Below are 117657 nucleotides of genomic sequence, written 5' to 3' on the forward strand. Positions count from 1 at the left end.
GTCTGTCTAGACCAAATCAGGGATGGGGAGCTAAAGCACATTTATCTTAGGGATTTGCATTTGTGTTGCTAAACTTAGGTGGTTCAGAGAATGACCAAATAAAAAGTTGTTGTAAAATTCACTTTCAAATAACAGTTTACATGCGTTGCTGGGGACACTTTTTTGAGACATAAATATTGGTGTGTAGTGTTACAACTGCAGATGCACCAGCAGACAATGTTAACAGATATGAACATATTTTCTGATATGCGTTTCCCCTAAAACTTATTAAATGCAAAGTCTGATGAAGATGCAGTGCATTGCATATGAATGTAATTCTTACATAAGAGAATGTTGTAAGTGAGAGTGAAGTACTGGCATTTTCTTTTGGGGGTGTGACTCACTTTTGCCCTCCAGCTCATTTAGATGCCGCTATAGTACAGTACAGAGGTCAGGAAGCCAACACCTACACATTTTTCAGTGAAAACAGGTTATTAACATACAAAACTGTCAACAATCTATCAAATACAACATCCATGTCAGTCCAACAGGCCTCACTTCTTAGCAACATATTATTCAGGTGTCCTGTCTACTTAGGATTTTACCTTCTTTTCATGTTTCTCCACACAGGTGGAGGTTCATTGTTGTTGGCCCTTATTAATGCACCTCCCATTCCTCTGTTTTTGCAAAAGGTAGTTGCTTGAAGATATTCAACTGAGTACTGTACATGAGCTTTGGCCCTGGTGCACTTGTACTTGAATTTAAATCTAAATCAAACCAATACAACAATACAAGGGAAACTCTTCTAACAGATGATTAGTGTAAAACAAATGAAGAAAAAAGGTGGGTCATTACTTGTGTTTATGACATGACATTGTGTTCTGCAAAGTATCTCAATGTTCTTGACTCGCTGACTGGACCACTGAGGTGTGGCACACTGTGCATTACTGTGTATGTCCTTGTCATGGCCAAGTTAGACGCCAGATACAGTGTCAGTATCAAATTACAACCCTCTTTGATACAAGCACTGTCCCAATTGGACAGTGCTTGTACAGAAGAGCATGTATTACACATCAGAAACAACTCATCTTTGTTTAATTGCTCTGTCTTCTCAGCAGTTCTTCTTGCCAAGTTTCAGTAGAGTAAACTCCCATCTCAAGAATGGTTCTCACAGAGAAAATGAGCTTGTGAACATTCCATGACATGCGCTGACAAGAAAACCTGAAATGTCACCGGTCTCATCTTGTGAGATCAAATACAATCATGTACCAGATTTGTGGGTGCTACTGCAGGTAAAGGAAGGTTAATAAGCTTTCATTTGATAGTCCAATGTCTTTCGGTGATATGCATTGGTGATGTTTATTTTATGGCTGAAGAGGTTACAAATGTTATAAGCGAGGCCCTCGTTTTAACACATTCATTATTTTTTTTGCAGCAGGGATATGTTCATCATAGGGCCATAGTATGTGCAGACCAAATATGCACATCATTTTCTTTATTCCTTTAAATCATATTGTTTACACCGCGCATCAAATACTATGGGCTCGGAGTACCAAAAAACAAAGCGGAAGGGTTTACGTTGTAGTTACTTTAATGGCCCGGTACGTGTCAGACTAAAAGTTGAATAACTGGATAGATTTAGAATGTTAGAATACCATCATCTTTCAGTACCATGTATCCATTTGGGCCTAGTTCCCCTTCCCCTTTATATCTGAAAGCATGAGTGGATCTTGTTACCTTTTGTACGGCAGTGGGACAGAGAGCATTAAAGCACTCAGAGCAAAGCACAACAAGTGCTTTGGCAGACCCCATCACTGCTTTCCATAGTCAACAAGAAAAATAATGCATATCTTGGATGTAAAGTAAATGGCCGTGTCACACAATCAGTTCACGGTTTGGATAGATTCTTGCGTATGAAATTAACCAGGTTCACCAGGTTGATCTCACTGATTATTGAGGCCAACCAGGTCTCAATGAATGCAAGGCTACAATCTTTCCCCAACCACAATCAAGGTAGTTTCCTGGCATTACCCACAATTTAACTGTGGCTTAGATGATGTACCCATATCATACGGGAAAGAACTGCAGATGCACCAGCAGACAATGTTAACAGATATGAACATATTTTCTGATATGCGTTTCCCCTAAAACTTATTAAATGCAAAGTCTGATGAAGATGCAGTGCATTGCATATGAATGTAATTCTTACACAAGAGAATGTTGTAAGTGAGAGTGAAGTACTGGCATTTTCTTTTGGGGTGTGACTCACTTTTGCCCTCCAGCTCATTTAGATGCCGCTATAGTACAATACAGAGGCCAGGAAGCCAACACCTACATCAGAGTTATTGAGATGGGTTTCAACAGGTAGCAACCATTCCAATTCTGTCAGAGCAAAGAATCTCGTCTACCTTTGACTCCTGATGTTCTGTCGCCTGCAAGCTGGCAGTAATGCAACCAAGATCCAAGTTGAAAATGATATTTTTAAGGTTGAAATGTTTAGAAAAGGCGCAATCATTTTTTTATTATGTGTAACTAAGTTTAAAAAAACCAGAAGTCACTCTAACTGAACTTTGGTGACCGGAGCAAACTATTATAAGACCTGTCATGAGTATTGAAGACAGTATGTACAGTGCCCTCAAGCAACTACAAACTGCAGGCATGAACGCATAAATAACAAGATGGTGGAATTCATTATATAACTACACAATCTGTCAAGTTCTATCACGTTTTCTCTTGGGGGTTATTAAGGTTGTTCACTCTCTTCATGTTACTCCTGAATCTAAAACAACTTTTACTTTTGGTGCCATTCTTTGAGAAAGTGAAAGTGAACCCACAACCACAAACAAAATCAACACCAATAACTATTTCTTGAATTAAGTTCCGCTTTCTTTTTTGAGTCCAACCTGTCATCTCTTTGTCACTCTAACTCCATAAAAAGTCCTAGATTATATTCACAAAGCATGCTTTGATTCCCCATATGTTCTGTTCTCTGCTACATATATTCCAAACTCCTGGAAGAATTCTGTCAATTTAATGTTTTCCTGCTTCTTGACATGTATCTGAGAGAGTATGACATAATGCAACTCATTTTGGGTATAGAACAATGTGTAGGAATCTATGGACTAATGTATAGATACAATGTATATACATGCATCCATTCAAACATGCTTTGACAACAGCTGGTCACTTGTTCCGCAAGTCAAGTGAGATTTTACCAATTGAAACTTCATTGATAACATCATATCATATTTTAATGATCTTGAAAGAAAATGGTGGATCTGTGAGTATATAGATTCCCAACACAACCTCCCAAACCTTCCGACAACCCAAACCTTGCAGAACAACCCAGGCAAAACTAGTAAAAATGTCTTTGCGAACATTTCTTCATCCTCACTCTCACCCCTGGCTCTACTGCCATTCCTCTGCGAGCACCTGGGTGTGTCCCGCCCCGATAGCTTTACAGGGGTGGCACTGTTACCTGTCTGACAGGCTGAGCTACTCCAAGCCAATCCATCTGCCTGGGAGTGCCCCTTCCAGGATACAGGTAATTGGAGGAGGTTGAGGGGAGGGTGCAGAGGAGGTGGAGCTCACTGGGACCTCCTCCACAGTTGAAGGCAGATATAAACCCATCACTGATAAGGAGAAGGTACTTAGAGGGACTTGACTCTCCTCTTAGTGCGCTCCACCTCTCTGTTAAACCTTTTTTCTGTTCCCCTTTTTCTCTGTGAATCCTTACCTTGCAGAGGAAATAAAAGCAGCCATGGCATTTACCACAAAAAGGATGAGCAGTGGAGGCTCCGGGATGAGCATGAGTAGCTTCAGTAGTAGTGGTGGTGGTGGTGGTGGCGGCGGCGGCGGTGGCCGATCTTACTCCTCAAGATCGATGGTTGTCAGATCAGGACCGAGGATGTCATCCGGCATGTCAATGAGCAAGCAAAGCATCGGTGGTGGTGGCGGCTACGGTTTTGCCTCTGGTGGTGGAGGTGGTTTCAGTAGTGGAAGTAGTTTCGGTGGTGGTGGTGGTGGTGGTGGTGGTTTCGGCGGTGGTTACGGGCGGCGGTGGTTTGCCAGCGGCGGCGGCGGTGGTTTCGGGGCGGCGGCGGTGGTTTGGGGCGGCGGCGGCGGGCGGCGGCGGTGGTTTCGGTGGATGCATGATCGCACCCATCACAGCCGTCCAGTGCAACCAGAGCCTGCTGTCCCCCGTGAACATTGATATCGACCCCAACATCCAGACCGTCCGAACCCATGAGAAAGAGCAGATCAAGACTCTAAACAACCGCTTCGCCAGCTTCATTGACAAGGTGAGTAGCCTTTGTCCAGGGCCATTCAATAACAACACCGAAAGGCTGCATTTAGATTGACCATGACATGTCATGTATATGTTTTTGAAATGACAACTGTTATTTGGTTGAACAACAGATGTTGATCATGTGATGCACTGCAAAAGTGCACACAGTAGAGTTAATTGTTTTGTATTATATAGTTGCAACAGACAGTCTCCAAGCGGCCACCTGGGCTCATAAATTATTACACAGCAACTGATCCTAACCTGAATAATGTGCACATCATTTAATCAGTCGTCCAAAACTGATGTGCAGGCATCTCTCATCTTCCCAAGGCAATACTGTGCATCAGCTAGCCTCTGCACTGACACTGAAAGCAGACCGTTACTCATTTTAACTTCTCTTTGACAATAATTGGCCCCATGCCAGCTGTCTGTGGGTAGGGAGTGAACGGAAACACTAGAGTGGTCATATCCACTGTCTGGTGGCTCTCAGTATGAGGGAAAGAAGGGATCAGGTTGTCGCCTATTCCCATGGCAGCAAGAACTTACAACTTTGGGCCCCATCTTTGCAATGCATTGCCTAATACAAAAATGTCTGCGTGAACTTTTTGTCATTTATTTCAAATGATGAGGGATGATTTTTTACTTTGACCAATCAATACTTTTATGAATAAATGAGACCTTGTCTCTCGGGCAGAAAGGACAAACAAGTTAACCACACCCTGCGAGAGAAAAATGCTCAGTTAGCTCTTTCTGCAGTGTGCTCATACTATGCCTCATTGGTGTTCACATGTGAGGGTGATTTGATCCTATCCCTCTCATCTAAAGTAGAATTCTGACTATTTGATGCTTCAAAATGAAACATAGTGCAATGAAACATTCAAACAAGCTGTAGTAGCAGGAAAGTATGGAATGTTTATTTTCTATTACATAGAGTCATCACATAAATGGTATATGTGATGTTGATGAGACAGGTAATGGCTTCAGGCATGTAGCAGTAATTACTGAGGGCAGAGCCAGGCAAGTTCACTCAGTGAAAGTATGCGTCCTGGAGGCGAGGGAGCGGTACGGTCGGGGGTTTAAGGGGAGTGGCTAGGTTCAGTTGTGGCACGGTAAACCTCACCTGGATAGAATACAGGCACAAGTACACACCCAAAGTGGAGGGATGGGCTCTACCTTCTACAAAGTTTTAAAACCAGATGGCAGAGCTTTTTTTGTGTGTCTCCTGTGAAATGTGTTTCTCAGGATCACGTCAGATGTTCTCAAATAATGATCTCATAGAACAAGTGCAAGTCTAGAGCGACTGCACAGCGACTGGAGCACGAGGGGGCATATAATAATATTAAATTTTAATATGGCAGCTGCCAGAACTGGTGCATAAAAGAGCCTTTTGTTTGGGAAAGTCACACACAGGTGTGGCTAAACATGTAAAACAAAGAAAAGCGTGTCTAAACATGAAGAAAAGTCTCTTCTTTGCCCTTTTTTATCTGCAGTTTTCTGAAAGTGTTCAAGTGACAACAGGCGTTGCCAGGAACACATTAAATATGTGGAATATCTATTCCACCAAGTAAGAGTGGCTCTAAACATGAAACAATTTCTCCATTTTAGGTTCGCTTCCTGGAGCAGCAGAACAAGATGCTTGAGACCAAGTGGAGCCTGCTGCAGGATCAGACCACCACCCGCTCCAACATTGACGCCATGTTTGAGGCCTACATCGCCAATCTGCGCAGGCAGCTGGATGGGCTCGGCAACGAGAAGGTCAAGCTGGAGGGAGAGCTGAGGAACATGCAGGGCCTGGTGGAGGACTTCAAGTGCAAGTGAGTTAACACCTGCACAAAATCTTCGAAACACAATAGCTTACCTGCAGCCGTTGATGCCCACAGTCATTTTCCATCAGCTAACTTTTTCCACTGTTTTTGTGTCAGATATGAAGATGAAATCAACAAGCGTGCCAGCGTGGAGAACGAGTTTGTGCTTCTCAAAAAGGTGAGGGTTGAGTCCTGCCATGTCGATAACTGCAGTGGAATGAATTTTTGCCTTTTCCCCTGACCCGTCACCAATGCAAATGCGTCCTTGTCCTCTGCTCTGCTTGCAGGATGTAGATGGCGCCTACATGAACAAGGTTGAGCTGGAGGCCAAGGTCGACTCCCTTCAAGATGAGATCAACTTCCTCAGAGCCGTCTTTGAGGCGGTAAGAAAAATATACCACACCACTGTCCTATTATGTCTGTTTGGTCACAGATACAGAAGAGAAAGAGATAATGTACTGCCTTGACACTCTAACCTTTTCAATTTTTTAAATGACATATATCTTTTGTGCAGGAACTGCGTGAGCTCCAGGGACAGATCAAGGACACCTCAGTCATTGTGGAGATGGACAACAGCCGTAACCTGGACATGGACTCCATTGTGGCTGAAGTCAAGGCTCAGTATGAGACCATCGCCAATGCTAACCGTGCAGAGACTGAGCAGTGGTATCAGCAGAGGGTAGGTAGATAGAGAAAGTAATCTCAACAACAATAACTCCATTATGAAACGCATCCTGCGAATAGTCTATGGATTCTCTAATAACAACATACAAATGTTTTTATTTCAGTTCCAGGAGATGCAGACCAATGCAGGCCAGGCCGGAGATGACCTCCGCAGTTCCAAGAGTGAGATTGCTGAGCTCAACCGCATGATTAGCCGCCTCCAGAATGAGATTGAGGCAGTCAAGGGACAGGTTAGCTCACAGTTATAAGCTCAATAAGTTATTTTTTCTAAATTTATTGTGAACATGAAGAAGGCTTTTTAGAAGACAAATATCGCTAACTTTTAAACCTTGCAGCGCGTCAACCTGGAGGCCCAGATCGCTGAGGCAGAGGAGCGCGGTGAGCTGGCCGTTAAAGACGCCAAGGCCCGCATCAGGGATCTGGAAGATGCCCTGCAGAGAGCCAAACAGGACATGACCCGCCAAGTCCGCGAATACCAGGACCTGATGAACATCAAGCTGGCTCTGGACATTGAGATCGCCACCTACAGGAAACTGCTGGAAGGAGAGGAATTAAGGTAAAAGCTTAGCTGCTTTGGAGTCACAAGACGTCTAGTCTTCTGAAACACTAAGAGACTGCATTGCATCGCATTGGGCAGGCAGCAACATCAGTATCTCAAATTGATTCTTTGTGTATCTCTTTGCAGAATCAACACTGGCGGTGGATCTGCAACCATCCACATTCAGAGCTCAAGCTCCGGTATGTATCAGCATATTTCTTAACAATTAAATTATTTTCTAAGCCAGAGCATGGAAATGTAAAAGTAGAAATGAGAAAGCCATCAGTTGAAAACGTGTTACTCTCATCAACAGGTGGAGGCGGAGGCGGAGGCGGCGGCTATGGCGGCGGTGCCGGTGGCGGCGGTTTTGGCCTCGGCTTTGGCGGCGGTGCCGGTGGCGGCTATAGCAGCGGCGGTGGCAGCAGCTTTAGCGCCGGTGGCAGCAGCTTTAGCAGCGGCGGCGGCTATGGAGGCAGCATGTCAGGGGGAGGCTATGGAGGAGGCGTGAGCATGGGTGGCGGCGGCGGCGCCATCATTTCAAAAATGAGCAGCAGCAGCAGCAGCTCACAACGCCGTTTTTAAAAACAGCAGCCGTCTTTCTCTCCATTCTTCTTCTACCCTCATTTTGTTCTCCTCCTCATGTTCCCCTCCCTCTCTCCCTGACGACCACTTAAAAAGCCTCCAAATATCCCCATCACCATACTCCCTGGAGACGTGACAGCCTCAGAAAAATCTGCATCTGACCATTACCAGCAGGCAGATCCACATAATGAAACAGCTATCTGTTTTGTTTTTTTACTGGGTTGCTGCTCCCTCTTTCGCACCACAAAACTTAAGAGAGTCAAGGCAGAGGCAGCGTAATTAGTAGACCACGAACAAAGAGCAGCAGAAATGTGAGTCAGCCCTCTCTTCCTTAGATCAGTTCAGTTAGCCTGGCTGTCTTTTGGTTGCTGGATCCGCTGTCATGCAGACAAGAGGATACTTGTAGTGTCATGACAGAGAATCCTCAAAAGGCAACAATACTTGCACACAAAATACCAACAGCAGTTCTTGGATTTGCACTGAAGGAGGTCAGGATGTTGATGTTCTTGCAGTTATGAAGCACACATGGCATAACTCCTCTTCTCTGAAATGTCTATTCTGTTGTCTCACATGTCATTTTGTTGTACATTTCGATATCACCAAAGCAGCCACATATAACATTCTCCTATTTGTTTGGGAGCCTCTTTTCTGGGAGAACCAGATTTATTATGAACGTGTACCATCAAAATGTCTGAAATAAATCTGATTTCATACTCATTCCATTTGGTTTCCTGTTTTGGATTTTTTGGTGTCCCCAATACAAATAATTTAGGTTTATGATAACAGTTGGCTGGGCCCAGCCATTAGATTCAGCTTTATTTCAAGTATGTTTACAATTACAAGGAATTTGACACTGCTTTTGTGTTGTACATACACAGAAATATAAATACAGCTAAAAAACAAGGATAACAAAGCTGAGCAAGAGTTAACATGTAGCTATTACAGACAAGAAGTGAAAGAAGAGATGAAACATAATCTATAGATCTAAACAATGATCTCTCTCTCTCTCTCTCTTTATATATATGTGTTTATATTTAACAAGAACAAACAATGTCTACAAGTTATTTTGTTGTTTTCAAACAATACAGAATTGCAATGCAATGTAAAAGGTTGCTTTATATATAGACTTTGGAAAGACTAATGTCCCCAATGGGGCAACTTGTGGTACTGCACAGAAAAATAATGAATGTAGTGCAGACAGAAGTAGAGCAAGTAACAATAGAGACAACAACAAAGGTCCATGATCGTGACCTATCAATTAATCAATAGGCATTTTGCACTTCTATATGTTATGTTGCACGTTGCCCTACCATAACTTGTTGAGTTGGGTTACTGTGTTGCATATTCACCTACCACAACTTGTTTAGTTGGGTTATTGTGTTGCACTACCACTCGCAACTTGTCATTTAATATGTCATCACTCTCTCATTGAGTGTTACTGCTTTCATAATAAGACCACAAAGAATATACCAAACTTTCTTCCACCTTTATAATATGGAGTCGAGTTCAAATAACTCCTGATTTGGAGGTAACGATAACAGTGTGTTCTGGGATATGAAACTCTTTTTGAAATTGCTGGACGGACTTTACTGCGTCCCCCATTAGCCAATTTCAGAGTGTTTCTGTGTGCTATTCAAAGACTTGACCTATAAAATTTGCATTTTAGCTTGCAACTTTCTGATACATACAAAAACACATAACAGCTTGTTGAGATAGGTTATTGTGTGGCAAGTCACCCAATCACAGCTTGTTAAGTTGGGTTATCATGCACGTTGCCCTACCACAGCTTGTGTGCTAGGGTTGTTGTTGATGTGATGGCTGCTCTCAGCACGGCCTCATACTTACAGCTGATAACGCCGTCCCCACGAACATATGTTAACAATGCTTACTGAGATAATAAATCAAGTGTGAAGTCATGTTTTCATAGACTTCTATACAATCAGACTTCTCAAACGAGTCACCGCCAGTAGAAAGAATGCAAGTTTAAGTCACCTCACTTTTCAGAACCAGAGGTTATGTGTAATAAACTGGAATGACACAGGGAAAAAGTATTGAACACGCTTACTGAAATTTATTTAATACTTTGAACAAAAGCCTTTGTTGGTAATGACAGCTTCAAGACGCCTCCTGTATGGAGAAACTAGTCGCATGCATTGCTCAGGTGTGATTTTGGCCCATTCTTCCACACAAACAGTCTTCAAATCTTGAAGGTTCCGTGGGCCTCTTCTATGAACTCTGATCTTCAGTTCTTTCCATGGATTTTCTATTGGATTCAAGTCAGGTGATTGGCTGGGCCATTCTAGCAGCTTTATTTTCTTTCCCTGAAACCAATTGAGAGTTTCCTTGGCTGTGTGTTTGGGATCATCTTCATAATTCATCTTCATCATCCTGGTAGATGGCAGCAGATTTTTATCAAGAATGTCTCGGTACATTTTTCCATTCATCCTTCCTTCAATTATATGAAGTTTGCCAGTGCCGTATGCTGAAAAACAGCCCCACACCATGATGTTCCCACCTCCAAACTTCACTGTTGGTATGGTGTTTTTGGGGTGATGTGCAGTGCCATTTGACCTCCAAACATGGTGTGTATTATGGCATCCAAAGAGTTCAATTTTGGTCTCATCTGACCAGACTATATCCTCCCAGTATTTCACAGGCTTGTCTAAATGTTGTGCAGCAAACTTTAAATGAGCTTCAACACGCTTTTTCTTCAGCAATGGAGTCTTGCGTGGTGAGCGTGCATACAGGCCACGGCGGTTGAGTGCATTACTTACTGTTTTCTTTGAAACAACTGTACCTGCTAATTCCAGGTCTTTCTGAAGCTCTCCACAAGTGGTCCTTGGCTCTTGGACAACTCTTCTGATAATTATTTTCACTCCTCTGTCACTCATCTTGCGAGGAGCACCTGGTCGTGGCCGGTTTATGGTGAAATTATGTTCTTTCCACTTCCGGATTATGGCCCCAACAGTGCTCACTGGAACATTCAGAAGTTTAGAAATCCTTCTGTAACCAATGCCATCAGTATGTTTTGCAACAATAAGGTTGCGAAGGTCTTGAGAGAGCTCTTTGCTTTTACCCATCATGAGATGTTTCTTGTGTGACACCTTGGTAATGAGACACCTTGGCCCTTTCTCAATACCAAGTATCGTCAAGTTTGGACTTGCAAACTTGCTAGTTCAGACTTGGATAGTTCGACTCGGGAGTACTATCCAAGTCTGAGTCCCGAGGATGGGAGGACGCAGTACGGTCATTTTGCAATTGGAACAGCAGCGAACTTGATGACGTCACCAACGTCACGACGTCACCAACTCAGCTCGTCGGTCCCGCCTACTCCGGTTATCTTCAGTCATATATATATTGACAATAAAACGAAATATGATATAAAACACAACCCTGCCTTTTTCGTTTTCATTTAGAAAATATTAAAATATTAATATGTATATATTTTGTGTTACATCTGCATATAATAAAACGCCAATGGCGGGAAAAAGGTTGTTATGGTTAGGGTGGCCGCTGGTGATCAAACAAGTGGCCGCTGGTGATCAAACGAATGAATGAGGACAAACTAAATCCGACATTAGACATTAGAAAATTAGATAGAATTATTAAGAATTATTAAGGCATCAAAATGGATCAGAGGCTGGTGGTTGCCATTGCTGTCGGTGTGCTTTATAGAGAAGCTGAAGAGGAGGCTGCCCAACTGAGGCGAAGAATTCGTCAAAGAAGAGCCAGGATGCGGAGGAGGATGAAGAGGACACGGGCCATATTAGCCTGTCTCTCTAGCTTTGTACGTTTGTATAATCATCCTATGCTTTTTAACCTGTCTACTATCATTTATATGTAGACAAGTTTACTTGGCACACCTAGGCATGATTAGGCATGCCTAGGTTAAAAACTAATGCAGTTTAATATTGTATAACGTCTTTATTTAATGTTTTAGAGGTGTTTTAAGGTTTTAGAGGTGTTGCCCATCTTAAATACTAAATGCAGCCAAGTCAAATGAACTCTGCCTACGTTTTGATGAAGTTTCAATGGTCATGGCTATGTAAGTAAACAATGGCTTCAAGAGACGACAACCATCATCTTAAATGTATGCATACTATTAGCATTTGATGAGTGGTGAATTAGACTACAATGAGTCTTCTTGGTGCAACTCTTTTCCTCGGGTCAAAGCGACCCAACGAACGACGCGCTCGCACACCGCCCTACATCCCGTGTCCTCGGGTCAAAGTGACCCAACACTGCGGTGCGCTTCAGGTGTAGGGATGTGTGTCTGTGAGAGCCCTACATCCCTTGTCCTCGGGTCAAAGCGACCCAACGCCGTGTTCACGCAGCCACCGGCGCCTTGGTCCTCAGGTCAAAGCGGACCCAACGCCGTGGACCTAACGCCGCGTACCCAACGCTGCGGACGGACCCTTCGTCGCCGGTCTGACCGAACCTATCCCCTGGTAATCCCGGGTCAAAGTGAGTGACTCGGGTCAAAGTGACCCAACGCCATCTTCATGCCATCTTCACGCAGGTCTGACCTCTCGCCCCTTGTCCTCGGGTCAAAGTGACCCAACGCCGTCTTCACGCCAGTCTGACCCCTCCCCCCTTGTCCTCGGGTCAAAGTGACCCAATGCCGTCTTCACGCCATCTTCACACCAGTCTGACCCCTCCCCCCCCCCCCTTGTCCTCGGGTCAAAGTGACCCGTCGCCTTGTTCTTGTATACAGCGTGGAACCTCCCCCTTGTCCTCGGGTCAAAGTGACCCAACGCCGTCTTCATGCCATCTTCATGCCATCTTCACGCAGGTCTGACCTCTCCCCCTCCCCCCTTGTCCTCGGGTCAAAGTGACCCAACACCATCTTCACGCAGGTATGACCTCTCCCCCTCCCCCTTGTCCTCGGGTCAAAGTGACCCAACGCCATCTTCACGCCAGTCTGACCGAACCTATCCCCTGGTAATCCCGGGTCAAAGTGACCCGTCACCATCTTCACGCCAGTCTGACCCCTCCCCCTCCCCCTTGTCCTCGGGTCAAAGTGACCCCCATCTTCACGCCACCCCTCCCCCTCTCCCCCTTGTCCTCGGGTCAAAGTGACCCAACGCCATCTTCACGCCATCTTCTGACCTATCCCCTGGTAATCCCGCAGGTCTCCCCCTTGTCCTTGTCCTGGGTCAAAGTGACCCGTCGCCCTTGTTCTTGTCCTCGGGTCAAAGTGACAGCGTGTTCTTGAAACTCCCCCTTGTCCTCGGGTCAAAGTAACCCAACGCCGTCTTCATGCCATCTTCACGCAGGTCCATCTTCACGCAGGTCTGACCTATCCCCCCCCCCTTGTCCTCGGGTCAAAGTGACCCAATGCCATCTTCACGCAGGTAAGACCTCTCCCCCCACCCTTGTCCTCGGATCAAAGTGACCCAACGCCGTCTTCACGCCATCTTCACACCAGTCTGACCTCTCCCCCCCTTATCCTCAGGTCAAAGTGACCCAACACCGTCTTCACGCAGGTCTGACCTATCTCCCTCCCCCTTGTCCTCGGGTCAAAGTGACCCGTCGCCTTGTTCTTGTATACAGCGTGAGGACAACGGGAGGGTTAATGATCTTGAAAGAAAATGGTGGATCTGTGATTATATAGATTCCCAACACAACCTCCCAACCCTTCCGACAACCCAAACCTTGCAGGACAACACAGGCAAAACTAGTAAAAATGTCTTTGTAAACATTTCTTCATCCCCACTCTCACCCCTGGCTCTACTGCCATTCCTCTGCGAGCACCTGGGTGTGTCGCGCCCGATAGCTTTACAGTGGTGGCACTGTTACCTCACTTTTGCCCTCCAGCTCATTTAGATGCCGCTATAGTACAGTACAGAGGCCAGGAAGCCAACACCTACATCAGAGTTATTGAGATGGGTTTCAACAGGTAGCAACCATTCCAATTCTGTCAGAGCAAAGAATCTCGTCTACCTTTGACTCCTGATGTTCTGTCGCCTGCAAGCTGGCAGTAATGCAACCAAGATCCAAGTTGAAAATGATATTTTTAAGGTTGAAATGTTGAAATTTTTTTATTATGTGTAACTAAGTTTAAAAAAAACAAGTCACTCTAACTGAACTTTGGTGACCGGAGCAAACTATTATAAGACCTGTCATGAGTATTGAAGACAGTATGTACAGTGCCCTCAAGCAACTACAAACTGCAGGCATGAACGCATAAATAACAAGATGGTGGAATTCAATATATAACTATACAATCTGTCAAGTTCTATCCCCTGGCTCTACTGCCATTCCTCTGCGAGCACCTGGGTGTGTCGCGCCCCGATAGCTTTACAGGGGTGGCACTGTTACCTGTCTGACAGGCTGAGCTACTCCAAGCCAATCCATCTGCCTGGGAGTGCCCCTTCCAGGATACAGGTAATTGGAGGAGGGTGGAGGGTTGAGGGGAGGGTGCAGAGGAGGTGGAGCTCACTGGGACCTCCTCCACAGTTGAAGGCAGATATAAACCCATCACTGATAAGGAGAAGGTACTTAGAGGGACTTGACTCTCCTCTTAGTGCGCTCCACCTCTCTGTTTTCTCTGTGAATCCTTACCTTGCAGAGGAAATAAAAGCAGCCATGGCATTTACCACAAAAAGGATGAGCAGTGGAGGCTCCGGGATGAGCATGAGTAGCTTCAGTAGTAGTGGTGGTGGTGGTGGTGGTATTGGCGGCGGCGGCGGTGGCCGATCTTACTCCTCAAGATCGATGGTTGTCAGATCAGGACCGAGGATGTCATCCGGCATGTCAATGAGCAAGCAAAGCATCGGTGGTGGCGGCTACGGTTTTGCCTCTGGTGGTGGAGGTGGTTTCAGTAGTGGAAGTAGTTTCGGTGGTGGTGGTGGTTACGGCAGCGGCGGCGGCGGTGGTTACGGCAGCGGCGGTGGTTTCGGCGGCGGCGGCGGCGGTGGTTTCGGCGGCGGCGGCGGTGGTTTCGGGCGGCGGCGGTGGTTTCGGCGGCGGCATGATCGCACCCATCACAGCCGTCCAGTGCAACCAGAGCCTGCTGTCCCCCATGAACATTGATATCGACCCCAACATCCAGACCGTCCGAACCCATGAGAAAGAGCAGATCAAGACTCTAAACAACCGCTTCGCCAGCTTCATTGACAAGGTGAGTAGCCTTTGTCCAGGGCCATTCAATAACAACACTGAAAGGCTGCATTTAGATTGACCATGACATGTCATGTATATGTTTTTGAAATGACAACTGTTATTTGGTTGAACAACAGATGTTGAGTAGAGTTAATTGTTTTGTATTATATAGTTGCAACAGACAGTCTCCAAGCGGCCACCTGGGCTCATAAATTATTACACAGCAACTGATCCTAACCTGAATAATGTGCACATCATTTAATCAGTCGTCCAAAACTGATGTGCAGGCATCTCTCATCTTCCCAAGGCAATACTGTGCATCAGCTAGCCTCTGCACTGACACTGAAAGCAGACCGTTACTCATTTTAACTTCTCTTTGACAATAATTGGCCCCATGCCAGCTGTCTGTGGGTAGGGAGTGAACGGAAACACTAGAGTGGTCATATCCACTGTCTGGTGGCTCTCAGTATGAGGGAAAGAAGGGATCAGGTTATCGCCTATTCCCATGGCAGCAAGAACTTACAACTTTTCAACAGTCCTGCAGAAAGTGGGCCCCATCTTTGCAATGCATTGCCTAATGCAAAAATGTCTACGTGAACTTTTTGTCATTTATTTCAAATGATGAGGGATGATTTTTTACTTTGACCAATCAATACTTTTATGAATAAATGAGACCTTGTCTCTCAGGCAGAAAGGACAAACAAGTTAACCACACCCTGCGAGAGAAAAATGCTCAGTTAGCTCTTTCTGCAGTGTGCTCATACTATGCCTCATTGGTGTTCACATGTGAGGGTGATTTGATCCTATCCCTCTCATCTAAAGTAGAATTCTGACTATTTGATGCTTCAAAATGAAACATAGTGCAATTAAACATTCAAACAAGCTGTAGTAGCAGGAAAGTATGGAATGTTTATTTTCTATTACATAGAATCATCACATAAATGGTATATGTGATGTTGATGAGACAGGTAATGGCTTCAGGCATGTAGCAGTAATTACTGAGGGCAGAGCCAGGCAAGTTCACTCAGTGAAAGTATGCGTCCTGGAGGCGAGGGAGCGGTACGGTCGGGGGTTTAAGGGGAGTGGCTAGGTTCAGTTGTGGCACGGTAAACCTCACCTGGATAGAATACAGGCACAAGTACACACCCAAAGTGGAGGGATGGGCTCTACCTTCACAAAGTTTTAAAACCAGATGGCAGAGCTTTTTTTGTGTGTCACCTGTGAAATGTGTTTCTCAGGATCACGTCAGATGTTCTCAAATAATGATCTCATAGAACAAGTGCAAGTCCGACTAGAGCGACTGCACAGCGGATTAAAGACGACAGTCAGCGTGTCTAAACATGAAGAAAAGTCTCTTCTTTGCCCTTTTTTACCTGCAGTTTTCTGAAAGTGTTCAAGTGACAACAGGCGTTGCCAGGAACACATTAAATATGTGGAATATCTATTCCACCAAGTAAGAGTGGCTCTAAACATGAAACAATTTCTCCATTTTAGGTTCGCTTCCTGGAGCAGCAGAACAAGATGCTTGAGACCAAGTGGAGCCTGCTGCAGGATCAGACCACCACCCGCTCCAACATTGACGCCATGTTTGAGGCCTACATCGCCAATCTGCGCAGGCAGCTGGATGGGCTCGGCAACGAGAGGGTCAAGCTGGAGGGAGAGCTGAGGAACATGCAGGGCCTGGTGGAGGACTTCAAGTGCAAGTGAGTTAACACCTGCACAAAATCTTCGAAACACAATAGCTTACCTGCAGCCGTTGATGCCCACAGTCATTTTCCATCAGCTAACTTTTTCCACTGTTTTTGTGTCAGATATGAAGATGAAATCAACAAGCGTGCCAGCGTGGAGAACGAGTTTGTGCTTCTCAAAAAGGTGAGGGTTGAGTCCTGCCATGTCGATAACTGCAGTGGAATGAATTTTTGCCTTTTCCCCTGACCCGTCACCAATGCAAACGCGTCCTTGTCCTCTGCTCTGCTTGCAGGATGTAGATAGCGCCTACATGAACAAGGTTGAGCTGGAGGCCAAGGTCGACTCCCTTCAAGATGAGATCAACTTCCTCAGAGCCGTCTTTGAGGCGGTAAGAAAAATATACCACACCACTGTCCTATTATGTCTGTTTGGTCACAGATACAGAAGAGAAAGAGATAATGTACTGCCTTGACACTCTAACCTTTTCAATTTTTTAAATGACATATATCTTTTGTGCAGGAACTGCGTGAGCTCCAGGGACAGATCAAGGACACCTCAGTCATTGTGGAGATGGACAACAGCCGTAACCTGGACATGGACTCCATTGTGGCTGAAGTCAAGGCTCAGTATGAGACCATCGCCAATGCTAACCGTGCAGAGACTGAGCAGTGGTATCAGCAGAGGGTAGGTAGATAGAGAAAGTAATCTCAACAACAATAACTCCATTATGAAACGCATCCTGCGAATAGTCTATGGATTCTCTAATAACAACATACAAATGTTTTTATTTCAGTTCCAGGAGATGCAGACCAATGCAGGCCAGGCCGGAGATGACCTCCGCAGTTCCAAGAGTGAGATTGCTGAGCTCAACCGCATGATTAGCCGCCTCCAGAATGAGATTGAGGCAGTCAAGGGACAGGTTAGCTCACAGTTATAAGCTCAATAAGTTATTTTTTCTAAATTTATTGTGAACATGAAGAAGGCTTTTAGAAGACAAATATCGCTAACTTTTAAACCTTGCAGCGCGTCAACCTGGAGGCCCAGATCGCTGAGGCAGAGGAGCGCGGTGAGCTGGCCGTTAAAGACGCCAAGGCCCGCATCAGGGATCTGGAAGATGCCCTGCAGAGAGCCAAACAGGACATGACCCGCCAAGTCCGCGAATACCAGGACCTGATGAACATCAAGCTGGCTCTGGACATTGAGATCGCCACCTACAGGAAACTGCTGGAAGGAGAGGAATTAAGGTAAAAGCTTAGCTGCTTTGGAGTCACAAGACGTCTAGTCTTCTGAAACACTAAGAGACTGCATTGCATCGCATTGGGCAGGCAGCAACATCAGTATCTCAAATTGATTCTTTGTGTATCTCTTTGCAGAATCAACACTGGCGGTGGATCTGCAACCATCCACATTCAGAGCTCAAGCTCCGGTATGTATCAGCATATTTCTTAACAATTAAATTATTTTCTAAGCCAGAGCATGGAAATGTAAAAGTAGAAATGAGAAAGCCATCAGTTGAAAACGTGTTACTCTCATCAACAGGTGGAGGCGGAGGCGGAGGCGGCGGCTATGGCGGCGGTGCCGGTGGCGGCGGTTTTGGCCTCGGCTTTGGCGGCGGTGCCGGTGGCGGCTATAGCAGCGGCGGTGGCAGCAGCTTTAGCGCCGGTGGCAGCAGCTTTAGCAGCGGCGGCGGCTATGGAGGCAGCATGTCAGGGGAGGCTATGGAGGAGGCGTGAGCATGGGTGGCGGCGGCGGCGCCATCATTTCAAAAATGAGCAGCAGCAGCAGCAGCTCACAACGCCGTTTTTAAAAAACAGCAGCCGTCTTTCTCTCCATTCTTCTTCTACCCTCATTTTGTTCTCCTCCTCATGTTCCCCTCCCTCTCTCCCTGACGACCACTTAAAAAGCCTCCAAATATCCCCATCACCATACATCTGACCATTACCAGCAGGCAGATCCACATAATGAAACAGCTATCTGTTTTGTTTTTTTTACTGGGTTGCTGCTCCCTCTTTCGCACCACAAAACTTAAGAGAGTCAAGGCAGAGGCAGTGTAATTAGTAGACCACGAACAAAGAGCAGCAGAAATGTGAGTCAGCCCTCTCTACCTTAGATCAGTTCAGTTAGCCTGGCTGTCTTTTGGTTGCTGGATCCGCTGTCATGCAGACAAGAGGATACTTGTAGTGTCATGACAGAGAATCCTCAAAAGGCAACAATACTTGCACACAAAATACCAACAGCAGTTCTTGGATTTGCACTGAAGGAGGTCAGGATGTTGATGTTCTTGCAGTTATGAAGCACACATGGCATAACTCCTCTTCTCTGAAATGTCTATTCTGTTGTCTCACATGTCATTTTGTTGTACATTTTGATATCACCAAAGCAGCCACATATAACATTCTCCTATTTGTTTGGGAGCCTCTTTTCTGGGAGAACCAGATTTATTATGAACGTGTACCATCAAAATGTCTGAAATAAATCTGATTTCATACTCATTCCATTTGGTTTCCTGTTTTGGATTTTTTGGTGTCCCCAATACAAATAATTTAGGTTTATGATAACAGTTGGCTGGGCCCAGCCATTAGATTCAGCTTTATTTCAAGTATGTTTACAATTACAAGGAATTTGACACTGCTTTTGTGTTGTACATACACAGAAATATAAATACAGCTAAAAAACAAGGATAACAAAGCTGAGCAAGAGTTAACATGTAGCTATTACAGACAAGAAGTGAAAGAAGAGATGAAACATAATCTATAGATCTAAACAATGATCTCTCTCTCTCTCTCTCTTTATATATATGTGTTCATATTTAACAAGAACAAACAATGTCTACAAGTTATTTTGTTATTTTCAAACAATACAGAATTGCAATGCAATGTAAAAGGTTGCTTTATATATAGACTTTGGAAAGACTAATGTCCCCAATGGGGCAACTTGTGGTACTGCACAGAAAAATAATGAATGTAGTGCAGACAGAAGTAGAGCAAGTAACAATAGAGACAACAACAAAGGTCCATGATCGTGACCTATCAATTAATCAATAGGCATTTTGCACTTCTATATGTTATTATGTTGCACTTGTTGCACGTTGCCCTACCATAACTTGTTGAGTTGGGTTACTGTGTTGCATATTCACCTACCACAACTTGTTTAGTTGGGTTATTGTGTTGCACTACCACTCGCAACTTGTCATTTAATATGTCATCACTCTCTCATTGAGTGTTACTGCTTTCATAATAAGACCACAAAGAATATACCCAACTTTCTTCCACCTTTATAAAATGGAGTCGAGTTCAAATAACTCCTGATTTGGAGGTAACGATAACAGTGTGTTCTGGGATATGAAACTCTTTTTGAAATTGCTGGACGGACTTTACTGCGTCCCCCATTAGCCAATTTCAGAGTGTTTCTGTGTGCTATTCAAAGACTTGACCTATAAAATTTGCATTTTAGCTTGCAACTTTCTGATACATACAAAAACACATAACAGCTTGTTGAGATAGGTTATTGTGTGGCAAGTCACCCAATCACAGCTTGTTAAGTTGGGTTATCATGCACGTTGCCCTACCACAGCTTGTGTGCTAGGGTTGTTGTTGATGTGATGGCTGCTCTCAGCACGGCCTCATACTTACAGCTGATAACGCCGTCCCCACGAACATATGTTAACAATGCTTACTGAGATAATAAATCAAGTGTGAAGTCATGTTTTCATAGACTTCTATACAATCAGACTTCTCAAACGAGTCACCCCCTGATGGCCAGTAGAAAGAATGCAAGTTTAAGTCACCTCACTTTTCAGAACCAGAGGTTATGTGTAATAAACTGGAATGATACAGGGAAAAAGTATTGAACACGCTTACTGAAATTTATTTAATACTTGGTACAAAAGCCTTTGTTGGTAATGACAGCTTCAAGATGCCTCCTGTATGGAGAAACTAGTCGCATGCATTGCTCAGGTGTGATTTTGGCCCATTCTTCCACACAAACAGTCTTCAAATCTTGAAGGTTCCGTGGGCCTCTTCTATGAACTCTGATCTTCAGTTCTTTCCATGGATTTTCTATTGGATTCAAGTCAGGTGATTGGCTGGGCCATTCTAGCAGCTTTATTTTCTTTCCCTGAAACCAATTGAGAGTTTCCTTGGCTGTGTGTTTGGGATCATCTTCATCATTCATCTTCATCATCCTGGTAGATGGCAGCAGATTTTTATCAAGAATGTCTCGGTACATTTTTCCATTCATCCTTCCTTCAATTATATGAAGTTTGCCAGTGCCGTATGCTGAAAAACAGCCCCACACCATGATGTTCCCACCTCCAAACTTCACTGTTGGTATGGTGTTTTTGGGGTGATGTGCAGTGCCATTTGACCTCCAAACATGGTGTGTATTATGGCATCCAAAGAGTTCAATTTTGGTCTCATCTGACCAGACTATATCCTCCCAGTATTTCACAGGCTTGTCTAAATGTTGTGCAGCAAACTTTAAATGAGCTTCAACACGCTTTTTCTTCACCAATGGAGTCTTGCGTGGTGAGCGTGCATACAGGCCACAGCGGTTGAATGCATTACTTATTGTTTTCTTTGAAACAACTGTACCTGCTAATTCCAGGTCTTTCTGAAGCTCTCCACAAGTGGTCCTTGGCTCTTGGACAACTCTTCTGATAATTATTTTCACTCCTCTGTCACTCATCTTGCGAGGAGCACCTGGTCGTGGCCGGTTTATGGTGAAATTATGTTCTTTCCACTTCCGGATTATGGCCCCAACAGTGCTCACTGGAACATTCATAAGTTTAGAAATCCTTCTGTAACCAATGCCATCAGTATGTTTTGCAACAATAAGGTTGCGAAGGTCTTGAGAGGTTAATGATCTTGAAAGAAAATGGTGGATCTGTGATTATATAGATTCCCAACACAACCTCCCAACCCTTCCGACAACCCAAACCTTGCAGGACAACACAGGCAAAACTAGTAAAAATGTCTTTGTAAACATTTCTTCATCCCCACTCTCACCCCTGGCTCTACTGCCATTCCTCTGCGAGCACCTGGGTGTGTCGCGCCCCGATAGCTTTACAGGGGTGGCACTGTTACCTGTCTGACAGGCTGAGCTACTCCAAGCCAATCCATCTGCCTGGGAGTGCCCCTTCCAGGATACAGGTAATTGGAGGAGGGTGGAGGGTTGAGGGGAGGGTGCAGAGGAGGTGGAGCTCACTGGGACCTCCTCCACAGTTGAAGGCAGATATAAACCCATCACTGATAAGGAGAAGGTACTTAGAGGGACTTGACTCTCCTCTTAGTGCGCTCCACCTCTCTGTTTTCTCTGTGAATCCTTACCTTGCAGAGGAAATAAAAGCAGCCATGGCATTTACCACAAAAAGGATGAGCAGTGGAGGCTCCGGGATGAGCATGAGTAGCTTCAGTAGTAGTGGTGGTGGTGGTGGTGGTATTGGCGGCGGCGGCGGCGGTGGCCGATCTTACTCCTCAAGATCGATGGTTGTCAGATCAGGACCGAGGATGTCATCCGGCATGTCAATGAGCAAGCAAAGCATCGGTGGTGGCGGCTACGGTTTTGCCTCTGGTGGTGGAGGTGGTTTCAGTAGTGGAAGTAGTTTCGGTGGTGGTGGTGGTTACGGCAGCGGCGGCGGCGGTGGTTACGGCAGCGGCGGTGGTTTCGGCGGCGGCGGCGGTGGTTTCGGCGGCGGCGGTGGTTTCGGCGGCGGCGGTGGTTTCGGCGGCGGCATGATCGCACCCATCACAGCCGTCCAGTGCAACCAGAGCCTGCTGTCCCCCATGAACATTGATATCGACCCCAACATCCAGACCGTCCGAACCCATGAGAAAGAGCAGATCAAGACTCTAAACAACCGCTTCGCCAGCTTCATTGACAAGGTGAGTAGCCTTTGTCCAGGGCCATTCAATAACAACACTGAAAGGCTGCATTTAGATTGACCATGACATGTCATGTATATGTTTTTGAAATGACAACTGTTATTTGGTTGAACAACAGATGTTGAGTAGAGTTAATTGTTTTGTATTATATAGTTGCAACAGACAGTCTCCAAGCGGCCACCTGGGCTCATAAATTATTACACAGCAACTGATCCTAACCTGAATAATGTGCACATCATTTAATCAGTCGTCCAAAACTGATGTGCAGGCATCTCTCATCTTCCCAAGGCAATACTGTGCATCAGCTAGCCTCTGCACTGACACTGAAAGCAGACCGTTACTCATTTTAACTTCTCTTTGACAATAATTGGCCCCATGCCAGCTGTCTGTGGGTAGGGAGTGAACGGAAACACTAGAGTGGTCATATCCACTGTCTGGTGGCTCTCAGTATGAGGGAAAGAAGGGATCAGGTTATCGCCTATTCCCATGGCAGCAAGAACTTACAACTTTTCAACAGTCCTGCAGAAAGTGGGCCCCATCTTTGCAATGCATTGCCTAATGCAAAAATGTCTACGTGAACTTTTTGTCATTTATTTCAAATGATGAGGGATGATTTTTTACTTTGACCAATCAATACTTTTATGAATAAATGAGACCTTGTCTCTCAGGCAGAAAGGACAAACAAGTTAACCACACCCTGCGAGAGAAAAATGCTCAGTTAGCTCTTTCTGCAGTGTGCTCATACTATGCCTCATTGGTGTTCACATGTGAGGGTGATTTGATCCTATCCCTCTCATCTAAAGTAGAATTCTGACTATTTGATGCTTCAAAATGAAACATAGTGCAATTAAACATTCAAACAAGCTGTAGTAGCAGGAAAGTATGGAATGTTTATTTTCTATTACATAGAATCATCACATAAATGGTATATGTGATGTTGATGAGACAGGTAATGGCTTCAGGCATGTAGCAGTAATTACTGAGGGCAGAGCCAGGCAAGTTCACTCAGTGAAAGTATGCGTCCTGGAGGCGAGGGAGCGGTACGGTCGGGGTTTAAGGGGAATGGCTAGGTTCAGTTGTGGCACGGTAAACCTCACCTGGATAGAATACAGGCACAAGTACACACCCAAAGTGGAGGGATGGGCTCTACCTTCTACAAAGTTTTAAAACCAGATGGCAGAGCTTTTTTTGTGTGTCACCTGTGAAATGTGTTTCTCAGGATCACGTCAGATGTTCTCAAATAATGATCTCATAGAACAAGTGCAAGTCCGACTAGAGCGACTGCACAGCGGATTAAAGACGACAGTCAGCGTGTCTAAACATGAAGAAAAGTCTCTTCTTTGCCCTTTTTTACCTGCAGTTTTCTGAAAGTGTTCAAGTGACAACAGGCGTTGCCAGGAACACATTAAATATGTGGAATATCTATTCCACCAAGTAAGAGTGGCTCTAAACATGAAACAATTTCTCCATTTTAGGTTCGCTTCCTGGAGCAGCAGAACAAGATGCTTGAGACCAAGTGGAGCCTGCTGCAGGATCAGACCACCACCCGCTCCAACATTGACGCCATGTTTGAGGCCTACATCGCCAATCTGCGCAGGCAGCTGGATGGGCTCGGCAACGAGAGGGTCAAGCTGGAGGGAGAGCTGAGGAACATGCAGGGCCTGGTGGAGGACTTCAAGTGCAAGTGAGTTAACACCTGCACAAAATCTTCGAAACACAATAGCTTACCTGCAGCCGTTGATGCCCACAGTCATTTTCCATCAGCTAACTTTTTCCACTGTTTTTGTGTCAGATATGAAGATGAAATCAACAAGCGTGCCAGCGTGGAGAACGAGTTTGTGCTTCTCAAAAAGGTGAGGGTTGAGTCCTGCCATGTCGATAACTGCAGTGGAATGAATTTTTGCCTTTTCCCCTGACCCGTCACCAATGCAAATGCGTCCTTGTCCTCTGCTCTGCTTGCAGGATGTAGATGGCGCCTACATGAACAAGGTTGAGCTGGAGGCCAAGGTCGACTCCCTTCAAGATGAGATCAACTTCCTCAGAGCCGTCTTTGAGGCGGTAAGAAAAAAAATATACCACACCACTGTCCTATTATGTCTGTTTGGTCACAGATACAGAAGAGAAAGAGATAATGTACTGCCTTGACACTCTAACCTTTTCAATTTTTTAAATGACATATATCTTTTGTGCAGGAACTGCGTGAGCTCCAGGGACAGATCAAGGACACCTCAGTCATTGTGGAGATGGACAACAGCCGTAACCTGGACATGGACTCCATTGTGGCTGAAGTCAAGGCTCAGTATGAGACCATCGCCAATGCTAACCGTGCAGAGACTGAGCAGTGGTATCAGCAGAGGGTAGGTAGATAGAGAAAGTAATCTCAACAACAATAACTCCATTATGAAACGCATCCTGCGAATAGTCTATGGATTCTCTAATAACAACATACAAATGTTTTTATTTCAGTTCCAGGAGATGCAGACCAATGCAGGCCAGGCCGGAGATGACCTCCGCAGTTCCAAGAGTGAGATTGCTGAGCTCAACCGCATGATTAGCCGCCTCCAGAATGAGATTGAGGCAGTCAAGGGACAGGTTAGCTCACAGTTATAAGCTCAATAAGTTATTTTTTCTAAATTTATTGTGAACATGAAGAAGGCTTTTTAGAAGACAAATATCGCTAACTTTTAAACCTTGCAGCGCGTCAACCTGGAGGCCCAGATCGCTGAGGCAGAGGAGCGCGGTGAGCTGGCCGTTAAAGACGCCAAGGCCCGCATCAGGGATCTGGAAGATGCCCTGCAGAGAGCCAAACAGGACATGACCCGCCAAGTCCGCGAATACCAGGACCTGATGAACATCAAGCTGGCTCTGGACATTGAGATCGCCACCTACAGGAAACTGCTGGAAGGAGAGGAATTAAGGTAAAAGCTTAGCTGCTTTGGAGTCACAAGACGTCTAGTCTTCTGAAACACTAAGAGACTGCATTGCATCGCATTGGGCAGGCAGCAACATCAGTATCTCAAATTGATTCTTTGTGTATCTCTTTGCAGAATCAACACTGGCGGTGGATCTGCAACCATCCACATTCAGAGCTCAAGCTCCGGTATGTATCAGCATATTTCTTAACAATTAAATTATTTTCTAAGCCAGAGCATGGAAATGTAAAAGTAGAAATGAGAAAGCCATCAGTTGAAAACGTGTTACTCTCATCAACAGGTGGAGGCGGAGGTGGAGGCGGCGGCTATGGCGGCGGTGCCGGTGGCGGCGGTTTTGGCATCGGCTATGGCGGCGGTGCCGGTGGCGGCTATAGCAGCGGCGGTGGCAGCAGCTTTAGCGCCGGTGGCAGCAGCTTTAGCAGCGGCGGCGGCTATGGAGGCAGCATGTCAGGGGGAGGCTATGGAGGATGCGTGGACATGCGTAGCGGCGGCGGCGGCGCCATCATTTCAAAAATGAGCAGCAGCAGCAGCAGCTCACAACGCCGTTTTTAAAAACAGCAGCCGTCTTTCTCTCCATTCTTCTTCTACCCTCATTTTGTTCTCCTCCTCATGTTCCCCTCCCTCTCTCCCTGACGACCACTTAAAAAGCCTCCAAATATCCCCATCACCATACATCTGACCATTACCAGCAGGCAGATCCACATAATGAAACAGCTATCTGTTTTGTTTTTTTACTGGGTTGCTGCTCCCTCTTTCGCACCACAAAACTTAAGAGAGTCAAGGCAGAGGCAGCGTAATTAGTAGACCACGAACAAAGAGCAGCAGAAATGTGAGTCAGCCCTCTCTTCCTTAGATCAGTTCAGTTAGCCTGGCTGTCTTTTGGTTGCTGGATCCGCTGTCATGCAGACAAGAGGATACTTGTAGTGTCATGACAGAGAATCCTCAAAAGGCAACAATACTTGCACACAAAATACCAACAGCAGTTCTTGGATTTGCACTGAAGGAGGTCAGGATGTTGATGTTCTTGCAGTTATGAAGCACACATGGCATAACTCCTCTTCTCTGAAATGTCTATTCTGTTGTCTCACATGTCATTTTGTTGTACATTTTGATATCACCAAAGCAGCCACATATAACATTCTCCTATTTGTTTGGGAGCCTCTTTTCTGGGAGAACCAGATTTATTATGAACGTGTACCATCAAAATGTCTGAAATAAATCTGATTTCATACTCATTCCATTTGGTTTCCTGTTTTGGATTTTTTGGTGTCCCCAATACAAATAATTTAGGTTTATGATAACAGTTGGCTGGGCCCAGCCATTAGATTCAGCTTTATTTCAAGTATGTTTACAATTACAAGGAATTTGACACTGCTTTTGTGTTGTACATACACAGAAATATAAATACAGCTAAAAAACAAGGATAACAAAGCTGAGCAAGAGTTAACATGTAGCTATTACAGACAAGAAGTGAAAAAAGAGATGAAACATAATCTATATATATATATATATATATATATATATATATATATATATATATATATTTAACAAGAACAATGTCTACAAGTTATTTTGTTGTTTTCAAACAATACAGAATTGCAATGCAATGTAAAAGGTTGCTTTATATATAGACTTTGGAAAGACTAATGTCCCCAATGGGGCAACTTGTGGTACTGCACAGAAAAATAATGAATGTAGTGTAGACAGAAGTAGAGCAAGTAACAATAGAGACAACAACAAAGGTCCATGATCGTGACCTATCAATTAATCAATAGGCATTTTGCACTTCTATATAACATAAGATAAGATAAGATAATCCTTTATTAGTCCCATAATAAGACCACAAATAATATACCCAACTTTCTTCCACCTTTATAACACAGGAAATTTGCAGGCTTACAGCAGCATAGGGTAAAGTGCACACAAGAGACATAGTACAAGAAAGACAAGATAAAAATGAAATAAAAAAACAAGTATCATAAATAAGCAATAAAAAACAGTAGAAAATCAACAATAACTGAAATATTATATTTACAGACAGAAAAAACTATTAAAGCTATAATTGCACAGTGTATTGAATTGCACATGTGTCATGTGGTCTGCTGGGAGCAGAGCTGGTTGTGCAGCCTGACAGCAGCAGGAAGGAAGGACCTGCGGTACCTCTCCTTCACACACCGGGGGTGAAGCAGCCGGTGGCTGAAGGAGCTGCACAGAGCTGCCAGGGTGTCCTGCATGGGGTGGGAGGTGTTGTTCATCAGGGATGATAGCTTGGCCATCATCCTCCTGTCTCCCACCACCTCCACCGTATCCAGTGGACACCCCAGCACACTGCTGGCCTTCCTGACAAGTTTATTCAGTCTCTTCTTGTCAGCTGCTGAGATGCTGCTGCTCCAGCAGACCACTGCATGAAAAATGGCTGATGCCACCACAGAGTCGAAAAAGGTCCTCAGGAGCTCTCCCTGCACTCCAAAGGACCTTAGTCTCCTCAGCAGATAGAGTCTGCTCTGACCCTTTTTGTATAGTGCATTTGTATGATGTATGATGATCTATATGTTATTATGTTGCACTTGTTGCACGTTGCCCTACCATAACTTGTTGAGTTGGGTTATTGTGTTGCATATTCACCTTCCACAACTTGTTTAGTTGGGTTATTGTGTTGCACTACCATTAGCAACTTGTCATTTAACCTCTTACCGTTCCGACGGCCCATGGACACACCACTGCTATGTATAGGTAGGTACTGATGCGACATATCTTTGGAAAGCTAAGATTCTTGTGATTCGATTGATGCAAACCATTTCAAGATCCGATCACAACAGCATGTACAATCACCGTCAGTCCAACACCAAACAAACAAACAATTACAAACTTGTGTCAGCTCACCTGACAGCCTCATAGTAATCCACAGATCAATAACATTCCGACAAAAACGGTCTAGTTACATTGGCAAAGGTCCAGACGATCCTGTTGCATCATTTCAAATTAGCCGGAAGATATGTAAACATTGCAGAAATCTCACTATCAAGATGGCCGCTGCACTCTGACCTTTCGATTGACACCTCATTTGACCCATTAGGAGCTTCCATGTCCAGTCTACAGCCGACAATAGCCAACGAGAGTGCGCGTTGAAGGAAAGGGCCAGCCCCTCTTCTTGCGTGTAAATAGCGAGCCAATGGCAACCGATTGCTCTGATGATTGACGCTTCGTAGAGCCAATGAAATTTCGAAAACAGCGATGTGCCGCTTCAGGGGTTTATCTGAAGCCACAACGAGGAAATCCAATGCGTAACGCCAACAGCTGCTGCCAGCTCTGTGCGTCCGTGCGTACAAGGCGTAAAGTGTGGTTTCTGAGAGTTTTGGAGATGTCAATAATGGCGAAACGGTATAATTAATAATAAATATTAAATAATAATATAAATAATAAATAATTATGAGACTAGTAGCCTTTTTAGCCTAGGTAAGTGACCATGGTTACCAAGGGTCATTTGGAGTCTCCAAATGGCCTTTTTTGGGGAACGCCTAGACATGCCCTTAGAAAAACATGTGTAAAATATTAATTTTCTGTGGTATTGTTATCAAATTTGAACTGGGACTAGGTAAGGCTTTATGCTGTGGTCCCATTGTGTTTTCCAGCCCATAAGTATCAGCTACAGTCATCTGCAGGCATCTGTTTGCAAAAAAATATTCAGGCGGAAATAAAAACCTTCTACTTCAGTGTGTTCAAACTTCTATTACTCAATGCCAGTAGAACTCACAGTGATTCTGTTGGGGAAAAAACTTCAGAGTGTTACCTTTCAAAAGAGACCAAAACCATGCATGTACTCCAAATGGTTCAAGAACAGCTTTCAATTTACTTTGGGTATGCCTTGGATAGGCGTTTTAGGCAAATTTTACCGGAGTGGTAAGGGGTTAATATGTCATCACTCTCTCATTGAGTGTTACTGCTTTCATAATAAGACCACAAAGAATATACCCAACTTTCTTCCACCTTTATAATATGGAGTCGAGTTCAAATAACTCCTGATTTGGAGGTAACGATAACAGTGTGTTCTGGGATATGAAACTCTTTTTGAAATTGCTGGACGGACTTTACTGCGTCCCCCATTAGCCAATTTCAGAGTGTTTCTGTGTGCTATTCAAAGACTTGACCTATACAATTTGTATTTTAGCTTGCAACTTTCTGATACATACAAAAACACATAACAGCTTGTTGAGATTGTGTGGCAAGTCACCCAATCACAGCTTGTTAAATTGGGTTATCATGCACGTTGCCCTACCACAGCTTGTGTGCTAGGGTTGTTGTTGATGTGATGGCTGCTCTCAGCACGGCCTCATACTTACAGCTGATAACGCCGTCCCCACGAACATATGTTAACAATGCTTACTGAGATAATAAATCAAGTGTGAAGTCATGTTTTCATAGACTTCTATACAATCAGACTTCTCAAACGAGTCACCCCCTGATGGCCAGTAGAAAGAATGCAAGTTTAAGTCACCTCACTTTTCAGAACCAGAGGTTGCCACCCGTTTCATTGTAATTTATCATACCACATTGATAAAGTAGGGGGATTTACATCAAGCCAAACATGCTGGATTGAAAGCCACTTTTGCCGTGATGCAATACATGTATCATCATATCAACTGCTTATTTCAGGAGTCACATGCAGTTTATTATTTTTTATTTGGTGTGATTTGTCTGATCTAGTAAATTCTTTGGCATTGTACAAAACTTTAGGTTTAGGTGAACACCAAATTCCTTTCACCATCTATGTTTGATATTCATTGTGGTCTTATCATTCATAAACAACTCGTCATTTACACATAAATCATCACTCTCTTAATGAGTGTTGCTGCTTTATTATAATAAGACTACCAACAATGCATAACCTTCTTCCAACTTTAAAATATGGAGTCAAGTTGAAATAACTCAATAACTACCCCGGGGCCTCTAACCAGTTGGACGTGCCTGGAAAACCTTTAAAGGGAGGCGGCCAGGGGGCAACCTGATCAGATGCCTGAACCACCTCAGCTGGCCCCTTTCGACGCGAAGGAGCAGCGGCTCTACTCCGAGCTCCTTCCGGATGTCTGAGCTCCTCCCTCTGCCTTGCTTTTGTAATTTCATTCTTGGGTGGTTTAAGCGTGAAGGCCCATAATCGGCTGATTAATCAGAAGGAGCAGTGAGAGAGAGAGAGAGAGAGAGAATTGCGAATATAGGAAGTATAAAGATAATCTTCCTCATTGAAATTATGGAAACGGTATTAAAGTAGCCCTATCATGCTTTTCCACTTTTCCCTTCTCCTTTAGTGTGTTATATACAGTTAAATAAGTATTGAACACGTCACCATTTTTCTCGGTAAATATATTTCTAAAGGCGCTATTGACATGACATTTTCACCAGATGTCGGTAACAACCCAAGTAATCCATACATACAAAGAAAACAAAACAAATAAGTTCAGAAATTAAGTTATGTGTAATAAAATGGAATGACACAGGGAAAAAGTATTGAACACGCTTACTGAAATTCATTTAATACTTGGTACAAAAGCCTTTGTTGGTAATGACAGCTTCAAGATGCCTCCTGTATGGAGAAACTAGTCGCATGCATTGCTCAGGTGTGATTTTGGCCCATTCTTCCGCACAAACAGTCTTCAAATCTTGAAGGTTCCGTGGGCCTCTTCTATGAACTCTGATCTTCAGTTCTTTCCATGGATTTTCTATTGGATTCAAGTCAGGTGATTGGCTGGGCCATTCTAGCAGCTTTATTTTCTTTCCCTGAAACCAATTGAGAGTTTCCTTAGCTGTGTGTTTGGGATCATCTTCATCATTCATCTTCATCATCCTGGTAGATGGCAGCAGATTTTTATCAAGAATGTCTCGGTACATTTTTCCATTCATCCTTCCTTCAATTATATGAAGTTTGCCAGTGCCGTATGCTGAAAAACAGCCCCACACCATGATGTTCCCACCTCCAAACTTCACTGTTGGTATGGTGTTTTTGGGGTGATGTGCAGTGCCATTTGACCTCCAAACATGGTGTGTATTATGGCATCCAAAGAGTTCAATTTTGGTCTCATCTGACCAGACTATATCCTCCCAGTATTTCACAGGCTTGTCTAAATGTTGTGCAGCAAACTTTAAACGAGCTTCAACATGCTTTTTCTTCAGCAATGGAGTCTTGCGTGGTGAGCGTGCATACAGGCCACGGCGGTTGAGTGCATTACTTACTGTTTTCTTTAAAACAATTGTACCTGATAATTCCAGGTCTTTCTGAAGCTCTCCACAAGTGGTCCTTGGCTCTTGGACAACTCTTCTGATAATTATTTTCACTCCTCTGTCACTCATCTTGCGAGGAGCACCTGGTCGTGGCCAGTTTATGGTGAAATTATGTTCTTTCCACTTTTGGATTATGGCCCCAACAGTGCTCACTGGAAGTTTAGAAATCCTCCTGTAACCAATGCCATCAGTATGTTTTGCAACAATAAGGTTGCGAAGGTCTTGAGAGAGCTCTTGCTTTTACCCATCATGAGATGTTTCTTGTGTGACACCTTGGTAATGAGACACCTTTTAATAGGCCATCAGTTGGGACTGAACCAGCTGATATTCATTTGCACTGACAAGGGGCAGGATTGCTTTCTAATTACTGATAGATTTCAGCTGGTGTCTTGGCTTTCCATGCCTTTTTGCACCTCCCTTTCTTCATGTGTTCAATACTTTTTCCCTGTGTCATTCCATTTTATTACACATAACCTAATTTCTGAATTTATTTGAAACATGTTGTAACTGTAACTTGAGATAAAAATATGCACCTGGAAAATAGCTTAATAGGGCCTGTTTAATGGCCTAATGAATGGTCATTCTGGTATGTAAGACCTTCACCACCATGAGGACATCTCTTGGTTAGTGCAAACGGAAAGGCCACCAACGAGCACATCTGATGAAGAATACTGTATACATTTGCAAAATTCAGGAGCAACAATAGGCTCATTTGTGAATAACCTTTGGATCCTTATGTAGTCTACTTTTATCCTTTCCATCCTGTACATCTTCATTGCACTATTGTTTCAAATACTTATGGACACATTGTTTTCAGGTTTTCATTAATGATTAAACTGTACAATAATTCAACCGTTTCACTCGTGCTTTATTTATACTGTACATTTCAAGAAATATTCTTAATAAATTATTATTATTATATTTTATACTGAACACTTTAAAGATCCCACTGTGGTTGTATGTGCCTGATGCACATGTTTATTTGTCTCACATTCATTATTTATGTATTTTTTTTATGTATTGATATTTTCTACATATATATCTTCATGAATTGTAGAGTTATGAACATGATTTACAATTAACAATGCATTTCATATGGTTCTTCTGTTTCTATTTTCCTCATATTTCTTGTGCTTTTTGATAAAAGCAACCGTAACGTAGACATTTGCTTCCCAGGAATCAATGAAGGATTTTAGGTTCTCTTGTGAAGAACACCATCATCAACACATCTTTGCTGTGATGCAGTGCTGCCCTCTAGTGATGATTCCTTGACAACGTGTGCCTGTTTTTAACCTCCATCCTTCAACTATTCATTTGTAACATAATAAATAACAGCAACAAGTTATTTTCCATGTTTTATTTTGCAACAATTGAGTGTGTTCCAGTAGTAAAGATCACGATTGAAAAATAAAATCCCACATGTAATTGCACTCCATACCCTTTTTCATATCGTGAATATGTTTCACAAAAACAAAGTGAGACACGCACAATAACTGTCCTTGTAAAGTAAGTAAAAATGTAACTAAGGACATTTGTCTTTGTATTTTTCTTTCTAAACACACACACACACACACAATTGTGAGTGTTTGTCCTTGTGTACCTCAGCCCACATTTTTGGTAATTTGTTTGTCCCAACTGATATTTTCACACATCTGTTTACCATTTACTTTGCAGAGGTCAATAAAATATGTTGTAGAAAGCACAAATTCATACTTGACCTTGGAAATTGATGTTTTATGAAATAGTCTAAACGCAAGTTCCACTTTTCATAGCCTTGAACCTCATCTCACGGTCTTCATCGCTGAATGGATCGAACATCTAACATTTCACAGAAATGAAACGGTGAGATGTTTTCCTCATGGAAACCATTTGATGCAAGAGAAGGTAATGGACCTTGAGCTAATAAGTCAATACATTTGAGAAGACAGCATTTTTTATAATTGGTCAGTGTTTTTTGATAAACTTCAACATGCAGGCCAACTGCTACTGCTGTGCGAATATCACAGAATAAAAACAACCTTAATGAGAGCCTATAACCTCTCTATTTCGTACCAAGTAAAGGAACCCTATGACATGCATTTTAATAATAATACGTATCAGAGGTGCTAACATTTTTTAGATGTCGTTGTGTGTTGGTTTGTCTGAGAGTCTGACAGCATTGTTGGCCTTTAGAGCTGGCATTATAACCAATCATTGGGAGGCGCCGGCTCATCACAGCATCCTACATGGCTGTCTTACTGGGGTTGTCAGGGTCGAAGGTCATGATCTCCATGTGGATAAGACCTAATTGTATAAAAAAAGATAAGCAGCATTAAAATATTCCTGTAAAAGCACTAAAGTGTAGATTTATTTCATGACAGTACGGCACAGAGTCTCCCGTGCTTTCACTTTTGAACGACAGGGCATTGGCAAACTTACTCTTCCACTCCCCGACTGCAAGCTCCATGCTCTCGAAGGAGTCGTCGTACGGCTCCGAGTCTGGCTCACTCTCCGGGTCATGATATTCGGCCAGGAAAGGGTGCGACAGTCCCTGCTTCGCTGTCAGCCTCGTCTCCGGGTCCAGCAGTAACATCCCCTCCAGAATGCTTACAGCTGGAAGCATCAAGATAGAAAACAATATTATGCAGAAAAGACATTTGTTTTATTTTTAACCGTGACTTGGCCAAGAATCTGAGGATTCTGGCTTTTTGACTCAAAAAGTTAAATCTTCTCACTCACTGGAGTCATTAAAGGTCCACTGTGTAGGATCTAGTGCCATCTAGTGGCGAGGATGCAGATTGCAACGTAATTAATACCCTTCCCCCTCCCCCGGAGAAGCGCCGCCCACTTCCTTTGGGTGCCCACGGTGAACGGTAAATAGACTTGATAGCTCCTTTCTAGTCTTCCAACCACTTAAAGCAGTACACTACATGTCACATTCACACACACATTCATACTCTGATGGCAGAGCACTGCTCATCAGGATCTAACATAATGCGCACTCAGTCACACAACGAAGGCACAGATTTTGGGAGTAATTCAAGGTTCAGCATCTTGCCCAGCTACCGATTTTCCTATTACCGGACGCCCCGCTCTACCTCTGAGCCACAGCCGCTCACCATGCAAACCAATCGGGCTGTTCGCATAGCATGTGAAGCGATTTTTAACCGACAATTTCTGCGTCCAAGAAATAACACTGACAATCTACTAGAAACAATATTACTGATATATAATATTGATTATCTAATGAATTGGAAATATGCAGTTTGCACCTACGTCTTCCCAAAATGTCATCGCTTTGTCATTTTATCTCCTTAGACATTTGTACATATACAATTGTAATAGTTAGCATATGAATTTATGAGTTATGGTCAATAGAAATTCACTCAAGGCATCCCGGAGATATCATGAGAATGGGAAGGACGTGAAAAAGTGACCTTTAATCTTTCAATATCGATTCGTCCTTCGGTCCAAGTGGACGTTTGTGCCAAATTTGTGATATATTTCAATGAAAAAGAAGAGATTAGTTTGAAGTTGAAAATCAGAGGCAATTCAGCGCACCGTTTTCATCCATGGACGCAAACACCTCCTTGAAGTTTTTCTTCTTCTGCACAGGAAGACCCTGTACGTACGACTGCGCCTGTAAAATAAATTTGAGATCAGTTAAATTTCAGTCCAAAGCATGAGTTTTAAACACAGAGCAGAACATGACACAAATAGTGAGGAGAGGCAAGAGTTTGTACATACACACTGCCTTCAGTAGTTGGCTTAAATGCCAACTTCTAAAGTGCTGATGTTAGCAATGGCATAAACAAGGCATGTGGACAAAACTTACGTCCTTACTCTGCATCTTCTGGACCAGGGAGGAGTCTGGCGTTCCTGTCAGACGGAGGATCTTATTCAGCTGGTCAATACCTGAACAGGCTGGTTAAGAAAAGCCTCATAATGCACCACATAGATCTGGTTTCACTGGATGCAGGAAAAAAAAAGTAAGGATGTAAAGGCTCCTAATGAATACATTAATATTGAAAATATCTAATTAATAAAATATGTATTTGAATAGATACTCTGGCCATTTAGTACTGCACTTCAACAAAGGTGGGACGCATTTTAAAAACTAAAATTACCACCTCCAACCAGTCATGTTACAGTTTACATCCATGTCTGTCCAGAAATGCCATCACTTCATCATTTTATCCTATTGTATATCTGTGTGGAAGTGTTATAATTAGCACATGAATTTCTGAGTTATGACTGTGTGAGGTCCATTGATCGTATATAAGAAGTGGACGATGTCATCGTGACGTCACCCATTAGTTTGTAAACTGCCGATTTGGTCTATTTGACTCTAAATGGACCATAATTTATGCAGTTTTGAAGAAGACTTGAAACTAGAGATTGAGACCATAAAGTCATGTTTACAATGTTTACTGAGGGAATAAATCAAGAGAGAAGTAGAGTCATTTTCTCATAGACTATACTATACAATCAGACTTCTTTTAGGAACCGGAGGAGTCGCCCCCTGCTGGTAAGTAGAGAGAATGCAAGTTTTAAAACACTTCCGCATTGGCTTCACTTGGCTAAACCAGGGTTTGCCGCCTGGCGAGGTCACAGTGACATTTGACCACCATATTCTAATAAGACCATCCTTGAGTCCAGTTGGACGTTTGTGCAAAATTCGCAAAAGAATTCCCCCTAGGCATTCCTAAGAATTTACAGGAGAGACTTGATGACCCTTGATGATAACATTTTATCATCGGGGTTATATCAGCTTCATTTTCATCGTTTTTTTCAAGTGTTTTCACATTTAATTGTCAAGTGAATTTTGAGCAAACTTTTGAAATGTTGCAAAAAAAAAAAAGGACATTTCCATCAACTGGTTTGGAGCGAGGGTTGTCCCTTGTCATCAGTCCTGTTTGTGATTTCATGGATAGGATTTCAAGGCGTAGCAGGGGGGAGAAGAGTGTCCGGTTTAGGGACCTCAGAATAGCATCCCTGCTTTTTGCAGATGATGTGGTTCTGTTGGCTACTTCAAAACTTGACCTTCAACACGCACTGGGCGGATTGCAGCTGAGTGTGAAGCGGTCGATATGAGAGTCAGTTTCATGTTTCATGTTGTCCGGAGAAGAAAAGGAGCGTTCGCACATTATGGGAATAATTGAGAACACTTCGAGCACAAACAGGTGATTAGTCAGATTTAAATTATCTGATAAATAATAAAATATACATCCCATGCTTTTGACCGCCCTCCTCTCTCTCTCTCTCTCTCTCTCTGCTGTTCTTCCCAGTTTCAACCCCCGAAATAATAAAGTATCAGCCATACAGCTTTTCAGATCCGATACTTCTAAATGCAAATAAAATTACGTTATTTAAAAGATGGCTCAAGTGGTACCTCTGAAGACCTTTATGTGTAAAACTCTTACATTGATGCACCTGTTTTCAAAATGTTCTAAACGGCATGAGTTTTACTGGCTACTATGATTGAGCATACACAGCTTTATTACAACACGGCGAGCTGAACGTATGAGGATACTGTCGTGTCCTGGGAAAAGCACCCGGCTAGTAATCATCTCAGCCAGGATGCAGGCGGCTGACCAGACGTCCACTGTGAGGGAGAGAATTTAATAATACAAAAATGTAATAGTCTGTCGTAGCATACTGCAATATTCTATGATATTTTCAACAAACTGAAAAGGGCTACTTGCATTAAAGGGAGGCAAGATTATTATTACCTGTTTGACTGTAGTGCATCCAGTTCAATATGACCTCTGGTGCTCTGTACCAACGGGTCACAACATAACCAGTCATTTCACTCTCCGTGTGTCTTGCCAGGCCAAAATCTAGGATCTGGGAATAGTTAGAGTTTAGGGTCACCACTCAGAAAGTCAATTCAATTTTTGAATTTCCTGTTTCATTGGATGTATCTCAGTTCACGTGTGTGTAGCAAGTCGTGGATAGATGAATAAATGTCTAAGTGTTTACACATTTGAAGCCGAAATTCATCACCATTTGACCTAAATCTTATATGCAATGTTTTTATTTGTTTGCTTTTTTTGTCTTTTTTAATTTTTTAACTTAAACAACTTTAACTTTAAACTTACCTTTAATTCACAGTTCTCATTCACAGCAAGGTTACCAGGCTTCAGATCCTAAAACCCAACCACAAGTAGTTTTTTAATAGCACAAATCCTAGTAAGACTTAATACACACTGAAATCCTACTTATTGTGCCTTTAACTCTTGGCAAGAAAGCAAATAGGTATAATCTTGAATGTCGAAATGTCAAACTAGTTCTTTAAGTGTACACTTTCAAAAAAACACACATTAATTATAAGTGGTAGTTCTTTAAAAAAATATGTAAAAGCAACCAACCCGATGAATGATCCCTGCAGAATGAATATACTGTAAAGAAGGAGAACATAGATTTAAGCACACGATATAAAACGGCACAAATGGACATACTGCACAAAGTGTAGCAGAGCGGACCCACGTGGATAATGGCTCACTAAATGGCCCGGTGTGGACTTACGCATCACTAATTGGACTGTAAGGGCTGTGTTTTGTGTACTTTCCAGCCCTCAGAGCAAATCCAGCAACTCTCACAGCACAGAGAGTGATTAAAGCACACACACACAGCACAGAGAGTTTGCTTAAAGCTAGGGTGGGTATTAATTAATTAATTTCTTTACTGTAATATTTGGCAAAACACACACACATAGATAAGAAGGGAAAACATCTCAGGATCAAAGAAGTTTAAAGCTTAACTCAAAGACAGAATTTACAAGAAGTTAGTCTTGCTTTCCGATTTCAAACGTGCTTTCTCTTTCGTTTCCACTGACCACTCTTAGTTACACATTGACTAGCATTAAGTGAAACGGCATAAATAAGGGTAAACTGAAAAAAGGACATATGACCCTATGTATTTAGATGAATTCCTTCTGGAGTTGACAGGCTGTGACCTGATTTGGGCCTTGCAGGTTGAGAGCCCATTGCCGTGAGAGTTGTTAAGAGGTTAAAACTTTTTTTTTCTTATTTTTCTTTGCTCTTGGTTGGGCGTTCACTGTCATGTGGATGTTGTACTGGGCTGTCCTGGTGAAGAGGGAGCTCCAGGTTCCGTGGATTTTACTTTAAATTTGGGATCACCTCTGATCGTGGACTTTGGCTTGTTACCAAAATAATTTACCAACGCCTATGTAAGTGTTCATAATGAGTTTGGTTTGCAGGCTGTCTAGTCTCTACTTTTGGAATAGAGTGAAAAAAGGACCATGTCATTGAACTAGGGAAGAGGGATTTTGTTTTTGCCAATTCATTTCAAAAATTCTGTATGTAATTAGTTATATATAAGACAGAGTAATGGAATGAATGGTACTTTTAATTAACGCCTTGAATTCTCATGCAACTGGCATTTGAACTGCTGTCACTGCTTACATACCACCTGACGCTTCAACACACTTCAACTGTTCATGGTCCTTTGTCAGCAACAGATATTTCATGTTTTCAGTGGATACACATCTTTATACACTTCAACTGCTTTCAGTGAATACAATTCAGCTGACACTGCCAGCTCCAGGGTTTGGCGTCGTGGTCAAGGGTCTATTTCTGATGGGGGCCAGGGAAAGAGTGATGGCTGCATTAATGTAGGGCCCTATAATTTATGTAATGACAGAATCGCAAAAAATTGAGAGTAGAAAAACACAGATTCCATTTGACATATCAGTCACCAACAATTTGGCTAGCTGGCTAAGGTTGATGGGTAACGTTAGCTTGCGATGGTTGAAAGCATGAGGGTAAAGATCATCAGATCTTCTGTAAAGATGTCGGACCTGCTGTTTTCCTTAACCCAATCGCCCCAAAAAAGTATTGTTAGCATTGTTCTTTTTTGTCTGAACCAAAAAGAAACATTACTTACAATATGTCTTATATCACCCTTAAGATAAGATAAGATAAGATAATCCTTTATTAGTCCCGCAGCGGGGAAATTTACAAACAGCACTTATAATATGTCTCATATCACCCTTAAGATAAGATAAGATAAGATAATCCTTTATTAGTCCCGCAGCGGGGAAATTTACAAACAGCACTTAAACAGCACTTGCAGAAACGCACAATGACACGTGGTCAACCGTGTGAAACGAATGATTAGGTTTAGGTGAATGATATGTAATATACTACTGATTGTAAGTCGCTTTGGATAAAAGCGTCTGCTAAATGACTGTAATGTAATGTAATGTAAGTTGACAAAACAACTTGTTTCAAGGTAAGAAAGTAACATAATGGTTTCTGTTAAATAACAACGTACAAATGTAACCTAACAACCGCCAGACGGTCTTGAGTTTGTTTGACACATGGGCCTCCACTCCCACCCACCCAATGTGGACTTGCTTCTTATACCCGTAATACGGAAACTCTAAGCTCAAATCCCACTTTGATAATATCAGTCAGTTCCTCTCAGCGCTTGAACTTCTGTCAAATCTTCAACTCTTTTAAGCACTTTCACTGCAACTGACCACTTTAGTGCTTAAACCTAAATTCACACTTCAACTTTATTCAGTGCTTACAGATAAACTAAAACTTCATCTTCTTTCAGCGCCCTTATTTAAACTTCCACTTCAAATTCTGTTAGTTACTACATGTTCAGTGTTACAACTGCCACTTCAAGTCATTTCAGCAATTCAACTATGTTCAAATATGCTTTTTGTTGTGAGCAAATCAAAATTTTATCCAGAAAATATAGCCTTTCGCAGTTTTATTGCCTATAGTAAACATTTTTTTTCAAAATGTATTTTCAGTATTTATAGTAAGTGTTTGTGTAACAATTAAGTGGATTAATAATATACACTTACCTTGAGTCCTCTCAGCAGCTGGTAGAACAGGTAGGTGATGATACGATCAGTTAATCTTCTCTTCTTCATAATGAGGCCCAGATCCTGGGCTACTAATGGCATAACCATATAACTGGAGAGAGAGAGAGAGAAGAGGAGGATGGAGAGGGAAGGAAAGCAATGAAAGACAAAATACACAAATAGGTTAGAGGACATGAAGTGGGCCTGAATACTGCCCCTGACAACAGATCATCGCCATGGTGAGGAAATGCACAAACCAACCAAAACAAACGTGAATAAGCATGCTCTCACACATCCTTGCTTGATATTTTCTAAATGTGCGCACACATGCATGAAGAGTTCTCAACAAGCTGCGACAAGTGAGCAGAAGAATGTGCTTCCCGAATCCCAACTCACAAGGTTTGGAATTTCTCCAGCGTGTTGTCCGGTGTGAAGACATCAAGGAGGCAGATCACCTTTAAGAAAAAACCCATCGACAGCATATGTCATGTTAATACACAAATCTATGAAACGCTTGCACACATTTGTCAAGAGGTCCCATGCAGTGCAGAGTTAGTAACATCGCACAACACCTGGTGTAAATGTCATGTTTACAGTGATGACGTTTCCGTGGCTCCTGCAACTCTGTTTCTAAGATATCACAGTCCCTGTTCTGTTTCTGCACTGTATGTCCCAGGGATTGCTTCTAAAGAATTCATGCATCCGGTTACGGATGTCATTGGGTTTAGAATTTCTGTTTAAGAAGTTTGGGCTCATCTGCGCGACGGTTCTGAAAAGTAAAGCCAATGCTGAAGTGCCTAAAACTTGAATTCTCTCTACTGTCCATCAGGGGGCGACTCCTCTGGTTGTATAGAAGTCTATGAGAAAATGACTCTACTTCTCTCTTGATTTATTCCCTCAGTAAACATTGTAAACATGAGTTTATGGTCTCAATCTCTAGTTTCAAGTCTTCTTCAATACATCATGATGTTCATTTAGTAAATTATGGTCCATTTAGAGACAAATAGACCATAAAGTAGGGTATGCTTTAGGGCGGGGCTACCTTGTGATTGACAGGTCGCTCACTTTAACCCTTTCACAATGTTCACCTAAAAATGTTCTTTTCAGTGTCACTTCTGGTTCCAAAAAAAAAAAGTATGTGATTCCTACAAACTTGTTTTATACAATCTATGTGCTTATGTAATTTGACAAACACAACACTCAATTAATGAAGTTAACTCTCATTGATTTTCCTGCCTTAAAAAAAGATTCTCCCAGTAAAAAAAGGTTATGTAAGAGTGCGTAGTTCTTCAAAGGTTTTCAGCGAAAACACTGAACCATGAGGGTTCCAACAATATACACAACACTCCCAGCTTGTCAGGGGGCATTGATGAGATTAAGGGCTCTTGTTGAATGGTCAACAAAGTGTGCTTATCCTCATCTCAATCTTGAGATCGACCTCCCTGGTTGGATAAGGACTGAACAAACACTGAGATCACAACTCCTTGTCTCGACAAAAAGTGTACCTTTTGGTCGGCTAATCAATTCGATTCTCATGTTGTTTTTTTTCCACCCTCTGATTTAAAAATAAACTCGAAAGTTCCTACATTTTCATGCTGTATGTGGCGGAGCAGCCTGAGTTCCCTGTAGGCCCGCTTGGCGTGGATGAGGGACTGGAACGGACGATACAGCTTCTTGATGGCCACCTTCTCCTTGGTCTTCTGCTCGACGGCAGAACTAAGACATCGGCATAGAATATTTTGTTGATCAATTGTTAGTATTTAATGAATCATTTCGTCTAAAAGATTTCAGAAAATATCGCTAAAATGCCAATCACAATCTCACCGAGCTAAAGGTTACGTTTTCAGACCACAAGATATTCCATTTAAAATCATGTAACCAGAAAATAAATCTGCATAAAATTGGCACTTCTTTTTTGCTAAATGACACAAACGATTAATCAGTTATCAAAATGTGAGTAGTCATTATTATCTTTCTGACGGCTCCATTGATAGACTCGTCATTTCGGATCCACTGTAATCGTGTAGAAATGAGTTTACTTTCTACTCGTTTTTCATCAAGACATTTGAAGTTCCCGTTGTAGTTTATAAGGTCAAATAAAACACAATCTCTGATGCGCTCTGGTACATATCATTTTTTCTAAATCGCTGTACTCCTTATCTCTGTATTACATTGTAATATCTGAAATAAGACTTTTAAATTTACTCAGGGCTGATGTCTCCTCTGTTATCTAGGGATAAGACCAGGGTAAGACCCGCCCCCCCCCAGGTAAGATCTACCTTACTGCGTGGCAATATCAGCGATAAGATCTCCTCTGTCAGTGGCTTATCATTAGATAGAAGTTGGCCTGAGGTATCCTGGATTCCTGGCTGGGTGTCTCTAGATTCCTGTCGTATGGGAGGACCTGTATCGACTTGCTGACTTGCCTCGGGCGGACAATAGTGCTTCTGTTGGCAGATGTCAGAGTAATCTGGGACTCTCGGACTGCAAGGTCTGGGAGGCGGAATGTAGACTTGAGGCTTAAATGGCCCGACATGTAGAAAACCATTTGTGATGCCGAGTATTAAAACACTGATGTAGTGGACAAAAAAAAGGCAAGGCCACACATTATGATTTACTGAGTGTTACTGCTGTTTAAAAGGCCACTGAAACTTTTAAAAGTGTTTTTATTATGTAAAGTAAAACATTTGTATTGTTCCCACAGGGGATTGTTGCACCTGTGTAGGTTAGAATTCATTGTGACGAACATTTTTTTTTTTTTTTTTTTTTTTTTTTTTTTTTTTTTAATATGTCCAGTATGTTATGACTTCAGTCATGGATGGTATCAGACTTAAAGATTCAAGTCATTTGCACATTTCATAACTCATGCTCCCACCCCCACCCTCCACCCCCCACCACCCCCACCAACCCCCCTCTCCTCCGGGTAAACACTCACCAAACTGTCCCGTAAGCTCCGGAGCCGATCGACCGCAGCGCCGCATACCTCTGCGGGACGTCCCACGTCGTTTTCTGGACCTCCAGTCTGTGGAAGCCCTGTCTGACGGAGGAGTCCTTCAGGGGAGCCTCCATGGCGCTGTGTCGTCTCGGTTCTCAGAGTTATGGGCTTCAAGTCATAGGATGTCAGGGTTCTGTTTGTTTCAGGGCAGCTTCAACCTGACAGGTGAGAGAGCAAAAAAAAAGAAAAAGACAAAAAAAAGGTAATAAGGTAAGCGCACGGACACGCCCCCCCCTGTGTCCTCCGCGGGCCTGCCCTCTGGAGGAGTCGTCACTGCGGTGATATCAATTCTATTTTGCAATATTGATGGGTGAGAAAAAAAATAAAAAATCTTGCTTTTGTGCTTTGTGTCCATACCGGACTGGATCATGGAAGAATAACATAGTTAAAAAGTAAATGGCATCTTAAATATTCTTATATGTGCAATAACGTCAAAATGGACAAATGTTATTACAAAATATTTATTTAGTAAAGCTTGAAGTGTCATGAATCCAAATACAGTTATTTTTTTTTACAGCTATAAGGTCAATTAATGCAAATAGTCTTAAATCGTTTTCTGAAAAAGCTAATGGCATGCTTTAAAAAGTAATATTTAATAAGCAACTGTCATGGGAAGTATCAAATGTTATCAATTTATAATATATTCAATATACTGTTTATGGACTCAATAAAAACTGTTTTTGTCAAAACTGTTAATGACTACAGTACCAGTCAAAAGTTTGGACACTCAATGGTTTTTCTTTATTTTTGTTTTTATTTTGTTCTACATTGTAGATTAATATTGAAGACATCCAAACTATGAAGGAACACATATGGAATTATGTGGTAAACAAACAAATGCTCAACAAACCAGAATATGTTTTATATTTTAGATTCTTCAAAGTAGTTGAATGAGAAGGTGTGTCCAAACTTTTGACTGGTACTGTATGTGAGTGGCCCCTTTATCAGGTACACATGTCCAGTATAACTAACATTAGAAATTCTACTGTTTTAAAGTTTATGATATTCATTACTTTGTTAACTATGTTGGGAATGTGTGAATACAAGTAGGCCTAAATATATATTTACTGGGCTACGTACATATTTCCTGAGGTGTTTCTATTTTTTTTTGTCCTCCATATTTGCAAACATGAGTTGGTCAGAATATTAGGAACACCTCTGAATATAATAAATAATAAACAAATGCTCAACAAACCAGAATATGTTTTATAATTTAGATTCTTCAAAGTAGTTGAATGAGAAGGTGTGTCCAAACTTTTTGACTGGTACTGTATGGTGAAGCTGAAGTATAAAGTTGCATACAATGGAATATTGGACGTTATGAACAAATACCTCTCAGTTGCACTTAATTATATATACTTAAAAAAAAAAACACATTCACACCTATTTGTCCTTTTCAGGCTTTATTTTGAAGGAAGGAACACCTCTGAATATAATAAAGACCATCGCTTACCATGCCATTCAGTGCTAAAATATATAGTTGAATCAACACCTCTATGGCAGTGTCAAAAAACAACTACTGAATATCATATAAGCAGAACAGATTGCATTACATTGTACCAGTCTACCCAATTAAGTGATCACCCAGAATGATGAATTTTTTTTTGTATAACTGAATACGAAAGTCCTTCATAAAGCTTCTCCTTGACAGTGGGACTAGAGGATACTTTTTGGGGAACAAAACCGACCACAGACCAGCAGAGGGCAGACACGCGTCATTCTGGAGGATCTAGACTGAGGAGGAGAGTCCCGACTCTGAACTCATTGTTCATTTTCATCTTGAAAGGATTTCAAAGCCTCTGATTTAAACAGTAAAACTATATATATAGTATATTTGAAGCTGTTTGCCTCAACTGAAAAAAATGTTTAGAAAAAAAGAGTTGTTATCAAATAATAATAATAATAATAATGGATTTTATTTATATAGCACACTTTAAAATACAAAGAAATCTCAAGGTGCTGCACAGGGTAGAACAATCACAATAATCGAATATAATAATAAAACACTAAAAACAAACAAAAAATAAAATAAGAATTTAAATTAATTAATTAATTTAATCATAATGAAATCTAAGAATATCTATTAAAACTGAACAACCACCCAAACACAAGAAATCTAAATTACCAAAGACCTTAGGGGAAGGCAGAGCATTAAGTGTGCTGTATAGAATGTAATCTATACAATATGATCAGCAGAACTTGACTGGTGTAGTCAAACATAGACCACCATCTATACTGGGTGGGGAATCAGAAATACTGTTAACCTGTCTGCACAAATCCACATCAGTAGGCTATGTGTTGTTTTGGTGGAAAAGCACTTTACAATTCAAACAGGATCACAGAACCAAGACATAATATTAGATAACAATGAGTTTTAATTGCGTTCATGTTTTCACAATGAATCCAGAGTGCCAATGGCAAACTGGGGTTTACTGGCTGAACTGGTCTCGACGCGCAAAGCTTCAGTGTCAAGCCAGCATTATGCAGGAGCAACATTTCTGAGTAGCATTTTCAAAATAAAAGTCTTGTGGTAGATTTCGGTCCAGTGAGGGCACACATTGATGAAGATACACATTAAGGGGACATGCTTTAAAGCCAAAGTATTGCAGAACTCAGAACTTTTTTATTTGTGTGGCAACTTTTTTAAGTGTTTGAGATGTTGTTATCATGGTACTAATTGAAGCACACAGATTTGTTTACTTCACTAAAAGTAGCAATGCCACAATGTAGAAATACTCTGTTAGAATGCATTCTACATTTTTATTAAGTAAAGGTATTTGAAAGTAAAAAGAATAAAATAAAAGTACTTATGTATAGTAGCATCACTTAATGGTACATTGATGTTGCAGCTGGTGACGGTAGGGCCAATTTTAATCCATAATAATGTGTAATATTGTATCAAAAATAAAGGGACAGTGTGTAACAGTAAGTAAGACATTTGGCAGCGATGGAATTCAATATAATATATGTTATAATATTCACCTGAAAATAGGAAATGTTGTATTTTCAGGTGACATAGGCCCTTCAAAAGTACAATTCAGGTTACTAATAATATACAGTACCAGTCAAAAGTTTGGACACACCTTCTCATTCAATGGTTTATCTTTATTTTTTTTTTTTTTTCTACATTGTAGATTAATATTGAAGACATCCAAACTATGAAGGAACACATATGGAATTATGTGGTAAACAAACAAATGCTCAACAAACCAGAATATGTTTTATATTTTACATTCTTCAAAGTAGTTGAATGAGAAGGTGTGTCCAAACTTTTGACTGGTACTGTATGTGAGTGGCCCCTTTATCAGGTACACATGTCCAGTATAACTAACATTAGAAATTCTACTGTTTTAAAGTTTATGATATTCATTACTTTGTTAACTATGTTGGGAATGTGTGAATACAAGTAGGCCTAAATATATATTTACTGGGCTACGTACATATTTCCTGAGGTGTTTCTATTTCTTTTGTCCTCCATATTTGCAAACATGAGTTGGTCAGAATATTAGGAACACCTCTGAATATAATAAAGACCATCGCTTACCATGCCATTCAGTGCTAAAATATATAGTTGAATCAACACCTCTATGGCAGTGTCAAAAAACAACTACTGAATATCATATAAGCAGAACAGATTGCATTACATTGTACCAGTCTACCCAATTAAGTCTACTCAATTCTATTTATTTTTTCCTCCATATTTGCAAACATGAGTTGGTCAGAATATTAGGAACACCTCTGAATATAATAAATAATAAACAAATGCTCAACAAACCAGAATATGTTTTATATTTTAGATTCTTCAAATCAGTTGAATGAGAAGGTGTGTCCAAACTTTTGACTGGTACTGTATGGTGAAGCTGAAGTATAAAGTTGCATACAATGGAATATTGGACGTTATGAACAAATACCTCTCAGTTGCACTTAATTATATATACTGAAAAAAACAAAACACATTCACACCTATTTGTCCTTTTCAGGCTTTATTTTGAAGGCGACCCAATGACGTTTCCTGTCCCACCCTTTGTGACTCCGTGCGTCTTGCCCCGGCTGCCCGCTGCCTCTCTCTTGTTGTTAGAGCCTCTCAGATGCGGAGACCTGCCCGACCCAGCAGCGGCCACAGAGACCTGACACGCACACGCACACGCACACACACACGCACACACACACACTTACTTTGTGGAGTTTGTTTGCTACTTTTACGTGCGCTCGCGTTTTGGAGGGTGGAAAAACACAAACTGGACTCCATCAGGTACTTTGTGCTCGTTAAGTCAGCGTGGATGCGAGGCGGGGTTCCCCTGATCGCCATGGACGGCTGATTCACACGTCATCCCCGACCCAACAGGTACGTTCAATGCCATCATTGTTAAAATGGGAAATAAGAAATATGAACGAGAAGATTTCTTTTTTGGGTTAACGGGAAGCACTGGTGGGCAAAAAATAAATAAAATAAATACTCTTAAGAGCATCAGTCTTACTAGTTGAAGTCCAGACCATAATATAGTCTTGCATGGTGTTACATTCATAAGTCACGTTGGCATCTGTCGTCCTAAAGTGTTTAATTAGTCTGAAAATGCAGAAAGTCTGAAAGCACTTGTTTCTTTTACAACCACACACCAGACAATCACACACACACACACACACACACACACACACACACACACACACACACACACACACACACACACACACACTCCTCCAATACAATAGCTTTGGACTATGGTGAGCACACACACACACACACACACACACACACACACACACACACACACACACACACACACACACATGTACACACTCTTTTGTCAGCTGATGTAGGAATGTGTGTTAGCCAAATGCCAAATGCCATGTTCACCTGCTAGCATTCTGCTGGACAAACACACACACACACACACACACACACACACACACACACACACACACACACACACACACACAGCTGCCTGTTTATTGCTTCATTTAGAAAACACAGAGGATCCGCTTTGACAATGTTCATTGAACTTGCCACGAGTTCAGTGTCATTTTAGATTTGTGATTAGTTTTCTGGATTTTCATGTCACTGGGTGGTGATGATGGTGATGATGGTGGTGATGATGGGTGATGATGGTGATGATGGGTGATGATGGAGTTGGGGTTCTTCAAGTCACTCGGTTTACATTCGTGAAGCATCACAGCCGGTTTAACCTCACCCATAGACTTTGCTGATGTGAAGTCTTAAAGCTCTTGCGTGTGTGTGGGGGGGTGCGTGTTGAATTTTTTATTTTTTTTTGGAAAAAGAGACAGCAGCTTAGAAATATATCAAAATCAGAGCTTCTCCAAATATCTACTTTCCCTCCTATCGGGAAGCAGTCGGTGCTTAGGGGAAGGAGGTTTCTTGTAAAATACATTTTTGGAGAGTCAAGTGTTTTGATAGCACAGTTCATACACAACCTTTTGTTAAGATTGCTGCGGTTGTGTAAAAGCTGCTGCTTTTTGCTCAGGGTCCGGGGCGTCCAGACGACTTTGAATGACTGGCCATCTGCTTGCTAAGGGGGTCTGTTCCAGAAGCACCATATCACGTTACCCCACACTTGACTATGGGGGGGGTTGTGGGGTGGTGGATGAGAGTGTGATGGCGTTACTGGAGATGACGGTTTGTGGAGAAGTTCGATTGTTCACGGACAAACACAACTGAGGGCATGAATAAATAATATTGTTTGTTAACTGAAGTAAAATGGAACGTAAACGCAGCTGACTTTCTTTATAAACCCACAGCAGCCACGTCATGTTAACCATCCATACACTTCTTTATTTCTTTATTAAAATTCATCCATACACTGTCCAGGATAACATTTTAAAAGCTCACGGCTGATGTAATAATCCTTCAGTATTTCATTTATAGTTACATGCTTTTTTTTTTGTAATTCTGTTCGCATTCCTTTTCAGGGTCATTATAACTGATTATTATAATAATAATAATAATAATAATAGTAATAATACCGTAAACCATGATGTATTTCTGAGATGGTTAGCGTACCTTGACAATCTCATATTGTTACAATTGAAGTAAGAGGAGACGGTTAAGCAGTTTAGCTGGAAAGCAACAAAGTTTGTTAACTAACGCTGCTTTGGAAGTTTACACAGAGAGGGGTATTTACTGAGTTATATAAAATTGCGTAGAAAACGTTCAAATCCCTTCCTTCCTGGAGCACTCTATTGAAATAAGTTTTGGACTTAACTGTGTAGCTCTTGACATTTTGTAGATGTGTGTTCTTTTTTTCCTCTCTCTACTTTTACCTGATGTCAAAGAAATTAAACAAAAGTGCTCAAAATAAGGTTAGCTATACAGATATTTGGCGATCCTGAGTACCAATCTGATGCCAATGCAAACAACCAATCCAGCTATTTGGGTCACTATCAGATCGATGCTACTCCAGTATGCAGTACACAAACACACTCCCTTTCGTAGACATACACTGGCACACACATCATATTATCATAAGCTTCAGAAAATGTAATAATGTTTTGAGGATGAACAGAAGCTATTTAAAGATGAAAATTTATTTCAAAATGAGTACAATTTTGATTTACTTAAACAGGCCCTATTATGCTATTTTCCGGGTTCATATTTTAATCTGAAGTTACAGTTACAACATGTCTACATGCGTTAATGCTCATAATCCGCCTTGTTTTTCTCTTCCTGGCTGTCCTGCAGCACCTCTTCTCACCCTCTCTCTGTAAAACGCTCCATTGTAGCATTTGCTCCTCCCTCCTGAAAGCAAAGTCTGCCCTGATTGGTCAGCTAGCCCGCTCTGTTGTGATTGGTCAACGTTTCACATTTCAAAAAACTCTCCCTCCAGAGCATGACAAATTAACAACAGGTCACAACAGGATTCAATCTGGGTGAAAGACTGCTTTCATAACCACTATACCATGGTAGATGTGAGCTTCAGCTCCGTCTCTCTCTGTTTTGTTGTTTGAGGGCCAAACTGGCCTGAAGGAGTTTTACGTCACTTCCGTAACATTATGACCTCATAAAGTTACGGGAGTGAAGGAGAGAATTCAATGGAGCCGTTTCAGTCAGCTCAGGAGCAGTGTTTCTGAGGGGGAGGGTAACTCCTTTTAGGAGTGGACTTCAGGTTTTACACTCTACGGACCTTTTACATGTACAAAAATATATATAACACACTAAAGAATAGGGAAAAAGTGGAAAAGCACAATAGGGCCACTTTAAACAACTGATTGGAGGTTAAATTAAAGTAAATAACATTTAATTTGTCTTCATAAGCTCCATGTAATTTTCGAACGAACAGTATTATGTTGATGTCATATTTTTTTAACTGTCTGATAACCATCTGCAGTCCGTTTCGGGGGGGCTCCACTTAACTGCCTCAAAATCAAAAACAATATTGCAGGACCCTTTGCCATCTCTGCACGCGGTGCTTTTGAAATCAAACTGTGCGGTGTGATTATTCTCATTATGGTGGCACGCAGGAAGTGGTTGGGGCTCACCATCCGGACCACAAACCTCTCACACACACACACACACAGAGGGTGTATGGGTCGAAGGCCACTTCAGCTGCAGCTGGTCATTGAAAAGCCGCTTCTCTGCAGCTGGAAATGACTATTCTCCAGACCCGGTTGGGAATCCTGAAACGGAATGCTGCTGGATACGTGTGCAGCAAGGACAGAGTGTAATGATTTATAGGCGTCAAGTGTCGTGCACACACCGTGGGTTAAATAGTTCTTCCTTTCAACAGCGTGAGAACTGGAAAATGAGCATTAAAAGGAGAGGAGTTTTTTTTGCTTTTGAAACGATACGCCGAGTGAACCCTTCCCAGCATGCTTTCTCATCTCTTCACCTCAGGTGTCACATGCTGAAGTAGGACGTCAGATATATTTTTGTCGTACAGGCATTTGACGTCTGCCGGGCGGTGCATTCAGAATGATTGAGTTTACAATAAGCTCTTTAACTTGTCAATTACTAACTACGTTGGCGACTTGTTTTGACGAGACAGGTATGATTTCATTGCAAATATTAGCGTGACCCCCGCGACCGGCAGGAAGGCATCTTGATTGACATGATGGAGTGTAAAGAGCCATGTTGATCTTAGTTGTGTACGTGTATGAGAGGGAGATAATTTGTATGCCAGGTTTTGATGATGGAAGTATTTCGGGTGTTCCCCATATTGGTCACTGCGACAGCTGGTGGTCCCTTATGGTACATTCTTCTGTGTGTTTATGTGTGTGTGTGTGTGTGTGTGTGTGTGTGTGTGTGTGTGTGTGTGTGTGTGTAATGGGGTGTGGGTAATGGGGTGTGGGAGTGGAGATTCCGCAGAGAGCTCTTGCTGAGGCAGCACTGAAGCCACAGGCATCCCTGAGAAGATAAGAAAAAAGAAGGGCATTGTGCGGATCCCAAACCCATGTTTTCATCTCCTCTGTGTACACCATTGTGACTTGAAACCACTTCTTTTTTTACAAACATAGCTGAAACTCTTCACTAATGGTTGCCCCTGGTTCAGGTCGGATTGGATCCCAGGTCTCAAAAAGCCCTCTAGGGAGATTGGCAGATAGGCAGCTAAGTAAATACTTCTTGTCGTTAGCAGCGAGCTTCTATCCACTGTACTTAAATGGAAATCCCCCTCCGTCCTCCCTCCATCAACATCAACAGAACCGGAGTAGAACAGACATCGAACGGTTTCCCGTGATCATTTGACAAGCCCTAAAGAGAATGGCGATGAAGTTAGTTGTTATGGTGACAACACATGTCGGTAAAGGACGCAGCTCCGGAGACAGCTGGCCAGTTAGCGAGGTGACTAACTTGTGCTCCTCCAGAGTGATGGGGAGTGAGGTGGAAGGACCGTTGAACCCGGAGAGAATTAGCAAGCTAGCTATGCCTCCCCATGTTCAGGCAGACTTGGTGTTTTGGGATGCTGATGATCTATGATCTCCTGGAAAAAGGTTCTGAAATATACAGTATCTGATCATTTATTTTGGATACATTCAGTCATCAATTTCAAGTGGAAGATCCGTCATCGGCTTCTATGGTTGCAACAATTTACATTGCTTACCTTCAATTTCAGGGACACAAAACAGCATTTGAGTCCGGTACTGTCATGGTCCGTGTTTCCATCGACACAATCATTCTGATGCCATTGCTTATTTGTCGATTATTTGGTTCTAAACCAGAAGAAAAAGGGAGAGCCAGAGAAAGAAGGGATTTGTGAGCTGTGCAATGAACAAGTCAGAACAGAAGTCTGTCCTCAAATCTTAAATCTCACCATCCAGCAGAATACAACAAAACAATCAAATATAAACCTGACAGTCAACGGTGGCAAGACTTTACCAGAGAAGTAACTACAAATTTAATTGATCTGATTTATTGACCCCAGCATGCCCTTGTGTGAATAGCGCTTTCTGCCTATACATTGTGGCATACTTGTTGTCACTTATGGGTATTGCAACATATTTCCTATGGTCAACATCATCAGGAGGGGACTTTCCATATTGCCCAACCCTAGTTGCATATAAAAAGTGTTCATAACATGAAGATTATTTAAAAAAGAAGCTACTTTGTAATTGTCAAAGAAACCCTTTACTGTAATAACGTCAGCATCGCTGTCTGGATGTTAAAAGAAAAGCTTCTAATACCGCAGTATGGTGAAGATCAACCCTCGCAAATGTAATCCTTTTTGAAAATCTAATCCGTCATGCCATGTTAAACCCAGAGGGTGTGGCTTTTTTTTTTTTTTTATTGTTCTGAGCCCTGGGACAGTTGTGTTTGTGCCATGCCGCCAGCCCCAGTCCTCTAACCCAGCTCCCTGGAGAGCCTGCAGCCTAGAACCATTACAAAACACTACACTCCGAGCTGCCCTCCTCACGCCTCCTCAGGCCCTGTTCGTGTAGATGTTCCTTGTGTGTAATCAAGGTGAGTCAACGCCACGCCTAAGATAACTGGAAGGAAAAACTTGATCTTGATTCTGTGGAAGCTGCAATGTTTAATTTGTGTTGTTTCGCAATGATGACTGGTTCAGGTTCCATGCGGATTTCACACTGATGCTGCTGTTGAACACGCTTAATGTTAATGAGTCCCGGTACACTTCTCCTTCACGAGCCCGTTTCAGCCAGACCATAATTCCAGATATGCACAAGAAAACAAAAGCCCAAATAAAGAATCAAATGTTGGGATCAGCCGTCTTTTGTCAGAGCAGCAGCGGCTGATCCCGACATTTGATTCTCTATCAGACGTAAAGGGCTACATGAAGCTACCTGACTGTAACGGCACATTACCTCCCCGCTGAGTGGATGATGAAAAGCCATGTTGCTGCAACTTCCTGTACACACATTAATCTATCATTGTTCAAAGTCAAAAAGAACATACTCTATGATGTTAGTTTTAATCCATACAAATATTATATATATATGTATGTATATATATATGAATGTATGTATATATGTGTATATGTATCTATATATGTATGTGTATATATGTATGTGTATATGTATGTATATGTATGTATATGTATATATATATATATGTATGTATATGTATGTATGTGTATATATATATATATGTATATATATATGTATATGTATATATATATATGTGTATATGTATGTATATGTGTATGTGTATATATATATGTGTATATGTATGTATATATATATGTATGTATATATGTATGTGTATATGTGTATATGTATATATATATAGTGTTTCCCATATGTATATGTGTCTCTTTTTTTTTTTTTATATATGAAATATGTATGTGTGTATGTGTCTGTTTTATGAACCCACCGATGTATTGTACTTATATATATGAATGTATCCCTCTATATGTCTTTTATATTGTATATTTTATTGTGTGTGTGTCTGTTTTTTATTGTACTTATATATTCTCTATCCCTCTATTGTCTTTTTATTGTTATTGTCAATTTTTCCATTGTTTTAGCTTTGATATGTCATATTGATATTGATATGATTAAGTTTATTGTTACTATTATTAGTAGTATTTGATAAGATTTTGCTCAAGTTTCAGTTGTGAAGAAATAAAGGCTTCACTTGAGATTGTCTTTTACTGATGGTATGAAGAAATATATATATATATATATCTAACATCCCATGTGAAAAATGATAGACCATTTCACCCTATTGCATTGCTTGGCAACAGCTTGGGTCCTTGTTTGCTTCCTGTAAGCTGATGGCACACGTCCACTGCAACAGGGACACGTTTAAAACATTTGCAGATGTGAAATTGTGATCTAGTGTATCTCCGAGCTAATTTAAACATTCCATTAGCGTTTTGACCGACACATGCACGATTACAGATTCATTTCAAAACAAACGTAACAAACAGTTTCCTCTCCTTTTGTGATGGATTGTTGTAGCAGGGCGTTTGCTTTATCCAACATTAGCTTTATAGTAACGATAACGCTGCTATAAAGCTAATAACGTTATCAGGGACCCGATAACGCTGCTATAAAGCTAATAACGTTATCAGGGACCCGATACTGCTGGCTACATTGATCCATCACCAAACAGAGAGGAGACGGAAGTTCCAATTATGCTAGTTCCACTTCTGTCTACTGCTGCCCAGACTGTTGGACAGTTACATATGTGGGGCCCAGTTGCCTTTTGCCAGAAACATAAACCCTCTTCCCCCTAAGCTGTTGCCCCCTGGCCCCCAGCCAAAGGCCCCCTGGACAGTTGCCTTCTGACCGGGTGGAGCTATGATAGGGATCCGACTTACTCACAGGTGGAGCATTCCCTTTCCTGAAGAAATGCTCCGCATTTGTCGGGTTTTTTTATGCAGCTCTGTTGGTGCAGACAGCTGTGACCAGTGCCCCGAAATGTAATCCTGAAAGTGACCCCCCACCCCCCCCACTGACGTTTGATTTGTCTCATTGTTAGTTTTCAATACAGGGGCTGTATTAATTACCTCCGCTAACAAGCACTGCGAATCACCAGTGGTCAATGAACGGTCAATATCATTTGCACACTTGTCGAGATAACATTCTGGGAATAGATTGATCAAACGGACCCGACTCGACTTCTTTGCCGAGCCGTCAATCAAGCTAATGGATTTAGGATTTACTTGTTTGGACACACAGAAAGCAGGTCCAGAGGCGATTGCTAAATCAGCTTTTCTTCGCTCATTTTCTACAGGGGCTCATCCTCAGGTTTATCAGCAGTGGAGGGGGGGGGGGGTTCAGAATGTCAGATTAGATCCTGATCGAAAGTCTAAGGGTTTAAATCCCCTTAGGCTACTCAAGAGAAGGGGATCTTTTTCCTGCAGGCCCACATCTGTTTGAATACTCTTGATTAGCCCATTGATTATCTGCAAACCATGCTCTCTGCATTTACTTTGACCGTGTTAAACAGTCACTGATATTAATGGAGTTCTGTGACCAATGGATATTTGGATTTCATTGTAAGATGTCATTTTGTTTTACAATTTCACCATACCGCTGTGAATTACCCAACTTTCTTCTTGCGCTGCATATTTGCTGACGATGCGACCTCAAAGATATTAGTCGAAGCTCTAAGAATTCCAGTGCTGGACATCGCTTTCATACCATCGCCTGACATATTGAATTGATCCATTCTGCTTCGTTGTAACTCCTTTAGGGTTTCTAGTGTTTTTAAGAGGATTCTCGCAGTGTTTACACTGTGGAATCAGCTCACTCTGTACTTTGGATTTTATGTGGCGATGTTAGTGGATGTAGAATCCTCTTAAGTCTCCCACTGATTAATGAAAAGCTGAAGGAAAGTAATAAGGTTGAAGATTAAACCACAATACCTCCAAGGCCACCCAATACGAAGTCCACTCACTGTCCAGGGCAGATAAAGCCGGCCACTGGTCCTTTTGAAATCATCACAAGCAAACCCATATGTAAGAACCTTTTGTTTTGTCAAAATCATTACATTGGGATACTGTTATCTACATTTGTCCACTGTCACAATGTAGGCTGCAAGCATCAACATAAAACGGTTACCAAATATCAAACATGGAAGGTTTTATCACCCATCAACAGAGTACTAGTGTTGCACGGTATACTGATAGTATAAAGGTATCGCAATACCACGTCGTTAAAGACAATACAGTGCCCTGTTTTTAATACCTGTAAAAATAAATAATAAACACATATTTAAATAAGAGCCATAGTCTAGTTCCTATGAGGTGTGTATGTGCGGAGTTCTGCTAAAGAGTAATCTGGGGGTCTCGTGGGTGACGGCGGTTATACATTTGCAGACGTCAAAAAACAACAACTGCAGGTCCCAGGATTTAGCTAGCTTGAAACCATTATGATGGAGCCAACAAATGACGCAGGTGATGAACCACTCGCCCGGCTGCACAGTCCCGCTCAGAGCTGCTGTCTGAAAAAGGGAAATGACAATGAGCCTCTAATCAGGACAAAACTACATAGACAATTTAAATTCTGCATCTTTTCTGAACAATCCAAACATCTGCTGTAATTTCGTGTGAACACATAATCGACCGAGGAGCGTTTGATGAATTATTATTTTACAGAGATTCTGAGGAACATGAAATGAAGTGACATTCAGACAGATATTCGTGCATGGTACCATATCAAAGTCACAAGTTTGACAGCACTACAGAGTCCCAAAGAATATAAAACTGATATTGCTCCAATGCACTGATATCCTTTGCCCCTGCAAGCGAATCCACCAAAACGCACAATTCCTTTGAAATTGGTTGGTTGATATGCAAATCTTTGCCATCTCAAATGCTAAAATGTGACTAGGCCTTTGACATAGTTTGGGATAAGATTAGTGGTTTTGCTAGAATATGTAATATGTAATATTCGTCACTACAGGATTGGTTGGCAGATATTGACTTCTGTGACTATTCACTTCTTGTCTATTGACAGCCATACTCAGCGTTTCAATTCTCTAACGATCACTGCACAAACCCTGCAGTGTAGGACTCAAACCATGAAGGCATACTGTTTATTCCATCAGTGCCCTCCTTTCCTCAATAGAGTCAATTGAAAGTAATTGGCCCTATTTCTGCTTGTTGTTATGAATAGAAACATCTGCACCATACATGCATATGTTTGCAAATGCCATTATATTTATATATATATATATATATATAAGTTCGTGGATTTCATGATCTGAAAAGTTCTTGAATTGAGTACTGTAGAATAACCATCCAAAATGCTGTAAATGGAATAGTCCACTCTGTCTTGCTGATTGCTGGGTGCTATAAATGTCAGCATTCCACTCGCTGTTAAACAGCTGCCCAACGGGAAAACGCCGATCTCATTCCATGCGAGATTAATCCGGAAAGGTTTGGTATTGAACCTGAAAAGTGGCTTTAAATTACCCTGCTTTCTGGCTCACGGGAACTGACAGACGGGTGCTTTTTCTGCCAGGCTAATCCGAAGCTTTTTGCGAGTGGCTGCTTCACTCACTTGTTTTATTAGAATAGAAAAGGAGAGGGATACTGTGACGCACTCAACGGTATCATTTAGTAAATGATCTTGGAAGCGTAGCAGAGGAAAAACCACGGTTCTGTGTGTGTTCACTCCAAATGTGGCAGCTGCGGCGGAAAGAGGAGGAAATCATTTGGATGGTTTTTTTTTGACCACGGCAGTTGAAAAGTCTGCCTCATATTCTGTGATCCAGTTGGCAGCGAGCCACAATGAAAAACATGCGTGCTTATTAACGTAAAGCCAGTATTGTTTACATGAGTAACCTAGAACCCCCTGTGGAAATTGTTTTTCCATGCTGGATTTGTTCATGTCTTCAGTAGGCCCGTACTGTAGTACACCAACAAGCCTTTTAGGCTTAAAACTGTTTCTGGAATGGATCAGTGACGTTTGACAATCACATTTTTTGGGGATAAACCTAACAACAACAAAAAGGGTGGCTCACTCCACAAGTACAAAGTATCCATACAGTTAACAGAAACAAATGTAAAGGAGCTACGTATTCAAGAAACCGCTGCGCAAACACATCCAAACGTGTGTGGCTACTTATCTACGTGTATATTATAGCACGGATGAATAGCATTTTTAAAAAATATATATATTTCTTTATCACAGGGCAGTCATCAGTGATTCAACAATGGTTTTTCATTAATTACACCCCTTTTTACGCCCAATTGGCTCTGGTTTTCTGATCCGGTTTCGTTCAGTTTGTAAAAATATATATATGGATATTCACTGAATTGTAATTAATTATAAAATAATAAATCGTGCCTCAGCAAGCAGCTCTGTAAACAACAACAGTGCCATTTTTTTTAAATGTCATTGTTAATCAGCGTGGCATATCAACGTGGTTAACATTATGGTTGAATTACGACATCATTTCAAAAATTGTATTTCCAACAGAACTGGAATTATTCCCTCCACTGCATAGCAACATTCTAATTTTATGTTTAGAAGACTTGATTAGATGGCTGCCATCCTTATGAAAACATCCACATCTGAATCATTAAACTAACCAACCTTCTTAATTTTGTTAATCAGCAATAAACGAAGCAACAAGTACTAGCCAATCAGAGGCAGAGTGGGGCGGGTCTTCGTAAAAAAAAAATCTATCAAACTACCATAAATATCGGCTGGGAAAGAGTTCATTTAAACCAAACAGAGCACAGTGTGTGTGGGTGTGGGAGGGGGTATCGGTTTTCACAGTGGTTGCGGCACAGATGACCACACAGTAAAGAGAACAGGAGGAAATGACACAAACACAGTGACCAGATCATTCATTGTCCTCCCGAGTGTGCGTGTGACAGCTTCACATGTCTGTCATCATCGGGTTCCACATTAGTTCAATGCAGTTCTGTGTAATTCCACCGCTGCGGCAGAATAACAAAGATGGTTTCCCCCGTACGAAGGAAATGCAACCGATTTCAGGAACCATCTGGAAGGCAATTGGAAACCCAAAGTGAAACCCTTTTGTCAGATTATTTTCACTTCTTTTTCCTGAGTTTCAGATTCAGTAGTAGACTACAACCATATTCCCTGTAAAGATATTTCACATGTCACAGTTTTAAACAATAATGGTAAATTAGATTATCGTATTTTTACCCCAAATCTCTTTTGTGGCCCCTCGCCCGCACATTACCGCTTTCCGTTGGCGTGGATCTGCTGTGCCCTCGCTCCCAGTGGGGAAGGACAGACGGACCCCCCCCCTTCACAGCACCACTTTCAACCCGGTGCGGGCCGACCAGTGTGTAGTCTGCGCCGTCGTCAGCAACCCACCCGACCCGTCTCCAAACAGGAATGGTTCTTTGTGGGTGTAACTTCTTTGTAGTGTCATCACCAGTTATGTCCATCGATCCACTATCTTTAACCGCTTATCCAGGTCAGGGTCGCAGGGGGCTGGAGCCAATACCCTGTGAAGGCAGGGAACACCGGAGAACCCGGAGAGAACCCACGCCGCCATGGGGAGAACATGCACACTCCACACAGAAGGCCCATCTAGCCTGGGAATCGAACCCAGGCCCCTGTGCTGTTAGGCAGGGTGCAGGTGCCGTCTTTTTTCCATCCACCATTTATGTGTTAATGGTTTAAATGGTTTACAATAGAACGAAATTCTTCATGGATCTAGCTTCTTAATTTGCTCTCCAAAATGCAACAGATTTATGCATTTGAATTTTTTTTAAATACAAATTTTCTCCAAATATGCATAATGTCATAAAGCCAAAGTCAGTGAGTCAGTTAGTCTTGTTAAATAAGACTGATCTCAATAATGACCAAAAAAAAAGATACCACGCTCATGTCTGTCTGGTGAATACAAAGATGCAGCCGCTTGGATTAGCTTAGCTTAGTTTACCTTAGCTTAGTTTACCTTAGCTTAGTTTACCTTAGCTTAGTTTACCTTAGCGTAGTTTACCTTAGCTTAGTTTACCTTAGCTTAGTTTACCTTAGCTTAGTTTACCTTAGCTTAGTTTACCTTAGCTTAGTTTACCTTAGCGTAGTTTACCTTAGCTTAGTTTACCTTAGCTTAGTTTACCTTAGCTTAGTTTACCTTAGCTTAGTTTAGCTTAGCTTAGCACCTCCAAAGCTCTCTCAGTACCGTAGCACGTTAGATTGCTCTTCGTTGGTATGAAGATCTTGTTACTTTTGTAAAGACAATCACTTTTCTGAACCTGTCAACATAGTGGCCTTGGTTGTAGACAGATGGTAGCTGCTCACTGCACATCCACCTCCAGGTGGTGTGCCTCCCCCCCCCACCTTGTTGTTCTGGGTTTACACAAACGATACCTCCCACCCCACAAGCCTATGCACCCTGGCTTGTTATTGTAATGTGTGTGTGTGTGTGTGTGTGTGTGTGTGTGTGTGTGTGTGTGTGTGTGTGTGTGTGTGTGTGTGTGTGTGTGTGTGTGTGTGTGTGTGTGTGTGTGTGTGTGTGTGTGTGTGTGTGTGTGTGTGTGTGTGTGTGTGTGTGTGTGTGTGTGTGTGTGTGTGCTCCAGGCCGTCAGTGGTCTCCATCAGTTCAACAGTAGTCGGATCAAGTCTGCTTGTCCAGCTGCTGAATCGCCCCCTACCAGGCTCTCACACACACACACACACACACACACACACACACACACACACACACACACACACACACACAGACACACACACACATTTTTGCACCGGCTTTCATTCCTGATCCTAAACAAACAGTAACTTTAACCCTCGACGAACCGAAATCTTAAGCCAATTTTATTTTTATTTTTTTCAGGATTGAGGCTCCCCACAAATGTCTTTAATTGGTTTTAGCAAAGCGGGTCATTGTATACCTCCCACACACACACAAAAACACACACCGTGGCCTTCGGGCTTTGTGTCCCCTCTAAATGAATCTTCCTCTCCCCCATCGTCCCCACAGAGGCATGTCCAGATAGGCCATGTCTGTCTCCCTCTCTCCCCTCCCTCCGTCCCTCCCTCCTGTCGTTCTTTGCATCTTTTTTTCTTTATCCTGGGGTCCCACAGTTTGACCCCAGTTGCCCTTGACACATGCATTTCTACAGCGCCCTGGCCAACCAACGCGGCCTCGCGTGGCCCCTGGTGTCATATTTAGGCCCCGCTAATTGAAACCAACAACAACCCCTTGGCGAGGCGACAATGAGCGTTTTGGTTTTTTTTGCGCCCATGTGTCGTCGTGATGGATGCATGAGGAGAATTGATGTTCCGTCACATTCACACTAGCGATCATCAGATCATCTATTGTTGAGACTTTAGGTTTTTCTCTACCAGGGTAGTGGCAATCCATTCCCTCAAAAAAAGGTTTATTATTTTCCTAAAACACCAGGGCTCTCTACTTTTACATATATATTAAGAGACATGTCATTGAGGAGTTGTTTGCGGTTGTGAGATAGCCCTGTTCATGAATAATTTTTTTTGTCTTTGTTGTAATATTTTTCCCCTGTCTGTTAATTAACTGAATATAAAAACAACTTAATGAAGAAAAAGTGCAGCATAAAAAGGTTTAATAAAATGTAACTTAAATAACTGATAAGCTGTACAAAGTCCGAAGAGGAAACTATAATATTCACACGATCATGGCGCTGTGATACGCTTTCCTTATCCCTGTCTATTTGAAGCACTTGGATAAATGACATGAGAAGAACCCTCTCACTAAATGGACTTTAAACATGGGCCGGTTGCGACGCATTGGGCAGCTGCACTTGGGAGCGAGTCTGTTGACAAAAGGGGATGCAAATTGGGAGATAAAAAGAAGAAACTCTTAGCCTTTTAGCTTCTCTCTGTGTGTACCAAGCAGGTGACAACAGCACGGCACATCTGTTGCTCTGCTCCAAAGAAAAAAGTGCTCAATGCACTCTTTATGGAGTGGAGAGTAAATTATCTCCCCGGACGGTAATGTCTCTTCGGGTGTCTCCAGAAAAAACTCTTGCACACTTTAATTCTGATCTTGAATGAGAAGAAAAATATTGTGGGCTTAGCATAAAGAATAAAAGAAGGGGGGTGGGGTTCTCTCAAAGCTACTGTAATTAATCCCAAGCATCAGTCGGACCATTCTCATTAATAATGCATTTCTGAGCAGCAGTCCTGACAGGATTTAAGTCTTTTATTCAAAGATTCAGCAACAATGCCATGCGACCATTGGAGCCAATTTGCTTTGCCCGATAGCCAGCAACCAAAAAAAAAAACTAAACGTGTTTCAGGTTCCAACATGTTTTAGGGTTTGAAACAATAAGGAGAACGGTTTTGCATGGCAATTAGAATGCATTCAGAGGTCAATCATTGCCAGTCCATTATCTTGTCTTCATAACAAAGCAGAAACAAATAAAAGCCAAATCATAAAAAGGGAAAGCTATTTTGTTTTGTTTGTTTTTCCTACCCTTTTGTATGTATGTGATCTACATATGATGGAAAAAGCAACAAAAATAAAGTGTTAAAAAAAGAAGAAGGGAAAGCTAAATAACTACCTAGAAAAGGTTGAAAAAGACCTTCAGTTTTCGAAAAAGTTCATAGCACCTTTGTAGTACTCTAGTCAGCAATATAAAACATACTCAATCACAATTAAAATTCTTGCTTTCCAAATATTAAATAAAAGTATTATCAACAAAGTATCAAAAGTAAAAGTACTGGTTCTACAGAAGATTAGCCCCAGTGACTGATGTATTATTATATATCACATGAAATTGTTAATACTAATGCATCTGTGTTTAAGCAGCGTTTTACAGTTGTTTGCGGTGGAGGTCACTTTTAGCAATATTCATACTTAAAGGTAGCTCCAAAACTAGGCTTCAGGCCCCCATCAAAGGGTCACAAGATGAATCATTGGGGGTTTTTCAGTGGTTGGTTTGGTAGCAAAGAGGGAGCAAAACATTGTTCGCCGACACAAATTTGTATTAATATTTTGAGCATTTTCCCTATTGGGGAAATATTAGAAACTGGACCTTTTTGGGCAAAGAACAGTTATTTAAACAGAACCATCTGAGGGGTTTAAAGGGGAATAGTGTCAACTAACAACATCTGAAAGAGACAAAAGTAAACACTTAAAAAAATACTTATACTTATAAACTTTAATTGTATAGCATTTTTCTTAACAATGCTACAAAGTGCATGACAAAAGAAAAACAACAACAAGGCAGATATAATGAGATAAGACTAAAGGTCATGAGCACAGTGCAGGTAGACACAATAAAATTAATGAGGAATAAAAAACTGTGTAAAAAAACCCAAAACGATTATCAACCATTTCCAAAAGCTTTGGAAGTTTTAAGACGAGAATAAAAATAAGTTAGAGATGACAAAAACATCTAAAATGGGCGGTTCAAATAATGACATTTCCCTAGAAGATAGCCGCATATGCTCTGTGTGTTTGTGTTCACTTTACAATTATGCTCCAGTCCGTGTGGATCGCTCGTAGATTCTGTTTGTCTTTCGCTGGCCTGAGCACATCCAAAACCACGTGGTCAGGCGGTGGTTTGGCTTTGATCGGGGATGTTTGCTTCCTCAGCGGCCTCTCTTTGGTTTCCACACGCTGAACTCATCTGGCTTCTTTATGCAGTCTTCTGTTCAGGGTTTGGGTTTTGTTTCTCTTTGGTCAATATTGATGTTTTGTTCCTAACCACCTCTGTTCCATCTCTTGTTCACTTGCCCTCTCTTTCTGTTTCTTTCTCATTGTCCAACACAAAAACACACTCCTTTGTATTTCTTGCTGCTCACTCGATGTTCTTTTTCTTAGTTAAACCCTCTGGTTTGATCAATCATTGATGATCCCAGGTGTCCTGAAACCTCAAGGGGAATGCCGATTGGCTACATCCCCACACCCACCACACACACACACACACACCTCATGCACCCCCCCCTCATAGCCCCTCCTTGCTTTTTAAGATCAGAGTAAAACCGGGCTCTCCCCAATCCCTCGCTCTCCTTTGCGGTTTTCTTATCTCGCTCTTTCTGCTCTCTCCCCGCTGGACACAGGAGAGCCGGCTTCAATTAAAGAAGCAGTGGGGTTCCCTAAGCCATTAGCCATATTAGTGTTGGGTCCGTGCCCGTGCCCCTTCTCGAACAAAGACCTCTCAACGCTTCCTGGAGCCGTTTGGTTGGCGTTTGTCTAGATTTACTGATTTATAGCCACATACCCTCTTGAAGACGCAGTCGGCGGTGGAAGCATTGCCGTCGTATAATGTGGCACATTGTTTATGGTAGAGTGGTGTGGAGTTGAGTCACATGGGTTGGACATGAATGTTGGTCCCAAATTTTCGGACTTTAGACTTTACTTGACAAAATCAAAAAGAGACTTGCAACTCTTGGACTCAATGGCTTTGATTTCATCTTTTTCACTTGCAAGTAATTGATAAATTCACCCAAGCTCAAAGATTATGATATTTTAAAAAGTATACAACAAGACAATCTGCATTTGACTACCTGTAAAGGACACTTTCTTTTGTTGGGTGTGGTTTTACAATACTCTTCCAATATAATGTCTCATATTAAACTGGTGGTACTGATTTAGGGGAAGGGGATTTGTTACAAAGTGTATGGAGCACTGATTCATGTATCCATATGGGATATTGACCCCCAATAAAAAAATCCCAAATAGTAAATTGTTGATGAAACACAGGCTTGCACCCCAAGAACATAGGCACCTGCTACACCACTATTCAATTCATTTCCATAACCTATTAACGTTTGAGCTATTGAATCCCAGCAAGTCAACACTAAATGACCAAGATCCACTTTGTTTGCACCAATCCGACAGCATCCAATCAAGATGCAGGAGAAAACCAAAGGACACCAGTTGACGACTGTACTCTGTTATTAAAAGGGCATTACATTTAGTGAAGAGCGCATTGTGACTTGTTTATGACTTAAAACTCATGGTTTAGTACTAAGGACTTGACTTCGGAATTGCCAGGTTTGACTTGAGACCTAACTTGGGACTGCATCGACTTAGGACTTGACTTGGAACTTGACTTGGAAATTGACTTAACACTTGTCAGTATCGACTTAGGACTTGACTTGGGACTTTTCAGTCTTGACTTGAGACTTGATTTGTGATTTGTCAGACTTGACATTGGAAAGTGCTTGGAAATTGTCAGACTTGACTTAGGACTTGTCCGACTTGACTTGGGACCTGCCCAATGTGACTTGGGACTTGGCTTTGGACTTTTCAGTCTTGAATTAGGACTTGATTTGGGACTTTTCATCCTTGTTTTGGGACTTGATTCAGGGCTTGCCTGTCTTGACTTGGGACTTGATTCGGTACTTGCCTGTCTTGACTTGGGACTTGATTTGGTACTTGCCTGTCTTGACTTGGGACTTGATTCGGTACTTGCCTGTCTTGACTTGGGACTTGATTTGGGACTTGCCTGTCTTGACTTGGGACTTGATATGGGACTTTTCATTCTTGTCTTGGGACTTGATTTGGGACTTGGCTGTTGTGACTTGGGTCTCCACTTTGGACTTAACTTGTGGCTTGTCAGTCTTGACTTGAGAATTGAATCAGGACTTGCCCTTCATGACTTGGGACTTGTCTCAGAACTTGATGCAAAGACTTGCTTGTGACTTGCAAAACAAAGATTTGGTCCCACCTCTGAGTGTTACTACAGCTGATGCCCACAATACACAGATGTCATTGTTGGTTATTGATTGAAAAAAAAGATGACAATTCAATGAAAAGAGCGAATTCATGTGATTAATGACATTTAGTATCCTCTCCCTGCATCCCTGAGAGTTGTATCACATGCTTAACCTTTGGCAATGACTCCTTTGTCCCCAGATCACAATCACACACCTCAGACCTTCAACACAGCCAGGCTGCACTCATCAATCATCTTTGATTTTCTGCCAGATACTGGGGTAATGTGTGCGAGTAGGGACACTGTGTGTGTGTGTGTGTGTGTGTGTGTGTGTGTGTGTGTGTGTGTGTGTGTGTGTGTGTGTGTGTGTGTGTGTGTGTGTGTGTGTGTGTGTGTGTGTGTGTGTGTGTGTGTGTGTGTTCATTGCACGTACGTCCGACTCTCAAGTGCGTGTTGCTGAGCAAGATGGAGAGAGCACAGTCTATTAAGCATTTGACAATTGAAGACCTCCCACTCTAAAAGACCTGCTCTGATTGTCCTCTCTCCAAATCCCAGGAAGCCAAGGGGTGGTGGGGGGGGGACAAAGGCGTGTCTCCGGGGGGCGTCCATTTTCTTTCTAATGAAGCTGTCCGTCACAAGGCTTGTTGACAGAAGGCCAGGATATCACTCCCACCTGCCTACACTCCGGAACCACCAGTTTGGGAGCTGAATGAGCTGAGCTCCTTTTGAGAAAATAGGAATTGATAAAAAATTTATGATTGGAGCATTTTGTATTCTTCGTTGAGCTTATTAGATCAATTTTATATTAATGCTTGTACCTCGGCCCTAGGGATGGAAATGTTGGTCGGTCAGTCTGTTCGTTGCTTCACCACTTTGGCCCAGACTGAAATATCTCAACAACTATTAGCTGGATTGCCATGAAATGCTGGAATCTGGAAAAGTACTCCTGAAAAAGTGACTTGTCAAAATAGTTGATCATTTCAGCTGAGCAATCGAAACCACCAACGTTTCTTTAAACCATTTCTTTCCGTCATCAACCCTGGTCGAAATAACTACTTATTCTGCTTTGTAATTGGAAGTCGTTTCTTTGTTCGTCATCCGGAGGCGCACACAGCTCTGTGAATTTCCTCGCCAACCACTGGAACTGCGCGTCTGGATGGGGCAAACCAATATAAACTGATTTTGCTTTGATTTAATTGCAAGAAATGGATAAAAAAAAGAATGCCAGAAAAACGACATAATGATGCTGATTCCAAGAGTCTGAATTCATGCTTAATCAGGTCCGTCCACAATTAACATTTTTCAAAATTCTTGTTTTCTGAATGGAGTTTGGGTCGATCAGGGCAATGCTATGCTCACATTGTAGCTGCCCCATCAACACTCAAAATAAGGCCATCTAGAGTAGGCATAAACGCTACAGTATTTATTTTTACATTTATTAGTTTGGTATTGATACAACTTCTTTTTGTCGTCCGGTCTCTATTGCTACTATTATTTTTTTTATCTCCATTTATGTTTCACAAGGTCAGGAGACATTAGGAGAATCTCAATATCTATCTAATAGGCTTTTGCAACAAAGCGCCACGTAAATACGCATAACGCGGCACAAAGTCGCGTCTTTGAACTGACTTTGTGTAGATCGATGACATGTAAAACATCATACCAGGAAACTCGAAAGATCGAAGCACTCCAGTGCCTAGTACGGCTTCAGAGAAACTCTTGTTTTGTGTCGTATGCAGTGTGCGTACTACTTTCTGCATCTGATTTCTGTTAATCGGTGGTGACACAATAACAACATTTGTATGCCCTATTTTTGTAAATCACTATAATATTTCTATGATGTTGTATCCTTCTAAATGTTTTTTTTACTATCAAATTTATATATAAATACAGCATTCCTCTCCACTTGAGTTAATGGACATAATGTTGCGTTCTTTGATCAACACAGCTCAATAAATTACATAGATTACACTCTACTTAGAAAGCTGATGTCAGCTGTCCTGTGACAACATGAAAGCAACATCATTTTAAAGCTGTTTAACCAGCCTTTGCTTATGTAGGGACCACACTGGGACCAGGAAGTACCCGCCAGTAGCTACCCAATGAGCAAAAAGCCTGTAGGACTGTAGAGTGTGATCCGGAATGAAATGTGAATTAGGAACGCCTGTCACTGGTCCCTTTTAAGTGATTCAGTGGGATTATGTCTGCATGGGTGCCCTGGCTGCAGATGAAACGCGTCTGGGATGAAAGTAGGCAGTCTCGAGTCTCGAGTTTACCAACCCTGCCAGTGAGGTATTAAGTATTGTTGTATTGGGTTTAAACAGTCAGGTAGCCCCCCCAAAAAACCATGGAGTAGAAACAAATGCTGACGAACACAGAAGGTGCTTTTAGAAATATTTTGGCCATGGAGAGATACTAAATCAACTACACCATTTTGATTTTGAATGTTTGATATTCATCCTAACAGAGTTGGTGCTAGAAAGTTATTTCAGGGCGACCCAACACACACAAAGACCTTAAAGGCTGCAGACGCCCACACTGATATTTGATTTTTTCACCAGACAGACAGAACGGTCAGTGTTTGAGCAGAACTGACCCAACAACAGCTCTTTCATCCAGATGCCTATAGAGTAGCAAGTTCAGGTCACCACTCCCTACTGACTGCAAGCCCCAGTTGACATTACCTCTAAATTCCTAATGCTAATAAGGAAATAAACTCGGAGTATTTTACATTTTGAGCAGCTAAAGTACATTTATCTTCAAGCTGCATCTAATATGTTTCAACAGACCAAAAATCTTTGCTGATAATGAAATTTACATTACTGAATGATACAATATATTAAATACTTTTATCATTACCAAGCAATAGAGTTGGTGGTCATTGTTTTCGTACAGTGTGGTAGCTTAGTTCAAGCGCAAAGGAAGACAAAAGAAACCAAGCTAACAGACACTCCACATTATATATACCTACACTATATCTGGAGTCATGAAAGAGACTCCAGACTCCAACGGCAGCTATACCAATAGTAACATCTAGTGGGAACCAGTGCTACTTCTTAGCGGAAGTTTGTAAGTTAATTTACGACCAGATTTCACAACCAGAAGGCACTGTTGACTTATTCTAAAGTACGTAGACTACTTAAGTTAAGTTACAGATACAAAAGGCAATGTTGACTTGTTTTAAATTTCATAGGCTACTTAAGTAAAGTTGCGTAACCAAAAGGCAACGTTGACTTACTTCAAATTACGTAGGCTACGGAAGTTAAGTTGCCTAACCAGAAGGCAACATTTGCATATTTTCAATTATGTAGGCTAAGTTACGTAACCAGAAGGCAACATTGACTTATTTTAAACTATGTTGGCTATGTAAGTTAAGTTATGAAACCAGAAGGCACGGTTGATTTATATCAAATTACGTAGGCTACGTCATTTATTTTTAGAAAAATGCACATTTTTCAGTCCAAATACTGATACCTGGGCTTTGGGTATGGCCATTACGGAGTACTGATCAGAAACCAGTGTTTAAATAATTAACCCTATGCCTCACTGTGTGGAGGGAACTTTTTAACTTTGTAAATTAAAATGTAACAACTAAATACAGGAATATAAATGTACTGAACTTGTATTTATTAAAATAATTGACTAAAATGGATTAAAATAATGCACCAATCAGTGCGTCTCTCTAGTAATTTCACCTCAAACCGTGATCTTTCATTTCTTGAATAGAATAAAGTAGTTTTGTTGCCTAAACCTACATTTTTTTCAGTGGTGGCGGCACGTAATGTACCACCACCACATAATGGGCGGTTAAGAGATCGCAGTAATTTCATGTATTACTCTGAGATTGCGTGGCAATGCAGTCTCTCCAATGTCAGTCAACTGCTGCCACGGGGAAAAAGGCCTACCCACCCAGAGGCTTACAGCTTAAAGCAGCTGCAGTATCATTGTAGTTAACAATGGCTTACACATAAAATAAGGAGAATTCAAATTTCAGTTTGACTTTAAAGAACATTGTCAGTTCTAACCTCTAGAGTGTATATTTCTCTTTAAGGAATGATGTAATGATATTATGCTGCGGCGGCTACCGCTACATGGTGTGCAGGAAGAACAGCCGCAAAAAGAATCCCTGACTAAACATTTAAAAAATGCATGGCATCCAGATAGGCGCCTGAGATATCAAGTACGGCAGACAGAGGGGGAGAGAAGGAGGGACAGGCGAGAGGATTTGTCGAGAAGGGTGAGACAAGACAAGAGGGGATGCTGAGCGGCCTCCACTTAGCATGTTATGAGTCAAAGGTTTGCCATGGGTCATGAACTGCAAACTCATTCATGAATTAAACAAATCATGTTCTCAGATTCTAGTTTCAAACTCAAACATCCCGCAATAAGTTCCTCAGGGAATACGCGGAGTTTTTCTTGAGGCTTATTCTGGGGTTTTTTGAGAAAGCGTACTGCATTTTTCATAACCATGGAACTTATTAAACTGGAGAGTGGGCAGAAAGCTGACCAGATTTTCTGGCCTCAGCCCCGGAATATTAGTAATAATACTCTGGTCTGCTATCGTTGGTCTTGAGGCTGGAGATGGCGCTCTTTTTTTTTCATTGTCAACTCTCTAAATTAATAATAGCAGTAAATCGGGCACGATGTTTCGCAGAGCCCTCTGAATCATAAAATGTGCTTACTCAAAAAAAAAAAAAAAAAAAAAAAAAAAAAAAAAAAAAAAATGCTAAGAAGCATCACTGGCCGAAACAATGGACAGAGGAGAGCACAAGTGTTTTCAGACCACAGACAGTGTGACAAGCTGATTAAAATGCCCACAGACTGGGAGAGCAAGACCTCCACTCTCTATTCACTCGACCCAGGCGCGTCGTCACGACAACGACCGGCGACAAAGGGCTTTCTTAGGCTATTGAGTGCTGTGAAAGAACAGGCGTCCGTGTCTGTGTGTGTGTGTGTGTGTGTGTGTGTGTGTGTGTGTGTGTGTGTGTGTGCGTGTGTGTGAGAGACTTGGAACGGAGATGTGGCTGTACAACCCGTAGGTGGTAATGTATGCAGACCGTCCACAAACAAATGAATACGCATGCACGTCCCACTGCCACCTCCTTAGCATTCTGCCACACAATGACCATGCCAGCGTCCTCGATGACGTGATGCTTCATCCCAGCATATGGCCCAACCCCAAACTGGCCACAGACAAGCCGTTTAAGCCTGCTTTGTCTCTTTGTAGACTGAATGCAAATGCCTTTGTCTGTTTATTTTTCCAGTCATTTTTTTTTTTCCCCCTCTTCGCTATGGTGATAGCTCTGGATAGATTCAATGTATTTGATAGTTGCGTTAAACCTCAATCTGAGTCGGGGAAATATTTGTTCTTCTACGTAGGTAGTAACAGATGCAGTGACCGAAGCTTTCTGGAGAAACGACGCCATACAAGAAGCTTCATGCTCAAAACTGTGCTTCCCCGAGGGCCTCAGCAAACACACCTGACGTAGTTGCGTCACACACCAAAGTCACGGCTACTCAGAAACACGGGTGAAATACACTCCAAGTCTTCTTAAAGTACATATGGTCAGAAACACCTTTTGAAATCACAGAAAGAAACACGACAAAGTCTGGTTACTCATTGTCAGCAACACCAGATAATTACACTTTAAATTCCTGGGAAAAAAACACACTCTAGTGTGGTGACTCATTGTCCAAAGCACCGGTGAAATTCACTCTGATTTACTGGGGAAAAAAACACACCCACAGCTGGTTACTTGTGGTGGGAAATACCGATGAAAAACACTTATTATATTACAAAAGAGCCATGATAGTCACATACTTTGACATAACCACCGCGGTTTAATGTTGCACGGTACTACAGTACTATAAAATAGTTCTGTTTTTAGCTTTCACAATAAAAGCCCTAGAAATATACACTGCATTGCTGCTTATATGACTTAAATTCACTCCGAGCATTTCGCTAGGAGGGAACTCAACACATTGGCTAGCAGTACTGCAAGGACTGAACCTGTTTCTAAGCAGGTAGAGAGATGTAAAGATGTAGCTGATCTAAATGAAGACTTTCTCCAGTTCTGGTTGGATATTAAAATGTATTTAACTCTATGGTACAATAATTCACTCCTGTAGTTTTATGGCTTCTTTTCACATTCATACAACAATAATACTGTTTTATTTTATTTTTCATTTTTATTTTTTAGCTTGTCTTCTTCTACTATGTCTCTTGTGTGCACTTTACTCTACGCTGTTGTAAGCCTGCAAATTTCCCCGCTGCGGGACTAATAAAGGATTATCTTATCTTATCTTATCTTATTCTCCACTACCTTTTTATTGACAGCACTAAACCTTGTCCTGTTTTGATTAATGAAAAAATGATCTTTGTTGATCATCTGTTGTTCCATGACTTCTACAGATGTTTCAGATTTTTGCCGTGGTGTCGTTTAAGTATCGGCATCAAGATACTTTGACATTTTATCGAATAAAAGTCATAAGTTGGGTATTGTGACAAGACTACCGTGGTTATAACATAGATTTAATTAGTGGAGGTGTTGCGTTTGGTTGTAACGTTATCCACCATCCACGTAACGTTTGCCAGCAAGTTATATCCAGCATCCAGCAACAGAAGTGAACTGCAGTCAATGATCCCTTGTTTTATAGTTAAAGGTAACTCAGCTCACTAGTGGTCCTGGTATGGTTCTGGTTAGGTCAGATTAGCATGAAGTTTGAAAACTTTCTTTTTACTTTGATTGTAACTTGAGTAATTGTCGTTACAGAGTAACAGTTTTGATGTCAAGCCAAGTTGTCAGGTTTTTTTTTTTTTTGGTCGACCAAACTCTGCAGCCATACAGAAAAGCATATGGTTATATTAAAAATGAATCACTAGTGGTGAAATGGGCCGTAGCTGATCTGTGATCTAGTCACCGATCACTGATAATGCTACGTTGTGATCAATAATCTGTGTTTTGATTTGGCTGGAAGAGAGCCCGTAATGTTGGCTGCCTGAAGCCATGATGGTTTCAAATGTAATCTTCTAAAATAGGGTTTTTGGAGACATAAAAGTGAAACTTTTATTTGACGATTCACTTCTGTTTTTTTGCTTTGTCATCCATCCCGCCCTGTTTCTCCCGTTGTCATTGAGCGTGGCCGACTGGCTGACTCTCCCACTGGTGGCCAGAGAGCGGAGGCCTGTAATTGTGGCAGGATTGGTTGGCTGTGCTGCTGTGCTCTCCAACCCCTGTCAGCACAGGCTCTTTCTAAGGATCTGACCACTGGCCACTTAACACACTCTCTCTCTCACACACACACACACACACACACACACACACACACACACACACACACACACACACACACGCACACACATACACAAAGATAATGAAAGCACACAACCAGCACTATATTCAAACATGCATTTTTATATTTATAACAGACATGCTTATTAAGTGGCCTCTAGGGTCCCACAGCCGTTTGCCTCTTCTGGTTTAAAAAGTTAAATCTGGCCTCAGCTGCTATTGTCAATCATTCTCATTCTCTCTCTCTCTCTCTCTCTCTCTCTCTCTCTCATCGAGTGCCCCTGCCTCCTCCTGACTGCTCTTTGATCCTTGAGACTGGTGAATGTTAAACTGAAGAGTTACTGCACCATCAGTTCCAGTTTCGTCATATATTTCCATGACATCACTAGTCTCCTCTCTCTCTCTCCCGCTTAGTCAGGGTCAGAAGGTCGGAGGCCTTGTTCTTGTCAGATGCTCAGAGAAACCAGTTGCCCGTTACGATGATATCGATAACCGTGGGTATCATGTCGCATTATGATATAGATGGATGACCAATTTACATAACATGGATTTCAGAAGCATGTGAACAAATGAGACCCGAAAGTGTTTTAATCATTCAAAAAATATAAAATATGAACTAATAAAATAAATATGGTAAATATATTAAATTACACACATTAAAGACCTAAAAAAAAGAGAGAATTAAAATTAAAATAAAAGTCATTGTTCTATTAAATTAAATCACATTAAATTAAATTTAATTGAATAATGACATTTCTCTTAAGGACACTTCTGACCTGTTTTGGGGTTCCATAAAAATGTATTTAAAAAAAGTACATTATTTCCTTTGATAACATTTGCATATTGATAAAGCTGCCATAATGGCCTTTTTGGTCTGCATCGCTAATGCATTTTGTAAAAAAAAATAAAAAATTCAAAACAATCAAAAGAGCTAGTGTGTGTGTGTGTATAGAATAGAGAATAAGGTCCATTGGTCTCACAGTGGTTTCAGGTTGTGTGTGTCATGCTGTACCAAGCAGCTAGGCTTAACACCTGCTTATCCCCTAGGGAGGGCGTTACTGTCTCCAGGGTGAAAAGATCCTGTCATAAAACGGTGTGTGTGTGTGTGTGTGTGAGTGGGCACATGAAAAAGTGTGTTGTGCTACGTCGATGTGTGTGTAGACTCTCTTTCCAAGGGAAGTGGCTTTTATCCTGTGTCCGCTCAGCGCAGCCACTCGGGTAGAAAGAGCCGTGAAAGGGACACTATTCCCTCCCGCGGCAGACAGAGAGCCCCTTCAGAACACCGGAGGGACGGGGAGAGAGAGACCCTCTGTGTCTGCATGTGAACCGAGGGGGAGAACTGGCCATTGACCCCGAAGAAGGCGACGGAAGTGGAGAGGGGCCAAGCATGTGTACATCTGCCTCTCATAATATTAGTGCTCTCACTGATCCAACTATCTAAGTAGGGACAAACAACCAGCGACTACACTGTCGGCTGATGCACTCAGTGGATGTAGATGTGGATTGGGAGTGACCTCCAGTTTGTTGCGTTTGGTCATGACGGGAAAAGCGGAGTTGTTTATGCAGGCATTCCCTCTGTTTGGTTGCTTGTTCAGAGTTTCGGTCACTTGTTGTCCCATCAGGACGGAGATGTCAGCAGGAAGGGGAACAAGTATGATGGGCGGACTGCCAGCTGCAGTGTATGCACGAATCAGGGGAACCGGTCAAAGTACTTATTGACGGCAAGCGGTTAAACCGTTCATTATTAACATCCCTAGTTTATTTGTTAAACTTCAACAAGCTATTTCATGTCATTAGACAACTGCAATCGGCCAACCTTTGGTCAACCAGCGAGAACTGCAGAGGCCAAAATGGAGGAAGCCATCACACAAGCATCCAACTTAGAAAAAAAATAATAAAAAAGCCCGCTCTGCAGAAAGGAGAGCAATGCAAACAGAGCTACTCAACATGGACTAGGTTTGAGCAATTCATTGCTTCACAATCAAAATTTGATCAAAGGCTGATCATTTTTATATTTGAAGTTTAGGAGAGCTGCACAATAATTTCCCCCCTATTCAAGTTAGCATAGGGTTAACCAGACTTAAGCCAGAAGAAGTCCCAACCCATTTTGTTAGATGATTAATAATTGTACATTATAAACCATAATTGACCTTCTGGTTACTTTAGGGTTCTGTATTAAGGAGGATAATCTTAAAACTGTAAATTGAACATTATTATTATTATTATCAAACATAATGTTAAACGATGACATCGATCACATTGAATAAAACAATGTTGTGAATGCTTGCCGCAAGGGGTTAACAGTTCAGCCAAAGATAGACAGCTGTTGATGTCAACTTGGTGATTTTTAAGGTTTGAAGGAGATGTCGTCAGATTACTGAGTCTTCCTTTACGTTGTCTTCACTACCGACAGTTTCCTTCAGCATTAGAAACTTGTAAGAGAAAAAAAAAACGCAAGTGCGCAACTTAACTCTGATGCTTATGCCAACTCGTTCCAGACCCGACTTTTAAATCCATTCCACTTGTTAACTGGCAAACCTTTGCGCCTGTTCTGTATCTTCCAGCCTGCGTGTGGCCATTGCTGATCTCAAACAGACACTCTGATTCTCTTCTCTCTACTGTACTCTCTGGACTGGATCCACAGATGCCAGTGTTGCAGAGTTTGGGGGGCCCCGGGGGTTGCGAGACCCAGCCGACCCACCAGAACATAACAATGCAGGACAGTGCTCCATGGCTCCAGGCCCACTGTCCCTCCCACTGTCCCTGTGCTGCTGACCCCACATATTTTATAGGGTCTTAGGCGTTCAGTGGGCTGTCACGGCTCATTAGGAGCTTTAGAAATGAACTTGCACAGCAGACTCTCTCAGCGATTAATAAACATGGACAGAGAGAGAAAGGGAGACAGATAGGAATGGTTAGGGCAAAAGTTCACAGAAGAGACCACATTCTGAGAAGTTTATAGAGGGCATAAATACACTTGGAACACACTCGTATGTCAACTTTTCTAGTACTGCCGATCATCATCATTAAAAGAATGTAATTCTGGGTTTAAGTGGAGCGTTGTGGTCAAGCTTCTGTTTCAGAAGCCAACAGGACTTCAATTCTGAGGAGATCTCTAAGGCTGGCCCCAGAAACCCGATGAGTCGAATCATCTGTCCGTGACCCTCAGTCACCTCGAAATTCTTCCTCTTTTCTTTTGTTGGCTAGAGCTGTGAAGAAGTTTGTGCGCTTAACAACTATTTTGCGGGGTAAACAAATCATGCAAACAAGTCATAAACACATTGCTTGTATAATATGAACACCCCAAAGCATCCTTAATGAGACGGGTTGGTTGGGTTGCAGGCATCGCTGCAGACACATTACGTTCTGAGGACAGTCCAGCCGGTTTATAGTCAAACTGGGAGCCCCGATCCTCCCCGCAGGGTGAGAGGACACTGCCGGCTCAAAGTCCAGGGCGAGGTTCCAGCAAGGGGTAAAGTAAAACACTCGTCCGATGAGGCGGGCCACCTTCACCCCCAGGCCTTTACGAGCCGACCTAGAGCCAGTTACGTCGCTCCTCCACAGAGTAAATGCGCCAATGCAGCGAGGGGCCAACATCCTAGGGAGAGGTCCCATGAGGGGATCCTTCATGGACCCTACTGGTTGAGGAGATTAACAATATTTTCAGCTCATTGTGAAACTTTGGTGGGCCGTATTCAACTACGTAATGTCATCACTGAAACTCATGCCAATGGATTTTCTGATTGCCAGATAGTTTGTATGAAAAGAAAAGTTGAAAAAAGGAATTGAATATCGTATTGAAGACTTGTATCCTATTCAAATGAAATCATTTAGATTATTGTACAGCCCTATAAAATCACTCACGTGTTTATTCGTATGTTTTCCTTTATGTTTGCTCCATAGCTGCTTTCTGACAGCCCGTTCCCCTCCCCATTTCAGTTGACCATCTAATGGTCCACCAGAGGTTATTTATAGGCGTTGGACTGTGCCCCATGGCCGAATATGCTGCATACCAGACACAACTGATGAACTCTGGAGATTGTTGTTGAACAGCTTGTGAGAAACCACCCCTCTGCTCCTCTGAAGGGTGGCGGTGGTAATTGTATTGCTACCAAATACTCCCAGAGGCCAGATGTAATGAATAAACATGAACTGGAATCTGCACTCTCATACAAATAATGCATCTGTTCTTATCTTGAAAGGCTTAAAAGTGGGCTACTTGATTCATGCCACTGAAAATCCACAGACTTCCATCAAGACTCACTTACTATTAATGGATTCTTATAGAAAGAGTTGAATGGTGCTTATTTGAATGAAGTGAATATGTCTCATAGCCTAAATTGGTCTCTGATATGGAAAGAAATGACTTCCCCACTTAGCTTTTACATCATCCACAGTCCATCTCCACTTTGTCCCACATTATACTCATCAGATCTCATGGCAGCTCATAGGAAGCCATCACTGCTGTTTGGTAAGAGGAAGTTCCCATGGCGATGGGGTCGCCGCGTGCTATAAATATGTCGGCTGCGGCGTGTTTTCCGGTCAAAGAGCAGGTGAGGACGCCATGCTCAGAGTAGCAGTAAGGATTTGTCTAAAATTGTTCCCAGGCTCTCTGTTACATAAGCTGGGGAAAGCTGAAAATACCCAACTTAATATTGTATAAGTCTAGGTACTTGACACACTAATTGTTTTTAGATGTAATTCAAGAGAAATTCCTGATTAAAGACAATACACTTTGGTGTTTAATTATTTATTTTCATCCAACATTAAAACTCAAATGAAAGGTCTCTGTTTTCAGCATTGCTGTAGTTGTTGTTGTCAGTAGCTTCATGGTCCCAGAAGAAAGAAGAAATAGAACATTCTGACTCCTACAAAATGGGTTATCCTGCTACGACCTTACTTGGTCTGGTACGATAAAGTAGCTTATGGAGGCCAAGGCTGGCTGACGTTATCAGACTTTAGATAGTTATTGTTGTATAACTGACTATATTGCGTCCGTTTTCTGCTTTTTCTGACTCTTCTCTATTTGTGCATTATGCTACATTCACCACCAGCATTTCCCATTCTTCTGTAGTTGTAGCTTAATACCCCAGTGATGGTGGTGTTCAGCCAAAGTTTCATGGTCTTGCTTTCACAGCCATGCTAGCTGCCCTTTGGCCTCTTTACCAGAGCTTTGAGCTAAATGCTAACATGCTCATAATCAGTGTGAGCATGCTGGCATGCTGTGTAAGTAACAGCAACAATACCTTTATAAACCATCATAGTTTAGCACGTTACTGTCAAATTGGCAATAAACACAAAGTACCAATAAGGCCCTGAGTTTTCACAGTATGATTTATGTATTGAAACATTACAACCGTGGTATTCAAAAATGAAATATTGATATCATGTTCACAATACACATATGCTAATATCATTTAAACAATCCTCTCTCTCCACCTCCAATTCATTTGTCAAAAAAAGAGACAAAATGCACATTAACACTACTCAAATATGAATTTGACATTAGATATCACGATAATATCCTGAATGAAAATGTGATATTGTGGCAGCCCTAGCTGAGGCTGATGGGAATGTCATTATATTATTTTGTAGTATTGGACAAAAAAAAAGTTTGGAGTTGATGACCATGCTAAAGATTTAAGGCAGGGGTCCCATAGATAATTGAGAATAATACAATTTGGACGGAGAGCTTCTATTACAACCGTAGCAGCTTTTCTAACCCTTACTGCACTCAATCAGCGCTCCAGGATACACACCGACCAATTGCATGCCTTGTAAATCATCACACGTGATGCTACTCAGCCAGTCAAATATGAGTATTCCGATAAGCATCGCTGCTTGAGTGAGGGAGAGAGGTGGCGAGAGACCGCATAGTCGGAGAAGTATGTGAGTCAGGGAAGTTATTTCACATGGCGTGCTCCATGAAGAAGAAACCAGAGCCTTTAATCAAGAATGGACAGACGAAAAAAGAAGAAAAGCAATGTGCAAGGTGAACCACCATTACGAGACAAAGCACAAAGCTTTTGCGCAAACGTACCCACCCAAATCAGAAATGAAGGCACTGAAACTAAACCTAAGAGCCCAATATGATCATTCACTGTCCAACAATGATGTATTACATTACATTACATTACAGTCATTTAGCAGACGCTTTTATCCAAAGCGACTTACAGGAAGTGTATTCAACATAGGTATTCAAGAGAACTACTAGTCACCAGAAGTCATAAGTGCATCTCCTTTCTTAAACAAGCATCTCAAAGCATAAACCAGAGCAAAAGTATAGTGCAGAGGCAAATTACTACGAAAACAATAATTGCAACAGACTAATCCGAATATAGTAAGTGCTACAAACTACTACGAATAGGATAAGTGCAGTAAACAAATACAAATTCAATAAGTGCAGCGAACTGATACGAATACAGTAAGTGCAACAACTAATACGAATGCAATAAGTGCTACGAGGAAGGCTCAGGGTAGTACTTCTTGAAGAGGTGAGTTTTCAGCCTGCGCCTAAAGATGGGCAGCGACTCTGCTGTCCTGACGTCAGTGGGGAGTTCATTCCACCACTGAGGGGCCAGGACAGAAAAAAGCTGTGACCGGGTGGATCGGCCGCAGGGACCTCTGAGCGACGGGGCAACCAGTCGCCCCGAGGCAGCAGAGCGAAGTGGTCGGGCGGGGGTGTAGGGCTTGACCAAGGCCTGGAGATAGGAAGGAGCTGTTCCTTTCACTGCCCTGTAGGCTAGCACCAGAGTCTTAAACTGGATGCGAGCTCTTACAGGGAGCCAGTGTAGAGAACGGAGAAGGGAAGTTGTGTGAGAGAACTTGGGGCGATTGAACACCAGACGTGCTGCAGCTTTCTGGACAAGCTGCAGCACGTATGAAACAAGTGTATTCCATAATCACAGATACAGTCCCTATACACAAAATTGTCTTTTTTGAAGATGAGAATAATATGGATATTGTGGCTTTTTTGATTAACATCACTTCACACCTGAATTAAAAGAATATAAAGCTGCTTAGGTTTAAGTTATGGACAACCTTTCAAAAAATAAGTACTTTCATTTTTCAGAATTTCAGAAGCTTCTGTTATGCATTATATATTTTTATTCCAGCTCTTATTCTATTTGAAATGAGAGAAGACCATTTATTTATCATAAGAGTATGTATTATTTGTAATTCATCCGGTTCAATTTGAAGATTAACGATACATATTGTTGAGATATTATTATTATATTATTATTTCTTTATTTGATATGACAGTCAGTTGTACATATATATATGACAGTCAGTTGTACATATATATATATATATATATATATATATATATATATATATATACTGTATATATATACTGTCACTGTGATTTAGTTCCATATATATATGGAACTAAATCACAGTGACAGTTAGACGTTTTTGTGATGTTCCGGACCTTTGCAAGAGTAAATCTCTCAAACTGGACCTTGTTGAATTATAATTGAATGCCCCTGATTTAAGGTATCACCAAAGTTGTAAACTGAGGTGACCGTGGTTATCTTTCCGTTCAAAGAGCCACACCGGTAACGTTGCAAAAGAGAACTTGTATCTGAGGGCTCTGGATGTTTGGCTCAATAAAACATGAGGCACTGAATTGGTTTGTTTTATATCTATATTTCATGAAGTCTATTCCTCCCCTGTCTCTCACCACTGTGGATCTTCCAAGCCCCCGTTAGACTGTGATGGCCACTCCTCTTGACACATTACACGCCCAACTCAAATCCTCTGACAGTGGGCGTGGAGGTTATTACTTATCATACGCCTCATCCCGCTCATGAATAAGTAAAAGAGGAGGCCTGGGACACACTCGCCCACTTACCAGACACACACTAAGACACATGCACCTGCTCCTGGTTGGCCCCCCCGGTTATGTACACGAGCACAAATCCAGACCTACTCACACAAGAGATTCACGGCCTCCTCCCTTTCAGCACCCCTCGTCCTCGTCCTGATTGTAGCCCCAGGGGGCGGACAGCTAGGTGAGATGGCGCTGCATGTCTAATGTCATAGCAGCTCATTCATACTGCAAGGTAATGGTAATGTAATGCAAGTTAATAGTATTTTTTTTTTTTTTTTAAATATCACAGTCTTGGGTAGTCGTAGTTTTCTCTACACATTTTCTTCCTCTGTCATTACCCAGAGTGTTGGAGCATAAATAATGCCAATTTCAATTTAGTTAATATTCTGTGTATGTTAAACCCCCTTTCAGTCCATCCCCGAAATGCTCAGGAACATTTCCATACATGGGCTCATGTGTGAATGGGAACAAGGGATAAACATTCGGGACAATTGGAACTGTCGCTGTCCCACCTCAAGGCTTCGTCCATTGTTGTAGTGGACGAAAGCAGCAACTTTGCAGGGACATGAGGCGTTACGTCCGTCTGACGGGAGGCGCTTTCACTTTGACAAGCAACCAATTACAAGACTCCTCCGTTGGAAGTTTGAAGTCCACGACTTGTTTACGGCTTATTTGCGCCAATGCTTTTGTGGGGGATTTAACTTATTTCGCAAACTTCTTCTTCTTCTGGCGAGTTTTATGGCATTTGGCAAACAATAAGTGTTGCATTACCATCATCTGCTCGACGGACCCTTTGCCCTGTTATTCCAGCATTGGCTGAAAGTTTATCCCATTAACATAGAGGGAACTACGAAAGAAACGTGATTCTGTTCAGAGCTCTTTACTCATCCCCAGTCTGTCGCCAATGCTATGGTGAACTGGAGTTATTCATTTCTATGTGACCTTTCTCAGTGAGGTCAGTGAAAGGTCTGAGCCTGATCAATAATTAAACAGGTTTTTATCTCCTAATGCGAAAGGCTTTCAGTGTCCACAGACCACTCTCCTCAGAGGTGTTGAGTGATGGCTGTGGAAATGGGGGAATGAGAGTTATTGTTTGGAATGCTCCAGCTGTAAGGGCCGTAGGCGATTTGTTAATATTTTAGATCCAAGATGAAACTGACAGAGGGGCGGGCCTCAGAGAAAACGTCACAATTAAAAATCCGTCTGCCACTTTCGTGCACCAGGGACAGATCCATGGATTCATCAATACACAGCACAGTTAGGCTGCTGATTGAGAGAGCTGCAGGGATGACATATTTTTGTAGGCCAACCAGGAAGCTAGCATCGCAATGGTTCCCTCTGGAAAAAAAAGCCAATGTTTTTTGCCAATCTCCAAAAAATGATACCTGCGAGTTTTGTTCAGCAGGATAATCTTCACAAATGAAAACCCGGCAATATTGTATAAAACCAATTTAAATGTGAATGAACAACATGATGAGCGCAAGCTCATCGAGTCAAACAGTGGTTTTCTCTCACTAGAACATATTATAATACATATAAGGCACTTAAATCTTGGAGAAGTGTATGTAAAATCACCCAGATTTTATTCCAAACAACATTGATGATACTTTCAAAATGTGGGAAGTTAAGAGCCTCACAAGGTTTGACAGAATGTTTATTGAAGAAGGAGAGTTTTTTCTTGCTACTGTAGCTTAAATTCTGAAGAGATTCTTGCCAAAATCTTAACATTTCTCTCAGTCTAAACCTAAACCCTTTAAAACTCTTAAACTACATGGAAGCAGCTTTAGCCTTATAAAATGTCAATGTTTAACCTCAGACCTCTGCTGGTTCAGGCCTCTAACCCTGCTCTGTTTCTCTCCTCAGAATATTTGCCATGCCACATGGGAAGGCTCTGAACCCCACCCTGCTCTTACTCCTCATCCTCATCGTCTTCGCCGCAGCCCACGGTCGCTCCTACCCTCGCTTCTCCCGTAATGACACTGAATTCCAGCACCTGGTGCTCCACCCAGACCCCTCCGTGGGGACGGTGTACGTGGGGGCCAGGGACCACCTCTTCCAGCTGGACGGATCGGACGGACTCCGGCTGGAGCTGGAGGAGACGACCGGTCCCGTGAGCGACAGCAAAGACTGCCTCCCACCAGTGACCGAGTCCAACTGTCCCCAAGCCAGGAGAACCAGCAACCACAACAAACTGCTTCTGGTGGATCCGAAGGCGCTGGAGTTGATCACCTGCGGCAGCATCCACCAGGGCACCTGCCAGAAACGCAGCCTGGCGTCGATCAAGGAGGTCCGCTTCTCCACAGAGAGGCCCGTGGACACGCAGTACGTCGCCGCAAATGACCCGTCGGTGTCGACCATTGGGCTCGTGGTGGGGCATCGTGGCGGGGAAAGGACCGTAATGTACGTGGGAAGGGGCTACACCGCCAGCCACCCGCCCATCTCCACCCGCCACCTCTCATCAAAACCCCTCTTCTCCTACGAGGAGACGGCCAAGCTGGCGGTGGCCGGGCGCCTGTCGGAATACGACCACCACTTCGTGATGGCGTTCACTCGGCGCACGTACGTGTACTTCTTGTTTTACCGGCGGGACATCAAGTCGGCATCGAGGGAGTACCGGACCTATGCCGCCAGGGTGTGCCTGGACGACACCTCCTACTATTCCTATGTGGAAGTTCCTCTGGTCTGCAGATCCACTTCCTCTCCATCCAGGACTTACAACCTGCTCCAGGCTGCACAGGTACTTTATCCCTAATAACTATCAACAAACAAGCTCAATTCAAAATCTAGCTTGAAATTCTTGGTGTGTGTGATTTTCAAGTCCAAAATGGTTTAACATCAAGGTATTTCTGGTGCTGACTGTGTTGGACTGAGCGGTTTTTCCCATGCCTTTGTTGCAACAGGTGGGACAAGGCATCGGCCGGGAAGGCCAGGATCTGCTGGGAGTCTTCTCCACCCGCGCCAGCTCCACAAACAACGCTCCCTTGGACGCCTCGGCTCTGTGTGTCTACCCGCTGGATGAGCTCGACGGACACATCGACTCCACCCGCAACCTCTGCTACACCCAGGACGGCCGGGTGGAGGGAAGAGAGGTGGCCTACATAGAGTACGAGGTCAAGTCCAGTTGCGCCAACCTGCCCGTGGTAAGGATGCTGCAGATGAAGGAAAGAAAAAGGAAGCCGACTGTTTATGTGATGGAAGAAGAGCAAATATTTTGTTTTGTCAGTAACGAGCAGAATTGCATGCTCTCATTTTCTTTCCTGTTTTGAGTGCTTGTTACAGCATGGATACTGCCCATATAATAGGTCATTGTGCCGAATTATATCTTGCTGTCTTTATGTACCTTAAGTATATGAACCAATTTGTTTCACAAAAAGACAAAACAGAAAGCACAGCCCAGTAACAAGGAATGGATTGGACTGCCCGGATTAAGGTAAGCAACAGGAAGAATGAAGGCATTGTAATGAGGCCCTCTTTGGAAAGCCCACAGCCCCCAGATGCCCCAGAAGTAGCTCTGCCCAGCTGCAGCCCTCTGGTGACCCCCTCTGCTCCCACCCAGGTCCTGGCAGCCCTCAGAACCATTTAATGGGACCATTAGGGATCAATAAACCAAGCTAACCCCGAATCAGCTGTGCTGCTGTTTAATGAGCTCTGACAAGGGCGTTTTTTTTTTTTTAAACCCACTGACATAAGAAGACAGAGATTAAGATTGAGAGGAGGGGGGGTATACGCAATTTTGGAATAGAAAGACGAGCACACACAGGGAGAAAGAAGAAAAGGAAATGCTGAATGAAACACTGAGAGATGATTGAATGAGGAGAGGATGTATTAGATCAAAGTTCCCCTTGAAACGACGACAAACCTTCCTATTTTTTTTCTTTTTTCATAAACTTCTCTGTAGACTAACAAAAGATGTCCCATTCTGCTTCCTCCTTCAGGGCCAATTATGTGCAGCCAGAGCATTGAGACTTACCAGAAAGCAGGACTTAAAAAGCGGTTGTTGTGCGAAACCAAAAGAGCCAGTGGCCTGTGACCGTATGAGTCTGCCTTAATCTGTGGTGCTGCAATCCTTTTACGGGGAATTAAGAGGATTCGAAGGCAACAGCAGGAAAGAATGGGACACTAATTGAGACGGCTTGAACATGAACTTGTTAGTCCGAAGCTTAGGTGTTTTGAAATATTAAGAGCAATAAAACTGAAGTAGTCTTAGTGCGTTTAGTTCAGATTAATACGTAAAATCATGGAAAAAGGATCGCGTTCGAACTTTTACATTACATTACACATTACAGTCATTTAGCAGACGCTTTCCCTAATGTGTTGCAGAATACCCTCAAGGCGTATCCCTGCGGCTCGGACCACACCCCCAGTCCCATGGCGAGCCGGGCGCCGCTGGAGGCCAGAGCCGCGTGGCACACCTCCACCGCCCGCCTCTCCGCGGTGGCCGTCAGTGTCAGAGACGGACACAGCATCGCCTTCCTCGGAGACTCCAAAGGGACTCTGCACAAGGTAGCTCATCCACACACAGTTTTCGTCAGGCCTCTTAAAGCCTGCCTCAGCATGCACTAGGAGGGAGTCAGGGAGACGCCCTGGGACACATCACTGGGAAATATTTAGACCATTCAACTTATTTCCTAATTTTCAGCCCTACCCTTTTGTCTTCTACTCCCTAACCCTTCAAAAGATGACTTTGGATTAATTTCCTAGCAAAGCAAACACACCTCAGACTACGTGCAACCAAAGACCGTGCCAGTTCCGATACACTTCTACACGGCTGCAGCTACCGGTGGATTCCAGTCATTCCAGCGCTCACAGTTTTCCAACATACACAGGCCGGCATACCACCATGATCCCGTGCCTAATACATTTGCTTTTTGTTCTGTTCTGCAGAATGAGGTCATTGGAGACTAGAACAAAAACGTTTTTTTGAGCACATTTTAAGATGGCGTTATATACGTTTTCTTTTGGGAAGACAGGTGGAGTGTGTTTCCCTGCAAAATATTTCTTATACGAGTCTCGGCCTTGTGTGTCAAGTTCTAAGTACTGCCGTGTTTCAACCGTTTTTTTTTTAGCAACATCTGCATGGATCTGATAATCACATGTAAGGTGATTGTAGACATAACCCTGCAGAGGAGTTGGTTATCGTGTAGTAGGTCTGTTTTTACTGTGTGTGCGTGTACGTGTGAGTGTTTGATGTGTGTGCAAATGAGAGAGAGGGAGACATGGTGCTTTTAGGTAGCAGATCAAAGCAGCGCTCCATGTAGCCATCTGAAGTAAGCTATTGTAACAGGATTATGGTATCACAGCAGGGCAAATTCCACAGCATCCAGAAACAGGACTTTGTGTGTGTGTGTGTGTGTGTGTGAGTGTGTGCGTGTGGAAGGCCAAAAACGATGGCCCATTTTAGACTTCATACCAGTGAATTCGGTACGGCTAGTTAACATGGGACAAAATTGGTGTTTCCAGCTTGCTTTTGATGCAGTTGCAGCCGCTCCACGTAACTGTCCTGTTTGGAGTTAAGGAATAGTTCCATGTTTTGGAAAAATCTGAGAATTATTATTACTAAGATTGATACCACGTCAGAGAATTCTTTTGCACTTTTGTTTTCGTGATCAAACAAGATAAAACTTGTTGATAAGCGAACGGTGAGTAGTGTCGGTCTTCTCATCCGTGACTCAGCAAGAAAGGGGAATAAACACATTTTCCATCAGTGTTGGGCAAGTTCACACCCACTCAAAGTTCAGTTCAGACATTGAGAGCATTGTTCAAGGGAACCTGAGAGCCGAAATTTTCATTTACAATGACGTTATATGTTATAATTATATTATAATTGTAATTGCTGTGCATATCCAAACCACTGCATTTAAACACCAGGCGCGGTTACGTAAAAGCATCCTCTTGAGCCAGCATTCTTTGCTTTGTGTGCACAAATGTTGTTCTGAGAGCACGGGGCTGTAGTATCGACCGTCCCAGGAGTAAACAACGCCCATTCATTAGTTGCAAACGAATATGTTCAGCTCACCAAAACGGTGCCATGGTTTCCGGTCATGCACAACATTGTTTCCCAAAATGTCTTGAACTATTCCTTTAAGGTTTGGGTAGACAATTTAGGAAATAATGTTAAACGCTGTAATTTCAGTTTCAAGTATCTACCTGTTTGTCTACCTGGCTTAATCTGTCACACACCTGTTGTACAGATATTGCATCTTTTATACAGCAACACAAATGTGATATGCAAAACTGCATAGAAGTCACCGCCCATTACAGAGCTGCTTTCCGTGCAATTATGCGTTGAGTGCTTCCTCTTAATGGGACAACTGATTCTCCATCCTGTCCGGAGCGCTCAAAGTGAGAGCCTTCTGGAAAGAGGCACGAAAACCTCTGTTAATCCCATCAACATGAGGTAACATGAGAGTTTGAAGGCCTGGGAATCACTCAGGCCGGAGGTGTCTTCCTGCGCTCCATATTAGATTTGACTGTGCCGTAATCACATTCACAGCCACTTCTGCTGCGATTCCTGAAGTGTGATTTGATTTGCGTTTGAGTTGTGAGCCGAAGAAGATATTCCTTCTATATCCTTTTTCTTTTTTTCTTTTTTAATTAGCTGCTCAATTGAGTCTTGCAGTGGAAAGCATGCACCAAATTGTCTGGTGTTTTTCTACAGGTTTATCTGGGCCAAGACGGCCAGGTGGAGGTGTACGCGAACACGACGATCCAGCTCAACTCCCCGATCAACAGTGACCTTTTATTGGACCCGACTGGAGCACACATCTACGTCATGACCAAAACTACTGTAAGTATACAAACTTAACACAGTTGGAGGTGGTGAAATGTCATTTTCTGTTTAAATCTATGTTTAACTTTGAACTACTCGACAGATGTATGAACAGCCGTGCCCTTCTTGACGCGTCCGCCTATTCGTCCACTCGCCCAGATGTCTCCATACAGGAGACTAAACATGGCTTGTCATTGATTGTCCGACAAATGATCGTTTGTCAGAGTTTTTTCAGGCTTTGATACTTCCTCAAGCTGTGTCTCTCTCGCAGAAAAGTAGGATAAAAGAATAAGAGGCAATGAACATAACAGAAAATAGAGAGGCCAGCTGGCTGTGGGGGTCAAAGGTCACTAACCCCGCTGTTATGGGTACAACAGTCAGCAGGAGGTGTAAGGTCGGACATAACAATGGTATTGATCAGGGAAAGTGGCCTCCATTGTGTTGGCACACTCCCTACAGAGTGTCTGTGTGGGAAGCCATAGATGCTGATGAATAGATATGGGAAACTGTTAGTCTATACATTGAATGGCCGGTCTCAGAGCCAGACCACTGAACTCCTCAATCTAATCGAGTTATATTTAACATTAATCTAAAACAAAATATGATTACAAGCATTGTAGTGGTCATGGAGCTACTGATAGTGTGCTATAAGCGGATTTAAGTTTTCTTTCTTTGAGTAAGAAATGTTATTAGATTTTTTTATGCGTTAGGGCAAAAGACAGTGAACCACAGATTCTCTGGCTAGATAAATAAGACAATAAAAAAATCAATAAAGTAGAAAAAGATAAGAAGAATAAATACAATGAAACCTATAGCAATCACTACTTCATGGCAATCGCTATCTTATTTCCATAGCACATTTTGTACACAGGGGCAATTTATAGTGCTGTACATACATTTAAAAAAAAAAGATCATCCATATATAAAATATGATTGAAAGATACAAAGCACATAAGATAGTTATTAAAGAGTATAATGTAATTAAAAAACAAACAATATAAAATAAAATACCTAAATAGAATAGAATGAATACATTATAAAAACATAGTAGCTCAATTGTTGCCACATGAAAAGAGAAAGTTTTTTTTAACCAGGATTTAAAAATGGCTAGATTTGGTGCACATCTTCTGGGTGGTTTGTTCCAGTTTTATGCCCCATAACAGCTAAATGATGCTTCACTGTGTTTAGTTTGGACTGAGTCCATGGATCTAAAAGCCCTACTCAATTTATATCCTATCAGAATATCACAGATGTATCCAGAGTATTTTGTTTGTGACAGCAGTTTGAAAAATCGATTCTATAACTAACTGGAGGCCAGTGTTAAAAAATCTCCTTTAGTCCTGGATAAAACTCTAGCAGCAGCATTCTCAACCAACTGCAGCTGCTTAACGGTCCCTTTGGGAAAACCAGTTAAGAGGCCATTACAATAGTCCACCCTACCGGAAATAAAAGCATGAATGAGCTTCTCATGGTCACTTTGGGACACCAGATCCTTGAACTCTTGCTGTTTTTGGGATTGCTTTGATTTGGCTGATTGCTGATCTAAATCTTTCAGCATGCAAAGATTTCAGACTTGGTCTTTGTTTTTTAGACCCTGAGATTGGAGTTGTTAATTTAATAGTAATTCTCTTCTCTTTTGTTGCCAAAGACAATAATATCAGATTTTTTTCCCCCTTATTTAGTTGAAGGAAGTTTTGGCTCATCAAATTATTTATTATTCTTATCAATGATACAGTCTTACTGTCTTCAGTCATCAGGTGAGAGGGCTAGATATATCTGAGAATCATCTGCATAACTATGATAATCAATGTTGTAGTTATGTTAATGAATGAAAAAAAAGAAAGTTAAGCTTACACACTGAAAGAGCCGACTGGTAAAAGAAGTAACATTAACAGGTAATATAATGAACACTCTCATTAGTAGCTGAGACAATGCATTCAATTTGAAGCTCTAGCTTACTAGAGGTTAACTGTCTTGCTAGCTTTGATGGGCTCGTATCTCACATTTGATTGGGAAGGCTAATGTTAACGTTAGCTAGTCAACATGGATAACTACAAATGGCGAGACTGCTTTTTCAGTCCGCTTACAGTCAGATTGGAACCTACTTGGCCTTAAACAATTAAAACGATATTAAAAAAGTTACACATTTTATGTAGCATTACTTCCCTAGAGCTATCCAGGTAAGCTAGTTAGCTACAAGCTTAGTAGCATTGGCTAAGTCTTTTTTTTTTATTCCATCGATTATGTTTTTTTCAAAGACTGTTACATATGAAAAATAGAACTCGAAAACATTGAAGTGTAATTTATGCTTCAAGTGTCTGCACAACCAAAGTGACCACACACCTTTGGACGCAGACCTAGCAGGGGGTTCTCTGCGGCAGGTTTTAGTCCGTCCATGCACATCTAACAATTTTTCTATCAACACTGATGTGAAAAGGTGGAGAAAATATTGAACTTTAAGGAGCTTTGAGAACGACGGTTTGCCGAAATGCGAAGCACAACACATAGTTTAAAAGATCCCAAAGTTTCCTCAACACGATTCCACATCAGATTTCTATGAATTTGCTGACCACAAGGTTTACTGAACTACACACTGATTAGGTGAGCTGGGCAATCATAGCTTTATCTTGTTCATGCCGGGAAATGATGATGGCAATGAATCATGCCAGTGAGTTTCCAAAGATATAGTAGTGCAGCAGCTTTTGTGATTAAGTGTGTTAGAAATGTTACTTTGTTAGTCTCATGAGGAGACCATAAAGGTGAAAATGAGACAATCACCACTAGTAGCATACCCCAGGTATCCACCTTCATTCACCACATGGATCCGTCTTTGAGTACTCGCTTATCTGTCATTTTTAGGTCGAGAAGCTCCCGGTGGCCGAATGCGGTGACCACCTGGACTGTCAGTCCTGTCTGTCCGCCAAAGACCCCTACTGTGGCTGGTGTGTCCTGGAGGGACGGTGAGTCAGTGGACATGTAACCGCTGGTGCTACAGCCGATGGTCTCTTTTGCGTCCCCCCGTCTACTTTTGTCTCTTCCTTGTCTCTCTTACCTCTCTGTGTTATTTCAGGTGTGGCCAACGCCAGGAGTGCCAGCGAGGGTCCGTACAGGGTCAGTGGCTGTGGAGCTTCAACCAGACGCAGCAGTGCCTCGGTATCCAGCATCTCAGCCTCTACAACATCAGCCGTGGGGAGAAAGCCGATGTAATGCAGGGGGAATCGGTTTCCGATATATTCCTTTCCTTTTCTATCTTGTTCCTTCCTTTTTCTTGACGTCCCTTTCCGTTATGTCTCCCTCTCCTCAGATTACGGTGTCAGTAGAGGGCCTCCCGAGTCTGGGAAATGGAGAGGCCTACTCTTGCTTCTTCCAGGACACGGAAGCTCCTGCTTCACTCACTAACACCGGTGTGATTTGCTCCACCCCTGAAGCGGACAGTCTGCCCCCCATTAGTCATGGAGATGGTGAGTATTTTTTTGAATTTGGTTGGCAATTGTACCCAATGGGAAAACATTTTTCAAAACATTAAAGACGTCATGATACCACTAATCCATGACTCCAACGGCTATGCACTTGCTAGATTATGGAATCTCGGGAACTTGTGGAGCAAATATGATGATGATGTGATTAGAATTTGGGAGTCAAAGGTCAAGGTCACTCTGACCTCACGTCCATCCCATTCTTTTGTCACTTGCACTCTGATATGGAGTCCAGCAGATTATGTAACAACCATAACTAAAATGGTAAAACTAATTATTTATTTCACCATTCAATTGAGCCACTTCTCTATTTTTTGTTGGGCTCGCACAAATAGGCAGGGGGGAGATAAAAAAAAAAATGCGGGGAGGATTGCCGATCCTGCTTTTAATTCCGAAGCCCCATTAAACGATTTTTCAATTTACACTTGAGGTTGCAACACCTCTATAAAACACACAAAGTTGAGTGCGTGAAGAATGTTTACAAACCTGCCAAAGCAGCACTGTGATGATCATAGAGAATGACACAAAAGTTGGTCGGATCATTTGAAGTTGACATGTATTTGCTCTGACGCAGAGTTTGTGATGGTGGCCCTGTCGCTGCGTTTCACAAACGTGACGGTGGCAGAGACAGAATTCACCTTCTACAACTGCAGCTTTGTGCAGCAGCTCTCTGGACGCAGGCCGTGAGTACACACACACACACACACACACACACACACACACACACACACACACACACACACACACACACACACACACACACACAAACACATCGTTGCATTGATGTTGTTTTGATTAATTCACGTTTCCCAAACATCTGCTATATGTTTTTTGGGGAAAATAGCATTTTTTTAATCGTCACTTCTGTTTGTGTTTCTATGTTCTGTCTGTACCCGTGCTGTGTGCTCTGCTAGATGCCAAGGGTGCGTCAGCAGTCGCTGGGGGTGTAACTGGTGTATCCACGAGCACGTCTGCACGCACAAACACACCTGCAGCCGGGGAGTCACCATCTACAACCACAATGTGAGTCACCATTAAGTCTGAGGAAAAGATGTTCATTCAAAGTGTTTTTAGAGAGGTGTTGGTTCTTCTGTATGATCACTTTGGTGTTTGTGGTGCTGTCGAATAGTATTGCCTTATATTCAAAGGTATTTTGTTTTCTATTTTGTCGAACTCTATAAACATCAATAAGGGTGCTAATTATAAAAATATAACCTAATTTGTAGTCTCTGACCTATTTGAATCAAAACCCTTTCTAAAACTGTTTTAACAAAAGCCAAACATTACAATCCTTCATGACAGAGGGGTTGTAGCAGGACAGTCGTATTAGGCTGCGATAGTGTTAGCTAGGTGTGATAAACAGATTGTTTACTGTATTGTTGGGGAAAACACTGCGTGGAATGTTATTTAAAGGCACTAGGTGTGTGTTGCTGAGCATGTATCATACCACACTGTGCAACATGCTGCACATATTAGTGTGTTTATCTTTGTTCCCTATGTTTGCTGTAGTTTGTCTTTTTTTACCATAAAACTTTCATTTTTGTTGTCCATTCATAAGTTGATTCTTTATATATTTGCATGCCCTTCTGTTTTTATCCTAATTTTGTCTTCCCCTGCTTTTTTTTTCTTGTCCCCCCTCCTGTCCTTGTTTTGTACACTTGTGCTTCTCCATCGTCAAGTTCAAACCGCCAACACCCACCATCCCACCACCCGCCAGAAATCTGACCCCTTTACCTCCTACCGTCCGGGCTGCTGCTGCGACAACGACAACAACAACAACACCACCAGCAACAACAACAACAACACCACAGCCATCACCCACAGAGACACCTACCCCCATCGCAGCAGCTGTCCCTTTAACTTTCACCACAGTGAAACCACCCACCACCCCTAACGCCGAGCCCACCGCCCCCCTCATCCTGGCTACAACTTCCCCCTTTGTCAGGATCTTCAGCCAGGCCACTACAACGCACACCGTTGTCCCCACACAAAGCGAGGGAACCTCGGATGGAAACGGCAGCATTGCAAGTTTCTCGGAGGACGAGGAGGCCGAAAGCTTGAATATCACTGACAAAGCCCCCCACGCTACGTTACCCAGCAGCACTAGCGTAAAGGTAGAACATGACCTGAGATTATTAGAGCAGTCCGCCGGAGCGTTTGGCTCTTCTGCCGACGACAGCTCGACCACCTCCAGAGAAATGTCTCATTCAATAGTCCTCTCCGTCAGTGACAATAAGGACGCCATTCCTCCAGCCAGCTATGAAGACAGTGAGAGGCGGGAGGAGCCTACCGTGGACTCGGCAGCAGGTTCATCCGTTGCCAGCAAAAAGCCTTCCATCTACACACAATCACCTGAAACAGTTATTGACCACAACTCTGAGTCTGAAGCAGACTACCATTCAGATTTATCTACCGTCTCTTATTTTCCGGTGAGTGTGGAACCCTCGCGTTGAGCTGGTCTAGAAAATCGCTCCAGTCGCCATTAGAAACTGTTTTTAGTCGCAGTGAAATGAAGAATGTCACAGTTAAACTAAATATTTGAGCGGCGTACATTTGACTTAGGGGTTTAAATCTAATTTTTCGCATTTGATTGGGCAGCTTAAAAGGTGGCTCAGAGGTTTTGCACGATGCTGAGCTAGGGAGGACTGTTTGCTACACATACACCTCCCTTGTGGTTGAGAGAGATGGAAGGGACACTTTGCTGATTTTCATTTCATTGGATTATTTTTCGGAAATGCCCCTGAGTGCAGGATGATTCTTTAAACATTTACCATTGTAGCAGAATATCTAAGAAGCTCTAACTCCGGTTCCGCCAATGCAGAAGATCCTTATACCTGCATTCTTACTAATGGCCCTCAGGGGGCGACTCGTCTGGTTGTATACAGTACCTATGAGAAAACGAGGGAAGTACTATTTTGTGCTTTCTTGCCGAAAAGTAGATTAACCTTCTGCCTTTAGTTTAGCTTAGCATAAAAACACAAAGCCAAGCCAGACAGATTTTAGACCAGTATCCATCTCTGATCTGGGACTGATAAAGCAAAGTAAATATATAACCACTTGGTGTTCATACTGCAGCGCGGCCAACAATAACAAATACTGAGAGGTGAACCACTGACACAAAATCAATGTAATCTCAGGATGGAAATGAGTAACTCAACGGGTCTTATTGACTCGTCTACCCTCTCCATACCATTTCTGTTCATCTCACCTAATAAGACCTGCGTATCCTCCCACGGGCTCAGGAACATCATGACATTTTCAAGTCAACGTCCCACCTCGGGTTTCACTCAAACGTCTAATGTTTCATATCTGTGTTGTGTTTTTGTGGCAGTGGTCGCTTAGTTATTGTTCCTTTTTAAGTTTAAGGCTAGATTTAAGAAGGGATAGCTCCTCTCATGTTGGATTTATTTCTTTTTTTTTTGAATATCTACAGTATGTAAATCAAAGATGACTTTAGTTAGATCATTTTTGTGGACAGTTTGCGAGCATATCTAGGTTTTGAGGATTGGAGGATGCCCAGCTTCCAAGTTGGTAAGGAAGAATAATTAAGAGAACGCTTGAGTTCTTAGCAGCTTAGACCAACCCCATACAAATGAATATGTAGTGTACCTGTTTACATAGATCCCTTTGAGCAGGATCTGTATACAGTTTGATAAAGTATAGCTGCATTTCTTATTTAAATGGTTAATAATGTTTCTTCAGGAATGTCCGTGTGTGGAGAAAGTTCAGGATTCCTCTCTTCTTCCTGTCAACGTGGAGAGGAAGGTCACTCTGGTGGGACAACACCTGGACCTGTTCCAGGTAACGTAGCCATCTACCATCTTGTCTTAGTCAAGGTGAGGCTGAATTAAAGGTGGGGTCAGCGATTCTGGAGAAAGATTGCTGCTGGAATAGTTTCCCATTCACAGTGTAGCACTCGGACAGCTCGCCAAAAACCGGATGAACCTTTTTAAGAGCGTCAATCATGAAGGTTATTCATATCATCTTTGAACGTGAAGGAAAAATGTCAATGGTATAGCTTCAGCTGCAAGGTTCAGGGATTTGTTGACATGTTATGATCAGTAAGTAAGTCTTAAAGGGACAGTTCACCCTTAAATCAAAAATACATATTCTTCCTCTTACCTCTAATGCTGTCCATCTAGATTGTTGTGGTGAGTTGCAGAGTTCCGCAGATGTCCGCCTTCTCTCTAATATGATGCAACTAAATAACGCATCGTCTTGTAGTTGCTCAAAGCGCCAAAAAAAAACGACTTTTTGTTCAGAAATAATGATCACTCACGATAATCCTCAGACCATGTTGTGAGCAGTTTCATGTTGGAACTAGGGTCGCGGGGAAAATAGTTTCTACATGAAACTGCTTCTCCAAAACTAGGCAACTATGTGTTGAACTGCCCCTTTAAAGTCTCTACACCAGCAGTGAGTCCGAGAGCAGCTTCACAAACGTATTAAGTAAAGAACATTTTCTGTTTGAGTTCATAATAAAGACACTGTAGTACTGTGACAGTAGGATAACAATCCCTTCATATGGCTCAGCGTGCCCCTACTGACAGCTGAAAACTCTGTGACCAGCGTGTTTAGTTCATTTAAATGTATGCGGTTCACATTCAGGATGAGAACCTGGACTACGAGTGTGTGCTGGACGTTGAGAATCAGTCAGTGGTGGTGGAGGCCTCCGTGGAGCCAGACGCCACTCAACCCTCCGTCTTCTACATCACCTGCCAACCCCACCAGGTCAGAACACGTCTCTATGTTGTGATCCATCTCGGTGTTGTTGTGTTTAGTCCATTACATTACATTACATTACAGTCATTTAGCAGACGCTTTTATCCAAAGCGACTTACAGGAAGTGTATTCAACATAGGTATTCAAGAGAACTACTAGTCACCAGAAGTCATAAGTGCATCTCCTTTCTTAAACAAGCATCTCAAAGCATAAACCAGAGCAAAAGTATAGTGCAGAGGCAGATTACTACGAAAACAATAATTGCAACAAACTAATACGAATATAGTAAGTGCTACAAACTACTACGAATAGGATAAGTGCAGTAAACGAATACGAATTCAATAAGTGCAGCGAACTGATACGAATACAGTGAGTGCAACAACTAATACGAGTGCAATAAGTGCTACGAGGAAGGCTCAGGGTAGTCCACACTCTTCAAGTGACTCAAAGTTATCAGGATTCTCTAAAGGTCATTTTTGCTCCCTTTTTTCTTTTGTGATGATCCGATCTGTGAGCCGTTGCACCACTTACAGTAAATCACTTTTAATCAACAACAGGAACCGATAGACCTCGCTGTCTCAACACGTATCAATAATCTCAAATCATGTACGTCTGCGTTTCCATGAGTGTGTTTCATTATCCATGTTACATGCTGTAACTGCATAACTTCAACTTGTATCACAAGTATGTGTGCTGGTTCTGGTTTCAGTACGCCTACTCTGCCTCCATGGAGGAATACCCGGCCACGATCAACGTGAGGAGGAAAACCTTCTTCCTCATCGACAGCGCCGAGGATCTGTATGGTGCGTGTTTTACACCGACGTGTCCCATACATGTTGTTTGACATGAAATAATGTCACTTTCTCACAGACTTTCCCCGTCGCTCTCTTTTCTTTCAGTGACTCTGTTTAATTGCTCAGTGGGGCGGTCGGACTGCAGCCGGTGTCGAACTGCCGACCCCAAGTACGGCTGCGTTTGGTGCAGCGGTGCAGCCGGTTCTCGCTGTGTGTACCGGGACTCGTGCTCGGAGGAGGTCAAACACACCTGTCCCGCACCCGTCATTCTCTTCGTAAGAGTTATTCACCCTTTTCTTCAGAACACAAAAGGCCACTGAGACACTAGGGAGGATGTTTGATTCCAGAGGGGAAGTGGGGGAAAGGTACTGAAGCTCTGAAAGGCAACTGAGAAAAGAATGATCCGGTGATCTATTTTTTATTTCTGATCTAAATTGTTTTTTCTCTATTTTCTTTATAACTTAATAACAGGCGAACAAAAGGTTTTGGTTAGGATTCTCTTCCTTAGTTCTTTACATCAGTGAAACAAGTGGTAAAAAAAAGTTTACTCAGGTGAATTATTTTTGTCAGGATCATTTTTTTCCTGTTGCTATTCGAGGGTCCTGGGACAGAGGACGTCATTACAGTACAGATTACAAAGGCCTCTAAGGAAAAAAAAATTAAACGATTTGTAAAAGTAAAATCAAGTGTTTGTTGTTGTAATACTCACTTCTGCCACAAGAGGCTACATTGCAGCACTACTCCCATGTTCTAAATAGGAAAAAGCATTCATGTTACTCTGCACTTTAAACAAAAGTAATATGTAAATATCTAAAATAATATGTTTTTTTAAAAAGCGCTAATCAGCTGTTAATAAAACATTAATGTTTTTTGTCCTATTAAGAACATGGCGGAAATGAGAACTACAATAACAAACACCTGTTTTCACAGATAAACAAAAAAGAAAGTGACCACAAACATTGGCCAAAAACCTTTTATTTTTACACCCGTTCTTAACTGAGGAGTCAAGGGGAGAACATTTTCTTTTTAGATCAGACTTAGAAAAGGGATCAACTGAATTATTTAATCTATTTAGTTTTTCACACTTGCCTCCAAGGGCTTCCGTACATGAGAGATGGGGAAGAAGTATCAAGTTAGTTTTCAGATAGAATATGATATAAGTTTATGTCTGTTTTGACTGCTGGACTGGTTTTACGGTCTCTTTTATCCCCATCTGGATATTTTCTGTGACCGTTTGCACCAACCCTGAGTGTGACAGCTCAGATGGGCTGATTTTTAAACTTGATATGAACTCCTCTTGTTGATATGCTTTGCTTCCGTTCAGTTCATGTCAGTCTTTTACTAAACACATGAAGATCCACCTTGCAGCATGTCCAAAAACTTCTGTGCTTCTGTCATTCAAAAACACAACTTTTTGATGTATTAGACTGCATCATTACATCCCTACTGGACTTATGCTGAAGCAACAATCAGGATGTACGTTTCATCTTTCTGGTCATCTTTGTGTTCCAGCTGGACCCGGTATCCGGTCCCGTGGAGGGAGGGACGGTCGTGACCATTTCGGGCTCCAACCTCGGCCAGAGAGCCGAAGATATCCAGAACTCGGTCACGGTGGCCGGGGTCCTCTGCAGTGTCATCCACAGCAGATACGAAGTCTCCTCGAGGCGAGTCGTTGTTTTAGTCAAGGACAAACTGATTGGAATTTAAAGGTCGAAGGTCAATGTCACCTTGACCTCACATCTGTCCCATCCTAGGGACATCTCAGGGAACGCCTTCAGGGAACGTCCTCAAATTTTGAAGAAACGGCCACTTGGCATTTAAAGGCACATTTTTTCTAGAATTTGGAGGTCAAAGGTCACTGTGACCTCAAAATCACCGAAACGTAAGATAAGATAAAATTGCGAAGTGATGACATTTAGGACGAGCTGCAACTTGACTTGTTGGTGGTGGTGATTGTAGTGATAATAGTGACGATGATATCTCTTGACCCTGCAGGATAGTGTGCGAGACCACGAGCAGCGGAGGAGAGAGGAGCGGCCAGGCCTCCGTCAAAGTGAGGGGAGGAGGACTCGGACTGTCCGCTCAGATCTTCAGCTTCCAGGTAAACGCCTCAATATTTATTCATTTATATTTATTTGTTAATGCAAATTAGGTGATAACTGCTGCAGATCTGTAATCACAGTTCAACTGTCAAATTCAACTAATAAGAACACCCAGGTATCACTGTCAGAGGAGCCTGTTACCTGTTTAAAAAACACTGTACATGAATATCAACTTGCATTCCGTATTTAGACTGTGTACTGTGTCCATTTCTAATTTTTTCATGATTTGTGTCTCTATTTATTGATATTCTGGTTGCAAATTCATTATTTAAAAACCCAAAATATGATCACGGTATCTTTTGGAAATTATTTATTAGACTGAATGTTTCAGGGAAAATGAACATTTTGTAGCTCGCTCTCAAAACGCGACGCTCAGGAAGTGTCAGCCTCGCCTGACTGAATGTAAAATGAGGATAAATTATGTAAAAAAGTTCTTCTTCTCCCTTCCCTCGCTATGACTTGAGTTGTAGTCATAAAAAAATGTTAATAGTGGGAATAATAAATCTGTTTTCACTCTGGTGTGAAACCCACTGTGTGGATATGCATAAGATCACACCGATTAATCAAATATTTAATATCGAGTTGGGGGGGGGCGCAGACCGGTTCAAGAGAGGAAATATCAAATAAGAGATTTGAAACGCCCCCGAAGAGTTGACATCACTCGTGGCGTTGCTGTGCATGAAAGCTCAAAACACCTCTTTGACAGCTGACCCTTAAACGCAGCATTGACTTGATCACTTGAGGAATTTGATCAGACTTCACTTCCATGCAGCCAATAAAGTCTTGCCTCTTTAAGTGCATGCAAACCCAGTGAATACGTACAGAAACTTCTGCTGCACCCTTTCAGCAAGCCCGTCGGTCTAGCAGGTTCGCATAATTATGCTGCAGCAAGTAAACAAGCAGCTAAAAAACATTTCTGGGCCATTTTCACACGCAGTTCATAAGCAGCGATTATCGCTCTAAGGTGTTGACCAGAACAGACTCACTGAGAGGGGAGCACCTTAGTGTTTTCTCTAAACTAGGCCTGTAATGCCTCATTTGGAGAATCGATACAGCTGTGATCTATCTAGTATCTAGTATCTTAATAAATATGTGGGAAATTGCCTACATTTCCTGAACAGAAATCTGAATATTTGATAAAGCCAGGTTCATTTTTACTTGTCTTTGTATCACTCCATAAATCAAGAAAATACTGTCTGTCAAATATATTTTCACCATCATTTTAGGAATAAAAGAATCTATAAATCAGGCTATGAATGATATATGAACAAACCCCTCTGTCAAAACCTTCAGAATATAGAGAGGAATTAAACTGGAACGTTGGGTGTATCTAAGTGCTAATGAAGAGGATATTTCTGACTCAGGGTCTGAGAAAAAAAACAGCCTTTAAAGATATGTATTGTATGGTTCCATTCATTTTAAAGACAGGAGAAGTGAATAGGCTCCAAAAATGAACTATTAGATATCTGTTATGTTTCAAGTTATACAAACGAGGCATCATCTATAGACGCAAATAGACAAAGTAAAAAGAATGAACGCTTAAATGTGTATTTTGGATGAAAGAAAACATGTTAGGGAATCAACAAAGTGCTTAGAAACAGTGTTTTTTTTGCTGAAACAGCTCCCATACGGTTATTGTTAATCAGCCAGCCCTCTGAACTGTGGCGTGTTAAATGTAAGTGAACCACTGCGACACACTAAAGTCACAGCAGCACGTCTCCTCATTACCATAACAGCACGAGGACTGCAGGTTTGACTTCATTAATTAGCCAAAGTGACAAGCAAATTAATTGATGTATTAAGCAGGCTGTGAGGCGACCTTCTAGCGTTTTCCCAGAATGCCCCTGTGTCTCTTTTATCTTCCCCGATAAATCACCCGCTCGGTATCAGATTATTGATTTGTATTTTTTTTTTTTTTTCTCTCCCTCTCTTGTGGATCTTTTACATTTCATCCTATATCTTCCATCTTCTCCTCGTCTCTCCCGCCACCAGGATCCCGTACTGAGCGGCATCTTCCCACAAAGAGGGCCCAAGGCGGGGGGCTCCTCTCTCACCATCAGAGGCCGGAGACTGAGTACCGGACACCAGAGCGAGGTCGGCGTCCTGATCGGAGGAGTGCCGTGCGTGGTGTAAGTGTCTTTGATTGATCGTGAATTAAGACTTTTTTTTGAGTTATAAAAATAAAACTTTCTCTTTGTGATTAATATTTGGAATAAAATGGGTAAAAAAAAAAACAACAACACTCTGTTCAGGCTCAACATCCAGGAGGATCAGATCATCTGTCTGACCAGAGGCAGCAACAGAACGGGAGAGCATGGCATCACCGTGCGGTTTGGTGGCACGGAGCGCCACCTACAGGGTCTGGTGTATCATTACACCCACAACCCCAACATCTCGATGGCTGCTCCGTCCAAGAGCTTCCTCAGGTGATTATCAGGCTCAATGAAGCCATCTTGACCATGTACATATTATAGATTTTAACTATGGTGAAAAGATAATCCATCTTAAGCTTGTTGCCCGACGCAGAAGCATATTGAAGAAGTAAATTGTCCGTCCTGATCCGTCTTCTAGAGGTCATGAACATAAAATACAAGGAATAAGACATTCTTTTTCTTCACTTTTTTTCTCCTACAGCGGAGGCCGAATCATCAGGGTCTCCGGTCAGAACCTGGATGTGGTCCAGGAGCCCAAAATGAGGGTGACCCTCAGTCCCCCCGATACTCTCCCTCCCAGGAGGAGACGGGGCGTCAGAGGGAGGAGCAAAGGAAGCCCGATCATAAGACGGGAGGGTCCAGGGCCACTGAAGAGATGGAGGAGGATCGTCCCGGAGGCGGACTGCCCCGAGGGTACGCTCTGTCACGTCAAACAGGTAAGAATCATACAACAGTGTGCATCTATATGGTTTTATTTAAACCTAGTAAATGAGCTTAAAAAAATTGTATATGTGTGTGTGTGTATATATATATATATATATATATATGATATTCTTTCCTTAAGAAGCTCATCTTTCTAAAATGTCAGTAATATCCCTAGTCTTATTGCTCCTCCCCTCCAGTACGAGTCTCGCTGCACAGTGAATAGCTCCTCCCTCATCCTGTGTCCAACTCCCGCGGTGGGTCCGGAGGCCAGGAGGGCCAGGGTCAAAGTTCACTTCCTGTTGGACAGCCTCCATTTTGACTTCAGCTCCGTGGGGAACGGGGCCTTCAGCTACGAGCCAAACCCACAGCTCTACATGCTGAACCAGAACGATCCCAGCAAACCGTACCACCACAAACCCGGCAGCATCATCTCCGTTGAGGTGGGCGCCGATATCTGCAATGCAGTAATGTTGTAATAATTACCAGCACTGACATTCCCTATATATATATGTAGTAAATATCGTAGTTTCACTCATTTCCTGTCACACCGCTCCAGGGAGAGAACCTGGACCTAGCGATCTACAAGCATGAGGTGGAGGCTCGGATAGGGGCGGGGGTGTGTTCTGTGAAGACCCTGACACACAACCACTTGTACTGTGAGCCGCCGGCACAGCAGCCCTCGGTCAACGCTGGCAAAAAACAGGACGGCATGGACGGTCTGCCTGAGTTCACGGTGAGTAAATGTCACCGTGAACCTGGAACTCAAGTTGCACATTGACACTCGGTGTGACCCTACTGAAGCCTTTTACATTTACAGCTTTTATTTAGGTTCACGAAATGAAGCGTTCAATGTCTGTAATCATATGTTATGACGACATCAATCAGAAAAAAATAAAAAAGATGGATAAATGTAATGGCTCTGTTAGATAGCTGCCACACAACCCTGTTAATACAGGTGCAAACCTCGCTTTGTGTACTTCAGGCGGGAGAGCAAACTGCAGTGACTATGTTCTTTGTAGGTTAAGCAAGAGGAACAACAAAGCGTGATTGCATTGATTCAAACTCGTTCATCTTGATCTCTTTTTCTCTTGTTTGCTGTTTTAAAAAAAGTCTGTCATTGTGCTTTCCAGGTGAAAATGGGGAATCTGAACTTCTCTCTGGGCAGAGTGCAGTACGACAGCCAGGCCCAGTCTACGTTTCCTCTGGAGGCTCAGGTTGGAGTCGGGGTGGGAGCCTCCATAGTGGCTCTGATTGTGCTCATCATAGTCCTCATATACAGGTAGACACAGACGGCGTTTGGTCTTTGGACCTGACTTTATCTTACAGTCCTCAACGGGCTAAAATGTCCAGGAGCTGGAATATGATTAGCAGTCAAACAAGCTCTTCTTTAGGTTTTATTGGTTTTTATTTTTTCCTCTGAGAACTTTAATTGACAGCAAGGCTCCACGTTTTTTTTCTACCCTGTCCTGAAAAGAAGTAAACTATCCAGAAGTCACTGTTAACCGTCTTCTTCTTCTTCTTCTTCTTCTTCTTCTTCTTCTTCTTCTTCTTCTTCTTTTCTTCTTCTTCTTCTTCTTCTTCTTCTTCTCCTCCTCCTTCTCCTCTTCCTCCTCCTCCTCCTTCATCTTTTCTCTTCTTTCTTCTCCTTCTTTCTTCCTTCATCTTCCCCTTCCTTCTTTCTTGTCCTTCTTATTTCTTCTTTTTTCTATCTTCTCCCTTCTATCTTCTTTTTTCTTTCTTGTACTTCTGTCTTCTTTTTCTCCTTCTTCTTCCATCATTCTCCTTGTCCTTCTTCTTCTTCTTCTTCTTCTTCTTCTTCTTCTTCTTCTTCTTCTTCTTCTTCTTCTTCTTCTTCTTCTAATAAAACAGTGCTGGTTTATCTCTTGACCTAAATGTTGTCTGCATCACTGTCGTTTGTCAGGAGGAAGAGCAAACAGGCCATGAGGGACTACAAGAAGGTGCAGATCCAGCTGGAGAACCTGGAGACCAGTGTGAGGGACCGGTGTAAGAAGGAGTTCACAGGTACGGTCCTCTTCACTTTTAGAAAATAACATCAGCTCACCAGTTTTCAGACATCAGGAAAGATACACAAAGTGGACCCCTCATTAATTTCCCCCCACCCCCCTCCTTCAGACTTGATGACGGAGATGATGGACGTGTCCAGTGATTTGGTGGGTTCTGGGATCCCCATCCTGGACTACCGGGCGTACGCAGAGCGCATTTTCTTCCCCGGCCACCAGGAGTCGCCTCTGAGACGAGATCTGGACGTCCCTGAGAGTCGAAGGCAGACCGTGGAGCAAGGGCTGGTTCAGCTGTCCAATCTGCTCAACAGCAAACTCTTCCTCACCAAGGTCAGACAACAGGGCTATGACTTTTTTTTCAGGTTAATGAATAAGAGCAGTTTGTTATTGGGAAAGATCTTCCCATCAATATCCAGTCCTTTCTTCTCAGAATTAGGGCCAATAGAATAGACAGAAACTGTAATACAGATTTTCCCAATAATCTTCTTATACCCCTTGTCTCCCCAGTTTATCACACTCTGGAGGTCCAGCGGACGTTCTCCCCGAGGGACCGGGCCTACGTGGCCTCCCTGCTGACCGTAGCCTTGCACGGTAAACTGGAGTACTTCACTGACATCTTGAAGACACTGCTCAACGATCTGGTGGAACAGTATGTGGCCAAGAACCCCAAGCTGATGCTCAGGAGGTGAGGTTGTCCGATCATCAAGGTGCCTTTAGCACATTCATCCGTAAATCATGTGCTAACTTTTTTCCTTTTTTTCCCAGAACGGAATCAGTGGTTGAGAAGCTTTTGACGAACTGGATGTCCATCTGTCTGTTTACCTTTCTGAGGGTATGTACACTAGTATTTTCTACACCTGGCCAGAGATCAGTAAAAAAAGTCTGTATGGAAATTATTTATTTCGTCAGAAAATAACATAAATTTGAGAAAATTAAATATAAATATAAATATAAAACTATATATTTTTAATTTATCTACAGACCTCTATTATTTATATTGGGACACTTGCTTAAGCCCCAAACATCCAGGTTGAGAACCACTGACCAATGGTTTTATGTGTATTAATAGATGTTATTTAACTGTTTCTATTTCTTACTAAATCACAACATTGTTGTTGCAAGTTGTCCACAACAATCAATAATGTTATCATTTTTATAATACACAAATGACACATCTTTTCACTTAGAAACACTTTACAATTATAACATGCATCACAAAAACTCTCCATTGAAGCAAGCGCATATTTAACTTAGCAACGTGGCCACTCAGAAGTGAAGGACTCGGTCAGGACAGTCACTGAACGACTCCTAAATGAAGTTCTGTGGTGGTAGTGGTAGGACATTGCTGACCTTCCGTCTTTCCTGCTTGGCCCAGGAATCAGCAGGGGAGTCCTTCTACATGCTGTTCAGAGCTATAAAGCACCAGGTGGACAAGGGTCCTGTGGACGCCGTGACGGGAAAAGCCAAGTACACGCTGAACGACAACAGGCTGCTGCGGGAGGACGTGGAGTACCGCACTCTGGTCAGAACACCCACTATAAAGTATATTTACACAGGCTGGGTTAATATGTTAACAATGTCAGAGTCGTGGCAATAACACGAAGAGAATCTGTTCTGTATATTGCTTAAATATAGGTGACTCTTTTTCTTAATTTTTATGGCATTAAAGTGTAACTTGGGTATTTTTCAACCTTGATATTTCCCCATGCGGAATGCTGCAGCCGCTAAACTAGCTGCAATGTAATCATATCTGTCAATTCTTCACCGTTGATGTTAACTAAAAGTACTTGTTTTTTTCCCACTGACGGGCTCAGAGTGTTATTCTAAGTGTCTGAAAACATTATAGAAAGAACCCTACAAAGAAATGAAACCTTTATCTTTTCCTTTTGTCTTAACCAAGTCTCGCTCAAGAGAGGTCTCGTTCTTAAATCTCACGAGAGGTGACTCGCTCCAGGGAGACATGGTGGACACAAAAGGGAGAGTTTGTCAGTTAGTTGTGTTTGAGTACAGAGAGTGTAGGCTTAGTGTTATTTAAAAGATAGGTCATTGTCATGGTTGAATATTTTGCTGATTTCAACAATCTGGATGCAATGTGAGATTTCATAACTCCTTGAATGAGACAAACCAGATAAAGCTAAAAAGGTTTAATAAAAAAGAAAAAGGTTTAATTCTCTGTAGGTTTCTTTCCATAATGTTGTCCGACACTTAAAATAACAATCTGAGCCTCTCACTGGTAAAAAAAACGAGCACTTTTAGTGGACGTACATTGACGGATTACAGTGAAGCCCGTTTTAACGGCTGGAGACCCAGCACTCTTGATCAATGCTGGACCAATGGGACTGAAATTCCAGGTCCAGCTTGCGAGTCAAGGTTGAAAAATACACAAGAAAACCGGGCTGGCAGAAAATGGTTGGCCTTCTTTAAGTACTATTAGTACCACTTTTTATTTATTCCAAACAAATTGGAAATGTTAAATATTACTTTGTGCTAGATTATTTAAATGTTCAGGAACATATTTATTTTGAATTACTGTTGTATTATATAAAGTGGGGGGTCAAATTAAACATCAAACAGCAATATTACATTTTTTTGTTTGTTTTTGCGTATTCAAATTTGGATGACATGAATTGATAAATAAAGATGACTAGTTAAACTCAAACCACTATGCACAACTACACACACATCCCAACGAAAAATTCAGTATGGCATTATTCCAATATTTTCCACCATTAACCTGTTCCTAATGTGTCCAGACCCTAAACGTAGTGATGCCAGCTACAGCCGCCGGCGGAGGCACCACCACGCAGACGGTTCCGGCCAAAGTCCTGGACTGTGACACCATCACCCAGGTGAAAGAGAAACTCCTGGAGCAAACCTGGAAGGGAACCTCCTTTTCCCAGAGGCCACACGTTGACTCCTTACACCTCGGTAAGTCCAGTTCATTTCACAACACATATTTTTAGTGTTCTGGAAAAAGCAGAACACAATGTCACGTAAACATTTTCTTTCTTTCCCCTCCAGAGTGGCGTTCAGGTGTCGCGGGTCACCTGATCCTATCAGATGAGGATCTGACATCAGTAGTGCAGGGCTTGTGGAAGCGGCTCAACACACTGCAACACTACAAGGTAAGAGCTCATCACACAAATGGTAAAACATGTCCACAACACATTGCTTTAAACAGGAAGTGTGAACGTTGTGATGCGACTCTGTGACGTAGGTCCCCGACGGAGCGACCGTGGCCCTCGTCCCCAGGAACACCAAAAACCACCTCCACGACAGCCACGACTACATGCCTGGAGAAAGTGAGTGTCCCCGCACCTCTACAGTAATCAGATATGAATAGTTATGAAACGGAAAACTTCTAGTAGCCAATCTGATATCGATTGATGAAGCTGACACTTTGCATTACTGAACAAGAGACTGGAATATGATGAGAAAGAGACCGTCTTAGAAAAGCGCATGCAAAATGGTGGAGGGCTTTTCAGATTTTTTTTCCAACATTCATTTTTTTTGATTTGATAACAACTTTACATTTACTTAACCTGCTCCCACAATATAGACAACCTCCAGGTTTAACGAAAAATCATGCAATATTGCCCAATCAAATTGTGATATTTCATCAAAAACATTTTATTCCACATGTCTCATTTAAAACTCGCCCCAAACAAACCATTTGAAGAAACCAGATCCTGTAAAAAGCATTAATGCATTCTGAGCTCCTCAGCGCAACTATGAAGCCATGTTAGATTCAGCAGAGACCAACAGTCATGTGACAATGATTCAGTGAAACTTGGACTGAACTGCCGGCTGCTGAGCACAGAGCATTGAGGGGAGGACAGGAGCTTATTATTTAGCATGTTGAGCCTCCATTTTTTTTTTCCAACATTGGAAACACTTGTGTACACTTGGAACAATGTAAGATATATAGATTGGCAATTTTTGTAAAATGAATTAACAAAGATATTCAACTTCGATTTTTTTTTTATGATTTATGACATTATAACTGTGTTATGTTGCACAAAATATTTTTTTTATTTCTCTCTACTTCTAGCCATGGTTGGTTGGGCTGTTTCCATAAGACTGAACCAAAAAGACGGCCTGAAACTGCTTGGGGTTCAGAGGGTTAATATATAGAATATTAATATTCTCCGGGGGTTTCTTCAGTGTAGTGAAGCTTTATTTAATGTAGAGTTACAGGGAGCTTAGCTAACCACACTTTCACACACTCACAAGTAGTTTGCCCTACGCTGCATACTGTATGAGCAGCAGAAGCTGTAGAAAAGCAACTTCACCCCGAACACACACTCATATCCATCTGTGTTTTCTGTGCGCACACTGAAATATAATATTTACAGACAGAAAAAAACACTGTACAAGTGAATGCAGTCGTGTGTTAGCTGAACAGAACGGGAACAACCAGGGGAGGGCGCTGTTTGACTACAGTTGTTCTGGTGCATTGGTTAAGGATGAAGTGGGAGAGCTGAGTCAGTTAGTTTTAAAACAGCAGAGAAAAAAAAAGCATTTAATACATCATTTTAACGCTGAGACTTTTATGTTTGCTGCCCAAAAAATATGAACCTCGATTTGACAACGTTTCAAAACACTGAAGTTACCAAAACTGGTGAAAACTGCTCAACCACTTATGGTTGGTCCCCTTTCCTCTGTTCACGGTTTGTTTTTTGGGTGATTTTTTTGTAGAAAAGTGAGTAAGAAACAAGAGCAGATATTTAGATAAACACATGTACGACCCAAGAAATTATACCAAGTAAGACAGGGACAAAAAACAAAAAGGGGGACAAAAGCAAAGTGAGGAGAATAACATAGGTTTAGACTGAAGAGTATAAGAGAGAGAAACGAAGGTCCAGAAAAATGTATATAGATGGATGTGTATGTGTGTTTTGTGTGTGCGTGCTAGCGTGCCTGTGTGCGTGTGAGATCCGGTTAATGGGTGAAAGACGGGTGTCGAATGAGATTAGGTAGTAATAAGGGACACATTTCAATCTACACGTTAATACACAAATACTGTACATCTACACAAATATCTTTATTTATTTATATATATATATATATATATATATAGTTAGTTTACAGTTTTAACAACACCCTTTGCTTAGTGCATCTCATCCTACCAGCCGTACTGAACCAACCGTTGTCCCCCTCTCAACAGAGACCCCCATGCTGGACGACGGGGAGGAGGGAGGAGTGAGGCTCTGGCATCTGGTGAAAGCCGGCGAGGAGTCGGACCTGCCTAAGAACAGGAAGGGCAGCGTGAAGGAGCGGGGCGGCGAGAGGGCAAAGGCCATCCCCGAGATCTACCTCACACGGCTGCTCTCCATGAAGGTAAACCGGATGATCCCAACAGCTGTCCGTCAAGGCAGGACTAAATGTTTGTAGATGAAAAAGTCAACATTTCGTGGGGGATGCTGCTCTGTAGATAAGTAAGAAGTGAGTCAGCGTGAGACTACTATGAGGGTTCTCTCTGCTCTCCTCTCCGTCTCAGGGCACGCTGCAGAAGTTCGTGGACGACTTGTTCACGGCGATCCTGAGCACCAGTCGTCCCGTCCCTCTGGCGGTCAAATACTTCTTCGACCTGCTGGACGAGCAGGCTCTGCAGCACAACATCGTGGACCCCGAGACCATCCATATCTGGAAAACCAACAGGTAAACCGGTCAGCAGCGGCTCATTCAAAGGACTAGTCACTGGTCACCAGTTATCAGCACACATGCTTTTACTATGAGCTGTTGTGAAGATGCATTTGAAATGCCGGAGCTTTATTAGTCCTTTTTTATTACTTATAACATTACAGAAATATCTATGGTGGTTCCTACAAATATCACCATATCTCATGAACCCTTTTATCAAAGGATTATATAAAATAAGATATATCTTTATTGATCCCCAGCAGGGAAATGCTGTTGTTGCAACAAAAATAAATAATAGGAGGTACGTACTCTCGGATAAACATAGAAGCTATAAGAGCGTTTGGAGACAAATGACACACGGTAAAGTGAGCGGTGATGATGAAGAGACAGCGGTGTGATTAAAGTGACCATGAATTCTTCAAGAGAACTTTGTTTGTCCTCTCACGCCTCTGTGATAAATGGAGAATCAAAAAGTCTTGATGAATTAAAGTAAATGTGGGGGGACAGGTTTCATTTAAAACATCCCTTTAAAAAAACTCAGTATAATCCAAGTCTCATTTATCCCAAACACATGCATCTTCACCAACATTTAACATAGTTTAACATGTTGAATTATGATATAGTATGCAATATGAGACATAGTATAAGGTATACCATATTATATAGTCTAGTACAACAGTAGAACATAGTATATATGGTATAACATAGTAGTATTATAATACATAACTAGAATATATCAAGATGGCTGAGTGAGCCAGACACTGTGCAGAAATGTGTGTGTGTTTCCACTGCGACTGTCAATATATTTAGGTCCCATTCACACTAGTAGTTTCTTTCATTCAGTCAGAAAAATATCTAATGATAACATATTGTTTAGGTGTGAAAGCACTTCCATCTTTCTGGTCGTAAACTGAACAAATAGCTTCATCTCTTTTTTTGTTTTGTTTTCCTGCTACATATCAATATGCTTTCTTAATATACCTAATAAGGGAATCACTGCTTTATATGCGCGTCAACTTTCTTGCCTTGCCAAACAGTTTGCCGCTGCGGTTCTGGATCAACATCCTGAAGAACCCGCAGTTCATCTTCGACGTGCAGACCTCAGACCACGTGGACGCCGTGCTGTCCGTCATCGCCCAGACCTTCATGGACTCCTGCACCATAGCCGACCACAAACTGGGGCGGGTGAGCTCATCATTTAAAGGCACCTTTAATGGTCCAGAAACCTATTATTCTGTAGCGCCGTGTCTCTGCTGTCAAATAAACAAACCCGGGACACGTTTCATCCATACTTCTTCCTCGCACAGGACTCCCCCATCAACAAGTTGCTGTATGCAAGAGACATCCCGCGCTACAAGCAGATGGTGGAGAGGTAAGAATATGGCGGCCAGTTGCCCCACTGACCCCAGGCATGAAAAACATTCTGGAGGAGAGACAAGGGAGGGAGGGAGGCCGAGGACAATCTGTCAGTGCCAGACAGAGGGTAGACCCAGCCCCCGAGGCTTCCATGCATGGATGGTCTGAGAGCAGACTGCTACACTTGCTACTGTCTGCTGCGCATTAAAGCCTGCAGATCACACTGGTGATGTGTTCAAGCATTGCTTGGCAAGATTTTTACAAGACAAATAGTCCTGTTTTATAAGCCTTATTAGTCTTATCTACATTTTAAAAAAAGGATAAGGCTGCAGAAAACTGTGTTCTATACTCTTGTCTCTTCATATATTTCCTTCATATTCATATTTTCTGGCTTAATTTAAAGTAACCCAACAATACATTTAAGACTTGTATTACAGTCTTACTATATTGCAGTGATGTAAAAATGTACTCCGTAGACTCTGACATCACTTTACGATGCTGTCGGACAAGCTGTTCAGCTTGTCATTATTTGCATTAATTAGATTAAGTCTTTAGGTTAAAGGAGACACATCATGCTAATTTTGAAGTATACATTTGTACTCACTGGTTTCTATTAGAACATGCTGACATGCTTTAATGTTTAAAAAAACACATTATTTTTCTCATACCGTCTGTCTAAGTATACCTTGTGCGTTTTATATCTATAAACGCTCCGTTTTTGCACAAAATATTCTCTGATTGGCTTTTGAGAAAAATACGGCGTTGTCTTTATTTCACAGTTTGTGGTTGTCAGGCTCTTAAGATGCACGATAGCATGATATGTCCCCTTTAAAAGAAGCCTGCTGTGCCGAGCCTTTCCAGAGCAGCTGTATATCTTAATGTACAACACATGTACTTCAATGGCCCGAATAGCTCATCCGTACGGCAACACTTCTGTTCCTGCTCATATTTATGCTCTGATTATTATTTTATAACGACAGCGGCAGAAACGACTATGTATAACGTGAATAATCACCCGGAGAACACTCCAAATTACAGCCCATGTGTATATAAGTCAATGTTTGTGTTCACTGGAGCAAAAAAAAATGTTATTTCAGGTTTCAGATGAAAGTATTAAAAACATTAATTTAATTTGTGCCATTTAAATACCACCATAAAGGGGTTCAAGGAATCAAACTCCGTTTAATTTCAAATTCAAGGTGTAGGGTATTTCCTTTAAAACAATAAAAAAGTATAAAAGAGCTTTCAGTTCTTTTCCATACACGACTCTACCCTCCTCTCTTTGCTCCCCCCTCTCTCTGCAGGTACTATGCAGACATCCGTCAGACCATCTCTGCCAGTGACCAGGAGATGAACTCGGCTCTAGCGGAACTCTCTCGTGTATGTCACCCGTTTTTTTTTTTTTTTTTTTCCCCCAGTTTGCTGGAATGAAAGGCTAAAGGTTGAACACACAAATCGTTTCAGGTCCTGGAAATGTTTCCATGTCGGTGGGCGCCTGACAAGCTAGATGTGGAGTTTGAAATAAAATATGAATGTCAACTAATGCAGCTTTTAACAGCCTTCCCCCCCTGACTTTTCTTTTACTCTCCGTTCTTTTACTCTCACAAAACAGAATTACGCCGCAGAGGTCAACTGTCTGGTGGCTTTACACGAGCTGTACAAGTACATCAACAAATACTACGATCAAGTAAGTATAATGCCAGTACAAAAACACGACTGTCGGGTTGTGCAGCAAGTCGTGCTGTGCTTGTGATGCACCTCGACTGCATGTCCAAGTGATTGAATCTCTGTAAGCGCCGAAAATACAGCAGCGCAGTAGGTAAATAATATTAAACGTAACATAAGCCCCACCCCCTATAGTATACCGTATACCATGACACAGTGACACATTTACTCCTTCATTTTAGACACCAAAGGTTGAAAAAAGCTTCTCATAGTCACAGTGTGGGACGTCGGCAAATTAACTCAAACTCGTCACGTTCCGATTTTTCATTGGCTGCTTGATTATAAGGAGAATTGGCACAGTTCTCATGATCCGTGAGTAACCCTGTATTCCAATTTATTAAAGTCTGGGTAGGGTTAATCACAGTTTCAAAATGAATATACATTTTGACACTTATGCTCAATGTGCCTCAGCCTGGTGTGGGAGGCCTCAGACCCCTTGCGGACCCTCCTTGAAACACGTAACACAAAATTGTTTATCTAGCCTCCTAATTTTGCTCTCAAAGCCCATCAGATTGATACATTTTTTCCTTCTGTACAAAATGTAGGCTGAAAATGTTGCAATATAGTAAATCGCCGAAGACAAGACTTCAAAACGCAGTCCACATACCAATGGGTGATGTCACCATGACCCTCGTCCACCTCTTATAGACAGTCTATGGTTTGTGGTTCTTGGGACTGATGTCACCAATGTTGTTAATAAAACACTAGCCAGGAATTACATTACATTACATATTACATTACAGTCATTTAGCAGACGCTTTTATCCAAAGCGACTTACAGTCAGTAGTATATTACATATCATTCACCCATTCACACACTGATGACAGGCTACCATGCAAGGTGCCACCATCAGACTCTAACTAACATTCATGCAACATCCAGTCCACACCGATGGCAAGCCTTCGGGAGCAACTTGGGGTTAAGTGTCTTGCCCAAGGACACATCGACTGCCGAAGCCGGGTATCGAACCACCGACCCTCTGATTGGAGAACTACCTTGCTCTCCACTACGCCACAGCCGCCCCAGCTTATGTTACGGCCTACCGATACTCTAGTTGAATTTAATGGAAACTATAAAACGATACCACCCTCCAAACTCTTTAAATGCAGAGTATCTCTCTCACTCGTGTAAACTGCTCCAACCTGACCAGAAATCAGCTTCACACATCTGCCGTGCATAGTTACAGTTGCTAAGCTATAACTGGACAATTGCTTTTGGGGGGGGGAGGGGTTTAGCAAACATCCAATTACATGTACTGTACGTCGCTCAACTCTTCTCAGCCTTTCACTTTCACTTGTATGATAAAAATGATAAGCCTATTGAGGTAAATACACAATAACTACAATATTCTGTAAATGTCTAAATCAGTGAACTTAAAGGTTTTCCTTCTTCTGTCAGATTATCACAGCCCTCGAGGAGGACGCCACTGCCCAGAAGATGCAGCTCGGTTACCGGCTCCAACAGATCGCTGCGGCTGTAGAAAACAAAGTCACAGACCTATGACCCAAAGGACCTCGAAGTGATGGACGATGACGGGGACTAAGGTTCTGTCTCCTGGAGTGAAGTCCTCCTTCCTTTTTTTTCCCAAGACGAGGGAGGACTAAGGAACATTGTGGCACATGCTGTGATCTTGCCGTCATTTTGACCGAAATTATCTTAACCGGATCACAAATACTGTGCCATGTTTCCTGTCCCGTGTCCAGGAGTTACACTGAGACGCCCTCGGAATTCAGAGACACTGCTGATGGGTAAATAGAAAAGGAGAACATGTGAAATGAAGCACATTTAAACACATGTCTTCTCTCGTAAAGGATTTCCCATGTTGCATTCAAACTAAAAGGAGACACAATATGAGTTTTGTTCTTCCTCCGAATCTTCTTGTCTTTGTGGAGTTGAAGGTTTTCCTGACAAACTGCACTGAACAGTCCAGCTACACTTATTAGTCCTCTGCTGTAGGCGTGCTGGATGAAGAAACCTTGGACGAGGACGAAAAAGGGGAAAAACGAGGGCTTAAATGTCGACGGCTGTGGAGATATCCTCCACGATACGTCAAAGTCTTACATAAAGGACAGACGGATACTGGCAAAGCGCCACGGAGGCCCGAGCAACCGCTTATCGTATTGGAAGGATGTTTCCATTCTGCTTTTATCTTCCTTAAATCATTCTACCGAGTCTTACTCTGTGACGTTTTTATTAGCTGTTGTTGGCTAGCTTGTTGTCCTGTGTAAACACTTTCCCTGGATTTGGGGGTTTTTTTAAGCTTCACATCGCCACTTGTGCATTTGCTGCCTGTAGTTTGAACAGAAAATCGACTATCTGTGAAAGCATCGATTTTAATTTGTCAAGGATGTGGTATATGAATTCTTTCCAATGACCTACTGCTTTTGTGAATGTTCCTTTTCTTAGGCAGGGGTGTTTATCAATTTTGTAAACATTACCCCGGACAATTATTATTATGGATAACTAGTTAAACTGATCCGTCCTAAAGAAAAGCGCAAAGCAAAATGAACTGCATGCAGACAAAACCCATAACAGCACTACTGCAATCTGTAATAATTCAATGAAAACAGATCTTATAACGTTTGAAAGACCAAGCCTGACTTATTAGATAATAAATGCACAAACAGATGAATAAAGCCCAAAGGAATTGAGGACTCAGTAGGTTCTACTGCCACTTCAATATTTATTTCCCTTCCCCATTTTCCATTTGTGTAATATATTTTACTTCCATATGATGTATGTTTTTTTTTTATGTGTGATTGACAGTTTTTTCCTTAAGGTAGGTCATCATAAAAAAAGTCCTATTGATTAAATCAGAGGTGACTATAAAATATATGTAGCGATGTAATTCTGCAACATATATTCTATAGTCACCTCTGATTTAACCTTTCATATAGGTGCATTTCACAGATGTCCAGTTCATTTTTATTCTTTTTTTCCCCCATTTTTTAAGATGTGTCGGCTTTTGCCTATACTCTATTTTCTGTTTTTGGATTTCCACGCAGCCAGTACCCAAAAAGCTTTGTTTTCTCTTCGCCCGCTTAAATACACCGCAGTCACACATGGCAATTACAGTCTCTGTAACTATAACTAATACCCTTTAATATTATGGGCTTCTTTTATTGCTGAACAAAATCATGGAAACAGCTGGCTATACTGGATGGTTGTCATGAGTGCTGCACACAAACATTTCTGCTGATGGAACAGAGCCATGACTTTGACAGTGGCACATTATTGCAAAGCCCCAATAGACAGAAAAATGACCAAGTGTACCGAAAGCCCGTTGTTCAAAGGCCCATTGCTCCAAAAACACAAACTCTTGATGTAACATTCATTACGCAAAATTAGATCATAAGACCTTCCCAGTATTATTTTTCATTTTTCTATAATGGCCAAAGCATGACCCGCCCAACTCAGCCTCTGATTGGCCTACCCTGATATCCTTACCCTAAACTCCTCATGCCTAAACCTAACCAACCCACCCAACAAAGGCAACGAGTACTAAGATGAAGAGCGGCGGGTCATGCCTTCACCAGTACAGAAGAAAAAAAAAATCCAACGACGTCATTCTGCAATTATAATAAGAACGATGCTGCTTTTTGGGGGGTTTGCGGCGCAAAGGGCTTTCAGAAAACTGTTTGTTTTCTGGATAACGGGCTGTCAGACAAATGGGCTTTCCTCCCCAATAGGACATTTTTCGGACTGTTGGGGTTTCAGAATAATAAGCTGTTGGAACAATGGGATGCCAGATTTCGCAGTGTGTTCAGCAAAGCTGCACTTCTTCTTACATCTTTTAGAAATTCTTCCCTTTCCCTCAACACTTAAATCAGACAATATGTTTAATAACATATTGCCGTCGCTCTGTGATGCAACATGTGACGAAGTCTTTTACTATTTTTTACAAATTTAATTTATTTTTTAATTTATTATCTATTGCACATGTTGTTGGTAATTGTTTTTGGACATATGAATAATACTGGTTATGCCCCTCTTAATATGATACAACATCATGTGTAGTTTTTAAAGGAGAAAGCAAGGGACTTTTTACAGACTCTTTTTAACTTGTGGTGTTTCTTTCCACTGTTGACCTACTCTCAAGATTGTAGTAAGTCAAAAATCAAATTCACATCAGCTGTCCGGAAATTCTGAAAGTTTCGATACCTCCATTTATATTTTGCATCCATTTTTAGAAGCAAAAGAGAAATATGATTTTTAACGTTGCGAGCTATCATTTTGTACATTCAAAAAACGTTCTTTGCACATTAGTGTTGCTTGTGTCTTACTTGTGTATGCAAAGCTCCGATGTTTTCCCATTTTCTTGTAGATACATTCTGCTCTTAACTACTCCTGACTTTAATGTTCTCTGACTAATTGATAGGATGAACCTAACACCGACTTAATGTGACGCAATAAAGTGGTCCCGATGTTGATTTATGTCTGACGTTATTTTGTTGTTAAAATACACATGTGTGTGTTACGTATCTCAACCAGATGTAGGTTTGCTAGTAAGTTCGTAAATTACAGAACAAAAGTTAAAATAGGTCAATGTTGACTTTTGCTTTCAGACAGGACATAAACGGTCTCTGGGTTTCAGTTGTGATTCATCTTCTACAGCATCAAAGGATCTCACTATTTTGGTATTTTGACAGTGGTAAGCCTGAACCTGGAACTATAATAGTCATGTACTCTGTGCTCAGTCACACACTGACAGTTTAGGAAGTAATGCATCTCAACTCTCTGATCCTGCTTGCAAAATAAAAAGGTAAAAGACAAAAGTAGAATTAAAATACAGTAGGCTTGTAATAACACACTTAAATAAAAAAACAGTTACTTGTTACACCTGTTTATGACAAGTATTATAGAAGGTCGAAAACAAGGCATATAGTCTGGGTCTCATTTCCAGATTGTCTGATTCCGTTAGCATCTGTATGAGACCAGGCTTTCCAGTCATTCCAATGTAAACCCATCCACAGCAATATTTAACACTCAGAGAAAACGC

The 117657-nt window shown here is 42.1% G+C and overlaps 5 protein-coding genes across 5 annotated transcripts; 4 read left to right on the plus strand and 1 right to left on the minus strand.

Annotated features, from left to right (window-relative positions):
• The first annotated feature begins 3684 nt into the window (after window positions 1-3684).
• LOC129099242 (keratin, type II cytoskeletal 8-like) lies at window positions 3685-8556 on the plus strand. Its single transcript, XM_054608407.1, is given in 10 exon segments — window positions 3685-4099; window positions 4101-4280; window positions 5873-6081; window positions 6190-6250; window positions 6360-6455; window positions 6587-6751; window positions 6861-6986; window positions 7092-7312; window positions 7442-7494; window positions 7608-8556. Coding segments are annotated over 10 exon segments (1740 nt in total). The 5' UTR covers window positions 3685-3739; the 3' UTR covers window positions 7877-8556.
• Window positions 8557-14561: 6005 nt separating this feature from the next.
• LOC129099269 (keratin, type II cytoskeletal 8-like) lies at window positions 14562-18490 on the plus strand. Its single transcript, XM_054608442.1, is given in 10 exon segments — window positions 14562-14821; window positions 14823-14999; window positions 16475-16683; window positions 16792-16852; window positions 16962-17057; window positions 17189-17353; window positions 17463-17588; window positions 17693-17913; window positions 18043-18095; window positions 18209-18490. Coding segments are annotated over 10 exon segments (1530 nt in total). The 5' UTR covers window positions 14562-14593; the 3' UTR covers window positions 18403-18490.
• A 3572-nt stretch (window positions 18491-22062) lies between these two features.
• On the plus strand, window positions 22063-26676 carry LOC129099261 (intermediate filament protein ON3-like). Its single transcript, XM_054608430.1, has 9 exons — window positions 22063-22551; window positions 24027-24235; window positions 24344-24404; window positions 24514-24609; window positions 24744-24908; window positions 25018-25143; window positions 25249-25469; window positions 25599-25651; window positions 25765-26676. The coding sequence occupies exons 1-9, from the start codon at window positions 22063-22065 to the stop codon at window positions 26034-26036; spliced, it is 1692 nt and encodes a 563-aa protein (XP_054464405.1). The 3' UTR covers window positions 26037-26676.
• Window positions 26677-33894: 7218 nt separating this feature from the next.
• zgc:171775 (STKc_p38 domain-containing protein) lies at window positions 33895-43647 on the minus strand. The gene is made up of 12 exons (XM_054608535.1): window positions 43514-43647; window positions 42165-42294; window positions 40975-41033; window positions 40579-40690; window positions 38108-38137; window positions 37838-37885; window positions 37469-37583; window positions 37270-37341; window positions 35572-35651; window positions 35298-35376; window positions 34176-34349; window positions 33895-34040 (listed from the first exon to the last, which is right to left on the minus strand). Exons 1-12 carry the CDS (start codon window positions 43645-43647, stop codon window positions 33979-33981), a joined length of 1095 nt encoding a protein of 364 aa, XP_054464510.1. The 3' UTR covers window positions 33895-33978.
• A 4067-nt stretch (window positions 43648-47714) lies between these two features.
• On the plus strand, window positions 47715-117077 carry plxnb1a (plexin b1a). The gene is made up of 38 exons (XM_054608762.1): window positions 47715-47918; window positions 83056-83929; window positions 84093-84332; window positions 85513-85695; window positions 87851-87979; window positions 90821-90921; window positions 91032-91164; window positions 91266-91422; window positions 92012-92120; window positions 92352-92460; window positions 93117-93866; window positions 95140-95238; window positions 96046-96168; window positions 96869-96962; window positions 97059-97228; window positions 98466-98617; window positions 98949-99054; window positions 101048-101184; window positions 101308-101481; window positions 101690-101924; window positions 102111-102353; window positions 102470-102646; window positions 103044-103192; window positions 103835-103935; window positions 104047-104277; window positions 104442-104619; window positions 104700-104766; window positions 105310-105456; window positions 106688-106862; window positions 106956-107059; window positions 107152-107236; window positions 109102-109274; window positions 109435-109595; window positions 110615-110762; window positions 110885-110949; window positions 112238-112313; window positions 112546-112620; window positions 114057-117077. The coding sequence occupies exons 2-38, from the start codon at window positions 83066-83068 to the stop codon at window positions 114159-114161; spliced, it is 6525 nt and encodes a 2174-aa protein (XP_054464737.1). The 5' UTR covers window positions 47715-47918; window positions 83056-83065; the 3' UTR covers window positions 114162-117077.
• Window positions 117078-117657: the final 580 nt, after the last annotated feature.

The sequence above is a fragment of the Anoplopoma fimbria genome, chromosome 12 (genome assembly GCF_027596085.1).
Source record: "Anoplopoma fimbria isolate UVic2021 breed Golden Eagle Sablefish chromosome 12, Afim_UVic_2022, whole genome shotgun sequence".
NCBI classification, from domain to species: Eukaryota; Metazoa; Chordata; class Actinopteri; order Perciformes; family Anoplopomatidae; genus Anoplopoma; species Anoplopoma fimbria.

Excerpts from the sequence above, each read along its gene's own strand:
- zgc:171775 (XM_054608535.1), bottom strand. The coding sequence starts at position 43,647 with ATGGAGGCTCCCCTGAAGGACTCCTCCGTCAGACAGGGCTTCCACAGA. Across the intron at positions 37,342-37,468 it reads GATGCACTACAGTCAAACAG|TGGACGTCTGGTCAGCCGCC; the intron begins GTAATAATAATC and ends TCTCCCTCACAG. Across the intron at positions 35,377-35,571 it reads AGAAGATGCAGAGTAAGGAC|GCGCAGTCGTACGTACAGGG; the intron begins GTAAGTTTTGTC and ends TTTATTTTACAG.
- LOC129099261 (XM_054608430.1), top strand. The coding sequence starts at position 22,063 with ATGAGCATGAGTAGCTTCAGTAGTAGTGGTGGTGGTGGTGGTGGTATT. Across the intron at positions 22,552-24,026 it reads TCGCCAGCTTCATTGACAAG|GTTCGCTTCCTGGAGCAGCA; the intron begins GTGAGTAGCCTT and ends TCTCCATTTTAG. Across the intron at positions 25,144-25,248 it reads TTGAGGCAGTCAAGGGACAG|CGCGTCAACCTGGAGGCCCA; the intron begins GTTAGCTCACAG and ends TAAACCTTGCAG.
- plxnb1a (XM_054608762.1), top strand. The coding sequence starts at position 83,066 with ATGCCACATGGGAAGGCTCTGAACCCCACCCTGCTCTTACTCCTCATC. Across the intron at positions 97,229-98,465 it reads CCGCACCCGTCATTCTCTTC|CTGGACCCGGTATCCGGTCC; the intron begins GTAAGAGTTATT and ends TTTGTGTTCCAG. Across the intron at positions 101,925-102,110 it reads CGCTCTGTCACGTCAAACAG|TACGAGTCTCGCTGCACAGT; the intron begins GTAAGAATCATA and ends CCTCCCCTCCAG.